The sequence below is a fragment of the Alligator mississippiensis genome, chromosome 1 (assembly GCF_030867095.1).
Source record: "Alligator mississippiensis isolate rAllMis1 chromosome 1, rAllMis1, whole genome shotgun sequence".
Taxonomy (NCBI): domain Eukaryota; kingdom Metazoa; phylum Chordata; order Crocodylia; family Alligatoridae; genus Alligator; species Alligator mississippiensis.
The window spans coordinates 68,785,290-68,929,468 of record NC_081824.1 but is presented as its reverse complement, the minus strand read 5'-3'; the positions used below and the strand labels follow the sequence as shown (position 1 = coordinate 68,929,468).

At 43.4% G+C, this 144,179-nt stretch overlaps 1 protein-coding gene across 1 annotated transcript; it reads right to left on the bottom strand.

Moving 5' to 3' along the window:
- Positions 1-68,734: 68,734 nt before the first annotated feature.
- SH3BGRL2 (SH3 domain binding glutamate rich protein like 2) lies at positions 68,735-131,034 on the bottom strand. The gene is made up of 4 exons (XM_006271787.4): positions 130,839-131,034; positions 99,640-99,825; positions 76,930-77,010; positions 68,735-75,212 (listed from the first exon to the last, which is right to left on the bottom strand). Exons 1-4 carry the CDS (start codon positions 130,881-130,883, stop codon positions 75,198-75,200), a joined length of 327 nt encoding a protein of 108 aa, XP_006271849.1. The 5' UTR covers positions 130,884-131,034; the 3' UTR covers positions 68,735-75,197.
- Between the last annotated feature and the right edge of the window lie 13,145 nt (positions 131,035-144,179).

The window sequence follows — 144,179 nt, the reverse complement described above, 5'->3', positions numbered from 1 at the left end:
TGACTGCCTAACACTTCAGTGTGGATGTGTTTCTGTCAGGGTGATGTCCCTTACCTTTCTCTACCCACAGGGCAGCAGGGGCTAGGGTCTTGAGGCACACCTTATACTTGTCTTACTCTGGAGGTTGCAACACTATAGTATTTTATAAGAGCTACCTCGCCACAAGTATCCCCACCACGTTGCCAACAGGCACCCCAGTTGGATGCAGTTTATAGTCATACTAGGGCCATAATCACATAATATGTTCTTGGTAACCATAACTAAGAAGTTTCTTATTGTAGAGATGATTAATAATAGTCAGAAACATATAACGTATTTTCCATTTATATGAAACATAAATATTTGTCCAAAACACAATTATGATGGGCTGAATAATGAAGTGCTTAAAACTAATCTATTAAGTAATTTCTATCTGTTCCTGTAGAGGTTAGGGCCTTTTAAAAAAGCAGACAGAGAAAACATGATTACATCTAATTTTAAGAGTTGGCTGGATTTGTTATACAGCAGATAACCTGATGAACTGAAATAGCATGGGGCAGGAGGATGGTTTTTAAAGTGAGATGCACTGGCCCATTTTTTACCTTAGGACTCCAGATTTCTTCTAAATTTGACCTGCTGAGATGTAGCTTATGAGTTTCTTTTGGAATAGGGTGCTAAATATCTAACAGACACTAGTAGCATAACTGGGGCTGGGAAAAAGGGCACCTGCCCCAGGCCCTGACTTAGGAGGGACACCAAAATTGTCCCACGGCTTTGTGGCATCTATGACCCAGCATCAAGAGCAGCTGCACCACATTGTTCTTGCAACAGCAGCCAGTACATAGACACCATACTGCTGCTACTGTACGAGCAAGAGCTTGGGTGGGCAGAGCACACGGTGGCGGCAGCAGCACTAGTAATGCAGCTGGGAGCTGTTTTGGGTAAGACTCCTGTACCCTTCCCCCCTTCAAAACGCAGGACACAAACCTTGCCTGCTGTGCCCAGGACAATAACCCTGCTTGTTATGCCACTGACAGAAGCACTGCTTCTCCCAAAGTTTTTTAAGGCATGTAAGCTACACAGGCATTAACAAAAGATGAAAGTTTTGCATAATCCAAATTCATATTGGTTTTCCTCTCAGTGGCTGTGTCTACACAGGACACTGACTGAACAGTAGCTCTTTACTTCTGTGCAATAGCAACACATGGCACAAAGTATGATGCAATGCTACTGTGCAGAAGTGATGAGCTACTGCATAGTCACCATCACGTAAAAGCCATTCAGGGACACCACTGCTTAGCAACTCTGGTTACTGCGCATTTAGTACTTGTGTATATAAATAGTAAATGACTGCACAGTAACAACTGCTCAGTCAGCATCTCATGTAGACACAGCCAGTTTCTGTGTAAGATGTCATAAATGCTAGTTCCCAGATTGCCTACTAAATCTGTCAGGAAATGCCCTGTAAACAAGATTTGAATTTCCATGGCATATATATTATAACATATCCCATGGAAATATAGCCCATCTCTGGTTAAATACCTATATATAGCCTGTCTCTGGTTAAATAAGCATAATGCTAAACTCTTTCTATTGGCCAAGTCCCTTCCTGCCTAAGAGGGATGGTCAATAAACCCAAATTTCTTTTTCTCATGGTTATAGTATAATGAAATTATAACCTGAATCCACAGGAGAGCTAACACTGACTTATTGGCTAAATTCCATGTTTCAGTTCTAATTTTTAAATTACAGAGGCATTGAATTTAGCACTAATATAAGTAGGAGTGTAATTATTAGCTGACTGAATTCCTTAACAAACAAAGGCATGATAAAAATACTGAAAAATACCAAGAAATTATGAAAATGGAGAAGTAAAAGGTGCATCTAAGGACTGATATGAAGAAATGCACTTTGTCTCTATGACCCATGAATGCTTCTCTTCAGTGATATGGAAAATGTTACAAAAACCACCTTTTTTTCCCTGGCTATTTCTGGGGCTCTAGGTGAGGGAAATGTAGGCTGTGGTTTGCCTGAAGTGTTGAGGGAGGTTAGTTGGGTTTGATCATGTTGTCTGAAGGTGAAAAAGGTCAGAGCTTGTGTTTCTAAGACATATACACCAGATTTGTAAAGATATTTAGGCATCTGAAGATGCAGACAGATACCAGTGGGATTTTTAGAAACCAAAGGCCCTTTCAGAATCCTGTTAGATTCTTAAATACATGGAAAAATCTGGCCATGTGTTTAGCCCTCACTGCAGTATGCTGCTTCATTGTTTCATTAAAGAAATGTGCTTTATGCTAATTCTGTAATGTGCCCTGGTGTAAGAGACAAGAATAGTTAATGAACTACCAGAACACAAGCCAGTTATTTCCTCAGATAAAAACTAAGGGTGCAAATATAATATGTAACAGTATTATTCAGTGGAACCAAAATGACTGGCTGTAGCAGGAAATAAGACGCTGGTTCAAATAATCAAGATTTTTTACTTAAAGCTGTGATAAGTCAAATTAACTGCAACATTTACTTTGCAGTGCCACCCTAGAGATTTCAAGCATAACACATGATAGACTGCACACAAAAACGTTGAGAACAATTGGAGGTTCTCACCCTTCCTGATACCTGGCCATTAGTGTGTAAGTCTCTGTGGGCAGCAGCAGGATCTCAGATGGACTGAGCTCTTGCAGGTCCCATGGACTTCAGCAGGAGTGTATGTGTGCATAACTTCTGAAAAGCAAACCATTAAAGCTTGAGATTTCTCTTGAACACAAGCGATTCTTAGAGATGGCTTTGGTCCACAACATGAAGACTGCAAACAAAATATTTTATCTAATGGAGGAGGAGTATGACTTTATAAACCAACCTGAAGGGGGAGACTTGGTTTTCAAACTCTGGTTCAAATAATATAAAATACTTAAATATTTACTGGACTAGGAAATAAAAGTTAGGTCTTCCCTTAACTGGGTGCCCTAATGCCTAAAATACAGAGTCATTCTTTAATGAATATTTAAGTGAAAAAGCTTCAGTTAGAGTGCTTGAAATAATCCCACCCCAGAATATCCCATAGCTTTTGCTAACAGCATTTACTTGGGCACAGCAGATATGACATCAAGTCTCCTAGGCAGAGGAGAGCATTGAACCTGGGTCTATTACAACCTTGAAAACCAATTAGCTCTAACCAATTAGCTGTGTGATTAAAATGTGCTTCCTCTAGCTGTTTTTGTGAGTCTAATCTGTACGCTGAGAACATTTACCACAGTGAGTCCTCTAAGTGAAATAGGCAGGGGAATGACTAATTTGTGGTTCCCCGTGGGCCAAATTGCTCTGTACTATCAGAAATTAGGCAGTTCTGGGTTTATCTAGAAAGAGAGCTCTAGGTGTTGAGGGAAATTTACTGACAGAATTTTCCCTGTCTACAGACTTTAGTTGCTTCTAGCATTAGGCAAAAGATGTGTAGAGCTTTGAGAATGTAAATTTTGGAGTTACATTTTTCTGGTGGCGATTAGGTAGCTCTTAGACACTCAGATCCTTGTGTAGTATGGTCTACAAACCTTTTTGAAAGTAAGTGGGTCTTGTGTTCCTCAGTCATTCATCTCTATTGAAATTCCATCCTATAGCTCAGTGTGTGTTTGACAGGGCATGGGTAAAGGTCCCTATGCCACTAGTTGAGCTTATCCTTTCAGACAGTATTGGTAAACCAACCATATCAAGTACAGGTCATAATTCTCAAGAATATTGTTTCTGGCCATTGGAATATTGTACCAAAAGCAGAACTATTCTTAGAGGACAGGAGATTGTATACTGTGGCTTTGTTCACGTCTCTACCAACAGCTTACTTCAACAAAACAAAATAATAATTTCTGGGATACTTAAAGTATTAAAAAGCTATTCTGTTTTGAACAGCCAATGGGCTTAGATTAGTGAAGTTTTGTTTAGCAAGATCTGTACATCATCATTTCCTTCAAGAAGTGTGATCAACAGCATTTCTGTTCTTTTGAATGGTATACTATTGACTAGGGAAACTAATATTTGAACTATAGTTGACCTATTGACATTTTTTGAAATGGCATTCTATCAGTGACTTATTTACATATAGTTTAAGGGAATCTCTTCTTTCTATGAGGCTTGTTAAAATAAAGGTCTTCAGCAAGCAATTTTTTTTGTTATAATTGAATGTAATGTTAATTCATTACAATCAGCCAAGCTGTGCATTCTGTTTATAAAAAGTCTGTAGCATTATACAGCAGGGCCAGATCCTGAAAGCCCATTTTGCAAAAGATGTATCTTATTTTCTAATCTAGTATCAGAAGATCATGTAATAAAATAATAACGGTGTGTCTGCATGTGGAAAATGGGTGCCAGATCTAGCATGCAGGGCCCAGGATTCTCCATAGGTCAGAAGATTCGGCAGTAGGGGATCAGTGCCACCATTCTCCAGCTGCCAAATTTCTGGACCTGTGGAGAGCCCTGAAGGCCAGATGGCATGGTGCCACAGACCAGATCTTTCCTAGAGGCTGAGCGCCCTTGTTTTAGCCCAAGATAAGAGAGCAAATAGGAGCAAGTTCTAGGCTGCCTTCACCAAAAGGTGATTTGATCCCAAAACTCCTGCTTCCCAGCAAAGTACTCTATTAAGACACAGGGTAGGCATTACCCAATCTTCTCTCCAGCCCTCCTCTTGAGACTGGCGCTCTGGACAGCCAGGAGAGGCAGATATGGCAGGGAAGAAGAGTACAAGCAAGAAGACATGAGGCTTAGCGGGATCCATGCCGCCCTTGATGGGAGGGGACCTGGGGTTCCAGCTTGAGCCATTGCTCCCAATGTGGCAGAAATTCCCATTGTTGTGTTTATCCATTTTATACAATTAATAGTAAATGCAGAGTGCAGTGAGTCATCTTCAAGAAGAACCAGACTGAAGGAGAACTGGGTTAACACTTGTTAATCTGTGCCATAGTAGTTTGCTGAGAAGCAGAAATGCAAATCCAAACTTCCTCAAGAGTCTACAGCTGAGGTCTTCTGCTCCCTGGCCAGTAAACTATTGGATTAAAACATCGCTCCTCTTCTAGTAGCTATGTTTCTTTTTGCCTGACTAAAATTTCAGGACTTTCCCAGCGTCATGCACATTTGTGCCTAGCCAGACTGTAGCTCTACCGAGCGTGCATACTGGATACATGCACACTGGTGCACCAAGAGCAGAACTGCAAATCGAGTGTAAGTGCCAAAAATTGCAGTTAGCTGCATGTATGCCATTTAGGCATGTAAAGTGAAATAGGATTTAATCCTATTAAATCAGACAATGAGTACAAAAGAGCTCAATCCATGTTCAAATCCAGATTGCTGACCACTAGCTTCACCATGTAAAACAAATCTAAGTGTTAACTTTTTGACAACATTTCTCATTGTTTAAATCACATTTAAAAACATTTTCTGTGTCTAAAAAAATCATAGACCATCTTATCACTAGAAGAATAAAAACAGACATTCTCTGTTTAGCATTATCTAAAGACATGGATGTCTGCAAAGAACTGTGAATAGAGCTTTGATTCAGTATTATAAGCTGCAGTTAGTTATAGCCTATGAATACATATTGACAATACAAATTCATTTATATTTTCCAATTGTGATAATGACATTTATTTGTCACTGGAAACAAAAGCAAAAGAAAACAAACAAACAACCCTCCTCCCCGAGTAATTACTTCTTTGTCAAAAGCATTCCACTTTAGATTAACTGCACTTCAGTTTTTTGATGTACACCATCATGTAGGGTTAAGAATCTGGATAGAATTCTAGAGGATATAAGCACAATGCTTCTGTATGCCAAAGGGTGCACTATGACCTTTGGCAGAGCATAGTGTACACTTAACTCCTCCATGAAATGTGGTCATCTGTGGGTGTGTCTACATGAGATGTTTTACTGTGAAATCACATAGTTTACTGTGCAGTAAGCATGTGCATCTATACTTGCACATGCTTACTGCACAGTAAACCTCGCTAATCACAAGTAAATTTGCTACCTGCAAATGCAAGTAGCAAATTTACTTGCAATAACTAACTGCACAGTAGTCCTCATACAGATGCCTGACTAGGAGCAAATCTGCTCCCAGTCATCCATCCACCAGGGGTTGGAAAATTGCTCCCTGCCCCTGGAAACTGCCTGTAGCTGGGGCGGGCTTCACCACCAGAGCCTGGGTGTGGACTATGTCCTGCTGCCCTGGTAGCAAGGAGCTCTAAGCCCCCTTCTCTGAGATGGCAATTGGGGAATGGGGGCTGGGAGATCTTTATCTCCCAGCCCCCACTTCCCCATCCTGATCAGGGAGCAGGAGGCTGGGAGATCTTTATCTCCCAGCACTGGCTCCACAACTGTGGAACCAGCACTGGGAGATCCTTATCCTTATCTCCCAGGGCCTTATCCTTATCTCCCCACAGTCACAGAGCTGGCACTGGGAGACAAGGATCTCTCAGTCCTAGCCCCACAACCATGGAGCTTAGGCTGGCCCACTGTTGCAGAGCTGGTGCTAGGAGCTCCCTGCTGGCAGGGGCTGGGGAGCCTGTCCCCTGCCAACTCCATGATCATGGAGCTGAGTGGGGAACCAGCTCTCCAGCCTGTTCCCCACCCAGCTTTGTGATCACAAAACTGAGCAGAGAACAGGCTTTCTAGACCCCACCCCACAATTGCATAGAACTGCCCTCTGGTGGTGGCAGGGGCCCATTGCAAAGCCCTAGGAAGTGAGAGCAGTTTGCTGCCATTAGCAGCAAATCTTCTCCCCCTTTCCTACATGTGTAGACACCTGTCCAGGAGCATTTACTCACAAGTAGATTACTTGCAAGTAAACTATTCCCAGATCTAATGTACATGTAAACACACACTGTCTGAGGTAAAGCCTTCAGCATTCCTGAACTGTCCAGGAATCCCATAGTGCCAGTTTCACATAGTACCAATACCTCTTAGGCATTGTTATTTAGTCATCAAAGAGGGATGAAACTCTGTATATCCATTCCTTTCCCTCTCTTATGTCTATTCTTTGGGCTAGGCATAAATCTTATTTCCACCCAAGAAACCCATCATAGCAAATAATCAACTGTAAGCTATATGGAACTGGAATTATCTATTAATTTTCCCAAATACTAGCTAATTCTAGGACATATACCAGTAATATATGTAAAAATGCTTTTTCAGCCTGTATGTCTAGTTTTAATCCATCATTCTGTCTGTGCAACACAGCCCAAGCTATCCTGTGAATTATTTTGAAATCACTTGTAGATTTTTCTAAAGATGACCACATTGTTCATTGCCTTTTTGCTTTAGAAAGATTACTCAGCTGTGCTCAGCTGTCAGCAACCAATCCATACCTCAAGATGGGAACTTTAAATTTATGAGTTTGTCAGATAAGAAGCTTTAAATGTTTTCCCTTAGCTGAATCTAATAACTCTCTGAATTTGTTTTTTATAAAGGACAATTTAACACTATGTTTTGATTTTTAAAATTTCTATCTAAAAGCAGTTGACTGTAAAACTGGTTCAAAACACAGAGGGTCAACATCCATGCTAAAACCCCGAGGCCAAATTTCTGCCACTCCAGAAGCAAAACATGTGGTTTTTGCCATTGCTCTGATAGCCAACAAATCTACATCCTACAATTTGCACTCTCAATCTAAGAGATACTTTGGGGCCTAAAGCCAGTGAAGGAGACCTTGTTAACCCAGCTACTGCAAAAGCCATACTGAAGAAGCAGGATCAAATAGGACCAGGAGCTGAAACGGGAATGATGGCCTGGTCCTCTGAAGAGCCTCAGGTTCTGGGAGGTGAACTGTTGATCCCTAGGAAAAAGAACTAAACCTTATTCCAGGGGTGTGCAATAAACTCAAGGGGAACACCTTACAGCTTCCCATCCCTTATTCAAGAGCACTATAGTATGATACAGAGTAAAACTTTATGACTGGCCACATTTTAATGTCAAAGTAGATCAACAGCACAACAGTTTAAGTTCTACAAAATTACTTCAGAGTATAGAGCTGAATATGCTTTCTGAGATGGTGTGACATGACAACCACAAGGCCAAATTCTACTCCCAGTGTCATGGGCTAATCATATAAAAGAGAGAAACTAGACCTTTACATGTCTAAATTCAACATAGTGCAGTAGGTTTCATGCCATGCTGTATGCCATAGATCTCTATTTGTAATGCAGGATTAATATCTTCTCTGTGTCTTTTTTATTGTACTGAAAAAGTGCTCTTGATGAGGTTAAATAGGTTGTTCTCCTTAGTCATTGCATTGAAATAACGATAAAGGTTTTCCAGATATTTAACTCATTTCTCTGTGGTATTTATAGCATCTGTGATGGTGAACATTAAATTGTGCATACAGTGGCTGACTTTAAAAAGGTAGAATAATTACTTCACTTAGAGAGAAAATAGGAAATGATCAAGGAAATAGATTTACTAAATGTATCAATTATTCTATCTACTTTAGTTTTTTGTCACTGAAGCAGCACTTTTTGATATCATATCCTGCCTAAAGAAGCCACAGTGATTTATATAATCTGCAAATGAAGTAATATCATCCAAGATGTATATAGTGCCTTATCAGAAAGCACGCATGCGTGCGCACACGCACGCAAGCACGCACGCATGCACGCACGCACGCACGCACACACACACACTCTGAAGTTAATGCAAAGACTCTCATTTACTCTAAAAATGTAAGGCTAAAGAAATCCACAAACATTAAGTGAATTCAGTTTCACTACACATCCTGAAATGATAAAATCCATGTGGAACATGGCAGTAGAGAGATGAATAGGGTTACTTAAATGAAATTTGGATGAGATTTGGGGGTATGTTCATTATTATACTGAATGAATTCTGAGTAAAACAAAGGAATACAGGGTGAATGGTGTGTGTATAGAGGAGTTAATGAATCCCCAAGGGATAGACAAATATGAGAAGTGGAATATATTATTCCTAAATCCATGTAGTACTGGGCAGGACTGTGTAGTTCTTGCTTCACACAATAACTTCAAAAGAACAGAACTTGATTCAGTACAAAATCTTGCTACTCGTGGATGAAAAAGATACAAAACTAAGAATGAATCAATGGCACCACCAATATTTTGCCAGTGTCAACAGGCATTTTGCATCTGACTTCACAGGCCAGAAATTCACTCAGGGTTTTAAATGGGCTCCAGGGGCCAGATCCAGATCATTTTCAAAAGGACTTAAATTCTTCCAAAGCCCCATTTAGACACCTAAGTTCAAGAAAGCAATACAAATCAATCTTGTTTCAGCCGCTGTTGTGGTATTTAAACCATTAAGTACTTCTATACTGTCCTGAAAAAAACTCCTCAGGGACCCACATTTAGGTTTCTAAGCATGTTCAGAAGCAATCTACATCAAGTATCTAAGCTCTGTATCAACCCATATTGAACATGTATGGTACCTAAAATCCATCTTGATCTGTGAGGTATCCACAGAACATGCCTGAGGCCTGGTTGACATTGAGACCACAGAGTTCAGTGCAAAGCACAGCATTTACAGGCATAGGCAGTAGTTGGGAGCCCATCTTTTGCCATTTATTATTTGGGTGCTCAGTTTCATTCACCAATGAAGGAGGTGGCCTGGGTTCTAGGCCCTTTTCACCCTGACAGGGCTCCAACTCCCTCTTCACAGGAGAGTGACCTAATAGACCCCAGAGGCTAGATTTGGTGAGGCTGCCTATATTTCTTCTATTGAAACTAGGCTACAGGGGAGCCAAAAAACAAAAAACACAGGGCCTGAAGGAGAACAAACAAAAAGTTTCATGACTCTGTAGTCCAGAGTTGCGGGCACTCCTCTGCAGTAGGCGTGTGCGAGTCGGCAGCGATTCAATCTGGCTTTGGAGCTGGCCGCTTCAGATGGCTGCAATCCAATCCGGAGCTCCGGACCAGGTTTATGCCTCGATCCGGCTGAAGCGACTCCAAAGCTTCAGAGCCGCCTCAGAGATCCGGCCATAGGGTATAATGGGGAATCAATGAAAGATCTATAACTTTGTTGGTTTTTGTATGCTTTTGATGAAACTTGCAGGGATAGTAGCCTCTGCTTAGAGTATGAATCTAGCCGAGTTTCAAGAAGATTGGTGCCTCCAGTCTCTCAGGCCTGATCCTGAGAGGGAACAAATTACAATCCAAACCACTTTTCAGACCTGGGCGTATGAACTGCACTTCATCAGCCTCCTAGGTAGTAGGTACACTTTTACCTGTGCTGTTACATCCCCTTTTCCCCCCTACCCCGCACCTAGCCTGTCCCTCACCCCCTGATGCCTCCATTTCCATTTTCACTGACTGGCTTTCTTTCCTGCATTGCGGGCCAGGCCAGCCTCTGGGTTCTTTACTATTCCTTCCATCCAGGACCAACTGCAGGTACTTCCTCAGCCTGACAAAGGGGTTTTCAACCCTAAAGCTGGCATCCCGGGCAGCTAAGCTAAGCTCACTGAGAGCCTCACAACTGCTCTGCAACCAGCAAGCATCAGGCCTGTCGAAGACATGACAGGTCTGGGCATTGCCCAGCCAGAACTTTGTGCATGTGTGCATTAGCTGGGGGTTATGGCACCTCCTCCCCGCCTTTCACCAGGGGATCATTGGTCCTGGCATTTACGGAGCTGCCGCACTGCCAGCAGTCCCACCAGGCCTCCCTACCCTAGCAGGGTTCAGTTTTAGTGGTCATGCCCAGGACCTGGGGCCTCCTCCTTCCCCATAGCCCCAATCCCATACCTCCAAGTTCATCCTGGCAGGGGAATGAGCTCAGCAGGGACATGTTCTTCCCCTGCTGGCTGATGACGCAGTTAGTGCCCCCTCCAGCTGAGAGTGGGGCATTACTTGGCTTTTCAAAACCTCAGAAAAGGAAATGGGTGCAGATGGAGTGAGGAGGGTGGCATTCAATCCGTCTGCAGGTGGAGCTTGGGGAAACCCAGCAGCGGGAGGTTCATCTTTAGGAACACCCGCTGCTCCACCAACGTAGGATCCAAGCAGGTGTGGTGGGGTGTCCCAACATCCCCAGCAATGCTGAATACCCTCTCGCTTGGAACACTGGTCGGTGAACAGGACAGGTGTTGCCGGGCAACTGTGGCCAGATCCTGCCACATTTGGCTGCGGCTTGCCCAGTAGGCCAAGGGGTCACATTCCAGGGGCTCCACATCCTCAGCGAGATAGGTAGCCACTGAAGCCTCGGTGCTACCTGCCCGAGGCTGGGGTCTGGTGTGTTTGGACCCCAGCATTGAAGCCATGCCCATGGCTCACATTGGCACTGGCTGACGTGGAAGAGACTGGCTGGTGCTGGTGCTGGTGCTGGCACCAGTGCTAGTGCTGGTGCTGGTGCTGGGAGTGCTGGCATGGGAAAGTGGATCCCACTCTTCCACATCCCCTCACCTCTGCACTTCAGTCTCCTTGAGTTTGCTCACCAGCACCTGCATCCAGTGATCACAGGTTTTGGGGCTGCCAGTGCACATGCTCCCCTTCACCCTCAGGTCGCACATGCCTGCCATCATGTGGACCGTACTGGACTGCAAGGGTTCCAGCTGTCTCCTGATGCCCTCCTTCAGCCGCCTCACCAATGCCTGTACATCTGGTGACAGTGGCCTGCCCCAGCCAGAAACATTGATCCCCTTGAACTTCCCCATTTGGTTCTCCAGTTCCCTCACTAGGGGGATCACCAGGCTGAGGAAGGCATCACCAGCGCTAAGGGTCTCGGTGGCCTCCAGGAAGGGCTTAAGGACCACCAACATCTGGGAGATGGTACCCCACTCAGCTCTGTTCAGGAGGGTGCTGATCCCAATGTCTCCAAGCAAGGCCATCTCATGGATGTCTTTCTGTTGCTCCACCAGCCTCTCGAGCATCAGGTATGTGGAGTTCCACCAAGTCTCCACATCCTGTATGATTCTGTGCTGAGGGATGCTCAGTTCTGCCTGTTTCTCCCACAGTATCTTGTTCCCCTTGATGCTGTGGTGGAAGTAGCCCACCACCTTCCTGCATTTTGAAATCAGCTGGCTTGTAGCAGTACTGGTGGCGGCGCTGTCACCAGCAGCCCTGTCCGCCTCCAAGGCATCCCTCCCTATTAGGTGCAGCCTGTGTGCCACACAGCAGATGCCAACAAAGTTAGCATCATGGACAGCCTTCACCACATTGGCCCCATTGTCAGTGACCATGAACCTGTGTGTGAGCTCAGCCTGCCCTACGAGCCACCCCTGCACCATGCGGTTCATGGCCCCCATGATTTCCCTTGCCATGTGGGACTTATCCAGCACCTCGGCTTGCAGTAGAGTCCACCGACGGCCTGACTGAATGCACCAGTGCCCTGTGAGGGAGAGGTAGGTGTGATTGCCAGCCTGGCTGCTCCAGATGTTGGAGGTGAAGTGCAAGTCTACCTGTGGCCCTGCCTTGTGCAGCTCCTCCCTCAAGTACTACCTGCATGCCTGATACAGGGAGGGCACCACCACCCTGCTAAAGGTGGTGCATGTGGGCGCTTTGTAAAATGGGGCCAGAAGTGCTACGAACCACCTAAACCCTGGTTGCTCAACTAGGGAGAAGGGCTGGCTATCCAGAGCAAGCATCTCCTCAATGCTCTGGGTGATCTCACAAGCCTTGGGAACATGCCCCACTCTCTTTCCCCTTTCCCCCACTTGTCCAGGGTGGCCTGCCTCTGCTTTGGGGGTAAGAGGGCTTTGGAGCAAGTGGGGGACTTCCCTTTTGGCACACTCACACTGGTGCCAGGCTGAGCAGCAGGAAGAAGGGCAAGGGGGTGGTGCCTCCTCAGATGCAGCAGCATGGCCGTGGTGAAGAAGTGTCTCATGTCCTTGCCACGGCACTTGTGTCTTTGGCAGTGCTAGCAGATGGCAAACCTGGGATCATCTGCCACTTCAAAATGATCCCACACTACACTACTCTCCTGCTTCTAGGTTGAGGGCAAAGATCCTGGCTTTCCCCCCTTCTCAGTAGGCTGAGGCAGAAAGGCAGGAGGAGCTGCCTCATCTGAGCCACTTGCCTCCACAACCTCAGCCTCCTCCGAGGTGCTGCTTTCCAGAGGAGACCTGGGTCTAGGGGAAACGTGAGGGGTGTAGAGCACAAACTCTGATTCCCCCTCAGTTCCCAGAATTGCCTCAGCCAGTGCGCTCAGCATCCCTGGTTCCAGCTCCTGCTCCCGCTTTGGCAGTGGGAGGCTCACGCTGAGAGCTGATGCAGACACTGCTCCCACCGCCTGGCTTCCACTGGCAGCACTGATGTCATGGCTGCTTGGGAATGGAATGCGTCTGTGTTTGGGATGGGGGCGGGGCTTGCAGCTCTAGCTCTCCCCCTACCCCCTCTCCCTCCCCTGCCAGAAGACCTGGCACCTGCCTTTCCAGCACGCTTCATATTGATCTTTCCTGTGCTGCAAAAGATCTCTCTCTGCATGTGAATCCTTTTGTATATCTGTTTGTCTTGTTCTGTGAATATCTGTGTCTTGTTCTGCTGTGAATAAAATTATTTGTGTGTCTTCCTGTGTCTCAATATATTGTCTGTCTTCTGCTGTGAATAAAATTATTTGTGTGTCTTTGTGGGTCTCAATATATTATCTGTCTTGTTCTTCTGTAAATATCTGTCTTCTTCCGCTGTGATTTTTTTCTATATGCTGGGTCTCTGTGTATGTGTCTGCATGCATGCATGCAAGCACTCTATGCCTCCCTGCACAGTGATAGGTAACACTGGCTGGGAAAACACAACTTTCTTTTTGCAAAGTTTCCAAAAAAATAATTCAAAGAAATAAATTGAATTGTAATACTACTAATAATTGAATAGAATAGCTAAACTAAACTAAGCTAAGCTAAGCTAAAACTCCTTTATAACAAGAAAAAGGAGGAGGCAGGTCTCAGTCACAGCTTTCCTCTCTCTCACAGTCGCTGACAGGGAACGAGCTGCAAAAGGCAGAGAAGGGCTGGAAACAGGCTTTTATGCTTTTTTTAGTTCCACTCCACAGATGCTGCCATTGGAAAGGTAGCCAGAGAGAAATCCTTCTCACTGGCTGCCTACAGATATCAGTCTCCCCCCCCCACGGCTCCCGCTCCGCTTCCCTCCCCCACTCCCCCTCCCTCTTCTAATTGCCTCAAAATGGCTGAAGCAGGTCTGAAGCATCCAAAGCGGATCTGAAGTGCTTCAGATGCCCCCGACCCACTCTGGATACCATTGCTGGGACCCTGCTTCGATCGGGAAGTGCTGCTTCAGACCCTGAAGCATCCGATGCAGCTCCGGATCCGAAGCGGATCCGAAGACTCGCACAGCCCTACCCTGCAGTGCAGTGGATCAAGAGTGCATGGGTTCTGGCCGCTGCTGCCAGCTGGCTGCCAATGACTGTCTGACATAAAATGCATAAGCAGTTCTGGCAGCAATAGCTATTACCACTGTCAATGGTTAAGACCGGTCCTGGGTGCTATACTTTGCATTGAACTCAATGCACTTCGTATGAATTAGCTCTCCTTTGAGCACTCAGAGAGGGAGGCACCTTATGTGCTGCCCTGAATCAGTTGCCCTGCTCAGCACCTACATACTCTGGATCCACCCTGGGAGGCACCTAAGCCCCTCCACTGACAGTGTAAGGATTGTAGGTACCCACCACTGCTGATTTTTGGATCACCCCCTTTAGGGAAGTCACCTGAATTTGAAATGCTGCGACACGATAGAGGAGACATCTACTGAACCCCATTTCTCAATGGCATCCAGTTGAGAAATCCTTGTCTCGTCAAAGTCCTTGTAGAGCTGACTTATTTCCATAATGCTTTGGTGCAAGTGAGAGGAGGATAAAGGCCTTAGGAGAGTTAACTGTGAGACTTAATAGTATCCAATTACAACTTGCTTTTAAATGTGTTCTCCCTGCATGCATTTAATTAAAAGGAAATCTTTTTATTGAAAGGCTCACTAAAAAATAACAGTTAGAGACAACAGGTCTGTTAAAGCAACACTGTTACATCCAGATCAAATCCCTGTAGAAATCTAGGAAAGCTTTTTAAAGACAGTACCTGATGAAGGGAGTTGGAGTTCTTTGTACAGTCTTCTATTGCATATCATAGCAAATTGCAATGCAAATAAACAGTTGTTTTCAATGGATACACCTTTCACCTATCAAACCAAAATATAGTAGAACTCAGATTATTCACAGTCATTTTAATTCATAGTTGCCTAGTGATGGACAAGGCATCAGCTGCTTGTTGTAGCTTTTACTTCAAAGGTCACATTTTCTCCGCTCAAATGGAGTATTATAGTGGTCCTACCCAACTAACAGGAGAAGCCATGCTCTTTGAAATAAAAGCCAAGCAAACAGCAGAAATACCTCAGCAGTTCCACACCATTATTTGTGAAACAGCCAGGTTCCACAGGTGGCCCACAAACTCTTATCTTTGGAGTAAGTTTAGGAAAACTATGGAGTGTTCAGGTTCTGTTCTACAGAAGAACGTGCAGTAGCAAATAACTGTTAAAGGAACTGGCATGCTGGAAATCATATGTGACTAGGATAAGATTATCTGTTCAGCAGGTTTTTGTTGTGCCTGCAATGTTAGAGTTTTAAAGGACAAGTGTTCAAAGACCTTAAACTGTAGCAGTAATAGAGCCATTCCACTGCAGCTCTCAAAAGAGACTGCAAGACCTTCAAGCAATATTGCAAAACCAAGTGGTTCCTTTCCCAATGGCTGTATGGCTTTATCTCTCTGTTGTCCCTCTTGAATATTTCTTTTCAGTCATTACACATGCTACCGCCTTACTTACCTCCTTGCTGGATCTCCTTACTTACCTCCTTGCTGGACCTCTGATGGTTCCTGCTGTTCTTATGCTTCTTGCTTCTCTTATTCTTCTTGCTTCTCTTCAGTTCTTTTGGGTTATGCTCCTATAGTTCTGCCACTTCAAATCCATTTTATCCTGTTCTGACATTTAACATTAATTTTCTCTGAGATTTCCATGAATCTTTGTTTTGCTTCTCCCCCATTTCAGATCTCTTTCCTTTTTCCTGCTCCATCTTTCTTGATAGTCCATGGTAGACTCCAGGACTCCAGTTGACTTTCCAACTGGAGCACTCAGAATATTTTCAACACCATCTTGTGGGTGCAGGCAGAAATACAGTTCCCTGCTGTAACTCCGAGTGCTTTGCAGGAAGTGTTCTGAGTTACAACGATCCCCAAGACCAAACAGAAGTTCACTATTGGTTCCAGGAGGCCATTTTCAGAATGGGGCAGTGGAAAGGGGCAAATCTGCTCCTGCTTCCCTGCATGTGTAGATGCCTGCCCAGGACCATCTACTCATGAGTAATTTACTCGCAACTGATCCCACATCAAATGCATGTGTAGATGAACCCTGTATTTCCAAATGAGAAATTGCACTACTATACTATAACATGCAGTTATATAATAACTAAACAAAGTGTTTTAGATGCCTGTTTTAGTTTAAAACCTTTTTATTGTTTTGCAAAATAATCATTAAAACATTAACACAAAATCAAGAAGCAGTTCATTGCATGTTACATTTGAAATTGGAATCTACAAAATATTCAGAAACTCTTTGTTCATTTTAATAAACATAATTTCATGATATTCCAGAAACTGTAGTTTGTAAATTCAGAAACTGCAAGTCATCTAAAAATATGTACATCTATGAAAAAAGATATATTCAAGCAGTACTATGTAGCCAAGAAGAATCATTCCAGTCTTGTACAATTTTCTTAATAATATAGCTAATGCTCTTAGCAATTTGGTGTAGTAACCAATTTGAATATTAATACAAGCACAAGACCTTTAGTTGCCACCACTTATTCTATTAGTTAATTTACTATATTTTATCAGAACTTTAAATTGGTTTTACTATATAGTGTTATGCCTCAGCTCTGTGTTCTTGGGCAACCCTGGCACAGGATGCAGTCTGTCTGACTCACAAAGGACTCACCCCCCTCCCTCCCCTCCTCTACCTAAACAAAACTGATTAAGATGCAGTGAGAGACACACCTAAGACCCTCAAGATAAGGGTGACAAGAGTGAACCAACTGCCCTAGGTCTCATTTACATCCGAGATGGAACCAGATGACCATTCATTTACATGAGAGATGGAGAACAGAAAGCCTAAAGCAGAGACTGCAGTGAATTCTGGGACCAGAGAAGCAGGGGAGCACTGCATGATGGGGAATCTGTGCTCCAAGTGTTAATCAACCCATGTTCACATACACCCAGCTCATCATTTATCAGACCAGTTCTAATCTGGATTTACTAAGGACTTTCCCCCCCCCAGACACACACACACCTCTAAGTTTAATAGGCATCTCGGGCCGTACATTCCCCGGTCCCACTATGGGAGGCCTATTTAAACTTGATTGACTAAAACTCGGTTGCTGGGTTAGGGAATGCTGAGGCAAGAGACCGAGTCAGAGGGAGTATGGGCAACATTTGAACAATGGTTAAGGGTTCATCACAGCGTCCAGCCCGTTGGAGCCCTAATCACAGGTGTTGTCATACTTTTCCCAAGACGACTGGTGGGAGTCCTCTCCACAAAAGGTTTTGAACACCCCAATAATTGCTTTAAGTCTGTTAAAAGACTATAGTAAAATCTGGAAAAGTCATGCTAAGCTGAAGCTTGTGCACAACAAGTAAAAATCCAAAATCCTGATGCTGCAAGCTATCTATTGTTTCTGAAGAAACCATGAGATATCCCATCAGTATATCTGCCATCCACAGGAATCTCAAGCTGGCTCCCAAGTATTTGGTTACTCCCTAATCTTAAGTGTTTGCTGATTATCAATCAGTTTCTTGAGATGTTCCAAACCAGATAACCCCTTGTCAATAGAAAAGACAATGATTTACACAATTAAGGATGCTTCAAAGCAGCTGAACTGAGGGTATAAAAATCTGTAAAAAGTGTGTGTGCCTCAAGAGAAGAAGAAGAAGAAGAAGGAAGAAAGGAAGGAAACTCCTGTGCTGACACCATCCCCTGTTGTTCTTGGGACACTGGAAGAACAGATCATCTCCCTTCAAGGACTGTGCCTGTCAGCTCTGCAGCCTGAGTACCTTGTGTGGTGAGATCCCAGCACTCTGTCTCTCTTTTCTTTCTAGGCATAAACTTCTGAACCTGAACTGTATCAGTTAAGCTTGAGCTAAGTTTCCCCAAATACTTAGTGAAACCAGGTTAGTACTGTAATTGTTTGTGTTTGTTTTTCTTTTGCATATCTATTACTACTAGTACCATTATATATTTCATATGCTTAGCAATAAATAACTTTTATAGTCAAACTCGTAGTAACTGGGTATATTTTTCCTTCTCTGCTTCTCTTTCCTTCTGTGCTCTGCAGCAACGCTTCTTTTACCTAAGCTAAAGATCCCTGTGAAGCCCAAAAATATTGTGGGGTCTGCTCATCAAGAGGCCAAAGATTGGGACGTGCTGAGTTTGAAACACATAAGGGGATCAGCTTGTACAGGCTGATTGACCCAGTTTGACTCAGACGTGCCCTTATGAACTGAATGCTGGCCCATGAGGGTGTCAGCTGGACACCCAGCCGGACAGAGGGATTCTGTTCACCTGTGTGCTTGTGTCTGACTGCATTTTATTGTTGCTCTTATGAACTGATTCTTGGCATATGAGGGTGTCAGCCTGTCCATGCTGATCAGCCCGGCCAGGTCAGGCATGTCACGTTAATTTGTGTGTGTTTGTGTGTATGACTGATTGGGTGACTGGAGGAACCCAGTCCCATTGAAACTGAGTCCTGCAAGATAGCTCCATTGGGGGTGAGGGCTTGCAGAAGGGAGAAATACAGCTCCGTATAGTAACACAAGCAGCACATTGACAGAATCACCAAGACCCTAGAAACTATCCGTAATAAATGAGCACACCCCAAAGTAATGGGCAAATTTGGTAACAATAGCAAGCCATAAGAAAGGAAAACATGTCAGTTAATATGAATCTTTAAGTATTAAAGACCATTTTCTTCTTCAGTGTGGGAGATGGAGGTAAAGGAAATGTATTGTAATACAAATACAAAAAAAAAGTGAAAATACAAAGATTGTCAGGAAAAGCAGAATGAAGGGTGGATATCGATATCCTATTATGGTCATTCACAACAGCAACAATACATTATTGAATTAGCATGCTGCTTTTTGACAGGGCTCCTATGCTTCTGTTCTCTGCAAATACCCATGAAAAAGTGTTATCAAACTTAATTCAAAATTATTTTTAAGTGAAGGCTTATTTACTAGCTCATGATTTATAACCAGATTATAGGTATTAATAGTTTGAAATAATATTTAAAACTTCAAGATTTGTTCTTAAATATGAGGTAGAATTTTTCTGAAAACCAAAAATCACTTGCTACAAATACACAGTCTTTAAAGTAAGGGCTCCATAAGAACACTCATTCCATAAGAAAATTGAGTCTGTCTTACATGAACTTACTCCATTAGGAGGAATATTTTGGAGCACTATAAGGAACTGCAGGAACCATGAAATTACAGGAACAAAGATTTAGACAGAAATAAATATAAAATGACAAAGATATTGAAAAGAATAAGCAACCAGTTCTGAGCCAGGGTACACAGAAAGATTACACATTACTTTATGCCTTTACCTACAAAAGAGAGCAGGGGTGAATGTCATCCCATCCCATCTAAATATACAGCTGTCAAGTTATAGAAAGTCAGTAGTATAGTGTGGTTAAGAGGCGGAATCCCAGGATTGTGGATCATAGAGCCCTTCAGCATCTAGCAAACTGAGTGTGCTAGCTGGGGCAGCACAGTACAACACTAGGTGATGAATCTAACTCAATACTGTGAGGAAAGCAAGGCTTGTTTCAAGAAACACTTAAGTACTTTGAAAAAAAATAATACAAGTCTCTAAAAGCAGCATCAGACTATTAGTTACTTGAATTTTCAAGTTCTTGGAAATTTCCCCAGACACAGTTATTAAAAGAATTTAGTCACCAAACAGAAGGCAAAATCTTGAAATTGGCTAAAATCTGGTAAATAGAAATCAGAGATGTAGCTTATGACTGTCTCCTGGTATTAAGAAATATTAAACAGCGATGGATGGATTTTCCCAGGGGACATCGTGTGGAATAGTACTAGTAGTATGCAATGAACATTTGGAAAAGAAAGTGGGCAGAAATTTGTGAAGCTTACCTCATGATACAAATATTAAGTCATAGTGAACAATGTAGGAGTAAAAGCAGTTAAGGATGTATTTTATTATGAGAGGGAGATCAAATTCCAATAAACTACATATAGGCTCCTTGTACATGTTTGACTCCAATTTAAGAAGGGCTTGGAAATTTAAACTATTTTGAAGCTATATTTGGGAGAAAAAACCTGCAGCATGCTTATAGGCTCGGCAGTGCTACACTGGCTAGCACTGTGGATGAAAGAGACTTGGGGGTCATGACTGACCACAAGATGAACGTGAGCCTGCAATGCGATGTTGCAGCTAGTAAAGCGAGCAAAATGCTGGCTTGCATCCATAGATGCTTCTCAAGCAAATCCCAGGACGTCGTTCTCCCCTTGTACTAAGACTTGGTGAGGCCACAGCTGGAGTACTGCGTCCAGTTTTGGGCTCCACAATTCAAAAAGGATGTGGAGAAGCTTGAGAGAGTCCAGAGGAGAGCCATGCACATGATCAGAGGTCAGGAAAACAGTCCCTGAGAGCTATGGGACTCTTCAGCCTGGAAAAGCGCAGGCTCAGGAGTGATCTGATGGCCACCTATAAGTTTATCGAGGGTGTTCACCAGGATCTGAGGGAATGATTGTTCACCAGAGCGCCCCAAGGGATGACGAGGTCAAATAGTTATAAACTCCTGCAAGACTGTTTCAGGCTAGACGTAAGGAAGGAATTCTTTACTGTCTGAGCCCCCAAGGTCTAGAATAGCCTGCCATCAGAGGTGGTTCAAGCACCTACTCTGAACGCTTTCAAGAGAAAATTGGATGCTTATCTTACTGGGATCCTGTGACCCCAGCTGACTTCCTGCCCCTGGGGCAGGGGGCAGGACTCGATGATCTTCCAAGTTCCCTTCCATCCCTAACGTCAATGAAATCTATGAAATTAAAAATAACCAAATATTTAAATTGTTGTTGAAATAGGGTCAATTTGGGTGGGTATACAGGGACAGCCTAGATCTGTTGTTTTTTTAATATGCTTCATGCAATGTTTCATGTGTGCATGCATATTTAAGTAGATATGTCTATCTATCTACTTTTACGTAACTGTCCTTTTACTTATATGGGCAGTTAGGTAAAAGTAGATAGGCTGTTCCTGTACACACACCCACTATCCTCTGTCATGATCCAGGCTAGCTGATGACAGCTAATACCATATTTACCCAAATACAAGACAACCCTGAATATAAGACAACCTCCCAATAATCAGATTCTATAGATTCTTAGATTTGTTACAATTTTCCAGATGTAGAAACTAATTATTGGAGTGTTGTCTTGAATTCATCCCTCTCCCACTGCTACAGCAAGGAAAATAATAGTTGGGGGGTGCGGAGTAGCAGGGTGACCCTCCTTTAGGCAGATTCAGGAACACTTTTCTTATCAAAACCAGCCCATTTATTACATATCCAGGGTGCTCCTCTCTGAAAGAAACAAAACAAGTCTTCTCATTCAAATAAATACAGTGGTCTTTCCACCATAACCAAATGAGTACAGGTACACAGCAAACGTAAACCAAACCTCCGGGTCTTTTCCCAATCCCTGGGGGAGAGGCAACCCTGGTGTGGTGCTTATCCTTCAGCCACCATCCAAAGCAAGCAGATGAGGTGTCCGAGATGACAAGAGCTGCATGCACTTGGGAACACCCATAAACAGTGGGCAAAGCAGATGCCGGAGGAGACCACTCGTGGGATTATGCAGGATGCTCACAATCTGGACTTGTCCCTGCTTCCTCCCCCCACACCGCTGCTTTCCTCATCCCCCGCATTGGGTTTGTCCTCAGGGGCTCCGCAGTTCCCATGACCCCCCTCAGGAAGGTGGACACTGACATAGAGAAGCTGCTGAAGAAGTGGCTGCATCTGTCGCTGTGAGCCAGCAATGAGATCCTGCATGTTTCCTGCTAGCAGAGAGGTGCCAGTGTGCCCCACCTGGGGCATCTGAGACATCACAGTAGTCATCCATTCCTTCTGCCTCTTGACCTCTCTGATGAGACAGTGAGCAGCATCACTGCCAGCTCCCTGAAAGAGACTGCCTGCAAGAGGACGGTGAGGTGGCCCACCGGACATGACCTGGCCACCTTCCAGAACAGCTGACAGGAATGAGAGCTCAGGCAAGATGGCAGAGACTTCGTCTCGCTGTGGAGCCAAGCCTGCAATGCCACACGTCACCTCAGGAACTGCATTGGCTGCACCTGGACTTGGACTGAGGAGTGCCAGGAGCTGGGAGTTTCACTTGCCTGTCCCCCAATGCCAACGGTATCACTGAGACCCCCCACATGAGGACCCTCCTGGAAAGGTTTCTGAAGGATGCCATCCAATAAACTACATATAGGCTCCTTGTACATGTTTGACTCCAATTTAAGAAGGGCTTGGAAATTTAAACTATTTTGAAACTATATTTGGGAGAAAAAACCTGCAGCATGCTTATAGGCTCGGCAGTGCTACGCTGGCTACAAGTAGCACTACAACCTCAGAGCAAAACCTGGCCAAGTACACCTACAACCTCAGAGAAAAACCTGGCCAAGGCAAGGTCTTTGTGCTCATCTCAAATTGGGATGCAAGCAGCTACTTCATGCCCAGCAGTAGCTTCATGCAGTTTATGGACTGGTGCTTCATCTTGTATTCTAGTAAATACAATAATACTTATGTCTGGTTAAACTGAAATAAGGTTAACAAGCTTTCGTGCTTCAAGACATTGGCCTTGGAGTGTCAGAAAGGAAATTCTCATCTTTTCCCTGAATATAGTATAACTGGTGAAGAACACTATTGGAGATTTTCCCTGCTTTGAAGTAACAGCTACTGGTCTGTTCTGGCAATCTCTGTGTATAACACCAGAGAGAGTTGAGAAAAATAGATTAATAGTGTTACTTTACATACAGATTTTTGCATGTCTCTTACAGTTACATGTTTGTGAAGGCTGTGTGTGTTGTCTTCCTGTAGTCTGAGGGTCTCTGAAAGTTTTGCTGATTGCAACGGCACCTTCGGTGAGGTCAGCAGGAATTCAGCTGTCTGAACCCTGGCCACTTTATTGACTAAGCAGATTAGTGGTGTGTTTCTGATTGCTTCACCCAATGAAAGTTCCTCATTATTTTTCCTCACTCCCAGAAATATGTTGACATGCAGGGTTACATGCTGCAAGCACCTTGCAGTGTTGACAAGATAGTGTTAAGGACTGAATTGCTATCTACTGGAACAGATGGTTAATAAGGAGCAGTATTACATTATTGGGTTACCAGCCAGCTCATAAATGTTGTACAATATTTTATCAGTTTCCAAATACATCCGTATTTTATATCACCATTCACTACAGAGAGGAAAATCCAAGTTTAACTATATATGTATGAACAAATGCTCTAATTTAACCTCATGTGGATTGAGAAAAGAGTGCCCAGGTGTGGAATTAACAGTTTTAAGCAAACAGCAATAAGAACAACAGTTCTCGAGACACAGCAGATGTTTTCAAGAATGCTGGTGATAAAGGTGTAAGTTTTCTGTAGCTCAGCTGTGATCTTATTGCTTCTTTCTTTTTTTTTTTTTTTTGCAATCGTGAGGATATTAGCTTATCCGTTCGCTCTTGCACTTTAAGTAATACATATGCATATCCACTTGCTGCAACCACTGTATACCAAGCTGAGTCTTCTAACATCTATATAAGACGTGCACTATGCAGTAGCTAGTTACTACTGCGCAATAGTGTTGCCGGGCAAGAACTGTGACATGATGCTGCGGTGCAGTAGTAATGAGCTATTGTGCAGTAAGCGTCACTAGGCAACAGTGCTGAGATGCTACTGTGCAGTAACACCGGTTACTGCACAGTCATTTTGTACTTCCATAACCACGTACTAAATGACTGCACAGTAACAGCTGCACATGAGTGTCCCATGGAGATGTGCCACTGTGTTCTCAAGCCAGATGCATAACAAGCCGTTTCTGCACCCTGGGTGGTTGCAGCAGCTGCCATTCTTTCTCCCCTTATAAATCAGCACATGAGGCTAGTGCCCTGCTTGCTCACCCCTAGTTATGCTACCACCTCAAACTACTATTCTGAAAGGCCCCCTCAACCCTGTGTCCCAGGCTATTTCAACAGAAACACTTCTTCCTCAGCCCACTTTTGCAAACTATCCTAAAGCTTTAAGGGATTAGCTCTTGCACGTCACCTCCTCACTGCCTCCCAGGGCACAGAGATGACACAAAGCAGTAAACCCAGGGTATGTTTTCACTGCAGAGTTAACTCAAGTTCTTACTAAGATATGGCTACACTGTCTTCCCCTTCTCTCTTTTCCATTCACACACTTCATTGACCTCATTTTGGTACTTTAAACCTGGACTTGCTGGCCTGGTTGGAGCTGCTCTTTCTGTTGAGCTAGTAACCCTGCCTACTTTTCAGGGCAGAAGCAGGCTAACTCACTTGAAAGCTGAGAGTCCCCTTAGTGCATGAAACAAATAACATCAGCAGCGGGGTAGTACAGTAAAAGCTCCGTTATCCAGCACCTTACAAGCCAGCATATTCTATTAACCGGCTTACCGGCTTGTAATGTAAAGTGAAACTGGAAGTGCCCACTGTGGCACTTCTGATTTCCTGGAGCCTCCACAGCCCAAGGGAAAGCAGCCTGCACTGCTGAGCCCCCATGGCCCGGGGTATAGCAGGTTGCATGGGGCCCGCCTCCCTGTCCCACAGGGAGTGTTGGCAATGCCGCGGGAGGGTCGGCAATGCCCTGGATGCAATGGGAGAAGCAGTGGCCTGAATAGGCAAGGATGCTTGTTCAGGCTGCTCAATTAACCAGCATATTTTGTTATTTGGCATCCCCCATTCCCAGGGGATGCTGGATAACAGAGCTTTTACTGTACTTGTCTTTACAAGTGAATTAGTTTTATGCTCCCAAATGGGGGTGGACATGTAGACACTGAGACATTTACTGAGCAGTTAATTAGTCAACTGCACAGTAAATGTCTCGTGTAGGCTCCATTTCAAGCCCTCTGGCCAACCCAGCCCAAGCACTTGCAACAGTTTAATTCAGAGGAAAGCTCAGTACTGGTATGAACAGTTGCATGGAGAAGTCATACACAAGTTACTGTGTTCTCCCTGTGCTGCGCTCACCTAAGTGTGTGGCTAAGGCTCCTTCAGACACTTTCTCTGTTTCTTTATGTTGCAAGTAAGCCAAGTGGCTTGCCAATTATTTCTCAGTGCTTTATAGGAGAAGCTGTCTGGGTACACAAGGGCAACTGTGGGAAAGCCACAGGGGACTCTCAAATCTCAAGTGAGTTTCATAGATTCATAGATGTTAGGGTCGGAAGGGACCTCAATAGATCATCGAGTCCGACCCCCTGCATAAGCAGGAAAGAGTGCTGGGTCTAGATGACCCCAGCTAGATACTCATCTAACCTCCTCTTGAAGACCCCCAGGGTAGGGGAGAGCACCACCTCCCTTGGGAGCCCGTTCCAGACCTTGGCCACTCGAACTGTGAAGAAGTTCTTCCTAATGTCCAATCTAAATCTGCTCTCTGCTAGCTTGTGGCCATTGTTTCTTGTAACCCCCGGGGGCGCCTTGGTGAATAAATACTCACCAATTCCCTTCTGTGCCCCCGTGATGAACTTAAAGGCAGCCACAAGGTCGCCTCTCAACCTTCTCTTGCGGAGGCTGAAAAGGTCCAGTTTCTCTAGTCTCTCCTCGTAGGGCTTGGTCTGCAGGCCCTTGACCATACGAGTTGCCCTTCTCTGGACCCTCTCCAGGTTATCCGCATCCTTCTTGAAGTGTGGTGCCCAGAATTGCACGCAGTACTCCAACTGCGGTCTGACCAGCGCCCGATAGAGGGGAAGTATCACCTCCCTGGACCTATTCGTCATGCATCTGCTGATGCACGATAAAGTGCCATTGGCTTTTCTGATGGCTTCGTCACACTGCCGGCTCATGTTCATCTTGGAGTCCACTAGGACTCCAAGATCCCTTTCCACCTCTGTGCCACCCAGCAGGTCATTCCCTAGGCTGTAGGTGTGCTGGACATTTTTCCTCCCTAGGTGCAGCACTTTGCATTTCTCCTTGTTGAATTGCATTCTGTTGTTTTCTGCCCACTTGTCCAACCTGTCCAGGTCTGCCTGCAGCTGTTCCCTGCCCTCTGGCGTGTCCACTTCTCCCCATAGCTTTGTGTCATCTGCAAACTTGGACAGAGTACATTTCACTCCCTCGTCCAAGTCGCTGATGAAGACATTAAAGAGTATCGGTCCAAGGACCGAGCCCTGCGGGACCCCACTGCCCACACCTTTCCAGGTCAAGACCAACCCATCCACCACGACTCTCTGGGTGCGGCCCTCTAGCCAATCCGCCACCCACCGGACTGTGTAGTCATCCACATCACAGCCTCTTAGCTTGTTCACCAGTATGGGGTGGGATACCGTATCGAAGGCCTTCCTGAAGTCTAAGTATACGACATCCACCCCTCCTCCTGTGTCCAGGCATTTCGTAACCTGGTCATAGAAAGAGACTAGATTGGTCAGGCACGATCTGCCCACCACAAACCCGTGCTGGTTTCCCCTCAGCATAATTTGCCCTGCCGGGCTCTCACAAATGTGAGCCTTGATAATTTTTTCAAAGACTTTACCAAGGATGGAGGTGAGACTGACTGGCCTATAGTTGCCCGGGTCCTCCTTCCTCCCCTTTTTGAAAATGGGGACCACGTTGGCCCTTTTCCAGTCCTCCGGGACTTGGCCCATGCGCCACGAGCATTTGAATATTCCCTCCAGTGGCTCTGCAATGACATCGGCCAGTGCCTTCAGCACCCTCGGATGGAGCCCATCCGGGCCTGCCGACTTAAAGGCATCCAGTTCTTCCAAGTGACTCTGCACCACCTCAGGATCTACGCATGGAAGTCTGGCGCCTTGCTGCTGCCTCTCTACAACCCCAGTGAGAGACTTGTCGTGCCCCTCACTTAGGAACACTGAAGCAAAGAACTCATTGAGGAGTTCAGCCTTGTCCCCCCTGTCTGTCACTAATTGTTTCTGCCCATTTAGCAGGGGTCCTATTCCTCCCTGGGCCTTCCTTTTACTCCCTATATATCTAAAAAACAATTTCTTGTTGTCTTTTACTTGGGTTGCCATCCTCAGCTCCATGGTAGCTTTGGCCCGCCTAACTGCCTCCTACAAGCACGAGCAGAGGAGGTATATTCATCTTTAGTGATCTCACCCTGTTTCCACTTTTTATGTGCTCCCCTTTTGGCCCTTAGGCTGCCCTGGATTTCTCTGGTCAGCCATGGAAGCCTCCTGGCCCCTTTCCCTCTTTTGCCTCGCTCGGGGATCGTCTTGCTTTGTGCCTGAAGGATCGTTTCCTTAAGGCACAGCCACCCTTCTTGGGCTCCCATCACTTCAAAACTCCTACTCTGCAGTGCTTCCTTGACTAATCGCCTGAGTGCATTGAGATCAGCTCTCCTAAAGTCTAGCACTTTCACCCTACTAGTTACCTTACCCACTCGACGTCTTATGTTGAATTCTATTATTAGGTGATCACTGTCTCCCAAATGGCTACCGATCTGGAGGTCCCCTATCATGTCATCCCCTGTTGCCAATACCAGATCCAGTATGGCATTCCCCCTAGTGGGACCATACACCTCCTGTGTCAGGTGGAGGTCCTGTATACAGGTTAGAAACCTGCGTGAGCGATGGGACTTTGCTGTCTGCGTCTCCCAGCAGATGTCCGGGTAGTTTAGGTCCCCCATGACTACCGCCTCTTTAGCTTTTATGGTCTCCGAGAGTTGCCTCAGGAGCCCCGCATCTATTTCTTCCCCTTGGTGTGGGGGTCTGTAACAGACCCCTACCACCAAATCCCTTTCTCCTTGCCCCCCATGTAGCCTAACCCACAATCCTTCTACTTCCTCAACCTTGGATTCTGTCTTGATGAGGGTCCATGTATATTGCTCACTGACATAAAGTGCAATTCCCCACCCCCTTCTTCCCCAACCTGTCCTTTCTGTACAATCTATAGCCCTCAATATGTACCGCCCAGTCATGGGATGAATCCCACCAGGTTTCTGTTAGCCCTACTAAGTCATAGGTGTTTTGTGCAAGCAGGAGCACTAGTTCATCCTGCTTGTTCCCCATGCTCCTAGCATTAGTATATAGGCACTTGAGCCCTGCGACTGGTGCCTTTGCTGCCCCCCCGCTCCGAGTCCCAAGGGGCCCATTGTTTCTTACCTTCTTGTTTCTTACCTGTTCTGTAGTGCTGGTCTCCCCATGGCTTTCAGGTTTCCAATGTTCTCCTTCTTCAGGCTGGGCTGTCCTTGTGTGTGCTACATGGTTTGGTGGTCCACAGCTTCCCCTGCCCTCGTACTCCCCTCCCCCCACCCCCCGGGTTATCCTGCTGCTTCTGCTCTGCAAAGTATTTACAAGTACTATCCTGCTGTGAAATATTTTCATGCACAGCAGCACACTTGTAGACACTGACTGGCTGGCTGGGGTACAAGGGTGCTTCAGTGCAGGGGCTGCTGAAGCACCCTCATGCCCCAACCAGCCCCTCCACAGCACATTGAGCCTGGTTGGAGCAGCCCCAGCATCCCCTACCAAGCAAGACTGCTCCAATCAGGCTCCATGTGCTATGCATGAATAAACTCGAGCTAATTGTTCTGGATTTACTTGCTCCTAGGGATATATTCAAGGGGTGCACATGGGAGCAAAAGCTATGGAGCAATTAGCTCTGGAGTTTATTCATGTGCACTAATTGCATGTATAGGCATGCCCTCTCTGGCCACATCCACATGTGTGTGGATGTTTGGCTCTCTGGGAACAACTAGCAGCAGCACACCTTGACCTGCAGCTAGTTGTCCCCAGGGAATGCCTGTGCCACGCACCCTTTTGTGCATGGCAAGTTTCCCTGGGTGGGGTAAAGGAAGCTGGGGCCTATGCTGGCCCCAGCAGCCTTACCTGGGGTCCTGGGGGCCTCCTGGGGCAGCAGCAGTGGCAATCTTGCCACACAGAACCTGGCCAGCATCCAGAGCATGGCTCTCGCCAGCCAGGCTCTGGTTTGGGGCAGTATGCACTGCCTCCACATGCACCACTCTACTTTTTTTTCCTGCAGGTTTTTTTGACTCCTGGATTCACAGGGGTCAAAAAACCCTGTGCTGCTCCCATACAGCACAGAGAACAAGTGAACATGCAGTATGTGGTGCTGCAGGCATGTCTGCGGTGCCACACACCAGAAAGCCAGTCTCGTCTGGATGATGACTCTATCATAAATTGGCTGAGCACCTAAACATCTTAGCTGCTCTTCACAGGGGATGTGTTATGTTTAAAGATATAAATGGGTTTCCGATAACTCCCTTTGAAAATGTAATCTTTCTTGTCTGGGAGCTAGGCTCTAACTCTGAACAGCTTGGGCACATCCACACATGCAGGCACATGTGCTTGCAGCAGCTCAAATAGCAGTAGTACAAATTTGTGCCAGAGAGTTGTGCCTCAGCACAGATGCCTGAACACGCACTTTGGTGTGGGGCAAATTGTGCCACTTGGGGCAAACTGACCCTGCCCAGTGTGGAAGAAGAAAGCCCCAGGCCTTAATTTTTGCTGACTTCTTGAGTTAGTGCACTATTTGCTAATAATTGCTTTTTCCCTGCCAATTTTGCAATCTGCTCTTTCTCCCATGCTTTTCCCTTGTTGAGCTGAGTAGACCTATAAGGTCAATAAGTCAATCCACAGTCTATGCTCTCTTGCAACTTTCTGGTTCAAACCAGGTTTTCTTTGACTTGTTATATCTTGTGTCATGTGACCTAAATTGAAACATATAAAAGGCTTGCTTCAATTATCTGTTAAGTGGGGGGGGGCATGCGGGACTGATAAGAAGAAGTTCTGTCTGTCCAGTGCTCTCCCCAGCAGCTGCTTCTTTAATAAAGGTCTCTAACAACTTTGTGACCAAACAATAGAGTGAAGCCTGTTTCTTCCACAATTCTTGGTGCCGTGACTCGGATGGCAACGCCCGGCTGAGAGTACTGATGGGCTTGCGGACTATTCCCCTCCAAAACCCCAGGCGCCAAATCAAGTTAAGAGACCTTTCGAAATCTCTAAAGGGGTTATCGGTGGAGGACTGCCCGTGCGGGTCGGGGAAACCAGTTCGAGCTTACGGCATCCAAACTTTTGAAATACTAACTTGTCAGACACTCTAAAGGGTTTGTATGAAACCGGTTTACAATTAAAAGAGTAAAAGGAAAAGTCTAGACTAAGGAATATAGAAACCTGGGGAATAGTGTGAGTGAGAAACCTTGGTCACAGTGTCGCTGACCAAGGCTGGGACTAAAGAAATATTCTTGAACCCCGTGCCTCAGCGCAGAAGTTCCTTTGTGTGAAAGAAAAGAATATGAGCCGCTGACCATGTCTGAAACTAAGGTTAGGTCTAGCCGCCCCAAGGCTGTCTAGAAGGGCAGACTTGAAAGCAAGGGGGCCCAGCTGGAGCCTCATGACCCAGTGGACAGGTTTATCCTTTCCCATCCGTGGAAACTGTCCAGGTAACTGGCAGTTGGTGTGACCAAATAACTGTTAGGACACCGCTTTGGGCGCTGCCCTCGGTTCAAAATTGGCACATCAAGTCCCTTACCCTCTTCCCTGTGTGAATGCCCTGTGTGAATTGAGGAATGGGGGGCTCTGGGTCAAAGGATGTCCGAACCCTGCCAAAGGGAACCCCAGCAGGTTATATGTATGCGCATTATGGTCAAAAGTCATGTAAGTTTTTAAATAAATGGAATTGGTATACCAGGGATAACCCTCCAAAACAATTTCCTTCGGAAGGAACTTTTGATCTTGATAAACTGATCCACCACTGGGAAGTTCTGGAGTCCCGAGGTAGCAAGACCACTCAAACTCAATGGGATGTCTATTTTGACTGGTATGAAGAAGGTAGTAAGAGGCAACAGAAATCCTGGGTAAGGAGTCTTAAGGACTCCCAAGAAAAACTAAAAGCAGAAATTAAGCAATTAAAAAATAGATATAGCCCTGGCCAGGCTAACCTTCCCTCAGCACCTCCTACCCCTTTATATCCCCAACTAACTCATGAGACTGAGAACGAGTCTGTAGAAGATATTCTAGAAAGTACTTCTTGTTTGGCCCAACCACCACCTTACCCTGAACACCTTCCACCTGAATTGAAAACTCCACCTTGTAGTCCGGAGGGCACTTCTGCAGGCTCATATTCCCCTGTCGGTTTAAATAACAGTCATCCTAAAAAGGGCCCTATTATTCAAGTACCGTTGCGCCAATTACCAGGCGCACAAGGCTTGGTAATGTAATAATACATGCCCCTTGGACACCTGGAGATGTAAGAAATCTAGTTAAAGAATTCCCTAAAATCAGAAAAAAAAGCCCCAGAAGTTTAAAGACAAGCTCCAAACCATTATTAACTGTTACAACCCTACGTGGTCTGATATGAACCAACTTTTGCGTGCTGTACTTCCTTCTGAAGTCCAACAACACCTAACAGATGAGGCAGACAGGCCACAGCAAGACCCTGGTCATGGGACAGATCTCACAACTGCCTGACGCCATTTACTAGAAGCCATATCTGTTGTATGTCCTAAAAAAACTGACTGGGCTAAAATTAATAATTGTAAACAGAATAGAGGAGAGTCTCCAGCAGACTATTTAAACCGACTCAAAAAAGTTTTTGAAAGACACTCAGAAATAAATGATGCTACCCAAAACGCTCAGAAAGCAATTGCAGCCACATTTTTCCAAGGCCTACAGCCTAAATTAGGAGACCAATTGCATAACATCTGTGTGGGCTGGCAAACAAAACCATTAAACGAACTAGTTACAACTGCAAACCATTGTTTAGCATGTCAGAAAAGAAAAAAAAATAATGAAGCCCAGTTAATGGCTTTGCAACTTCAAACTTAACACCACAGAGGACAAAGATGGGGAAAAGGGAATTCACAAGGCCAAGGAAGAAGACGCGGGTGCTGGTAGACGAATGTTTCCTCCATTAACCGTTCTTCCTATTTTTACTCTGGTCAAACCGGTCATTGGAAAGAAGAATGTCCCAACAAACCGCATACCTCTACCCCTTCAACAGGAAACTCTGCAGATCAACAACATCAGCAATTCTTCCTGCCTCTTCCCCAGAATTCTTTATCTCAATATTAGGACTGCCTGAGAGATAGTAACTTCATCCTTTCACCACTCTTACCCATTAATCAGTCTGGACCCTTTGTAGAATGTACCATAGCAGGAAAAAGGGTAACTTGCCTTGTTGGCACAGGGGCAAGCCGTTCCACTGTGCATCTTTTTGATCTTCCCGATTCACCTCTTTCCAATGCTGTAGTTAATGCTGTCAGCATTTCTAACCAAGTAATTTCTCATCCTGTTACTCAACCCTTGTCCGTTACTCTTAGTCCTATCTCTGACCACCATGCCTTCCTTTTAAGCCCATTTACCCCAGTTAATCTTTTAAGTCATGACCTACTTTGTAAACTTGGTTGTACTATTTATTGTACAGCGGATAAAGTTTTCCTTGGAGTACCAGTAGAAAATGAATGCACAGTTCTTGCTGTTATGATTAAACCAGCAACCCCACCTATTTCTACAACAAACCCTGATTTAAAAAAAAAAAATCCTTAAACTGGTACCCCCTGCCCTATGGTCACAGCATGCTAATGAAGTTGGGCAAATACACGCTGCTGAACCTGTTAAAATTCATCTGGATCTGCAAAAGCAGCTCCCACGCATTTCCCAGTATCCTCTCAGCAAGGAGGCTGAGCAAAGAATCACGCCAGTCATTTCGTCCCTCCTTCAACAAGGTATCTTAATCCCCAATTCTAGTCCTTATAATACTCCAATTCTGCCAGTTAAGAAACCAGGCAAAACTACTTATTGCTTTGTGCAAGACCTGCGAGCCGTTAATTCTGTTGTTTTACCTATTTTTCCTGTAGTACCTAACCCAGCTACCATTCTTTCTTGCATCCCACTGGAAGCTTGTTTCTTTACTGTTGTAGATTTGTGTTCTGCTTTTTTTTCAATTCCTATTCATCCAGATAGTCAGTTTTTGTTTACATTTACTTATAAAGGCTTACAATATACTTGGACTAGACTCCCACAAGGGTATACAGAGTCCCCTTCTATCTTTTCACAAATTTTAAAGAAAGATTTAGACGATATTCAGTTCAAAAACTGTTCTGTCCTTATCTAGTATGTCGATGATCGTTTGCTTGCCTCGCCTTCCTTTAAAGCCTGTAAAATTGATTCTCTGCACCATTTGACCTGTCTTGCTCTAAAAGGTCATAAAGCTTCTAAAGAAAAACTTCAGCTCTGCTTACCAAAGGTTCATTATTTAGGCCATAGGCAGACAAGGTTCCTTGGGTGAATATGATATCTTTTATTAGACCAACCCAAATGGTTGGAGAATAGTTATTAAGCAAGCTTTCAGGTTCAAAAACCCTTCGTCAGGCTAAGGAAGTGTCAGCAGTTGGTGTGTGCTCTTCCTGGATGGAATGAAAAGTAAACAAGCCAGGGGCTGGGCTGGGCTGGGCTGGGCTGGGCTGGGCTGGGGAGTCAGTTGCCAGGCAGATTGTAATGTATCAAAAATCCAATGTCTATGTTTAGTCCCTGATCTCTAGTATCCAGCAGGTTGATGAAATGGAGCTCATAGGCTCGTCTCTGGGATGTGTTGTGTAAATTTCCCTTGAGGATCAGGACTGAGAGATTGGAGAGAGAGCGGCCCTCCTGTGAGAAATGTGCCCCCACTGGTAATTGGATGTTTCTGTCTTTGATGGATTTCCGGTGTGCGTTCATTCTGGTGCGCAGTTGTTGTCTGGTCTCTCCTACATATCTTCCATCAGGGCATCTGGTGCATTGGATGAGGTATACTACATTCCTGGAGGTGCATCTGTAAGATCCTGGGATGCTAATGGCTCTGTTGTGGGGTGTAGTAATAGTGGGGGTGGTGGAGATGTGGGGGCAGGTTTTGCATTTCTTGTCATGGCACGGTCTGGATCCTTTTGGTGTGTTCTGGGGTTGAGGAAGTTTGCTTCTGGTGATGAGGTTGGCAAGGTTCGGTGCTTGTCTGAAGGCTAGGATGGGTGGCTCTGGGAAGATTTTTTTAAGAATAGGGTCTTTTTCTAATATGGGTTGCAATTTTTTGAGGATTTTCCGTACAGGTTCAAGGGATAGTTGATAGGTCATAACCAGCGGTGTGCGATTTGTGGGTGTTTTTCTTCTGTACTGCAGCAGTTCTTCACGTGGTATCCAGGTGGCTCTTTCAAACGTGCGATCTACCTCTCTGGAGGAGTGTCCTTGCTGGGTGAAAGCCTTTTTAAGATCGGTGAGGTGGCAATCCCGGGTGTTCTCTTCAGTACAGATGCGGTGGTATCTGAGGGCTTGGCTGTATATCACAGCTTTTTTGGTGTGTTTCGGGTGATTGCTGGTTCTGTGCAGATATGTGTTGGTCTGTGGGTTTCTTGTATACTGTGGTCTGTATTTTACCCTTCTGGATACTGATCATTGTGTCTAAAAAGGGGATGTTGGTGCTGGAGTATTCTAAAGAAAGTCAGATGGAGGGATGGTGACTGTTGAATTTCTGGTGGAACTCAATTAGAGATTCCCGGTTCTCACTCCAAATGATGAAGATGTCATCGATATATCGTAAGTACAGCAAGGGTTTGATGGTGCAGTTCTTGAGGATGTCTTCTTCCAGGTGGCTCATAAAAAGGTTGGCATACTGTGGGGCCATTTTAGTGCCCATAGCTGTTCCCATCATCTGGAGGAAGTGTTGATTATTAAAATTGAAATTGTTGTGTGTGAGGGTGAAGTGTATAAGCTCAGTGATGTCTTTGGGTCTGTATTCTGGGTTGTAATCTTGTTCCTGTAGATATGTAAGGCAGGCATGGATGCCATCCTGGTGTGGGATGTTGGTGTATAGCCTGGTAACGTCCATGGTGGCTAGGAGTGTGTTGCTGGGAAGGTGGTCTATGTTTTTAAGTCTCCATAGCAAGTCTGTGGTGTCTTGGACAAAACTTGCTTTGTGGGTGACAAGCGGTTTTAGGATGGATTCAACAAAACCTGATATTTCTTCAGTTAGGGTCCCATGGTTGGATATGATAGGTCTGCCAGGGTTCCCTTGTTTGTGGATTTTAGGGAGCATGTAAAAAGTCCCTGGGTTAGGTAGTGGGAGGATCAAGGTCTGTAGTTTTTCTTGTAATCTTGGTGGAAATGATTTGATGGTATTGTTGAGTTTTTTGGTGAAAAGGGGAGTAGGATCTTCTTGTAGTTCTTTGTAGTAGGTGGTGTCAGAGAGTTGTCTGTTGGTTTCCTTTATGTAATCCTCACGGTTTAGGATGACTATGGCTCCTCCTTTATCTGCTGGTTTTATTACTATTTGGTGGTTAGATCTTAGAGATTCTATGGCCTTTTTCTCTGGTAGAGAGAGGTTGTTGTGGTGGCGCATGTTGCTGATTATTTCATTGTTCATTCTTTCCCTGAAGTAGTCAATGTAGCGGTCAAGGTTAGGGTTTCGTCCACTGCGAGGTGTTCAATCTGATGTTTTTTGGGGTTTTTTGGCATTGATCTTTTCTTGAATGTTGTCAGAGGATGAGTTGTTGTTGGGAGTGGGTTCAGTTTGGTCGTGAAAATATTCTTTGAGGCGCAGGCGTCGGAAGAATTCTTCTATTTCTCCACATTGAAGTATTTTATTAGGGTATTTTTCTGGACAGAAATTTAGGCCTTTAGAAAGGACAGATTTTTCAGTTTTGGTAAGTGTGTGTGTGGAGAGATTGATAATATTTGTGGGTTGGTTGCTGCTTGCAGTTTCATCAAGTCTGAGGTTGGAAGGTCGTAAGGTGTTGGTGTTGTTCCTCTGATGGTTGTTTTGTGGCTGGGGAGCTTGTTCTTGGAGTAATTTGTCCCATTTCTTCTTTTTATGTAGGATGAATGCTGTAGAAAGTTTTTCGTAGTCTCTTTGTATCTGCTGTATATTGTCAGGGAACATGCATGGATTTCTCTTTTAAGTTGTTGTAGTGTATGACGATTTCCTTCCTGAGTTGGTCTCTTTTGGAGTAGAGTAGGTGAAGTAGATGATTTCTAATTTTCTCTGAAGTTCTTCTGCATAGCTGTGCAGCATATTTGGAGTTGTGTGTAGTAGTCAGGGGATTGTAGATGTTTAGTCCTCGGGGAATGAAGTTGTGTTTCTTGCAAAGGCTTAAAAAATATATGTCACTGTTAAGTCTGGCTTCTTTCTTTTTCATGTTGTAGTTTCCATTTCAGACGGCTGAATTCGATATCTTCCATGTTGCAGGGGTTTAGGTTGTAGCCGTGTTGGTCTAAGGATATAGGCAGACAAGGTTCCTTGGGTGAATTTGATATCTTTTATTAGACCAACCCAAATGGTTGGAGAATAGTTATTAAGCAAGCTTTTGGGTTCAAAAACCCTTTGTCAGGCTAAGGACGCTGCAGCAGTTGCTGCGTGCTCTTGCTGGATGGAAACATCACCTTTCAACTGCGCGAGTTAAAACAATTCTCAAAATCCCTCGGCCCACAACTGTCTTTCAAATGTGCACCTTCTTAGGCATGGCTGGATATTGCCGCCAATGAATTTTGGGCTATGCCTCAATTGTAAAACTCTTGCAAAATTTTACCTGAAAGGATGCCCCTAAACTTTACAGTAGTCTCCAAAAGTTGAAAATGCCTTTTCTGCCATTAAAACTGCCCTTTCACAGGCACCCACACTAAAACTTCCTGATTATTCAAAGCCTTTTACACTCTTTTGTCATGAAAAAAATAGCTTTGCTCTGGCGGTACTTACTCAATCCCATAAAAATAAACATCGTCCTATTGCCTACTATAGTACAGCCTTAAATCCTGTAGCAACTGAGTTTCCACCATGCCTTCGGGCAGTTGCTGCTGCTACCATTCTTGTAAAATCATCTGCAAATATTGTTTTAGCTTCGCCCTTAACTGTTGCTGTACCCCACTCAGTGGCTGCACTTCTTTTAAAAACCAAAACCCAACACCTTTCAAATGCCTGTTTAACTAAATATAAAATTCTGCTACTTTCTACAGCCCACATTACTTTAGTTCAGTGCCCTATACTTAATCCTGCTTCCTTGTTACCTGTACCTTCTAATAGCAAGCCTCATAACTGCCTCGCTGTTACCACTCATTTAACTTTACCTCAAGTTAATCTTAAAAACATTCCCATTCCAAATGCTGACTTAGTCTTGTATATTAATAGGCCCTACCTAAAAAATTCCAAAGGCTCTCTTGTTACAGGTTACGCTGTATGTTCCCAGCACAAAATACTCGAAAGTAATTTTTTACCTTCTGTCTATTCTGCCCAAATTACTGAACTTGTTGCCCTCACTCGTGCCTGTACCCTTGCTAAAGGTAAAACTTTTTAATATATATACAGATTCGCATTATGCCTTTGATGTTGTCCATAATTATGGGCAATTATAAAAACAGCGTGAGTTTCTTACCTCCAATGGCACACCCATTCGTAATAGTTCTTATGCAGCCGTCTTATTTATTACCTTCAATTACCTGGTACTGTTGCTATTATCAAATGTGTTGCTCATCAATCTTCCCAGAATGAAATTACATGTGAAAATGCTCTGGCTGACTCTGCAACCTGAGCTGCAGCCCTTTCACCCCCTCAGGCTGAGCAATTGTTCTTTTCCCATACCTATGAGCAGTCTCCTATTGTAATACTTCAGAATGTTGCACTTCTCCAAAATCAGGCTGCAAATTCTAAAAAAGACACCTGAAAACTGCATAAGTGCATATTACACCCTTATCACCTTTGGTGCTCCCCAGACGGCCGCCTGGTTGCGCCCAAGTTCTTACTTCCCTACCTTGCTCGCATGTACCACGAAGTGGCCCATGTGATCAAAGGGGGCATGATCGCAGCTATTCAACCTAATTGGTATGCTCCAAATTTTCCTTCCATAGCTCAACACTACTGCCAGGCTTGTCCTGTGTGTCAAGCCCATAATGTAGGCAAACCTGTTAAAACTAAGAAAGCCGCACATCCCCCACCTTGGGGACCATTTGTAAATATTCAGATTAACTTTATACAAATGCGGAAATGTTGTAAATATCAATATGTACTTGTTATAGTTTGTATGTTTTCAAGTTGGATTGAAGCCTATCCTGTGACAAGAGCCGATACTAAAGCTGTCACTTATCCTGCGATTTGGAATCCCACCCACTTACCATCAATAGTGGCAGGAGATCTCACTTTACTGGGCAAATTATACAAGAAATATGTAAAGCCCTGCAGATTCGACAGAACTTTCACTGCCCTTATCACCCACAGTCAGCAGGTGCTGTAGAGAGACAAAACAGGATACTAAAAAATAAACTAGCAAAAATCTGTGCTGAGACTGGTTTAAAATGGCCAGATGCTCTACCATTAGCATTAATGAGCATGAGATCCACCCCTAATCAGAAGACTGGACTCAGTCCACATGAAGTCCTGATGGAGAGACCTACGCGACTTCCATCCTCCCCACTCTTACCGCCTTCTCAGATTAACATCCATTTAGCTGATGAACTTGTATTACAATATTGTCAAGCATTAATGAAATGTGTTAAGGCCTTTCGTTTACAAGTCCAAAAAGCTTTACCCAGAGAGCCTGAAAAAGCCTGCCATTCCTTAAAAATGTAAAAATCCACCAAAGAAAATCAGGTTTAGAACCTCGCTGGAAAGGTCCGTTCCAAGTTCTTCTCACCACTAACACTGCAATAAAGTGTCAGGGACTATCTACTTGGATCCACACATCGCACTGCAAAAAGACTGTTCCTCCTGATGAAACCAAGGATTAAAGATTAAGACTCCAAGAAAAGAGTCCATTAATAACCGAACATGGAGTCCCTCCTATTAACTATTTGTATTAGACTTTTAAACCTGGCCTATAAGAATGTGCTTTTGTCTTTAATTAACCAAATTAAGATAGACTTAAATGTCTCTCGTTGTTAGATATGTAGTCATGTTCATATCCATTCTACTGGAGGAATACCCATGATACTAGTACCCTTGAATGCGACCCAAATGTCAGCTCCTTATTATTCACCCTTTCATGGGAACGAAACTTAGCAAAATATAAATTGTAACCGAGCTGACTATGTACGACTAGCGTGTGCCACCCCTGGAAGGTTTTGTTGGACCTGTAATGAATCTTGTATTTCAGTAAGAGTCAGTAAATATAAACTAAAATTTAAGGTAAATGGTGCTTGCCTCTCTAATGGTTCCTAGATACCCGGTTATTCTCCCATTTCGGCTAGATATTTAGGTTATTATTCAGTATGGATGTTAATACCAGTTTGTAACTTTGCGGTTATCACACTAGCTGGTCACTATTTTGTATGTAGAGATAAGGCCTATAAAAATCTTCCTTCAGGTTGGAATGAAACATGCTATGTCTCTGCAGCATATCCTGTCTTTACTATTAAATCTCACTTACCTAAAGGAAAAAAATCACAATTCATAATTTCACAATTCATAATTCAATTAAAAAATTCACAATTATGAATTTCACAACTCATAATTCAATTCACAAAAATTCACAATTCATAATTTCTGCTGATTTCTGTTCGCAAAATCACAGAAAAATCAAATGTTTTGGGGTATAATGTTCCCCGACTATGGAGCAGGCTTAGCTATGTCTGAAATAAAGAAAGTTGCAGCATCCCTAGAAAAAATAGCTAATGCTACTGCCATTGGTTTTTGTGAAATAAGTAAAAAAATAAAAGAAATGAAATAAATGACTCTACAAAACAGACTCGCCTTAGATTATATATTAGCTAGCAAAGGAGGTGTGTGTGCTTTAATAAAATCAGAATGCTGCCTTTATATATCAGATGCTTCTAGTGCTATTGAGAACCAGGCCGGAATTATTGAGAAAGAAGCTGCTAAACTACACCAAACTGATCAATGGAGTCTTTGGGACTGGTTTGGCGGACTTGGGACCAAATTATTTTATATCGCAATCATGGTCCTCGGGTTTATTCTCTTTCTACAAATACTGCTTTTGTTGCTACACAATTGTAACCTTAGTGCATCCCACAAAAGACGCAACAGATATGTCTAACGTAATGCTAGGTCAATTGAAATTAGTCTGTCTGTTGTTCCGAAGAGAGCACTGGGAGATACTCTACCTAAAAACAAGTTTCGCTGTGCCTCGAAGAATGCATAAGTCAGACTGTTCTCCCATTAGCTCACTTGCAGTCTGTTGCCCAACACGGTTACAAAATTTCATCAGTTGTACTATAAGTACAAAAGGAGAGAATGTGGAAGAAGAAAACCCCAGGCCTTAATTTCTGCTGACTTCTTGAGTTAGTGCACTATTTGCTAATAATTGCTTTTTCCCTGCCAATTTTGCAATCTGCTCTTTCTCCCACCCTTTTCCTTTGTTGAGCTGAGTAGACCTATAAGGTCAATAAGTCAAACCACAGTCTATGCTCTCTTGCAACTTTCTGGTTCAAACCAGGTTTTCTTTGACTTGTTATATCTTGTGTCATGTGACCTGAATTGAAACATATAAAAGGCTTGCTTCAATTTTCTGTTAATGGGGGGGGGGGGTTATGCGGGACTGATAAGAAGTTCTGTCTGTCCGGTGCTCTCCCCAGCAGCTGCTTCTTTAATAAAGGTCTCTAACAATTTTGTGACCAAACAATAGAGTGAAGCCTGTTTCTTCCACACCAGCGCCTCCCAGATCTTTAGCCAGGGGAAGCTGGAGGCTCGGGCCAGCACCTGTGTTGCTACTTGCCCTCAGGATCTTCTGAGGCCCAGCCAGTTGGTATCTGAAGACACTAACCCTTGTGCCAGATAGACTGCTGCAGCAGCTCTAACCTAGAGTGGCCCCTGCACCCTCTACCCACTGCAGCAGTCTGGCAGTGTGGGCTGCTGCCTGGCTGTGAACTGCTGCCACCTGCAACAGCATCTGCCCCCTTGGACATGCGGTCCCATGGCTGCGCACCTGCCAGATCTGGACGGGGATTCCACAGGCACCTGGACCATAATACGGGCACTGCAGCAGAGCCACCTGCACCTCTGGGTCAGCTGCCAGTGGCTGCACAGTTGGTCTTCATGCAACACTGATGCCATGTTTTCCAGGTTTCCCACTCTGCCATTTGGGCAGCTATCACCCAGAAGATGTGCTCAATGCAATGGCTTTGAACTGTCAAAGTATGTCATCATAGCCCCAGATGACCAGGAGGTCAGTCACCTCATCTGCCCGCCAGCTGGGTCCTAGATGCCAGCCCTGGGCAGGCAGGCTCCTTTTCCCAGTATTCTCTGTTTAAAAATTGCAACTTCTCTAATAAAAAAAATCCCAAATTCTCTCATTAAAACCCCCCAAAACCACATTGTCCATGATTAAAATGAAATGCCACTCTATATATATAGGTATCAGTTGACCACAATGTTTTCATGATATATTTAAAATTCTAACGCAGTTTGGAAGACTACCACTGCCTCAATCATTATAAGACAATACATTCTAAATACCTACATATTTTGGCATTTGCTTTTGATTTTTTGTTATCATAGGAAATCAGAGCTCCCCCTGCCCACTTCGCTCACCAGGATGCAGGTCCAGCTGCAGCTGTCCCCACAGGTGCTTTGTGGTGCTGAGCAGCACTGATATGCTGGTGCTCTGCCCTGCCCCTAACTCCCAAACCACAGCCCCACAGTCCTGACACTGCCCTCACTCCTGACCTGCAGCCCCTCCCTGCCTCCCACTTGCTCACTCCTGACAGCAGCTCCCTCACTGCACCAGGACATGGATCTAGCTGCACCTGTCCCACCTGCTGCTTTGTGGCTCTGAGAAGCATCAGCCCTCATTGTTCTGCTCCCTGCGCCTGTGTCCAGGCTGAAGAAATCCCCATGCCCTTTCCTAGGAAGCCTTTGACTGGGGCTTAGAGACTGGGCTGAACAAGCTGCTTCCTTTTCAGGCCCTCCTGCACAGGCTGCTCTGGGGGGGCAGAGGGCTCCAAACCCAGCTCTGGTGGCCACTTCTACCCAGAGCAACCCCCTCCCCACCTATCTTTCTCTCACACACATCCCTGATGTCACCCCTGGCCTATCACATACACACATAGACCCCACTACTACTTCAACCCCCCCCGCCCATCACCCATCTCTACTGCCACCTCAACCCCTCCTCCCCAGCCCATCACACCCGCCAAGTGGCTCCCAGGACCAGGACCCACCCCCCAGGCCAGAGCCACATGTCCTGGCACTGGTGCAGTTGTGGAGCAGGAATGCAATGTGGCAGCTGCTTGTGTGGCCATGGCTCCTGCCAGCAGGTCCTATCCTGTATGATGGCTGGGCATGCAGGGTATGGGATTTGTGGCAGGAGTGTGGGTGAATGTGGGATTTGTTGTAAGGGTTGTGAAGGTGTGTGGGAGGCTATGGGTGTGTGAGTATGTGGGATTTGTGAGGGTTGTGTGTGTGTGGGTGTGGGAGTTTGTGTGGGGGGGTGGAGTTTGTAGGGGTGTGCTTTGAGATGCTACAACATACACATGCACACCTGTGTGAACACAGCCTGTGTCCAATGCAATTTTGGTACTACAGACAACTAGAGGTGACAATAGAATTGATGTGAACAGAAAGAAAATCATCAAAGCTAAAATAAAGGCAAACTACTATTGACTATTAGGAATAATCTGTGTCTCCAAGCTTCAGATTGCTGTTATGGATTGCAAGTCTGCTTTTAGGCTTGTGTATGGACAGATTTCTGTATCAGTCACTTCATGGAATGAGATAGGATATCTGTTGTGCGGTCCATGCTGGCAAGCGCAGACTACAAGCTGCTTTTGGTACAGTGAGATAACAAGATCCTATGTGGATCAGTTCATGTCTGTCTTAAAAAATATGTGAGAAGATACAGCCCCAGGTTGCAACTGTATATCTAAGTTCATCTCAATTGTATAATAATTGATTATGTAGCATTGCCACATCCAACGAGAGCTTAAACAACTCATGTATGGCCAAATGCCTAAGGACTTAGCCAGACCCTAGGCACCAAGACCCAGATACAAAAAGGAACTTATGTAGACCACCTAATTTTTGGTGGAGGTTATTTGCCTTTTCTCTAATGTGAGATTCAGAGAAATCCTGACCAATGTGTCTCTTACATGTGAAATCCTAGGCATTTCAGTACAGACTGTATTATTCTAGTGCCTAGAAGAAAATCAGCCTTGGCATTTGAAAACATAACTACCAAACATGATGAGTTTGAGAGAGAGATGCATGACAGCATCTGACTTTTGCCTAAGGCACTGAAGATTTACAAACTAGCTCTCCCCACACCTAAGTTCCCTGAACAGTGTGATCTATTATTCAGAGTACATCTAATGGAGGGAAGAGAAGGGCCTACCTAACTTTTATATGCTATCCTAATGGTTAGCTCACTTGTCCAGAAAGTGGAAGACTGTGTTCTAGGCTTCCCACTAGCAAAGGGAGTTAAAAACCCACATCTCCAGCTTGCCAGGAAAGTGCCCTAACTTGGGGTAGGCAACCTTTTCTGGGACAGGATAAGCACGGCCCAGTTGTCAACACCGCTTATCCCTGCAGCAGCACAGGAAGAGTGCCTGGCACTGGAGCCCCATGTCCAGTGGGTAAGGCTGGGCCAGACTGGATTTAGGGCACTCTCCACCCCTTCTGTGAAGTTCAGGGCAGACAGGAGTACAGAGTTGTGAGGCCAGCAGGAGAATAAGCAAGAGGAATCCTGATTCTGTAGCCCACATAGAAGGGCATTCATTCCCTAGGAGGGAGGAAGGAGCCCTGGGCTCAGCCACTTGTGATTGCATGAACAAATAACTATTGGATAAAATGCCTAAAAGCATTGGGAGCAAAGGACAGGACTCAGGGCACAGGTACCACGTCTCTGGGTAGAGCCCTCCTTACTGGCTCTCTTTGCTCTCCTTCCTGATAAAAGAAGGCTGATAGGAATGTGATTGTGAGCAGAATACCAAGAGCCTGCAGTCAACTTATTCATTTCTAATAACTGCCTGCTGATTCAGACACATTCCTGAGAAGTGTCAGATATGGGTTTAAATTCCCTTGGGCTACGGGGAGGCCTTAAAACCCAGGTCTCCCACTTCTAGGAAACATGCCCTGAATATGCCTAATGGGAATCATTCATTTCTGTTTTGGGCTAAATGCTGAGAATGTCTATGGGTGCCTCAGCTTCACTGACAGGCAGAAAGGTTTGCAGAATCACGACATAAGTGGTCTTTCCCCCCTCTGCTACTGACCAAGTTCACTTAGTGGGAATGCTGCATCTCTACAAGCTCAGGGTAGAGACCACCCCTACTGACATATCTAAGGCAGGTTATTCCATGCTACTGGCTTGAGATATCTGCTGCTTTAGGCAGCTTCCTAGCATTCTTCTATAATAAAAGCCATCCTAAGTAAAGTAATGAATGCCAAATATATCCTGGGATAAATTCCCTAAATCTTAATGTTAATGGAGTCCTGGTATGTTTGCATTCAGGCTGCTGTGTGCAGCAGTGAAGTAAAATGTTGGTGGAAGAATGAAGTTTAGATATACAAATGCCATGTTTTGTTTAAAATGCAAAGATTTGATTGAGCTGTTATGGCTGTCTGTTTCTATTTTGTGAGACTAGATAAACATTGGTTTTTGTTTTACTACTGTATTTTTTCACATCAAATTCATTTGTGTACAGCATATTTCTTTGTCAAATGTCCTGCAATGTTCTTTGAGTGCCTTTTTTCCTCTCCTCTGAATTTTGGCCAGGAGGGAAAAAGAGTCGTTTACATCAGTTGTTCCATCTTTCTTTTAAAGTGCTTTAATGTGGCTAAATGAGATAAAATGCCAGTGGTATTTAGAAGCTCTTGCAAGCTTGGCTTTTAGTGAGAATTTTATGATCTGGTATCCATAACTAGTTAAGTTCTGACCTGATGTTTTGTTTCTGTATAGAATAATGTTTTTAAAGGTTATTATCCATGGTGTCAGTTTCGTTTCTCTAAAGCAGAGCCTCGTTCCTGCTTTCCAGGGATGCTGCTGTACATGAACGATGGAAAGGCAATTCCATCCTCCATCTCATCAAAATCAAGGTCATTCTGTATCATTTCTGGTTTAGTGATTTACTGCCGCTACGAGAAATGGAAAATGCCACTATTTATAGATGTAGTTAAAGAAAAAGGATTGATTAAAGGTCATTTTTTAAAAAGAAACTGATTCCACTGCTTAGAAAATGAAAAACCAGGACCTGTAGCCACTTGGAAGGTTTATTTTCACCTCAAATGCAAATGTCTCTGTACAGTAATCAGGAATAGACTAGAATAGGTGAAGGCTGTGGGAAATCTAGTTTAAGGCAGCATCAACCCAGTTGTTTTAGTCTGTATGGCCTATTTATGTGCTGTAGAGCTTACTCATGGCTTTTTAATTAATGCGTACAATAAAAGTACATGCCTATGGTCAGGTTAAAAAATTCAACTACTGTTTATTGAAAAGCAGCTTCTTGGAGAAATTTAGCATTTAACTTTTCTATATAACTTTCCTTCCCTCTTACGAGTAACATCACAAGGATGTTGCTTTTTTTGCCTGTTCTTGCATATCAGGAGTAACCTTATTTATATCAATAATTTATCTGTAACAGCAGTTTTTCTATTTCAGATAAAATTCAGTCCTGTGAAGAGGTCTAGCACAATTGCCATTCAGCACCTAAATTCCATTTTAGACCTCAAAAATTGAGATTATCTCACACAGATGTTACCTAGGCCTCTAAGATGGCATCAAGCGAAAGTCAGAGTTGTCACATGATGAGAGTTATGGATATCTGAAACTCTGGGGTCATCATTTTGACTTGGATAATATAGTGACATTGTTTCCCCACATAAACTTGGGTTAGCCTTATCTTACAGATAAGAGATATTATATATTTGAAGAGAACACACTGGTCCTATTCCAGTCTGATAACTGACACTGTTTTTAACTGATGTAAGTTCTTACCTTTTCTCTGGAACAACTGAGACTTTTGAGGCTGTTGTAAAAGGGTTACATTTTTATTCACATTTCAGTGCTTTTAAAAGTAAATTTTCTCTAAATTTGAACTACAGCTAAGCTACATAAATCAATTAGAGGAACAGGGTAATTCAGAGGAAATACTGGAATCTTCCTATGAATTTCCCCTATAAATTCCAGTGGGAAGTAAGTTTTTTTCCTTTGCTTTATTTCATCAGTTTTGAGGTCCTGTGACAGTATCAGTAAAATAGCTGCTTTCCCTAAGAAGCCACTCTTAGTTATGCAGATAATGCTGTGAATCATGGATGCATTTTAAAATAAAAAGTTGATTTGAAACAATGTTTTAATACACACTTTTAGGTGTAGTAAATATGAATCTCTGAATCCTGTTTTTCATCAACACCGCAGCTTTCCTTTATTCTATTTCTAGGCAGAGCAAGAGAAAAATAGGGTTTTATATCATCTCAATGAAAGCTGCTGACAACTGCTGAAAAAGAAACGAGTCCAACAAACTCATTAACAAAATAGCAACAATATCTACAGGCATAAGTCTAAAGTGAGAAAGTGCTGATGAACCCATTTGCTTTTAAGATGGATTTCCTTATGTCACAGGTTTAATAACTGAAACCCTGCCCTGTTTGATAGTGAAATAAGCCTACTGGACTCTTGTTCTTGCTGTGTCTTAGTTTAAACATGCAGGCTCCTGTTCTCCAAAGCTGATTTTCACTATTTTAGTGCTGCAAAAACTGTTAGCACTGGACATGTGAGCAAGCCTTGTGCTCAGGAGTGTATTCTTGGGTAGCAGGTCCTACAGCAGATCTTCTTCTAGTCCTCCTGATATAGGAGGAGGCCAATTTTAGTCTTGATATGGTGGCCTCAGAACAGGGGAAGTAAAGGGAAAATTAAATATCTCTCTTCTTCCAGAATTCCCTTCGAGCCGAAGAGCACCTGATTCTAGTCATAGGTTCACAGAAGTTTAGGGCTGGAAGGGACCTTGTGAGATGATCAGGCGCAGCCCCCCTGTTCCGGATAGGAAAGCCTGCCAGGATCAAATAACACCAGCAAGGTGTGTGTCCAGTCTCCTTTTGAAGATCTCGAAGGTAGATGCCTGCACCAGCCCTGCTGGAAGTCAGCCAGGTCTTGATCACTAAGCACTTCTGTCGGTTTCCATTCTTCCTCCTTGCTTCTGACCGAGGAAGAGAACTGAAGGCAGCTTGTCTTGTTGTGACTACATAAGTAGGTGCAGTCCAAAATCCTGCATCCTTGCTTTCTTCTGGTGTTATCTAAAAAATCTCAAAATATTACAGACTATAAATTCACAGCACAACCTTACACTCTGAAGTGAGCAACGCTGAGTCTGTTTGACAGATGGATAAAAATAAGTCAGTGAAAAGTCAAGCATAGAAATTTGAATTCTTGGCTTCCTGATGTATCCAGCTATACATACATTTCAAAAACACTGCAAAAATAGACAAGTGCTTGTGGTTAAGCTGGGACTGAGGACACCCAGGGTGCATCCAGAAAAGTGTGCATGTGCGTTTCCTTGGGGAAAATAGCAGCAGCACATAGTTGTGCCACTGCTACTTGTCCCCAGGGAACGCCTGTGCACATGTGCTCTGGTTTGTGGCTGGTTGCCCTGGGTGGGGAAGGGGAGTCTGGGGCCAGAACCTGAGCTGGCCCCAGCAGCCTTACCGGGGGTCCTGGGGGCCTCCCAGGGCTCCAGCGGCAGTGGTCCAGTCTGCAGAGCCTGACCAGCAGCTGGAGCTTGGCTTTGGTCAGCCAGGCTCTGGTTTTGAGCAGCATGTGCTGCCACCGTGTGCTGCCACCCTGCTTTATCAGGGGTGGGTTTTTTGACACCAGGATTTCCCCAGCATCAAAAAACCTACCACACTGCAAATTAGCAGGGCAGCAAATACCTGCATGTGAGGCCTGTGTGGTCTGCAGTGCCATGTGCACATGCACACTCATCTGGGCACACCCCCAAAGTCTAATGAATGAGTGCCCATACAAAGTAGAATGGCTCCCTCGGTAAAGACTGAGACAGATGTGCTCCAGAACAGCCAACAGCCTGGCATCTGGAGCCCTCACCTGGGAAGCGGGAGAATGGCAGAGCAGTGACTTGTACTGGAGTCTCCACTGTGAAACTCCAGTACAAGATGTCAGGCTGTTACCATCAGGCTACTGGCATCTCTAGGATGAAAACTGCTGATGGTCATGGCTTCATCCCAGTGTAGAACATGAACGTTTTGGAAATCTTGGTTTTGTGAAAAGCAGGGGAGGAGCTGTTTGCTGCCCTGTCTGTTAAGGTCCTCATTGTATGGCACTTGCCCCAGAAAATTTTGCATCTGGCATAATTTAATTGTAGAGAAGAAGCTTTTTGATGTGTGCCAGGCTACATTCCTCACACGATATATGAGGAAAATATTACTATTCACAGAGACCCTGCTTAGCAGCACAGAAGTAATTGCTAGCATTGCCCCAGGCATTGGCTATATCCTGGGACACCTTAATCAATCCAGTGAAATATAAGGGGGGCGGGAGGGCTGTGACTGCTAGCTTGTCATTTATCTATGGGCAGTTTTTGTACATAACATTGCAGTTCAAAATATACATCAGTTTTCACTGACAATGCTTTCTTTTAAAGAGAATAGAAATGCTGACTCATTTTGGACTGAGAACTGAGCAAAAGAAAGTGATCTGGTTGGCATGTTGCTGAGGCACAGCATGTAGCCACAGAGAAACAACTGCACAGGTTACAACTAGTTCCCTACTTGCTTTGACCTCAGCTCTATAAATCCATGGGAAAAGTTAATTAAATCTAATCCTTGTGCTAAACAGTGTACTCACTTTTGCATTAATCTCCAAGCCCTTTACCTTGTGACAACACACTCAGCTTTGTTTAGTATCACTAGTAAACACAGTGCTGACCCTAGGGAACAGTCCCTTTTAAGAGACATGGCATTAGCTAATTGAAACAGAGGGCTTATGTAAAGTAATGCTGATCAGTTAGATGTCCCAACACTGAGAGAAGCAAGCCTCTGTCAGGCTCCTTGGCTCTCAGTAGTTTCTAAAGAATACAAGTACCTAGAGTAAAATAAACTAAGAAAATAGCCTGAGTGGAAGAATGGAGCTGTTAAAAGCCTTGCCAGAGCTGGAACTCTGGAAATATGATGATACCAGAGGATTGAAACAACACATTACTTTGCAAGCAACTGGTGCCAGCAAAAGGACTGCGGTCAGATCATAGCTTTATTCTGGACTGTAGCTTGGTCTGAAGTGCTTGATGTTCTTAATAGTTTTTAGTTTCCTTAGGCAGGGGATGCTAACTATGAAACTGCATTACAGAAGCTGAGGAGTACAGTATCATGAGTGAGATGTTTTAATTAGAATAATAAGGCAGAAACATGAGAGAGCTTATCTCATGAACCTTAGATCCATCACAGTCTTGCAAATGGGGAGCTACTTGAACTCCTGATGGAGAGATGTCTAACATATCCAGGCCATAATTGGGATGGGGAACAACATACTTGGATGGAAGCTACTGGAATTATCCAGAATTAACCCCTGACAAAATAAATAGTATTTCCCAAAGAAAGAAATTGATCTGGTTCAGAATAAGACTCAGGGAGAGTGGACTGTACTCTGACACTGCAGACATGAGCAAGAACCCAAAATACTACCTACAATAAAAGGGTTACTAAATCGGAAGGCATGCAGGTACACTGATCCATATTTGGAGCTATTAAATTACAAAATGGCACCACTCAAGTATATTGTGGATTTTAATCTGCTGGCACCATGTTCAACAGGAAACCAAGAACAACAGTGTTAAAAATAGATGTCAGTGTCAGCAAGGACTTGTAAATATATAGATTTCATAGACATTAGGGCTGGAAAGGACCTCGCAAGATCATTGGGTCCAGCCCTCTGCCCAAGGGGCAGGAAGTCAGTTAGGGTCAAAGGATCCCAGCAAGATAAGCATCCAAATGTATATAAAGGCACAGACAAGGCATAACAAAATCTTGATATGAATGAGGCCCTTGGAACTGATCTATACTACAGATAATCTATACTGCAGAGAAATTGTGTACCATTTTTCCAAATCGCAGAAGGGAGGGAAATAAGAGGCAACAAGCTGTCTGTTCTGCCAGAGGTCTGAAGCAGGCTGAGAGGGCTGAGCCCTAACACATAGTATATCGAAAACTGACTGCATTTCCTGACATACTGAGGTGTATCCGAAGTGCCCACACTAACTGAAAAATGCTGTTACCTGCACTCATTGAGCATTGCAGTTAGTTTAGTTAAATGTTTTAATTTAGTTAATTGTTTGGCTAAGAAAGGAAGGTGTGGGGATCGATGCATTCAGAAAGCTCTGATATTAGACATCTGGCACCAGCTGTTTGTGTTGTTTTCTCCCCATGTCTTAAACTTCATCTGAGTGCTGTGTTAAAGGTTTAAGCAAGGTTGGTGGTGCTAAGGGACTTGTCTGGGGCCCTTTACACTGCAGTGAATTTCACCCAGGATGCTTCAGTTTTTGTCACAGAAGCAATGCTACTCAGTTAGCTCTCAGCTGCTGCCTGGGCTAGACCTGTCAGACCCCTCAGCTCTGAGTGATTGCTGAAATGAGGAGAGAGAATTTTATATGGTTCCAAACAGAAAAATCCCCAGGCTGCTCTCCAAAATATCCCACTCTACTTTCCATGGCAGAGATGCTCTTCTGCATCTGATCCAACCTTTTGGGACCACACCTTAACCATGTTACTAAATATTAATTCCATCTGATTGGCAATTGCCAATCGGAGCCATGCTAAAACTGCAGCAGAAGGGATGCCTTTTGCAGTCAGTATCCACAATTTGAAAGATGATGCAGTAATGTACTTCAAGGGTAGCTGGACAAACTCCCCAAATCAGGTGAGGAAAGAAAATATAAAATGAGAGCAGGTTGCATATTTCTGAAAGCAGAATCCCACGTGGCCATTGGTGCATGTGCTATTTATTCCAAGTGACTTCTGTTTTGTTTTTTGTTTTGTTTTGTTTTGTTTTTTAATAGACTCTCATGAGGGGCCAGATACCTGAGTTGGCTTCAAATGGGAAGCAGTCTAGCTGAGCACAGAACTTTGTGCAGGCCTGCTGTCTTGTTTCCCAAATTACAGTTGTTAGATGGTTTCTGGGTCTGTGTTAGCTTATTAGGAGCAAATTTGGTTACCTTTGCGCTGCATTGTGCCTGTAGGCATATCCTTCCACTGCAAAATGCAATCCCCAGGTGAAGTAAAATAATGTAACAGGAGACAAGTTTGTTTTCAAGGTAAAGGGCTGTCTACAAAATGAGAATCAAAGCCTAGGCCCAAATCCTGCCTGCCCAGTTTGAACAGTGGTTATTTCATAGCACCCATCTTCACTATTTTGTGTGTGTAGAGGAGAGGTCCTTGTGAAACACTTTTATCCACTAAGGGCCCATACAATGGCTTCCCCACCTCTTAGGGCAGGGGTGGCCAACCTGTGGCACAGGTACCACATCATGGGTATCTTCTGTGCATGTAGCTTGCAGCAGATGAGGGAGGGGACAGGCCACATATCAGCAGATAGGGCAGGAAGCAGAAAGTAGAGCAGGAGATCAGAAGGAGCACATGGCAAGAGCAGAAAGCAGAGGAGATTGGACAGAGAAAGTAGAACAGTGTGGCACTCAGGGAGGAGGCACAGTTAATTTGTGGCATGCCTGCCAAAAAGGTTGGCCCCTACTTTGTTAGAGCCCCACACTAAGGGTTTAAGCAAGCTGCATGGTGTTGCAGATCTTGCTTATGTCCACTGTGTCTCTAGTGGGTTATGGAATAGAGAAAATCCCACACAACTTACTGATTCATTTGATGCACTGGCTGGGGGAGTAGTTAGTTGTAGTAGTCGTTTGATGCACTGGCTGGGGGAGTAGTTAGTTGATTGCACGATTTCACAATGATTACACATTTAATTCATACAACACAATTTTATTTTAAAATTCTTTGCTACACATATAACACTGCTTAGCTTTAAGAAATACCACAGACATTAAGAACACAATAACTACATATATCAGAAACAATGCTCCGAATGCACTTCCTTCCCAAACAATGCTGTAAGAAGAATTAGTATTACAAAAACAACAAAATATTACAATATTTCAAGAGCAAACTGGATGCTTATCTTGCTGGGATCCTATTCAAGAGCAAACTGGATGCTTATCTTGCTGGGATCCTATGACCCCAGCTGACTTCCTGCCTTTTGGGCAGGGGGCTGGACTCGATGATCTTCCAAGGTCCCTTCCAGCCCTAAAGTCTATGAAATCTATGAAACCACAATTACAACTAAAAGTTAAATTTGAATCAATACTATTATTTTTCATAATATACTTACAATCCTAGAATTCCGAGAAGCCAAACACCTAAATACGGTTTCATTCCTCAGTAGTACAATTTAATGGGTTGGCCTCAGTAGTACGATTCAATGGGCTCGCCTCAGCAATACGATTCAATGGGCTGGCCTCAATACTGATAGGACTAAGTCCCCTTCCTTCAGTCCCTTTCGGGTGCTCCGCAGCTTCAGCGTGAACTAAGAGATTCGTGTTCACGGAGAGGGTGGTTCAGGTGATCAGTCTGATCTGGCCTACACTTGCGATTCTTCCTTCGTTGTTCTGCAAGTAAGGTTACCTCCAAATTGGGACAGTAGGTTACAGTTTTTATTGAGTGAGTTGCCGTCTTGAGCCCCTCCTACCCAAACCTGTCACTACTCACAAATTTGGGCTCAGATCTTACTCAAAAGATTCTTTTGCTTGGTAATTAGTGTCGGGACCCAGGGCAGGCCAGCAGCTCTCCCTGACTCCCACCCGGGCAGTTAAGGGTCCGTCGCCTTAGAAGGCCGTCAGGCAGGTACTTGTGACGCTTGGAGTGGAATTAATTAGGCAGACGCTTATCGGTTGCAAAGCAAGATTATTTACTCACGCCGTCAAGGTGGTGAATAGCGGAGGTCAGAGATACTTGGTTAGTTACAGTTTAAGGTTCGTAGGTCATAGGTCGGTCTGCATAAGAGTTCGTCGGTCGGGCAGATAAATGGAGAAAAAAGTCGGGCCTGCAAGTCGTTGATTTATGTCTGATTAGGTCGAGACGGGGGAGACTGACAAGTGATCAATTTGTCAGTTATTCTCACGCATACGTTCAGAGGTTTTTCAGGTGTGTGCGCGGAGGTCTCCCGTTCTTCACGGAAGTGAAGACGGGTTTTATTTGTGTAATAGCCAATTGCTTTTCGCCACGTCATAAATTTAATTAGAATCACCAATTGTATAGTGGTCTTCGCTAGGGTGTTATCATAGGGTTATTTTGGGGGGTTTTTTGACCAATTATAATGATTTATGTACAGCACAGAAGGCTAAGTTCTATTTTATGTTAGTGTCGCAGCAATAAATTTCTTTTTGACATGTGCAGCAAAAAAGCGGTTACTATCATTATTGTTAACCCTTAGTTAACCTAGTGCAGAAAAAAACTGTTTTGAATAGTTTTACTTGTTTGTGACATGGGCACTACTTAATTTGGTTGTGACAATTAGTTTCTTTTGTTGATCATTTTAATTACTTTGAGGAATTTCCATATCACTGAAAAAGCTCCTAGGTTTTGATTTCTCGGAATGTGGGATGTTTGCTTAAGGGTCATTTTTAGGTTAACTTTGTTAAAGGTCTCTAAAGATAAAATTCAAGAGTTAAGACTTTGAGCAAAGTCAGGATCTTCCGCACGTAGGCCAAAACAATGGCCTAGATAAGAAGATAAATCTTGTCTTCTTCCTAAACTGGCTAATGAGCAACTATTACAAACATTCAAACTATTTCATTCAATATGACACATTGTACTGCAGTGAACTTCACTCAGGAGCTCAGTTCTTGGGAGTGTCACACAGTTACTGGGACAAAGCAGAAGTTCCTTTTGGGGGTATGCTATGCACTCTGGTGTTCTGCTCAAAAGTTATTTTAAAAGGCAAGGGAAGGAGTTAGCCATGTTTGTCTAAAATCAGACAGAAGGCAGGGCAGGGTGGCTTAAAGACTAACTTGTTCAAAAAGGCATAAGCTTTCATAGGTGACAGCTTACTTCTTCAGATACTATCATTCATAGCTATTCATAGCATCTGAAGAAGTAGGCTCTCACCTCTGAAAGTTTATGCCTTTCTGAATAAGCTAGTCTGTTCTTCCGTGCCTTATGCTTAAAGCTATAATGGACTAGGAGGGTGAGGTGTGTTTAGGGTTGGGATTTGTTGTTGTTGTTTTGATTTTGCTTTAGGGATTTTTTTTTTGTGAAAATGTTTCTCAAATATAAGCCGCCTCAGTTTCATTGACGATCTGGATACAAGAGACTCTTGTAACACAGAAGATGGTTTCATGTAACAGCAATGGTTTCGTATTGGAGTTTAGGTTGAATAAAAATGCCTAAAGGAAATACAGAGCTCACATTTTTGGAAAGCAAACAGGATTTTAGTTGCAGTGCTAACTTTGTCCCTGGACAAATGCTGGCAGTCTAAGGAATGTACCATATGAACTCTCAGTACTTGAAAGTCGGTGTCCCCACCTCTTTGAGGCTCTTCAGCTGGAGATAGTCATAATCTGGTTACCTATGCTGAATTGTGCAAGAAGAAAAGCTGTCTACAGTGCTAGTGCCTGGTCTGGCATGGGTGAGCTAGGCAATAGCTTCTCACCAAGGCTAGGGACAGACATTCAGAAAGCCTGAGCCTGAATTGATTCAATCTTTGCAGGTTAGTCTAACCTGGTTTCGCTAAATCACTTTGTAACTGTACAGACATCCCAGACATGGAGGCACATGCCTGCAGTGGCTTAGGCTAGAAGCTGGGGGATACTAGAGCAGTCCTCCCTCTTTTCCACGGTGCTGAGCTGAGGGGTTTTCATTAAGAAAACAACAGAGGGACATTACCCGCTCCCTGTTGATTCTGCCTTTGTCCCATCTGCCGCAGCACAGACCATAGCCAGAATGTGGCCTGCTAGCTAATGCTGAGAGGTGTCTGTAAGGCAGAGGGGATGGGGAGGGGAGGGGAGGGAAGGGAAGTGTGGAGCAGGGATGCCTGCAGTCTGTGATAAGCTGCAGCTAGGGAGCAAAGGGGAGAAGCATGCCCCGCTGTGAAGCAGAGAGCCCTGCCCAGTCCAGAGAGCATGTCAGGATGCCGGGGGTTTCTGGTTTAACTTAAATCAGCAAGGGATCTGGGACAGACATTGTATAAACCAGTTTGACCCAAATCAGTTAAGTTTGATGCTACATTCAACCACGTTTATCTCAAATCTGTTTCAGCCATTTTCAAACTGGTTTATGTGCACTAAACATCTGTTCTGTTAGAGTTTCCAATCACTTAAACCAGTTTATGTGTAATGTCTGTCCCTAGGTCTTGTCATGGCTGCTTCAGCAGCAGTCCTGGCTTTTCAGAAGCATAGCAAGGGTGGAGCATGGTGCTTCTGTCCTTCTCACCTTCTTAAACTGCACTCCTCTGCTTTCTGAGGTGGGGGGCATGTTTTCACTTGCTCTCTGACACACCTAAAATAGCAATAGTGATCTTTTAATGACAGTTGAATCATTAAAAGTCAGAGTATTTGACATCTGACATGGACAGAGTCCTTTTAAATGTATTTGTCATAAAAGTTATTTCAAAGAGCAATATGTCCAAGACTCAGTCATGCTATAGTAGAAGGTGTAACTCCTGTTCAGCCCTCTAGATGTCAGCATCATACAGTATATCCTGTCAGTTCTTTTAATACATAATGGACCAAGGACATCCAAGGCTTAACTCCACTGGGCTTCATTACAGTAAGTGTGCCCTATGACATGAAAAGGGATGGTTCTTAAAAATCAGTCAAGATAGAAATTAGTCATTTTCTTTAAAGTATGCTCTCTGGGTTTCTTATAGGTGAGCCATCACATTTAATGTATATCTTGTATATGCATTGATAGGCTCCAATCCAGAGTGAAGATGAAAATGGTCATTTTTTTTTGAGAGACCAGATTTCTCAGGGGTAACCTTGCCAGACAGTTCTGTAGTTACTTATCCATACATTGCCAACCCCAAGGGGTATCATTTTCTCTCTCCGTCACCGATGACAACTCACATGTGGGAAGAGTGTGTCAGCTAAGGAGGCTTCTTCCATAGTTTACTGTTTGCCAAACAGGAAGTCTCAGAGAGGCTGTGCAGTCTGCTGGATTTCTGGATGGTAGCTTCAAAATACATTATTTCATAGCCATTAGAGAAGAGAAGCTCTGTAAGCCAATGTTTTCTCTCCATTCTCTCTCTCTGATCAGAATTAGAGTTGTAGAATCATAGAAAACTAGGATTAGAAGGGACCTCAGGAAGTCTTCTAGACCAGTTTCCTGCTCAGGGCAATATCCTCCCTAGCTAAATCATCCTAGTTGTCTGTCTAACCTGTTCTTCAAAACTTTGGGAACACCCCTCACACACAACTACAGGACATAATTTCTGAAACACACTTTGACTGCCACTGGTAAAGTAGGGGAATAAAGGCATTGTCAATGTCCTGGAGACAGAATTTTCTGATATAGGGATTCGGAGGAGGCAGTCCACCTAGGAGTCCCAGTGGCCTGCTACTATTGTGATAGATCACCTCTGGGATGCTTGTCAAGTTTTCCTACCCCCAACCTATTCTGCTGCATGCCATTTGGGAGAAAAAACCCCAACTTTAGCCCACAAGTGGAGGGGAAGCCCATGGATACTATAGTGATGGAAGGACTAAATATGTTTCTAAGTGGAACACCTGCTCTCATTTGGGAAATAAGTCTGAGACTTGAAAGCTAGGATGTTTTATTTTCTATCCTCTCCCTGTGTTGGGACTGCACAGGACTTTGCCAATATAGGAAATGGTAAAAAAAAATCCATTAAAACTTTTTTCATGATTAAATTATATTTTTGTTTATATCAGCATGGCTGAAACTGGGTATTTTCCTTAAATTTTCTATTTTTTATCAGAAAACCCAAAATATGTACAGGGTTTTTTTTCCAATAACAAGGATTGTTGGGTTTTTTCCTGCAAGGAGAGAAGAGAGTATCTTCTAGCATCTCTAATTAGAATAACTCTAATTAGCATAGCGTTAAGACTGTGGTAACTTGAGCTCTATCCTCAGTTACACAAGGCCCCTTTTAACTATTTTGGCAAGACAAAGAGCCTTACAGTAGGTGTAACTCTAACTTACCTCTGTTATGAGGGACTTGCCCACTACTGGAGTGGTGCAAAAGGGTCTACTGTACATGAATAATGGTCCTTAGTATTGACCAGTAAGGAGAAGAGAGCCCAAGGATCAGGCATTGCGTTGCAGGGTTTACAGGGGTGGAAGAAACTGATTTAATTTTACATGTGCGTAGTTTGGAGCATCAATTCTTGCAGACACCATATGTATTTTGGATGGCACAATGAGCTGGATATAGGTCAGGGGAGTGCATCAGTGACAGTGGCTTCTTAGGGCTTTATGTGTATCATAAATATACAACCAGCTGTATTACTGGGAAATTTTTTAAAGTACTAGTTACAAATGTCTTAATATTGCCAAATTTCTAAACAGCTTAGGGATAGCTGGATTATTTTTCCCTGTGTGCTCACAATTGTCCTTTCCTGCCAGAGCTATACAGGGCACAGTCTCTGGAGCAGAAACATATATTTTTTTCAGCTCTTTACTGATAGTGACAGAAGGCAGGACAGGGTGGTACCTTATAGACTAACTAGTTCAGAGTGTCATAAAGCTTTCAGAGGCAAGAACTGATTTCCTCAGATGCTACGAATGGACTTGGAGAAAGCAGGGATTCTAAATAGAAAGGGATTTAAATACAAAGGAGAGGAGGAGGAGGCACAACCGAGAATGGTGAAGGTGAATTGAATAGGTCAATACAGATAAATAAGACAATTAAACCCCTGAGGCACACACAGGTTATAAAAACTAGTCTAGGTAATGGGGTAAGAATCCAGAGTCTCTGTTGAGACCATATGTAACACAGTATAGTCTGTAGATGATTTCTTGTTCAGCAGTTTTGTGTTCGAGGTTTTTTTTTAAGTTTTGCTGTTTAAGAACAGCTACTCTGAGGTCAGCAATGGACTACCCAGGGAAGTTAAAGTGTTCTGCCATGGGGTGTTGTGTCTTTCTGGAGTCAAAGCAGTATCTAGCCATTTTTCATGTTGCGTGTCCAGTGTAGACAGCAGAGCAGCTGCGTAAGGAGATGATGGCACATATGTGGGTAGAGGAGCAGGTGTTTATAACGTTGCACGTTCATTCACCTCCAGATTTGCGTGTGTGACAGGCAGAGATGGAGAATGAGGTGAAGTGTCTTAAGTTTATTTCCCTGCTCATATTTACAATATACACATGCATTTAAATACAGGCTTCAGATGAAATTTCCTTCTTGGTTGCACTATTTTTACAAGGCAACTACTGATTTCAGTTACACTCATGTAAGTGAGAGTAGAATCAGGTACCTACCTTTACCAACCCATGTTTATATGTTGTCCCAGGGGGGCAGAAACAAGGATGCGGGAGACCCCTCCCGTGGCAAGACCCGGGACAGAGACAGCCTGTCCCTGCAAGAAAAGCCCTGAAGACAAGGAGAACTTACTTGTTTCAGGCCATGAAGAGATGGGCGAGCCACGCTGGGATGGAGCACCCGCATGGTTCATGAGCCACTCTTATTTCTGGCTAAAAGCAGCACAGGCAGATGACGTCATTTCAGGACGCCGCCTGACTGAAATAAAAGCCCGTGGCAAAAAGACAGCAGGGGAAGCACAGTGGGGAGCAGGCGGCAAGAGCATTTCCTACACTGGGCTCAGACTGTGCCAGTTGCCACCGAAGGACCCAGGGATGGACCCATCGGAGGAGTCCACAACTGAGGGAAGGAGCAAGGATGGTGTCGAGGGACTGCAAGAGCCACAGACGCCGTACCAGTGAGTGGGGCCAGGCCAAAGCCCTACCCTCACCACCACCCCACCCCCGTCTTCTCCATTAATTTCTTCCTTTCCTTTTACTTTCGTGAATTGCCCAGAGGGACCCTGAGATGAGGGTCAGGGCCACAGGCAACACTCCAGGGTTAGGAGCAGCTGGTGTAGCATGGCAGGCAGCTGGGCAACAAAGGGAGAACCAGCGGAATAGCAGGGACAGCCCAGTGTCCCTGAAGAGACATAGGGCTGGGAGAAGTTATCAGGAGCCTGGCAGACAAGGAGAGAGCAGGAGTCAACACCGGAGGGTGAGCCAACTGACCATCAAGTGGTCGTCCTAGAGGCTGGTGCATGGCTGGTGTGTAGGGGAGATGGAGCCCCATGAATACCCGCCAGGGGATGCAACTGACTCATGAGGGACTGCAGGAGGGGACCCCACCACTGAAAGAAAGATTGAAGTTGTAGCAGGCGAGCTTTGGGGAGAATGTGACCCCTCATTGAGACCACGAGAACAAGCACAGCAGCCAACCCTGGGCGCCCATTCCAAGGTGTCACGAGAGTACCTCCTTAAGACCAGCCAGGCACAAATATGTATATTAAATACAGATCAACAAAGGTGAGCCTTAAATACAAATCTAGCTACTGATGTTGTTTCTCTTGAGATCTGTAGGAGTTCAAGGACCACAGGATTTCCATTTTTTGATGTCTCTGAATTAATCCAAGGTTAAAATTAGTCCATGTTTAATTCATGCATTTAACAAATGCATTTTTCTTGATCCACCCATGTAATATCTCTGGGAAATATGCTGAACTGTCAATGTTAAGATCATTGAAGATTAAAACTAAAACATTACACCACTTTCTACCAAGATGTTGAAAGTAAATATTAAGATAGTCTCTCTTAATCCTTCATTACAGCTCTAAACAAGAGATTCCATTAGTGTAACTAATGAAGAAACTGATTATTCAGGAATACTTACTCTTGATATATACTAATAAAATTCACAGTGCCAGGTGTTCACCAGAGACCTGATTCTCCATGTCACTAAACACTCCAGTCCCAGTTCATCAAGGCATTAAAGTGTAGGTTTAATTTCCAAGAAAGTATGTGTCATTTCTATGGACCCCCCTCCTTGAGTGCCACTCTGATCCCCTTCCTCTGCCCAATCTGCTGCTCTGCCTTCTGCCCTCTGCATCCTGCCAGATCTGATGCCATGCTGACTGTCCCCCCTCTGATCTGCTGCATGTCACACACAGAGGCTGCCCATGTAACTTGCAGCACATGTACATGGATTGGCCATTCTCTGCTTTTGTGATTTACTTAACCAGGGCTGGAACGCACAGCACTGAGTTCATATACCAGCCTAAGAAAATAATCAGGTTGCCAAAATAGGAAATGGAAAAACTGGTAAAACAACACTCTGCAATATTTTCAGACATGTAACCAAAACATTTCTGGAAAAAGAAAATCTGTGTTGTTAAAGAAGGTTGTAACTGGATAATAGACCAACTACTACTGAAATCCTCTAATGCTGCCCTTCTAGTTAAATGAACAGAAGCAGAGGAGGTTAGAGAGAGTTACTGGGAGGTTCAGGGGAATCTAGAAAGGAGACTAAAAGCTTGGCTTGTGTAGCTGAGCAAAACACAGGCTGAGAGGAGATATGATTTTTATTTATTTATTTGTTTGTTTGTTTATTTATTTATTTTGAAATACATTAGAATATTTAGAAATACATTTGGGGTGAAAATGGCAAATGGAGGAAAAGAGCTAAGCCAAAGGACAATATTGGCAGAAAAATAAATGGGTATGAATTGGCCATGAATAAATTTAAGATGGAAATTAAAAGGCTGTTTCTAACCATCTGTAAGTAAGCTGCTAGTAAGGCTTTCCAGCTAGAGCAGTGGGCACAAAAAAACCCTTTACTTTCAAGACGGAACCTCATCCCATTATGAAAGGACTTGAAGCTGTCGACAGTGATATCAGGGTCTGGACTCAGTGACACACAAAATCCCTTCCAGTCCTATATTTCTAAGTGCCAAAGTAAACATTTTGTGAATTTTGCTTTGCTGAATGGCCATTGTTTTTGGAAAACCTCATGGGAAGGGATCTCAATCAATATTCTACATTTTCCTTTGGAGTATTCATATTTAAAATAGTGAAAATGATCATTTAGGCTTGAATATTAGCAGCACTATGGTACCATACCATCATAGATTCATAGATTCATAGATGTTAGGGTCGGAAGGGACCTCAATAGATCATCGAGTCCGACCCCCTGCATAAGCAGGAAAGAGTGCTGGGGCTAGATAACCCCAGCTAGATACTCATCTAACCTCCTCTTGAAGACCCCCAGGGTAGGGGAGAGCACCACCTCCCTTGGGAGCCCGTTCCAGACCTTGGCCACTCGAACTGTGAAGAAGTTCTTCCTAATGTCCAATCTAAATCTGCTCTCTGCTAGCTTGTGGCCATTGTTTCTTGTAACCCCCGGGGGCGCCTTGGTGAATAAATACTCACCAATTCCCTTCTGTGCCCCCGTGATGAACTTAAAGGCAGCCACAAGGTCGCCTCTTTATTTATCATTACAACTCTTTATCTGAGTAGTATATTTCACACAGATATAATCCAACATAGATATATCAGTTCTCATCAGTGAATATAGGTGTAAGAATTGAGGTGCCAGGGGTTGCCCAGGGTCCCACCCCAGTTCCTTTTCTATCACATCTTGTAAAAATTGATGAGGGGAGGCTGCCCGCAAGGGCTGGTGAACCGAAGCTGCAAACTCTTTCTCTCTGTACTAGTTCTTTAGAGTCCTACTCTCCTTTGGGGCTAAATTTGTGGCCTCCTTCCACCCCTACAGCTATGCCTATGCTTCACAGATGTTTCTCTGTACACTGTTCTGTCCCCTGCCAAGGCCTCAGCCTTCTTGGTTTTAGCCTTCCTTTCTTCTGGCTGCCGACCTTCAGCCCTAGTCCACTGATTTGGGCTCAGTGCTCTTGGATTCAGCCCTGTCGGTTCTCTGTGTCTCTGGGCCCCTGGGCCCTGTGTCTCTCACTCTGGACCAGCCCTTAGCCATCAGAGGTCAACAGTGACTTTGGAAGAGTGTGAAGAGCATTGAGACAAGGCTGGAGAGCTGCTTGATCCCATAACTGGGTCTTCAGACTGACATTTTTTTATCTCTGGGGAGCCCCGAGGAAATTGGTGGGGATTTACATGGGAGGCGTTACCTGTATGCATGAAGTTCACTGTAGGATTAAGGCCTAAATTAATTTAGGGAAGAGGTCAAGGTGGCAGATACAAGCTGAGAGCTCAAAAGCCTTGTAATTACAGCGATAGGAGTATTGGTTACATAATGAAAATCTGAACAACTAAGTAAAGATCATTCCTCATTCAACCACACTTACATCATTGCGCAGCTGTAAGGCACCATCTGTGTACTGAAAATAATTCTGAAGATCTCTTCAGCTGTAACAACTGCCTTTATATTTCTCTGCAAACTCTTCACCAGCAAGTCAGTTTCTGCCAGTCTATTTTTACTCTTACGCTACACGTTTGTGTGTTTAACTTTTGTCAGTTCAACAGCATTTATTCTGCTGAAGGTTTATATAAATGGAAAATGAACTTAACTCAGCTGGATGATTTATGGTGGTTAGTGCCATCACAATGAATAGGAAATATGCACTTTAGTGAAATTATTTGCAAACTCACGTTTAGTGGAAATTATCCTTTGTCAACAGCAGTAAGAGGACAACGTGTGTGAGCTGGCAAAGAGAATTTGAGGTAAATAAGAGAAACAGACTTCTCTACAGGTAAAACTTTTTAATTAGACAATTTGCAGTTTAATTATATAACTACAGTACTATGATTGAGCTTATTAGTATGTTGTGGGATTTTAAATGTAAATCAGAATTATTAGTTATTAGCTTTTTCTGATGAGCCATCACTGTCCCCTTACACAGACTGAATGCACATTGTGCTGTTTCTTTTTAAACCCCCCGGCCCCCTCCCCCACACACACCCCCTTACTAAAGGTAAAGTAAGCTGCAAATAAAGACCTGGTCTTTTACAGCAATGACTGAGGTAATGGGAAAGAGCTGTAATTCTTTCACCTTTCATACCAGGCTGTTCACTTCACAAAATGGATTTAAACTCTGAATGATAAGGGATGGCATTTATGTGCTGTAAGAGTATATGCTGTTGGGACTGTGTTTGTACCTACCTCATTTCTGAGTTTTTTACATTATTACTTTGTGAGGAAAGTTGGCACTGACATCAGCAGCAAAGGATGAGGAAAAAAACTGGCTGCCTTTGCAGTTTTCTTAGCTGTAGATACTTTGGCTATCAAACATGCTAATCACCATGCTTCCAGAAAAGGATAAAATATAAATATTCCATTAACAAAGGAGAGAGCAGGGAGTGTCTGATGGATTAATAAACTGAAAAGAAGCCATAACATCTTCAGCAAATGGTGTTTGTTGTAGTTTCACTCGCTATCAGCTTGACACTGTTCGCCTCCAATTGTCAGGCAGTCAGAGTGAAGTGCTCATTGCTGTTGTCTGGCAGTTGTATACGTGCCTGAGATAGGATGTCCTAGTAATCATAATTTTGTTCCATTCTCCCCGATCTTGATTTTCCCCTCACCACGCCCAAGCTCTGTTTCTGCTCATTTGTCTCTTCTCCCTTGCTGTAGCCAAGCCTCCTTACCTTGGGCTCTTTGCCCATTCCTCCTTGAGCATTTTATAGTTATGAGCCTGCACCACCTGGCTGTGCATGAGAGAAACCAGTTGTAAATGCATTTCAGAAAAGCTATTCAGATTTACACCTACCAATAATCTGCTCCAAAAAATGTGCCACTCTGTGTCATTTCTTTATGTGGAAGGGCACTACAGAACAATTTGGGCTCCTTTTAATTTTCCCCTGGTTGAATTATTTAATCTGCAATTTATGACCACCTTTCTAATATAGCTACCAACAAAAGACATGAGCATACTAGGCTTGGGATAGAGTAACTGAAATAGTTCTGTGGCTGGTTCTCGCTAGGGAAAAGGGGGAAAGAGACAGAAAAAATAAATCAAGATCACACAGCCAGTCCAAAACATCAAAAGATGTGCCTACACTTCTGAAAAAAAAAGAATACTTAAAGAAAGCGTAGGTATGGGAAGCTCATTGATTTTGCTGGTCTGTAGTCAGTTGAAGGAGGCAAACAGTTTCTAGGGGAAGCCAGCAAAACATTCAGCCTTCAAGATACTAGTATAATTTCCTAATTTGTATAAGTTTTAGACACATCAAAACAAATATGCACGTTTGCATGCCCACAAACACAGTCTGAGATGGGTGTGATGTGCCTCAACTGGGAAAAGTTATCACTGTAAGCAAATTATGTTGCATAAAGTGTTTTTCAAATTCTCTACATACTATTCAGCTGCCACACAGCCATTTATAATAGATGGTATCCACATACCGTGATGTTTAATATGCATTTGTATGTTACATCACGTATGGACTTTGAAGCGTTGTTCATAGCTCACCCACTATTATGCGTCAGTCTTCTCCATAGAAAAAAAAAATGCACAAAATATGGGAATGTATTTTTTACATTTTGACATGCAGTTTTTTTATTGAACAATTAATTAGCTTAGTTTTTCAGTTTCCCCTCCCATGAACCTTTTTGTACTTCCTTTCCTACCCATCCATATCTTTCTCTGTTCCTTGTCCCCCACTTTTCTTCCATTCTTCAACTTCTCCTAGTGCCTTCCTTTTGCGGACCTCTCTCTTCTTCCTGTCTTGATGTCCTCTACTTCCCCAGGCTGTCTCTGTCCCTTGGCTGTTACCTTCACCTTTTCTCTTTTCAGGTTCCATAGCTAGGAATTGCTATTTTTACTTTTGAATTTGAAACTAAAACTATTACTCTTTTTATAAATAGCAAAAGGCAGTGTCCCAAAATAGAATCCTACAGCTTATACTGATAGAAAGCGCCATGATTTGTACATTTAAAAGGATTGTTTCTAACAGAATACCAAAAATTTTGGTATTTTACTATCAAGGGAACATGCCAAGTGAAACTTGGTATTTTACTAATTCATTGCTAGACCACACTGCTTTATAAAGAAGGGGCTTGTTTTGGTTTTTATAAAGCACAGAAGGTTTTACTAAATTTCATTCATAATTCCTAACAAATGTATGAACACAAATCAAGTTCTGTTTTTCAGATTAGTAAAGCATCAAAGGGGCTGAGGAAATTACAAAAATGTGCTCCTCTGTATGAAAACTATTACTTTTAGGACTCAGCTGGAAAAGATCTTTAAACTACTTCTTTTTGTTGTGTATGGAAGCCGCTTTAAGAAAAAGACCAGTGAGTCTCATTCTTATTTTGCACTTTTGTAAGGCTGTGGATTTCACTCAGAAGTTACTCCTGATTTTTTCTAATGAATAAGAGAAAACTTGGGTCCAGTGTATTAGTGTATAGTCAAATATATTAATTATGATGACATATGCCTACCTATGATATCACTGGTAAAGGTCCAGTGAGGATCAATACCTTAAGACGGGTGTGCTGTAAATTCCAATGTTTATTATTTATGACCTTGGAGAACATGATCAATCTGTCTGATGCATGGGAAAGTAAGAAATGTTCCAAGAAGACTGCAAGCTCAAAGCCATCCATTAGTGATGAACTGAAGCTTTCTTTTCAAAAAGGAGAACACCAGTTTCAGGCTCTGTCAGTTATGGTTGCAGAAATTCCCTTTCCAACAGGACAGAGGCAGTGTTGGGAGCAGGGGGAAGGTTCAAGCTAAGGTGTCTACACTGTCTCTTTAGCATTTACACTGTCTACACTGTAGTGAACTCTAAAGAGTGCTGTTGAGAAGAACAACCCTTCCACTCTGAAAAGAGGTGTTGCCTTATATGTAAGGTGATCATAGAATATCATAGAAAAGTAGGGCTGAAGGACCCTCCAGAGGTCAACTAATCCAGTCACTTGCCTGAGGCAGGTTCATCCTTATACAATAAGCATGCATTCTGAGGTGCAGTATTAAGTGGAAGGTATGCCTGGTTGAAAGCCTCTGAGTAGAGGTCAGATGGGAGAACAGAGCCAAAACCCCTAGATTAGGCAGTATAACTAGTTTACCATAGCCATGTGTATGCTGCCAGAACCGCTCACTGGCTTGGGTGCACTTTGTGCAGCTAAAATAGCTGCGCTGTCTAATCTCTGGGCTTTGGCATACGCTGAGCAGGAGCAATTGGCTGGGCTTGCTTCTCCACGATATTTCTAGGCTTGCCACAGAGGTGATGTAGACATATCCCAAGGTAATAGGAATGATGGAGCCCTTGTGCTCGTCTCCTGGGACAATCAGGGGGCTAGGGGATGGTAGGCATTTCACCAGGGCTGAGTTCCTGAATCTCATTTCTGCTTCTTTTCATATCAGAATCTAAATAGGTTAGCCCTCTGTAGCGGAGGAGTTTCTGAAACAAGTGCTCATCGGTGCCATGTCTAAAATCCGTTATATAAAAATCCTATAAAATGCAACAAAAGTTGCTTGAACAATTTAAAAGAAACATTAATGTGTTATCCCTTTGTACAGCATGGTTCAAAATTAAAAAAAATGATAACATTCCTTTAGAGCAATATCTAGAGACCTCTATTATTTAATAGGGCTGAATTCACATAGGACTTTTCCATAATTCATTATGGATTTGAATCATATCCTTTGTTCACAAATTATGAAAGTAACTAGCTTACAATAAATTTAATAGCCACGACAGCAAATCGGAGCCACAGGCTTGTATATGTAGCACAATATAAAGCATCTGTATATGACTACTGCAGATGGAAATGAAAATCTGACTTTATTAAGGGCTTGTCCAAAGCCCATGAAATCAGCAATCGGAGTCTTTCCATTGACTTATGTCAGAAAATGAAGTAAGAATTACAGTCCAAGAGAAATCATTACTTAGAAAGTCTTGCACAGTGATGGGAAAGCCAGTGAAAATGCATACACACTTACAGAAGAATTCTGAGCCTGATGCTTTTATTTAAAAGCCTTTTTTGAAGATTTTCAGATCCATATTACATCTTAGGATAGAAATTTCTTTCGTATATGGCAGATCTTTGAATAGTGTGACAGACCAAATGAATCACCATGTGGAGAACATCAAGCAAAACAGCCAGTCTTGTCCATGAAAGAAAGTTTCTTCTAAAGGTATATAGCATGAAGATAGTGCCTTTGTGCACATGCCATGGAAATTACATGCAAAGTATTATGGGTATGAAAGTGCATTCCACTAGGTTTACAGTTGGAAGCAATGAGGCTATGCACAGAAAATAAGGAACATCTGGTCACTCTTTCCCTTGTATAAGCTTAGATTAATTGCCATCTCTTCAGCAAAAATATAGCTGCTTCTGCTTATTGGTACAGATAGTAAATCTGAATCTCCAAACTCCTTCCAGTCTTTCTATTTTAGATATACTTGGTCCAGTCCAAACCTTGCTATAAGTTGACAGCTCCACCTACTTTAGAGGAACTATTTTGATTTAGATCAGTTGAGGATCTGACCTGCTTTCCTGTATGGGTCAAGCTTTCTCTGTAAGCTTGACTGCCCACTGTGTGTTAATGTCCTCTTGTATTTATTTTCTCATAGCAGGTGACAAACCAGAATACAGGGGAATCACAGCAATGTTTAGGCCAGAGGTAATGGGCCAGTTTCAGGGGGCAAATATAAAGGGGTGTAAATTCTATGTTACAAAGTGATCTAGGGCACCCTGATGGATGTAACTTATCCTGACTGTAAGGGATGAAAGAAGGTGCAAGTTACATCCATTTAAGTTAATTTAACCAAATATACAGAACTCCAAAGTACCACAGTAAATATTCATTCCAGTGTGCTGGCTGGAATGGTCCTGATTATATTCATTCCAAATAAGCACAATAAACTTGAGCTGTATAAATTAAGTATATAATAATCCCCACTATGGGGGTCCCTTTCTTCAGCTGGTACAAAATATCATAGGTCCCCTGAGTTCAATTTACCACCCAAGAGTTTGCCCCTAGTTTCCTTGATGCTCCAATGAATGTAGCATCAAAACATATGCTGTAAGCCAATGAGTTGCTCCTGTGTTTTTTTTAATTTTGGGACTTAGGCCTGCTTGTGAAGGCATGCAGGATATCACAGTTCCCTCTAAGCCAAAAGGGACTAAGGATGCTCAGTACCTTGCAGAAGAGGATGCATACTTTTTGCTCAAGGGCTGATGTAGTAATAGAAGTACTGTGGCACTCCCATCCATCCAGGGCTGACTGAACTAGACTGTTGCTAGAGCAGTGGTTCTCAACTTTGCTGGACTCAAGGCACCATTGCATTCAAGGAATTCAAGGCACCCATCAAAAAATGCCAGTCCTTAACTTTCACTCATTTATTGACTCCAGAAAATAATAGAGCTATTGTTCTGTTGCAAAGAAGTCAGACACAAGAGGTCAGTGTTCTGGACACTGTAGATTCCTATTTGAAATCTCTGGTTCTGTCTTATGAGTCATATGTAGGTGTTTGCACACCTAATTGTGCAGTAACTCACAGCACCCTTGAAAATATCTCACAGAACCCCAGGGTGCCCTGACACCCTGGTTGAGAATCAGTGTGCTGGAGGGAACTTTGGGCTGGATGAGGATTAAGAATATTATTTCTCTATTTTCTTTGGCACACATTACTACAGAGTCCAAGTGACTTCTTTCATTTAAAACATTATTTATTAGGTAAACAGAGTTGTAACACATAATTTGAAACTCCACATGATTTTATACAAACTGTCTAAAATGTGCCCACATTTTACTCTGCCCTCCCCAACCCACCAATTACAAAACATTTATGCTGTCACAAAGAACATCAGTTCTGGATGTATGATGTCACAGGGATATTATGGGAACCGTGTGGACCAGAGGCTTTACATATCATACAGGACAAAGCATTAGAAAATAAACAGTACATCTCAGTCCTCCATTGGCAGGGGAGATGGTGCCAATCTCTAATAGGCTGATCTGTTTTCTGATTTCTACATTTCTTTTTCTTTACATAAGAGAATATTATTTGCCATATCCTCCTTACATTCCTCAGGCAAGTAATTCTAATGAAATTAGCAGGACTAGTCAAGCAAATATGGGCCTGGACACAAGGCATATGCGCTGACACATGACCAGTTGTCACAGGGTAGAGAATGTTTCCAGGATGGATATTACAGTGGCTCACCACTAAGGGGCAGGGAGTATGGAATAGCCTATTTGCCTTGAGCAAATGCTTACCCCAGGATAAGCTGAAAACACACAACACTAACATTAGTGGCACTTACACTAGTATATTTTTATCCCTGGTTTTCTCCTGGACCAATTCTAAGCCAGCTCTGAGTGAGTTATGTTAATGCAGGGTTTTATCTTGAATGTTCCCCCCACTTATTTACACTGGTGTAAACAGGTTGCATCCAAAGCCTAAAACTAACAAGATTTGGCATTTCCTGGTGACAAAGAAGAGAAACTTACAACAAAACCCCCAAAAATATAACCTCTCACAAAAACCCATCTTTATTCTTTTAAGCCAAAACTTCTCTCTGCCAAATGGAAACAAAAATTAAAGCAGTTTGGATGCCAACTGCAATGCCTTAAACCAGGGGCGCTCAACCTCCAGCCCACAGGGCAAACGTGGGCCACACGGCCATGACATCTGGCCCTCTAAGCTCCTCACCAGTCAGGAAATTTGGCATCAGGGAAGCAGGGGAATTAATACAGCTACCCTTCCCCACTGCCAAAGTCTCACAGCCCACATCCTGTGCCGCAGCTTGGAGTGTGCCATACCCCCTCCCCACCACAGGCTGTGTTGGGGCCGGGTCAAATCCCCTTTCCCAGCCCAGTTGTGTTGGGGCCACGCTACACCCCCCCACCCAGGCTTTCCCCACCCCCCTCTGCACAGCCAGATGGGACAGGTGCCAGATCAGAACCACTAGCAAGATCCAGCCCATGGACAGACCAGGCACCAGCCAAGAAGGTTGAGCACCACTGCCTTAAACTCTTGTCAAAAACTTAAGATTCCTAAATAAGTGAGCTGCTGAGTGTCTGGCAGCTCCTTTTAACAGGAACTCCGGGCAGGGGGCAGTATAGTGACTAGATCAGTTAGTGTTGCCTAACAGTGGACCTGGGAGGGAATCTTTAGGCTCCTATTTTTATATTTTTTTATATGAATCAACCAGAAGATTATTTTAAAACATTTCTCTTTTTTTTTTAAAAATGAAGTGTAAATTCCAGATTCACAAAGGGGCTTAGGCACAGTGATGCTCAGTGTTGCCACACCTATCAAGTGCTCTGCTCCTGGAATGGAAGTCACAAGGTCCCTGTGTGATGAACGGGGTGAGGACAGGACTCACCACAGGCAGGAACGCTGAGCATGGAGACCCCATCCGGAGCAGGGAACTGCAGTCCCACCTCTTTCTTGGGCTTTGGCACCCGACTGCAGCCCTGAGTTAGGTGCCTATGGGAGACTGGGATTTGCAGCTTGAAACTGGCTCCTGGATTGAGAGGCCCAAGTCATCCATCTGGGTATGGACAACTGGCTTGCTCTTTTCTTTTAAATGATGCCAGGAGTAGAAGCTATTTTGTACATAATAACTAAGCATAAGAGCACCTGCCCAGAAAGTAAAAAAAATGGAGTTCTAGGCCCTCCTCAGCCTGAGATGGTTCAAACTTGCACCTCCCATTTGCCAGGAGAGTACCCTAATAGCAAATCAAGAGAATAAGTTGGTGCGAAGAGCATCCTACAACTCTCTACTTCAAACAGTGCCAAAGTGCAACAAAAATGCAGTCTTGGGCAACAGGAAGGAACACATGCTCTGCATGTACTCTAAGCTGTACAGTATTACATGAGACCAGAACCACCCCTTCCTCCTCCAGCTGTGTTTTTGAAAGAAACAGGCTGTCCCCCTCTGCTTAGCACCAAACTCCATGTATTAGATGCGATTTCAGCAGGCCCCTCACAGGACTTTGGGCCAAATCTACCCAGTTTGTGTCTCCCAATGGACTGACATAAGGAGACAGATGCTGATATGTCCAGGCCAGTCAAAATGGGGGCAAGTTCTGTAGCAGAATTTTTGTCACCCAAGTAAGTTTACAGGTGCAAAAATAAAGTTCAGAGATGTAGACTTAAGTGCTAAAACAGTTGGAGAGGAAGTGGGAAGAGGTTGGTTTGGTCCCTTGGACTTAAGAGGCCAGATTCAAATAGGAATTTAGGCACCTTAGATGCTTAAACAAGTACTGAAATCAATGGAAATTTAAGCATCTAAATAGCTTTATTAAGCTGGCCCTAGGCATTAGAATGCTGTCTCACTTGCACAGTAGGCAGCTATGCCATGTTTTGGGGCATGGTCCTCCAAAAGTCAGAAAAAAATATCCAAAAAGCATTTCAGCCCTACAACTTGTGTCTTATTGTTCTTAGGCCCCACACTCATTTTTAAAATTGTTTTACTGACTCCAACAAACTTACAAGTTCTTGAGTGCTTGGTCTAAATGCAAATAAGATGCGTCTATAGTAACAGCCCTACTTCAGGCAAGGCACTCTCCAATATTTTGTGGCGTCAATTTCACTTGTTAAAGTACAATAAACATACCTACTAAATGCACTGGTACAGTGAATGTTCAAGCACATCCCCTCAAATTAAATGCTTCCTCTGACAATTGTCCGACAGTAAACCAATACAAGTGGATGGCACTGATGTCCTACAAGGTAACCAAGGCAAAAAGGAACATTGCTGGTTTTGTGTAAGGACCAAATTCTGGCCTTGGGAAACCAACAGGGTCTCTCAGTGAAGCATACAGGACATGTAGGCACACATTTAAAAACAGGAGTACGATTTTAAGTCAGATTCCAAGTTTCTTACCAAATCAAATTCCCATTTCTTTAATGAGACTAACAGCATTAACTCTGCCATTTTCTGGCATTTCATTCATAGTAGGCCTGATACTGATCTTCTGCCTATTTTTAACTGGGACAACTATTGGGACAGGCTCAGAATCAGGACCATTTCATTTTTGATGTAATTTTTTGTACTGCTAATTTTTTTTTAAGTAATACTTGTCATTTCTTTCATCTACTGTCTCTAGCTTCAACGAGGCTTTTGTTTTAAATTTGTTGAGATGTATAATTATAACATTGGTTAAAAGGAAATCTAGGTCACTTTAGGCACATCTACACATTCATTAATGCACAGTAGTTACTGTGCATTTAGTTTAGTACTTGCTCAATGAAGTACTAACTAAATGCACAGTAACTAGTTAATGCGCAGTAGTACCGATGTGTGGTTTTTTTGTGACGCTGACTGCACAGTAGCCTAATAACACTGCACAGAGTGTTTTAGCATGGTTTTTGACCAGCACACTACTGTGCAATGTTATTAGGCTACTGTACAGTAAGTGTCTTGTGTAAATGCGCCCTTTGTGTAACAAACTAGAAAGCTACCTATTTTAGTAATTACAAAAATAAGGTGGTAACACAAAGAACTCATATTCAAGAAGTTATGGTTTAATCAGGTCAGCTAGGCTAATATTCAAAAACAGGCTTTTTATTGCATTTATAATGCTACTCCATGCCAGTGAGGAGAACAGCTTTGCAGCTAAACTTGTCTTCTAGATCAGAGGTCAGCAAAAGTTGTGTCTAGGCACATGTACTGGTAAAAGAAGTCTTTTTTTGAGTAGTAATGTTAATGCAACTGAATTTCAATTAGAATTTAGACCTCAAGCTTGTAAGTATTTAAATGCATGAGTAATTGGTTAACTCATTCTGGTCCCACAGAAATCAATAGGAGTTTTTCTATTAACATTAACAGAGTTGGAACCTCACCAATAGGACTACTCATGCATATACTTACTCATGTGTAAGTGTTTTCAGAAGTTGGACTTTTGGGAATTCTAGATGTACAACATATCAAGTATGTGATAAATCCAGGATGGCTGCTCTGTAATTTTTTCTGTAATTATGTACATTATATTTACTTGACTACATTTTCTTGCATTCATAGTAAGGGGTGAACAGAGCCTGTTCCCTTTAACAAAAGGAAACAACCAGTGCTCACATTATTTGCTGAATTTCAGTGTTTCACATGGAGACTAAAACTGAATAAAACATGGGACTTTTGTCCTGTTGACACAGCCTTTATGATAGGCCATTATATGTTACAACTGTTAACTCCTGCTCTGGATTCCTCTTCTGGGAGGTGCCAAAGGTAAGGTTTTTAGTAAGAAATACCACAGGACCAAATTCTGCATGTTCTTCCTCTGTAGCTCCTTTATTTAAATGGGAGCTGCTTGAGAGAAATTGTTCTCCATAGCTTTTAGCTTTTTCTTGGCCTTTGTTTATGGAGTAAAAGGAAACATAACACAGCAGTGACTGGACAGGGGACAAGTTGAGACAAGACCAGTTAAAAGAAGGGAAAACATACTCTTTGCAAAGTAGCAACAGTTGGCAGCTGTGGATGTCAGTCATGCAGTATTATCAGTATGCCTTGTTAATCACTTGTGCTCCTGTCTTCCAGCATCATAGGGTACTGTACTTGTTATAGCAGCATATGGAAATCATTAGAGTGGGTTGCTTCCTGATTGCTTGTTTGCTTACAAGAAAGATGGTCTTCTGGTAGATGGGCATTTCATAGGAGTGCTGGCCTTCAATAAACTGCATAATTCTGTGACTGCTCCTCAGCAGCCATGTGCTATTTAGTCATTTATTGGAATAACATGGTCAAATCCTTACATGATAGCTGTGAAGTAAAGCTGCCATGCTTGAGCAGAAGCTACTTAACAAAATTCAATAGCTGTTGTTTTATCAGAGGGAAGAGATTCAAAATGTCTAATACAATTAGACTTGATTATAGACAAGTCATTTGCTAAACTGTCTACTTTCAGTTTTTCTTTTCTTTTGTTTTTAATAGTCACTGTTTAGCCTCAGGGACAATGTCTACTCCCTTTACCCTTAACTTTTATCCTGACTACCATGGCCCATTCCAGCAAAGCACTTCAGCAGAGGCTTAACATTAACATGTGAGCAATCCCAGTACCTTTGGGGATCCCACTCCAAGTCACTAGGCCTTCTGCTCTCTGTCACCTAAATCCTTGCTTACATGCTTGGCTGCCAGTTTGCTCAGCATCCTACAGTACTGAGTCCTACCAATACCAGTACCACCACCAATGTCAAATGGGGCTAAGTGAGTAAAGCGCTTTTCAAAGCAATCATGGGAAGAAGAATCTATCCTACAGTTTTGGCAAGCTAATTTCAAGGCCCCATCAAGAGCTGTAGAATCTGAGGTGGGAAATCAGACCTAAACGAGAGATTCTATTATGTGACTGTTTGGGATAATGCCTTGTCAACTTACGCACACACGATTTTGACAACCTCACATTTTAAAGTGCACTTGCCAACAAACCAGTTGTTTTCAGGCATATCACTAGAACAACTTACTTGCATTTGGAAAAAAAGAAAATGTCAAAACACTGTCTGTTTAGCTTCTCTCCATTACTAATTGATTTTAAGCACCCATTTGTGATGCAAATCATCATATGAGTCATGTAGGGTGTTTGTTTTCATGAAAGAAGCTAGTATTTCATGTCTATTACAATAAATGTGTTCTAGCATAAACAGCACTGAGTACACTGAGGGCAGAAATATCGCAATCTTGGTTTTACATGTCTGAAGATTTCAGTCCATTTTCACCTGCTATATCATGACTAGCAATGCTTCCAAAAACCATCAAAGCTGTAATTGCTGCAACAAATTAATGACTAATTTCAAACTATAGGAAGGAGATATGGCAAATGTGTGAATCCATGACAATACAGATTTCATATTTCCATTCCTCATTACCCACCTACATCTTCAGCATTAACCAGAATACCAGTGCTAGTTGGAATGCAATCTGGAAACAAGACAAAAAACAGTGGGTATTTGCAAAAAGGAGGAAGAATATCCCGCCCTTTATCCCATTTTGAATACACTCCTCATTAACTCCACTTCCTTGGAAAGCACCTCTTCAATGGCAAGCAAAATAGTGATGACACGCATTGGCTTTTATCACAGTGATCCATTAGGGAAGCAGTCATGTGCTGAACCACAAGGTTATTCATCCAGGACATGTGTGTCTTGAAACTTCCAAAGGATTGTTCTAGGGTTCTGACTTCTGTATAAGAGAAAAAAATGTTGATTATTCATTCTGTTTAGATGCACTTTATTATTCCTTATGTAGTGGACTTAAGCGTGTATTTGCTCACACAATTAACTGAACAAATATTATGCCTTCCAAAAGTAGGTTTAGAGATTGTTTCAAATTAAACAGCAAATGCACATGATGCAGTGAGGATGGTATCTCTAAATTCCCAAAGTAATTAAGTACTACTATCAGTGGAAGATCTCATTTCTGTCTTAGATCCTAATGTTGTTACCTAATTTTCTAAGTAACACCTGAGATCACAGTATAAACTGCACATTAGGGAGTGAGAGAAAACTGTGGTGTTCTTTCACTGCATGGTAATACCACTACCACAGTCCATTACCCTGAATAAGTCTCAATGGGCACATCTACACAAGATGCTTAATGTGGAGTAGACTACTTCTATTGCACATCAATGTATCACAGCAAAAACCATGCTAATGTGCAGTAGAATTAGTCTACTTATTAAGTGTCACAAAAAGACCATGCACGTATGCCTTTGGTACTGCGCATTAGCACCAGCTACTGTGCATTTATATGGTACTAAACTTAATGCTTAGTAGCAAAGACACATTAATGCACATGTAGATGCACCCAAAGTGCTGCTGGTGATCAGTAGCATTCCTTAAGACTCTTACTTGCTGCTCTTGTGTAGCACACTTCTCTCCAAGGCAGCTACAGGTTATTTTGTAGTAAAACAACAGCAAAGCACCTGCTGTTTCTGATTCTGGGGCCAGGCAGATTTCTCTTTTTCCTCAGACTCTTGCTTGAAGCAAGGAGTATTCAAGAGCTAGTTGCCAGAAGAAATTTTTTCTGCACTTCTCAACCCTCTGCACAGACCTCAGAAGCAACAAGTAAGTTCCTTTAAAGGGGGAATCCTTATTTATGCAAATATACCCAGGATGCAGCTCCGATACAGCAAGAGGGCAGCTAAATTAAGAGGCACTGAGAAAACAAAAAAACACTCCCCCAGCTATTTGAGCCATTGCACAGAAATTTGATGCAGAGAAAAAGGACTCTGACAGGGTTCCATCAGGAAGTAACGTCAGAAAATATATTGCCTTTACTACCCAGAAGCTAACTGCATCTAACCTGTCTCTTGCATACCATATACATCCTTCATGTTTTAACTGCCCCAGAAGGAATTGCTACAATTCAGTGGTTTCACCAGCATCCCAGAGTGACTGTTTTTTTAAATGCTTGCTGACCAAAAATTGACTGATGTTTGGCTGTTTTCCCAGGCCACTGTAATTTCCAAAGGAAGAGAATGATTTCTGTATCATCAGCTTTACATACTCCAAGGATTAAAGACCAAATTCTGCTCATGGTTAGCAGTGTAACTGCATGAATAACTCCAGTGATGTTATTTGCTTTTAATTTATATGGCTGTAACTGAGAACACAATTTGTTCCCCAATTTTTAATTTTAAAGAGGATAAATAATTATAGATTCTAACTGAAGTCAGAAAATAATTTGCAGGTAATAATACATTAAGTATGATCTAAAAGGCTTTTCTGTTCTGTTTTGATTGCTCCAGTTTTGATTAACTTGTTAATGCCAGGTTGACAAGAAAAGATACAAAAATAAAGGTCAGCATGTGTGTGCTGAAGTTACCATTTTTCTCAAAGAAAATTCAAGCTAAAGTTTGCAAGTGGAATTTCATAAAGGTCTGTAATATAATGGTCACCTTTGATGCCATGCTAGGTTTCAGCCCAAGAAATGAGAAGACAGTGTTGCTTTCCTTGGATTCAAAAAACCCATCATAATCCTGGAGAGAAAAAAAAATATCAATCAACATTTGTAATGCTGTTTTTCAGCTCAGTATTTTAATATCTGAAATTAGTACCGGTCTAGTTGATATGCAGTTACATCAGGGAAAAAGTAACAAGTACCTACTTATGTTCTTCTATAAAAACCCAACAATTCTAAATGTAATGATAGTTCTCTGTTTTCCATTTTCTTCAGTGATTAAGTAAAAATGTTCAGTGGCTGAACTTTCTTTTAAAAAAAAAAAAAAAATGATTGCATAGAAAAAAGTTACATAAAGTGGTCTTCAAGTCAAATTGAAAATCCTGCTTGGTGCCTGCATACCTTTAAAATCTGCATCTTCAAACAACTAACTACTACCTTTATACAAGCTAGTGTGTGTAAAGGTAACTGCACTACTCTGCAGTCACTGCTGTGACTACAGTTTAGACAGACACTTTATCTAATGCCCCATGGAATATCTTGTTTACAGTCTGTAGTTCCACATCCTACAATGACCCCAGATGCCAAAGCAGCTACATTTTCCATAGAGAAAGTATAGTAACAGAAGTTATTAGTTAGACATGATCCCTAATAGGAGGCTGAGGGAGTTGTCTATCTGGCCCTTTCTGCTTCTCCTGTTTATCAGCTGAAGTCTTTCAGTAATCTTTTTGTCACAGATCAGCAGTCTCATTAAAAGTGTACCCTGTCAAATCACCAACCGGCCAGTTTTGTAGCTGTATATTTAAAAATAAATAAATAGACTACATGTTTTTACACACTGCCAATAAACAAGTTTCTATTATAGAACAGAATACCATGTTTTAGTACTGCTCGGGATCAGGTTCTGAAGCTCAGTTTTAATGGACTTTGTTAAATATGTACAAGTTTTATATTAAAAGGGAAACCATTCACAAGGTTTTTAGGTAAAATTTTTAAAGATCCAAAAAAGGAAGAGAAATTTAAAAAGTAAATAAAGAGTCACTGGACTTAAAGCGGACTGAACAATGATGATGCAAATACAGATTAATGAAAATCAAGTCACGGATATGAGAAGTCAATATATAAGGTTTTGACTGACCAGGGGTAAGATCCAATTCCAACTATTAGATACCCAAACTGGTACTTAAGCAATAATACAAAAGGTGGGTGGGTCACCCTCTTTACTGCTTTTTCTTAAGATTCAGATGATGTGTGGACATGTCAATGCTTTTTTCAGGGAGTCAAATAGGGTGGAGTAGGATTGCATTTAGGTTTAGATCCTATTCAGTCTGTGAGGTATCGAACTCTTTAACCTACTTTATGCTATCAAAAGCCTAGCAATTCTCCAGCTCCCAGTAAATATATAGTTTTCTTCTCTCTCCCTTTCCCTTTCACACATGGATTAAAGTCCACAGTTAAACTAGTTAGCTACTGTTCCCCTTACCATAGAAGGAACTAAGGCGTCTCGCTGTGGCTCCAGAACCCCATTCTAGACTCATGCAAAAGACTTCCCCACAGCTGACCCAGGCTGGGGAGTCAGAGGCCAAATATGCCACTAGTTACATCATTCCATTTTGTACTACTGGCTAAAGAAACTAGCTTTCCTTAGCCATGCTAGTCCAAGGAGCCATAAGGCTCAGGGACACTTCTTAGCTTTTTTTTTCACTCCTATTGTCAGGCTGTCCCAGAAACTCACTGCTTTGATAGTTAGAAACCTTCTAATTTCCAGCTTAAATTTATTCACAACCAATTTTATGGTGTTCTGTTCTTTGGTTTTGGTGTTGAAGGGCACCTATATATGCGACGGACCTCTGCTCCAACCCATACTAATTAGCACATATTAGAGCAGACTTGAATAATCAAACCTGCTGCAAGTCTGCTGGAGTGTGCTACTTAGTACGTTCCAGCAGCCTCTGCATCACGTGTATTCAGCATCCCCATATTTCAAACTGGCGGCAGGGGTGCTCTAACTACAGCTCGTCAAATGAGCTTTAGTTAAAACACTCCCACTGCCATTTTGAAGTGCAGAGACACTGAATACATGTGACGTTGTGGGTACTTTAATTAGAGTGTCTCCTGTTACTTAGATAGAAGAATATTATTTGTGAATTTTCCCGTCTCTCCCTTCTAAGGCCAAGAAAATAAATTTGGACATCTAGGAGATGCTCACCCTGATTCAACAAGGCATTTAATCAAATACTTGTCTCTAAGCACTGGGGAAGGCAGCAGACAAAGCAGATGTCTAGAGATAAGCATATTATTGAGCACTTGGCTTGACTGCAGCCATTATGCCCAGAAGCACGTTTGACATATCTTCAAAAGTGAACTTAATGTCAATTTTCCAAATGCTGCTTCTTTCAAACTCAGTCTCTGAAGCAAAAATTCCTGGAGGCACTACTGCTGCATGCAAAATATAAGATCAGGTTTTTTTGAAAGAGCATAGGGATGTTAAGCTATATACCTAACAAAACTAGATTCCTTCTGCATGATCTGCTTATGTTTTCTTTTCTACTACATCAATGTGTGGGGACCTACTGAAATTGTGATTTTTGCGATTTTTCCAGAAACCATGATTTTGGGCAGGATCCAAAGCACAGGCTCCCTGAAAAAAACCCCAAAAATTTATCCAGAATAAAATGCTGGCTCCCTCTGGGAAAAGACGCACACTGTGCTGTCTCATGGAGCCTTTTTCCATCATTTCTTATTTGTTTTTTCCCTTAATCTAGAATAAAAATAACACATTTTAATTGTGGAGCAGTAGACAACCACTGAAGACCCTTCGTCTCTAGCTAACTAACTAGCTAGCTAGCTAGCTCCTCCCTAGCTGAGGGACCATCTCCCAATTCACAACTCCCTCAGTTTCCTATTAGGGAGCATGTCTAAATTATAACTTCTATCACTATAACTTCATACACTATCTGTATGGAAAATGTAGCTCCTCTAAAATCTGTGGTTACTGTAGGATGTGCAACTACAGAATGTCACCAAGATATTCAGTGGGGCATTAGATTAAGGGTCTATCTACACTGTAGTCACAGCAGTGACTGCAAGGTGGAACAGTTAGCTTTAAACACACTAGCTTGTGTAGTGGTAGTAGTCTATCCCCTACGCTTTGTACAAACTGAATAAGATCCTCCAAAACAAGGTGCACTTGGGAACAGTACAATTTTGCTAGTATAACTGCATCTATGGGCAAGCCTTCTGACTGCCTGCTGTACTAGTCAGAGATCATACCTCTCCACACTGCAGAAGACATAATGATGCTGACAGAAGACTGAAAGTTTGGTTTGGCCTTTAATAAAAACACATTTAGCAGCTACAGGAAAAATAAAAAAAGCTTTAAGCCATTATAAACATTTGCTTTTTGCTGGCTTAGGATGTAACTATTCTAGTAACACTTTCCATTTATTCAATAATCATGTATTTATGTTCCTATATTTCTAATCATCTCTCAATTCCATGATTTTCTCCATTTCTGATCTTCAGGGTGGGGGTTCTCCTTCATCTACCCATATTGTTTGGCTATGTATGTTATCTAGGACAGCTGCTTGCTTTTACCCTCAGGGGGGATTCAGTATTCAAGACAGATGGAAAAATACTGCAGTCAAGCAGCTGACCACACAGTTACTGTCACAGTGTCGATGTGGGCTCCCTCAAAACATGGTGCCACAGGAGGACTGGCAAGGGCCACTTGAGGACAGGGACTGCCTAACCATTATTCAGGCACTAGGAACCATCCCATTTGAAAATAATAGCAAAGTCAAAAATAGCAAGTCTTCAGTTCCTCTTTATTTTCTTAATGTGAGGGGTACAATGAATTGTAATTAGCTTTCAAAGTATGTATGTATTAAAACTAAATGGATAGTTCACCCCAACCAATTTACATCTAATCGTTTTTTTTAATAAACCACTCTGACACCAGGAACTGGTCCTAGGTCTTGACCTAATACAAATTCAAACTGAGTAGCCAAACACATGCAGCCAGAGAAAGCAGATACTCCTGACACCAGAATGCCACATGAACTGATACAGTAGTTACAGCAGACATGTCATTGCCCCATTGGAGGATATTTTAAACATCTAGAAGAAACAGGTTGAACAGCAGCTCCACAAAGGATATTGAAGGAAATCATTGAGTTCTGAGAGCTAGACTAGAGAATCTACACAAAGGGTGCATCTATACCTGTGCTTTACTGCAGTTGACTAATTAGCTCCACAGTAAAGCATCACCATCTACATGTGCAACCATATGAGAGTGCAGTAAATCAATTAATTCTACTATAAGATAGTACTGATCAGGAGAAGTACTATCTTAGAGCTGAGTAATTATGTGCGCTCAAACGCACATGTAAACTGTGACCGGGGCTGGCTGGGGCACGAGGGTGCTACAATGAGAGGGCTGCCCGCCACCTAGCCCCTCTGCCCCAGCCAGCCTCTCTGCCGCCCAACGCCACCACCCAGAGCCTGGAGCTGAGCCCCCCAAACCAATTACCAGCCCAAAGCTGCTCCACCCCGGCTCCAATTGCTGCATGAATACTGCACCTGGGAAGCAGATGACTCTGGTGCAAACTGCACCAGAATTTATTCAGGCACATTAACAGCACATGTAGATGTGCCCAAACACCATTAAGTCTGCTTCAGAATTGGCTTGGCAGTATTAAAACAAATGAACAATAATAAGCCACAACCAGCTACTGCTCCATGATGGTGGGGGAGGTCATTACAAAGATAAGAGGTGAGCTTCCCCTGACACCTGACAAACACACTCCTGCAAATTCTAATTCATCAACAAGAGGGAACTGAGCCAGACATTTTAAGAACCTTTCTGCTGCAATGAAGTGAAGTAAAACAGCGTGTTCAAACCATAATGGATGTACATTACCCTCCTGGAATGCACAAACAGCTTCCACTGCAGCCTGTAACAGTGAATAATTTGACTCAAACAATAATTAAGCTTTCAAGAATCTCTAGTTTGTCCAGGCCATTGTTTTCCAGCAGAAGACTCCTAATGAAGTCAGTCATTACCTCCCTTGCCTGGTTTTGGAGAGGGCAGTTTATTTACAATACTCACCATCCTTGTTACTTAAGCAAAAGATTACCAACTCCAGCTATGAGACCACCTCATACGTTAAATGTTATGTTATTGTGACAGTGCTTATGCTTCTGAGGGAAAATACAGGGTGACTGAAATCACAGAAACAAGCTTCTAACCCCAGTTCCAACATTTATCTATTTTGCAACCTTGAGAAACTTAGTGTTTGTACCTTGTTTTTACCTCACCATTGTAAAGTGCTTCTAAACCTATGAATCAAAAGCATGTTATAAATGCTAATTAATATTACTTAAAAATAAAAATCCAGGCTTGATTTAATAAGTTTCTACCACTTTCTCTGCAACTGAATTTGGACTTGTTCATCTTGGTTCTGAACAATATGCTCCTGGTTCAACAATAAGCAAAACCAAAATTAGACAGACACTTGAAAAGGATAAAACCAGTAACTAGCTTTTAGCATACAGGGAGTACAGCACATCTAACCAGAAGGGAAAATCAGCAAGAGATATATTTCGCTTTGGATTTGTATAGCTAAGTTTCTAAAGCATATTAAGATGTTAGGATGCTTTTTCACAACAGCGAGTGAAGCATCACTGCTTAATAATAAAAATGGTGAAAAACATTAACAGAATAGTTGTTATGGTTAGAAAAATGCTTATTTCACTAGGTCAAAATGTTTTAGGGGAACATCTTGATTTGATCAACTTTCAGTTAAAATGATCAAAGGGCTTAATTTCAGCTTGTATATTAATTTATAATAGCCATAAAAGTTGAAACAAACACTTCTAGATTATTTCAATATTTTTTAAACATACATTTTTTTTTTTAAATGTAAGGAAATTTGTGCTCTGACTTAGGATGGACAAAGCTTTCCATGGAATGGAAGTATTGCATTTTGACTAGTTCTAATTAACAGTACATAACTAGTGATTTTTTAAACCCATGATGATTGCAAACATATTTAAAGAGCTGTCATAATTTGATTACCTAAACTTTATATGTGCAGAATAATGCAAGATATGTTATAAATAAATACATACATACAGTATAATAGTGACACTACCATAATGAGGGTACAGGCCAATGCAGCATTCAACAATTTAAACCTAAAGAATGTTCTAAAAACTCCTGGTTAATGAACTAGATGACCTAAAACGTCAGTCTCTCTTCACATGTTAAAAAAGCCAAAAGCTGTCAAGCTGTAGTAGTCTGCACTGGTGGCCAAATGAATCCCTTGGCTGTCCACAGAACAGAAGACTGGAGACGGCAAAAAGCCACCTTTGCATCCCCCCTGTTCCTGTGGAGAGAAGCTAAGCCTGATGGAGAGGCCCTCTAAAGGAGATCTGTCATTGTCAGGGACTTTCCAGATATCCCTCCATGGGCTGTTTGTGGTTTTTGCTGTGGTACAAAGTGAGAGGGTAAGTAATAAGCAGTGTCAAGTGGCTACAGTCAATATACTTGTCACGGTAAAAACTGAAGCATATCTATTAACAGTCCCAGAATTCTGAACCCTTAAACCAATAGGTGCTATGAAGTTGCTCTATACCTCTTTAATTTAAAAAGGGACAAAAAGGCATTATTTGGACCTGGATGTCAAGATTAGCTGGAAAGGGAAGCAGAAAAACACTGCCAGAGTCATCCAGCAAAAGGAAGGATGGTCCCATGGACAAGGTACTGGATTAGGATTCAGGGAATCTGCATTCAGTTCTTAGCTGATCCCTATGCCAGCTACAACATGGCCTCTGCCCATTCCAACAGGAGACCAGCTGAAATTTGAAAGAAGGAGAACTTCCCTCTCGTAGCAAAATCCCCACATACCATAAATTCAACCGTTCTCTGCCTTGCAGGGTAGCAGCTGTTGACCCTGGGAGATCGTGGAGTCAAAAAAAACCCCACATACACAAAAAAAACCCCAAAACAGAGTGGCACATGTGGGGGCAGTGTGTGCTGCCCAAAGTCAGAGCCTGTCCAGCCGGAGCCACACTCCAGCACTGGCCAGGCTCTGAGTGGCAAGATAGCTGCTGCTGCAGCCCCAGAATGCCCCCAGGACCCCAGGTAAGGCTGCTGGGGCCAGCCCAGTGCTGGCCCCAGCTTCCCCTATGCCATCCAGGGTAACCTGCCACATGCCAGAGGGTGCATGGCACAGACGTTTCCCAGGGACAAGTAGCAGTGGTACAACATGTGCCACTGCTTCTTGTACCCAGGGAAGCAAACGTACATGCTCATGTGGATGTGGCTCTGGTGTCCTAGAGGAAGGGTTGACATATGCTGTTACAATCTAAAACCAGTGGTTTTCAACCTGTGGTCCACAGACCCATAGAGGCCAGCAGACTATGACTAAGGCATCCACAAAAGATGTGTATGATCAATCAAAAGTATGTGGATACCCCTGCTTGCAATTAAAAGGGGTCCACACCTCCATTCCAAAATTTTTAAGGGTCAGCTCAGCAAAAAAGGTTGAAAACTCCTGATCTAAACCAATGGTTTTCAAACTGTGCTCCATGGCAATGATTCTGGAGAGTCCAGGGGCAATGGCGGAGCAGGGCAGAAGACAGTGTGTTGTCATTGCTGGCCCAGGTCACCTGGCTCTGTGTCAGCTCACAGGTTAGGAGTAGGAGTTCTGTGGCAGATGTAGTAATCTGAAAGGGTTCCATGAGTTCAGGAAGTTTGAAGACCACTGATCTAAACTGCAAATATCAGGTTCATCGGGCATCAAGGAAACTGCCCAGTGTGGTATTTTCAGTATACTTCTCTTGTTAAGACAAACACATGTGAAAAATCCAATAGGATTATATTCATCAAAGAAGTTAGCTATAAAAAAAAATAGTGCAAAATCATATTCTCAGCTTGCTTCATTTAAAGATCTACAAGCCAATGAATAAAATGTACTCATGTCACTAATTGATTATGGTTTTTACACCCTTAATCAATGAACTAGTTGAACTGTGTTTTTCTTCCAAACATTTTTATTCAGAGTGAAATAAGTAATAAAGGTGACTGTACATGTTCTCCACTCTGATCCTAGTGACAAAATATAGGATCACACTATAGTATGAGTAGCACTACTCATTTATAATGAGTATATCAGGACACAGGCATCCCCGGAAGTTAATACATCAACATGATAACATAACCTAGCCAACTGGGAAAAGCATTCCTGCTGTAACCCCACTGAAGTCATGCATTTAGTTTATTAAATTTACCTAGAGTCATCTGATAGACCACAGGCAGGCAATTATTTTGGGCAGAGGGCCGCTTACCAAGTTTTGGCAAGATGTTTAGGGCCGCATGGATAGCCCTTGACAGGTGCCCCACCCACTGGTTGCCATCTTGGGACCGGAAATCCCGCTCCAACCCCTGACCTTTGCCACCAGAAGTCCCTCCTCTTGCCCCCAGTAGTACTCTTTTCAACAAGGGGTTTTATCATCTTGGGACCAGAAAAATACCAAATTATATTCTAAAAAGTGAACATCTAAAACAGGGGTAGGCAATGTTTTTTGGCCGGAGTGCCGAAAAACACCACAATGTCTACCTTGGAAGGTGCCAGTGTCAGCATGCCAGGAAAACAAAATAAGGGCAGGAGGTACATGGCAGGATACCCTGTTTGTATCCCTTGCCCCCCACCCAAAGCCCCTGCCCTCCAGCCATTCTGCCCCTTGCTGGAAGCAGCCCGGGCTCCCGGCTGGCAGCAGCTATCCAGAGCTAGGGCTGGCTGCAGCCGGGAGGCTGCAAACAGCTGTGCTGGGCTCCACAGCCCCGGCATCAGCTCCATGCTGGCGGTAATTGCACGTGCATGAACACACCTACCGCTAATCTCAGGGGGTGCACGTGCACCCCCTACGTGTTACCAATATTTTCAACCAGCAATGACTTCATGGCTAGTCCACCGTTTTAATCCAAGGATAAATTGGTCTGATACCTTGCATGTTATAATTCATCACCAAATATTTGTATGTAACACATGGCAAATAAAACATCTGCCAGAGGCCATAAGGAACATGATGAACAATTACATCAACAGGACAGGACAATGGAGAGCAGCTTCTGTTGCAACAAAGATGATTTACGGTGGCTATTAGAAAAAACTTTCCAACTACCAGGGAAGCAAGGCAAGAAGCACCCTGGAGCAGATTTTCTTTTGCCAGAAGCTTTGAAGAGCAGATTAGAGACCCCTCTGCCCAGGGAAATGCAGATTGCACTGGCTGGACTAGAGCAGGGGAGCTCACCCTTTTTCCCTGGTGGGCTACATAAGCAGTGCCCATGTCTGCAGACCAGATCCTGCTGGTGGTCCTGATCTGACTCTGCCAGAGGCAGCAGGCACCACCAGCAGCAAGGAGGGGGAGGAGGGAGTCTGGCCCCAGGGTGAGGGGATATGGCTCAGCTCCAACCCTGCACTGTGGGCGGAGAAGATACGACTCTGGACCAGCTGCCACGGGGCAGAGGGTGTGGCCACAACCCAGCAGTGTGGGACAAGGAGTTGCGGGATTTGGCCCTAAGCACAGCTGGGGGTCCCCCACCCACATCCCCGTCCTCCTGGAGTGGCGGGAGGATGACCTCAAGGCCTGGCTGCACCCAAGGAGGCAGGGAGGCATGACCCGGCAGGAGCTGCAGGCAGGCCTCACACATGGGCAGCAGGCCACGCTATCCTGGGGCACAGAGTGGCAAGGCTGTGCTGGGGCATGGGGCAGTAGGGCTGTCCCCCTGCTCCCGCCGAGCCCAGCCAAACCACGCCGCAGCAGCCCTGCACACATCCACATTGTCCAGCAGCGCAGCAACCACACAGTCCACCTGGTCATGCATGTCCTCGCCAGGCCCCACCTGCTTCCCAGAGGAGGAGAACGGGGCCCGCACAAACAGCTTGGCCCGGCTCTTGCCCATGGCGTGGGGTAGGGGCAGGGCAGGCACGTATGCTAAGGATACCCAGAGAGCCATGGCCAAGACACTGTTCTCTTGCAATGGCATTGCCCTAGCCTACCAAATTTCACTCCATTACACTTCATCATCTTTTTCCTTAAAATTCCATCAGTAGTGTTGCCCTGGCGCTGCCCTTGTAAAATATCCAAGGGTCAAAAAAACCTGTGCAAAAATAAAGCGGAGCAGCGCATGCGGGTACAGCGAGTGCCACTCAAAGCCTGAGCCTGGCCAGCCAGAGCATGGCTTTGGCTGCCAGTCAGGCTCCAAGTGGCAGGATCGCTGCTCCTGCAGCCCCAGGAAGCCCCCAGGTCAGGCTACTGGGGCCAGCCCAGCCCAGCCCTGGCATTCCCCAGGGACAACTAGCAGCAGCACAAGGTGTCCCACTGATAGTTCTCCCCAGGGAAACAAACGTCCACACTCATCTGGATGCGGCCTTACAGGCTGTACTTATAAATAGTTTCTCCCAATATGTTTCTTTGTAACAAAAGGATTTTTCTGTGCTTTTTAAATTCATAGTAAAAAAAGTTTCATCAGCACATGATGAGCATGTGAAATCTGCATCAATTTTCAGTAACTTTTAAACAAAATACCAAGAGGTAATGTTTCTAAATATCTAGCCTTCTCCACATTCTTATAGTACAGAGATGATCTTTTTAGGAAGAACACACACGTAACTATGAGAGAGCACTTAAAAGGGAAGCTTATTTCTATTCCAATTGTAAACGGTCTCACTTTCTCAACTGTTTGTATTAAATGTATCTATGTATTCTCAACTCTAATAGAAGTGATAAAAGTGTCCTAGAAGCAATGAAAAGTGCTGGTGGGGCCCTTAATTTACATAAACTGAATCAGCAGTCTCTTTCTCATTGAGTTATTAACACTGTACATCATTGAGAATGTTTCCTGACTAAAAGTGCAGTTCAGTTCTCTGGGACAGATGACACTCGTTGATCTGATTAGGATTACAAAGAAAGCTCTTACTCAGCACAACGCTCTCAAGGGAGTGAGCTAATATACAAAAGAGATTCTATCTGCACAACAGAAGGCTGTCCAAAAACAGCACTGTCTTCAATAAACCAACCTTTGGATAAGGTCTCTAGTGTAAGATTCTTGAGCGATAACATGACAGGTTCTATAAGAAATCTGATCTCGTATCGCTGCGGGTAGACATTTCACTAGCTTCAGTTATTGAAGCCTTTGTTTTTGGACGTTTAATGAGGGGGAATAAATATTAGGAATAAATCTTTTTGGGCAATAGATGACAAATTCAGTGATGTCTGCCAATCCCTTATTTGGCAGCAATAAAAATGTACATAGTAGTCTTCAAAATAAAGTATCTAGTGCTCCACGTACCACTAATCCTAATCTGTAAAATGAGAATCCGAAGAGCAAAGAGCCTATCCATGATCACTCAAACATTAACAAAAAACCCTGCAAAAGCATAGCTAGTTATTTTGGTAGCTCAGACAGAGCAGGAGCAGCAGAGGGTGGAGAGGAAGGAGGAGGAATATTGTACTGACTGAATGGGATGGTGGGCAGGGAGAACAGGGTCTTAACTGCCACAACACAGGATCACCACACTCTAGTTGCTGCCACCCATAGTTCTTCTACTGGGACGCAGCACAGCGCCCCAGTGACTTCAGCATGGTTCTGTACAGTATGCTAACTTGAGTACAGTACCTGAGAGTTTGTCCTGCTTCTGATTCAAGACTGAAATGGATCTAAAAGCTATCATCATAAGAACAGAATTATTTAATCAGAACAATAGCACTTTATAATTGCTTTTGTTTACTATTGTTTGCAATTATTATTTGTTTTTAAAGAGGTAAGATGCAGCCAAAGCATATGTATTCCTGACTATATTCCTCCGTGCTGCTTCTGCAGGAGGACAAAATAATGGCAAGGAAGAATATGAGAATAAACCAGGTGACTATATTTTTTGGCAGAGTCATAAAGTAAAGGACGTGCCTTTTCACCTTTAACAACCTGCTTCATCACCGTTTACAAAAGAAAGAGAAAAACACAGACCAGTAGGTGTTGAATGAGACCAGGGGTATCAACATACAGCCCGCCACCTGGATCTGGCCTGCAAAGTAATCTCCCATGGGGCTCCTGGTGGGCTCAGGAATTTAGGAAAGGGCAAGTGGGGGGGTGGGGCCTGCCGCAGAATTTGAGGCTAGGTTTAGGCTGGCAGGAGGGTAACAGCTGCGCCAACACAGTACTGCTTGCCCACTGGCACCATTTCCCCACTGCCCTTACCATTAACACTGCCACTTGCCATACTGCTGTCTGTCTGGCTCTGACCTGTGAGGAGCTCCATGGTCTAGATCAGGCTGGGGGGGAGGGTGAATCTGACACCCCTGAACTAGACAGTGTTTCCTCACTCTCTGTGCAAACAGCAACACTGATATTGGTAACAAGTGTTCTGCAGAAAAATACCCTTGGGTTTCTCTTGCAGCATTTTCCTATTTAAATGATCTATATAAATTCTCTCCTCCTTTCATAAACCCTAAAAGCATGTCTCTATACTATCCAATACAGCGCACCATAGAGATGCCAGAGTTGGCTCTGGCATCGGAAATCTACCTGAACTATTGTAGTTTTCCATGTAGTCTGATTATCCCATTTCTCTGGGTACCTCAGCTATGCCACTTCCAGGACCTGAGCCAGCCTGCTAAGAGCCAGGTCAGGTATCTCAATGCTGCAAAGCACTGGGCACCATAGACACATGCTTAGAGTTTAATGACGATGTAACAAGACTGGTCATTAAATGATTCACTTATGGCCAACTGCACGGAGCAGACATGAGAAAGTTCTGCATGGGCCTGAAATTCTGAAAGCAGCTCAGAAGACAGGGATGCTGCAGTTTGATAGTTCAGTAGAGCTCACAAAGACCCACCAACTACCAACACACTGGCAGAAATTCAGCAGCAGGGAACGATAGGAGACAAACGGTGTTCCCCTCCTGGGCTCTAGGGCCATGCAGAATTGGCAGCTTCAGCCAGAGCCTGTGGTGATAACTGGTGAGCTCAGAGTTCTCTGTACACGCACAGCTCTGGCAATGCTTTTCTATGCAGCCTTTGGCCCATTTCTGATTTTAAGGTTTGGCCTGCTTGTAAAAGAGGCTGAATACCACTGTCCTAAATCATTCTATCACTATAGTCTGTAAGCACCTCAAACTTTCAATGCATTTCCCCTGTGATTGGTGGTCGTGCTCTTATTTTCATTCTATAGATGAGAAACTGGGCTGTAGAAAGGAAGTCTCAGATGAAGCAAGGGGTTGACCCCAAGTCTCCCAAGCACCAGGCCAGTATCCCAACCACTGGACCATCCCTATGTTGCAGCTCCTGAGATAACCAAGCTGCAAAGAGATGTTGCACACCTCTGTGCAGAGGACACCCTTCTACATGATGTACTAAGGGATGGACCGTGCTTTCCCTGCAAATCCCCCACCTGTGCTAGGTATAAAGATCAGATACCCTACCTCCTGGGACAGGTAAGCTCAGGTCAAAAACTCACTGCAGTCCCAAGTCCTCTTTCTGCTTCTCCCATATGTTATCAGTGGCAGTGTGAGGCTGATCATTAGAAACTTCTAAATAAGGAAGGGGAATTCAGTCTGAGCATTTTCTTCATCTATCAAATCTGTTTCAACAAATGTGTGAACTTTTCCAGGTTTATTCAAATGCAGGAGACCTCAGATTTTTCCAGTTAATCAGCAAGGAAGATTAGTGTCACAGTGACTGTTTAGTGCCCTGAGTAGTTTCTCTACTGGAAAATATTATACAATATCTGTCTCCCTCTTGTTTAAAGGCATACAGCATCTTTGTGGAGTGCTAAATTGCAGAACCAAGTGGTAAGCCAACATAGCATACATCTCTGACTGGCTACACTGCTCTCTGCCCACTAAGCATTTCACCTGGGCTTGCTCTAATATTCTAAACCTCCTGAGCAGCTTCCAAGAACTGATTTTTTTTTACATCAACCTGCCATACAAATATTTTCTTCACAACTCTCATTTGCACTAAAAGGAAAGTTACTTTTCCCTAATATGGGTAAGGCAGAAGGCAAGGTAAAGATGCACATTATAGACTACCTGAATCTGAGAAAGGATAAGTGAGCTCAGTTCTGTATCAGTGGGCATGTCTACATGTGCATAAATTTAATAACAGGTACTAACTTAATGCATGACGCATGACTTTTTAAGTGACCCTAATGTGCAGTAGACGAATTCTACTGCACATTAGCACAGCTTTTGCCGTGATACGCTAATCTGCAGTAGAATTAGTTTACTGTGCTTTTAGCATCTTGTGTAGACATGCCCAGTGACAGGCTTTTTAAACATAAACATGTCACTGTTTCAAAGTATAAGCTTGCAGTCCTGTAAGATTAGGAAATGGAGCTATGTTTCAGAGATGTGAGATTTCTAGCATTCTAAGAAAATCCAGCACTCAGGTCTAAATTAATCCTAGTAGGTACTGGTATGTGATGTTTTGGGGAGGAGAGGAGAGATATAGAAAAGTAATTTAAAGTCAATGTTTAGAGGTTTATGGCTCCCTGTGACAGTGCAATAGCTGGTCCCATAGTAACTAAGAAGTAATCCTGCAATGAGTTTCACATAGGTAGACCCCTCTACCCATCTGGACTTCACTGAAGGATTTGGGTAGAAGACAGAGTAAGAGAAATATCCCTATTTTAAATGCTCTTGATATTATTTCCAAAGTAATTTTCTATCAGAGGTGGCACATGCAGAATAACTGACAGCATGGTATAACACAAAAGCCTCTGCAGCAGTCTTTTTGGTTTTTATCCTTACAGTTCATTATTATGTGTGCGCATATTATATGGAGATGCAGAATGAAGACGTAAGAAACTAAAAGTTTTCTCAACCCCCCCCAAACAAGATGATCAGTTCATTCACAACCTCTATTAAATGTTGTAATTTTCTTGCTTGCTGTTCAGACACCATTTCCTTATTCAGATCTTATCCCTGACTTTACTTTTCCCTCTTACTCCAGAGAGGCTCACTTGAAAACATGTATTCACTTGAAAACCTTTAATGTGACATGTTAAAGATGAAGACTTGTGCTGTGTTTGGGGTAACAGCTAAAATCCTGTCACCTTCACATGGGTCATCAGGATACAGTACCCGCAACTTGGCGATCTCATGAGCCAAAACACTGGTGACAATGGGTTAGCTGACATAGCAAGAGCACATTCTTGCTCAAATAAGAACAGCACTATTTTATACAGAGGTTAAATACAGTTTGTTGTAAACAGAAAGGATTATCATCCTTGTCCAAAAACATGTTTACAGGCTAAGAGACTCATTTCTACTTTGTTAATGCTATAACAATGCATATACTTTCAGAGTATTTCAGTTATTTTACACTCCCTTCAGAACAAGGGAGGCCAAGTGTTTTACAGCTCTTTGCTCTCCTTCCTCTAACTGAGAATAATGAATTTCCCTTTGAAGAAAAAACATTTCAAAATCAACAAATTGGTTCACTGAAGGTCCCATTTAAGTCATGAGATCTCATCAGCCCGCAATGCATAATCCCCAAAACAAAAGGCTTTGGTTGGCAAGGTCATTTCCAATCAACTGTAGCCTATTAAGATATCTAAGCATTAAGCTGAAAGTAAAAGAATATCCAGCTAGCTCTGAAGTTTCCTCACTGATTAAAACATGCAGGCATGTACACACCATTCTCATTAAGGAAATTTGTTTTGGAACTGCTCTCCTTTATCCTCTCCCAGTTATCTCAGATATTGCATAATGACAAATAAAAGCAAATAGACCATTAGCTCCTTGGCCCAGGGACCAGCTGCCAACATTTCCTGTTGCAAGATATAAACTGGAGTAACGCCACTTAAGTAGTTCCATTTGTACCAGTATAAATGAATGGAGTTAGTTCTCATGTCCCACAAGCTTATAGCACCATAACAGTGTCATGGGAATGAGGCAATACATTCCAAACAAAAATGTTAATATTATAAAAAATATTAAATAGCACTGGCATTGAAGCTTGATCATGTTTATGTGGAATTGTGGTGACCTTCAGTCTGGTTGAGAGTTTTACTTTTTAAGTGCAAACACCTTTGTTATTTCACAATCCCATTGATAGAATTTGCTAGTGAAGAATTTTGAGGCAAGGATCTTAAAGTTTGAAAAATGACTACCCAGATCAGTAAGGTCATCTGCAATTACAGTAACTCAGACAAATGGCAAAGGCCTCCTGTCTTCAGAACATGAATGGATCACAGCTGGTAGCAGAAGGACACTGTCCTTTATCCTACAATACTGCACCAATAGGCATGTGATGCTTCTTTTGTACCTTGCAAGCTATTTGGCTTTAGCTACTATTAGACATGGGAGACAGAACAGATGTCACTTCGGTCTGTTTCACTGTCATATCCCAAATCTGTAATGCAAACAGTGAATAGTTCTCTCCTTTCAATGTGTAATTACACTTGGAAAAGTGACTAAAAATGCCAGCTTCCCACCCAGCAGATCAACTCCCACTGTGTATTGGCAGCCATATGAATATATAGATCTGCTGACTTTACTGAGAAGAAAAAAAGCTTTTATTATTTTGGATTAATTAGCACTGAAGAGCCAAGGCAGCTCAGAGTGACTGGAAGTCTATTCTGGCTTATACATTAATAATTGGTTCCAAGTGCACAGCCATGTTCAGCCGTGTCCAGCTAATGAAACAGGAACTTAAAAAAAGTACTACATCAGCTTTCTGCCCTCACCCAAAAGTGGACATAGAACAGAATCCAAGGAACTAAGGTAAGCTCTGAGGATCTTTATTGCTGGTAAAAATGCATAAACCAGCAACAGCGCAGGATAGTTTTCTGGTGCTAGGTTAGTCCATGAGTCAGAAAAATACAGAGTTCTTTGTAAACTGAGCAAACTGGAGTTAGCAATCAGAGAGATAACAAACAGGGAACCCTACACTGCTGTTTTTACTTAGGCTTTGTCTAGAAAGTTTGTTGTAGTGTTGTTTGGAGGCTGCGTGAATAATAACAAGATAAACATAGAAAAGAGACCTCACAATGGGGGCACGTCTACACGAGATGTTACTGCGCAGTTATTTAATACAAGTACTAATACAAGTAGCGTCACCTAAAAGACATTTGCTGGCACTACTGTGCAGTAACTCTGGTTGCTACGCACTTATTTAGTACTTGCTAATACAAGTACTAAATAAATGCGCAGCAACCAGAGTTACTGCACAGTAGCGCTGGCAAATGTCTTATAAGTGATACTACTGCCTAATAATACTGTGCAGCAGCTTAATATCACTGTCCGTCCTGTGATGCACTACTGCACAGTATTTTTCAGCTACTATCTAGTCAGCATCTCATGCAGACGCACCCTGGATATATACAAATAGTCTTAAATGGAGACAAGGCACTTACAGTAGGCACGTCTACACATGCAATTAATGCACACGAATAAACTCTGGAGCTTATTGCTCTGAAGTTTTTTTGTGCACAGCAGTGCATATGGAGATGTTGCCCTGGCTGGCTGGGGCAGTGGGGTCTAGCCAGCAGGCAGCCCCCATGCTGAGGCACCCTGTGCCCCAGGAAGCTGCTCGGCAGCACATGGAGACAGGGGAGCAGTCTCCATGTGCTATGGGGGGTTGCCTGGCACACAGGGTTTCTCAGTGTGGAACTAGCCAACAAGCAGCCCCTGTGCTGAGAAACCCTGTGCTCCAGCCAGCCCTACTCACAACACATGGAGAAGGGGGGAGAAGGGGGGGGATAGAAGCTGCCCTCCTCCATCTCCATGTGCTGCTGAGTATCTGCCTGGGGCACAGCATGCCTCAGAGTGGGGGCTGCCTGCTAGCTAGCCCCACACTGAAAAACCCTGTGCCCCAGCCATCCAGGGCAGCATCTACATGTGAACTGCTATGCACAAAAAAAAACTCCACAGCAGGGTAGTACTTGTATTTTAGAAGACTGCCCTGCTGTGGAGTTTATTAGTTCTGTGTGCCTTAAGAGGGGTGCACATGTAGACGCCAAGACATTTACTGAGCAGTTAATTAGTCAATTGCACAGTAAAAGTCTCATGTAGACGTGCCCAAAGATCACCACAATGAGGCTAAATGGACTAAATAATAGAACCCTTCCCCAGGATTGAGCCCACCCAGAGTGGATACAGATATTGCCTTTGTGCCACCATAAAAATGTCAATGGTGGTAAAAAGGCCAAGCAAACAAATGTTCATTTCCTTTGGCATGTAACAAATGCCCAAAATTTGTATCCATGGCATAGCTGGTATCAATTTACGCTGCTTTATTGAGGCAGATATCTGTTAGGTTTGTGGCAGGAGAGTGCATTCAGCCCAGAGCTGTCCATGCTTTCCAGCTGCCCCCACCAGGCACACCTGGGGCCTCTAGGGGCCTGATCCTGCATGCCCTAGGAATTGGAATTCACAGGGCATGCGGGATCAGGCCCCTGAAACCCTGGGAGCACCTGCTTGGGTTCCCCCCCATTTGGGATTCCCCAGGTGCCTTTTACACTGGTGTGGTCTCAGTGCTGGAGACAGCTTTCTCTGCTTACAAGGACATTCCCAGAAGTTCCCCAGGGCGTCTCTGCAAGTGGGGAACTTGTTGCCCATTGTCCAGCAGGATCAATGGGCAGGATGACTGGACAACATTTCACCCAGTGGAGCAGACAAATCCCAGGAAAACTAACCTGCTTTATTTAGTGATGTGTTTTTACCTCTTGGTAAAGAGCTTTGTCTCCACTATGTTGCTGAACATAAACAAAGAATGATAGCAGGGTAGCTAATAAGTACTTGTGTCCTACAGGGAAAAAACACCTTTTTGTCAACGAAGCCACAGCCCAAAACCCTTTTCAAAGTACTGTCATCCTGTAAAGATGTTCAGGTAGGCATCACAGTCTAGCAACAGTAACGAGATTGACCAAAATAGGTATCTGCACAACTGATATATTGAAGAAACTGTATGATAGGCATCAAGAGATTTCCCACCCAATTCTATAAACAAGATGTGGTTAACAATGATAAACTAGAGTTAAAAGAAGGCCAAGAAGTTGAAAAATGGATAATAATAAGCTCAAAACCTTGTGTTCTTTCTCCATACGAAACAGATGTTATAAAATTCTGAAATTTCCACTATATGTAAGAGTAAGAAGCTTTCCTGTGTCATTGAGTCAAGTGTCCCCAAGCCCCAAGGACACAGGAAAGATATGTTCTTGCCCACTGGGATGGGCATCTTTCACATTGCACTACTTGGACACAGTGCATATAGATGGATTGGGGTTACCGTACCCATAAGAAGAATATGCCATACAAGGTGTGCCTCAAAGCCACACTGCTCCACACAACCAATTTAACTCTAACTGTCACAAATCAAAGCTCTCCCCTAGTTTAAAAGTCCCGATTCACCCTCTAAATACTTCAACCCTGCTGCTAACCAGCCCTACCACATAGCCATTTTATCTTAAGCCAATCAATGCACCCTATAAACCAGGCATCAGATGGATCTATACTGCAAAACGTAGCACACAGCACAGAGATAGCTGACTGTCACGGCGGGGTCCTCGCGGAGGGCCGTGATCTCCTTGAGGCCCTCTCACCACGCTACTTCGGCCCGAGGGCACCCTCCATTCTCGCCCGCCACGTCTTGATGTAATATGTAATAGGGAGGCTGCCTTGTGTTTCCTCGGGCACTTTGAGCTCCTGGACCCCTCGTGGGTCTCCCCGTACAATGGGCGCTACCCACGCACCCCAGCCTTACGGGCTATGCGTGGCTCCTACCTCCCCTGATACCACGCCCCAAGCCTCGCAGATGTAATAGACGTTGTCCGGTCTATACGCCCGCTTCCCGGGCCTCCTCTCTAATGTGGCCCACTCTGGGCTCCCTCTCTCTCATGCCCAGCCTCTTGCTGGAACTCTTGTCTTGCCCACTCTGGGCCTCCCCTGCCGGTGTGGTTCCGCTCAGGGACTCTCTAGTGGGCCTCCGGTCCTATGGGCCAACCGCACAGATACCCTCCCTGACTCTGGCTCACCGCGCTGCTACTCCCTGTCTTCTCAGGGGCAACCGCAGCGCCCTGCCTTGGTCTGAGGGGTATTGCCGCACTAGCCTGCGGCCGGGCTCGCTATGCCCGTGCGCCCACACTGGGCTACTCAGCGAAGCACAATGACGTTCCCCCTCTCTGGGGCTTGCCGCGCCCACACTGGGCTACTCAATAATACACAATGGCGTTCCCCCTCTCTGGGGCTCGCCGTGCCCACACTGGGCTACTCAATACTGTACGAGGGCGTTCCCCCCTCTCTGGGGCTCGCCGTGCCCACACTAGGCTACTCAGTAATACCGCCCCTTTTCTAGGGCCGGGGGCTATGTTCCCCCACACGCAATCCGGGGTCTCGGTCCCCGTCCGCAACCTACGGGTTGCGCCTGCGACCCACTGGCCGCGCTCCTCACCGCCAGCTGCTCGCGCAGTGGCGTGCGAGCTGCGCCTTCCCTGGCGCTATGACAATAATGCGCCCTCGCGGCGCTAGGGCACCCCACACTCTCTGGGGTCCCTGTAATTGAGGCCTCCTCCAACCCCTACAGCCTCACCCAAGCCTCCAGGTGTAATATACAGAGCCAAACGTAAACTAGAGCCTCCTGGCTATAACACAAACCTAAAGCTCCCTGGCTAAACCATAGTGCCCATCCTCTCAGGGCTATCATGAGCTGTACTTGCGAGTCATGCTCCTTTCCATATCTCAGCTGAGGGAGCTCCTGCCTCTCCGGCTGCTGGCAGAGAACTGCCAGCCTGGCCTCAGCCCTGAGCTTTATAAGGGCCAGGCCCTGCCCCCTACAGGCAGCTGGCTCCGCTTGGTTGCTCCGGCAACCCGCAGCTGCGCTCATTACCTGAGCCAGCCTCAGCTGGGCTCGTCATGTCAGGCCAGGGCACGCTCACTTGCTCCCTGGCAGTTTCTCCACTCTAGGAGCAGGAGCACCAAGGTGCCCTGCGACACTGATCTAGATAGAAATGGCTAGCTTGGGAATTGGCAGCACTCTAGATGCAGAAGAACAGATCTCCATGAAGGCTAAATTACCCTGTTTACTCAGAGTAAATTCTCAGTAAGGTAAATTACTCAGCACAGAGTTCCATGTAACTATGGTTAAGTTACTTCTGGTACCTGAGCTAACTTGTTTAGTTCTAGTTGGGTCTTTTTCCACAGCACCTCAGGGTAAAGAGAAAACATGTGCATGCACACTAGCCCATCCGATAACATAAGATACACCCACTTTTTTCACATTCCACCCAAAAATGTAACATGCCAGCCTCCAATTCCATCCAGGAAGATAAGTCACCCTGCAATCAAACCTATTCTTCTCCCAAATGACAACTAAATCTATGCACCAGCCCATCTTCCAAAGGATGCATGTTTCAAGGGGTATAATCAAAAAGAAGCAGTGGAGCTTCCATGAACATGGAAGTCCTGATTCTTTTCTTGCTGCATTGGTTTTACAGTGACAATATAAAAGGGGAACTACTCCAAACCTGCAAGAGCATCAGAGAATTATGAGGCCCACAGGATACAATGTGGTACAAAAATGGAAAAAAATTGACATTGTGCACTATATTATGCATGTCCATCTTATAGGACTGCCTCCTCAGCTGGCATAAAGCAGTATAAACTGCATTTAAATCACTGGGGTAGCTATTACAGTTCACACCAGCCAGGGATCTAGCTCCACTGACCAACAAACTGTTGTCAGAGAGAAAGATTCAAATGTTTATAAAAGCTTTCTTCATTTTCAGCAGAGGAAGAGGAGTTCTTAACTGACTTCCTTCAAAGGATTTTTTTTTAATGTAGTTATATAGACAGTAATAACATACTACTAACATGCTACTTAGACGATGTAAAGGGATTTTACAGGGAGTACAAATGCAATATGCCCAGCCTTTCTGTAAACAGAGTTCCAAGTTAGGAGACAGAACATAATTTCTATGGAGCATCTTACCCGGGATTTTACTCTTTAGGAAAGAGCAGACACCCACAATCAACTCTCTCAAGCTGGCTGTAATGGCACGTAGCAGTATGTGCAATTACAGGCCTGGCCACTAGGTGGAAGGGAAGCAAATTTGCACACAAGCAGCTACTCCAAATGAAAATTACTATGGGAGAAGACAACAGGTATGTTCCTGAGTAGTTCTGCCACATGGTTAAAGCAACTACACATTATTCACAGAGCAGCTTTACCCAGATTCAAGTGATTTACAACATGGTAGGGCTCTCTATCATGCATTTGCTATACTTTTAATGCATGGTAAAGCCAATTTGCAACATAATACACATACCATGTAGACTCAGTAGAGCCCATGTTCTCAGTGAATATTGCCTGTTCCCTTCTCAGACTTCTAGATTAACATTAAAGCTGGACACCAGTCAAACAAGTAATCAGTAGGAATCATAGGCTCTAGGAATTTCATGCACAGCTCTACCTTTCTGAAATGTTTCATCTGCCTACAAGGTCCTATATTTATGGATGGAAGGCTGATGGCCATAAATAAATAAATATTTATAGGGATATCCACTACACAGACATTTATCAGAGCTATCTCCCAAGCCAAGGTATCTCAGATACTACTTCCTGATATATAATGGCAAATGTTAATTTTTTTTAAAATGACGTTAACAATGTATTCAGTCAAGACCATGAAACCACTTACTCCACAGTAATGATCATCACTAAAGATCTGGGGTGGTAACGGATTGCCCTGTGAAGGCAGTCTGTCCCGTGGGATATTCTTATACATCCATTGTCTTTGTTCCTCCGACATTGTGATATCCACCTCTTCAAACTCTATCCTGTTGGCTTCCAGAAATCGCACCACATCTTGCTGCCTCTTCTTTATCTAAGAGAAATCAAAACCAATGCGTCAGAGCTTGTCCATCATCACTGAGACACTGTTACAACCCTGAGGGTACTTGTGTATATTTTTTCCACTCAAAGCTCAGGAAGAATGTCAAATATTTCTAAGCTAAATTTTTATATCTTAAACACATGTGGTTTCTCTATTTATATGTTCCTGGAAGACCGACCAGACCTGTGTTATGGAATGCTTGGTGTCCACACATAATACTGAACCAGTTCACAATAAAACAGTTCAAAACAGTACTTGATGTTTCTGGGTACACGTCTGAATCATCTCAGAAAAATTTAAACTGATTTAACAGGGTTGTATGTCTGTCTGCTTCAGGTTTAAACCATATTTAAACAGTTCTGAGAACTGTGTGTGTCCATGTTCTCAGTAAAAACAAAGGATGGACTCTTTGGGGTTATGGTCTAACATCAGACATTCATTTAGCCAGTATCTGCTCTGCTTTATAACCAACTCCATACTTTAGTCCCAGCACTTCCCAAATCTAATAAAGCAGATTGCCTCTGAAAGAGATATTGCACTTGATGCTGGGCTCAAAATATTGTCAGACTGTATTTCCAACCTGCATTATATTTATAACTAATAGCTTTACAGTATTTTTATGCAGCAACATCATCCTGTTCCAGATTGCTTTAAATTACAAGTGGACGAACACTGCTTATAAGTATCATAGGATCCAAATACTATTTAAAAACCAGGGTTTGGAGAGCTGGTTTGTTTATCTTTTGGGCACACAGGCTATGGTTGTTTTGGTCATTCAGTTCTACACCTTAGGTCTGTTAGACACATTACAACAGTTATCTCAAGTGAAAAATCTGTGGGTTGCAGTGAAAATCCATATTTTCACTGCAACTTTCTAATAATAATTATTTCACCACTGATTTCCATCTCCTGCTTGAAACAGGACCATGCATATCTCAAGATGGAACCTGGTCCTATTGTCTGCATAACCAAGTAGCTCCAAAATATGTGAGTGGGCATGCTCTGCTGACTAACTGGCTCCTAGATGTGTATCGCTTGCAACTGAAAATCAGGTTGTCCAGTAAATTTGTCTCTCCCAGCAGTGTGTTCATTCTTATACATGGGCTGCATTGATGTTTATGCAGTACATATTATCAACTAATCAATCACTCTTTCATGCCCAGCCTACCTTCTAAAATTGTGTTCAGATAATAAGTCTAACATAAGAAAAGTAGCTGAGTTACAGCATTACACCCATTTTCTACTGGTGCTAACATGAACATGACATGTTGTACTAAAAAACAACAAAGAGGACTTGTATCATGAATATAGAAGTGAGAGACAATCCTTGTCTGCAGTCCCTTACAAAATAAGATGAGGAACATAAACTCAAACTAAAGTGGTGACTGAAATGTACTTTATACTGGCTGCCTTATTAAACATTTGTTGAACATATAGGTGCGTTGTATAATGATATTACAGGGATATTTCTTCGGAATAGAGCACTTCTGAAACTAATTGCTTCCTGTTCTCTAGTGTTGATGTTGACTATTGACTTCCACTAGTCTTGGAAACCAAGGACACGCTCTCCAACAATTGTAATTTAGATTTAGTCAGAACCCTAACCAGGGTACAGATCATGTAATGCAAAAATTCCCAGATCTCCAGCATTTCTACCATCCCCATTATTTCTTTATTTTCTAAAGTTAATTAAAAATACATAAGGATTTAAGGGGAAAGACTTCTCACTCAAGCTTCCTACAAGCCTTGTAATACTTCTCAAGATATCCACATGAGATATTAACTGTGGATGTGCCAGCTGCATAAATTAAAACATTTCAGTGTATATTGTTTAAACAGCAAAGTATCTGTTTTTTTCCCTTCAAGATTTGATTCAAGTCTTCAAAAGTGAAGTGATTAGAAGTAGCATTAGTTTAATTAAAAATCCTACTAAATTATGCCTTTTTTCTAGGAGTTAATCTGAGAGCATCTGCCAGTGCAAAAGCCAGTTGATTACTCACTGGGAAAACCCTAGGATCTTTGGCTTGGACCATTGCTGGATGAATCTGTCAGACTGCAGTATCTTGCCTGCAGTTCTGATTTGCATTTCAGTTACTGCTTTTCTGAGCTTCAGAAGCATCTAGCGCTTAGCACAGGTCTCTAACTCCAGGCAATGACAAGCCACCCACAGTCACTGCACCTGTTCTTCCTCCATCTCCCACTAAGCAAAGACAGCGAAACTCCAGGAAGGAAGGAAAGAAGGAACACCCTATATACCTTTCTGGAGCGTCTCACTCCCACACTTAATGTTATGATTCGGGGGCAGTCTATTTTTATTTTACTATTTCTGAATGCATATTAAAAAATCCTCCAACAGATCATCAAAATATGTATCCATCACAGTGGTGTTACAGAATTAGTGCTTGGGTCAAATCCTGCAGAAAAGCAGGGGGGTGGGTTTGGCACACAGCTCTGAAAATGGAGTATGGGTGGGGGGCTTCGGTTCTAAAAGCACAGTTTCTAAGGGGTGGGATGGAGGGGAGCAGTGAAAGCAGGGAGAGGGTCAGCAGCCTCCTTGTGCCAGGACTTCTACACAGTTCCAGCTGAGCTGCTGTTGCCTGGCCCAGCTGTTGCTCATAAAGCAGCAGTACCCAGGAGTTGTTTTGGAGTTCTCATCATGGCAATGCTGTCGGGGTGCGGACTGCATGGGGCTAGGGACAATTCTCGTGCCCTTCCATCTTGGCACCCAGAGCCAATGTTCTCTACCCCTCCCCTAATATGATCCTAATCTGCCTTTGAATACAGTCAAGAAATATCTATTACAATTGAATATGTTCTTATTCTTCACACCTCAATGCTTGCCTTATATTATCTACCTAGTGATTTATTTTAGGACATCTGCATTTGCCTAGAAATCCCCAGCCATGCCAGATCCAGGTATGATGTTTAGAAGTGATTTTTCTACTAGGCTTACACAGCAGCAGCAGCCCAGCGGATCATTTTGAGATGCAAAAAACTGCTGGAACTGTCAGTTTGTGGTTGATAAATTGTTCACCTGGAAGATGGGGCTTCAGCACCACGGACCTAGAATGTTCAGATTATTTTTGTTATTTACATTTAACAAAATTTAAACAATTTGAATAAGCAAATTAGAAGACTTGCACATGAGAACACATTCAAATAATCTAGGCAAATTCTTCCAGGTTTGTTCTCCTGGTAGAAAAACTTATCCAACAGTATATACAGACATTTGCTCTCCCAGGAGAAACTCTCAGGCAATGATGTAACCCTGGTTATTCCCAGGCTTCTCCTGGAGCAGCCATTTTTAAACTTGGAGAAAAAGCCTGAACATCTGGGGTGCAGGCAGAAGTGCAGCACCCAGCTGTAACTCAGAACGTTTTCTGCAAAGCATTCTGACTTACAGCATTACCCCAGACCAGACAGAAGTTCAATGTTGGTTCCAGGGGGAGGGGAATCTAGCTGTGGGCTGGGAACCTGCAACCAGGTTCCCACTGCAACAGCCACGGCTATCTGCTAGTGGTTGCTGTTTTTAGAATGGGAAGGGGGAAAAGCAGCAGAGGGAGGTCATTCTTGGGGCTCCTCAGCTGGTGCTGAAGGGTGGAGTGGGTGAATTGGAGCCCCCTCACCTCAGGAGGGGGCTCCAATACAACCACTCCACCCTCCAGGGGGGCTGAGAAAAGCCCAGACTGAATGCCCTTCACTCCCTTTCCCTCCTCCCATTCTGAAAACAGCAACAGGCTGGTAGCTCCGCAGACACAACTTAAAAAAGACTATACATTTTGAAATGTCTTTATCTGATACCTCATGCAATGGAGGGTCAGATTCTTACCCAATCTGCCATTTTTAAGCTGTCTGCAGTCATGCAGTTGTATTTGGTCACAGCTATAAACTGCTTTCTGTGGCCAGATTGGGTGAAAATTTTCACTTCTGTCTGCACCCCTATATAGTTTTCTGAACGTCTATAGAAGGCCTTGGCATGGCATATTGCCACTAGAAGGAATTCATAGATAAGAAAGAACCACTGTGACTTCCTGGATAACACAGGCCACAGGACATCCCCGAAATGATTCCTGTTTGAACTACAGTATAATCACTAGAAAAATATCAAGCCTTCGTTTAAAATCTGTCAGCGATGGACAACCCACTACAAACCTAATAACTTGTTTCAGTGATTAACAAACTTCACTTAACTTGTGCTTTATTTCTTGTCTGAATTTGTCTCACCTTGGCTTCCAGCTACTGGATCTTATTAACTTGTAATTGCTGGACTGAAGAACCTACTATTATCAGATTTCTGCTTACCTACATAGGTATTTATAGAATATGATTAAGTCATCCCTAAACTTTTTCTTGATTTAACTAAATAGATTGGGTTTCAGGATACATCTTATAATTTAGCAGCAACACAATAAAATAAAGAAATACAAATTATCTACAACCTTGTGAAAATTGTTCATTCTTATACATGTGCTGCATTGATTGTTATGCAGTGCATGTTATCAAGTAATTGATCATTTTTTCATGCCCAGCCTACCTTCTAAAATTGTGGCCAGATAATAAATATCACCTTACCAAAACTAGCTGAGTTATTACATTACACCCATTTTCTGCTAGTCCTAAAGTCAACTTGACATGTCATATTACATTACAGAAAACTACAAAGAGGAACCATATCATGAATAGAGAAGTGAGACAAAAACCCTCAGCCACCATCTTTTACAAAGCCATTGTCTTTCACCATACCAAGATTAATTCAACAATTCAACAAGAATTCCTTCTCTTTGGAGTTTCTTGTGGTTTCCAAGAGGGCCAGCCTACCCTCTGCCTTTTCCCTCTTGTGTGTTTATGGATGTGTCTTTAAAGAGGAACAGATGGATGTGTGGCCTGGCCCTTCTTACCTTCAGAAGAATGGATAACTTACTCTCACTTATGGATAGGGACCTACCAAATTCACAGATTACGTGAGATCTGACCAATGCCCACAAAATCCCCGAGGAAAAAAACTTACAAAAAGGAAAATGCTGGCTCTTCAGAGGAAGCCGGCAGTCCTCAGTGAGCTGCGGCAGGCCAGCACAGTGAGGAAAAGTGGAGGGGAGACTGCCCACTGAAAGTGCTGAAGGCAAGATGGCTGCTTCCCCCACTCCTCACCACTGATTGGCTGCAAGGGCTGCCTGTCATGTGGCTCCACCCCTCTCCACCAATTGGTGAAGAGGGGCAGGGCTACATGACGGACAGCACTTGCAGCCAATCAGCAGTGAGGGGCAGGGCCACATGATAGGCAGGCCCTGCAACCAATTAGTGGTGAGGAGCAGGGCCACTGTGGCCCCTGAACCAATCAGAGGCATGGGGAGCCCACTGTGCTCTACCCACAAAATGCCTGCCTAGGTCTTCATTCTGCCTGCAAAATAGGGGGCAGCCCCCGCAAATTAGGTAGGTCCCTACTTATGGATATCTGAGGTAGAGAGCTGGCCTGCTCTCCTTACTCCCATTCTGTAAGAAGACAAGGGAAGCCTTGCATTCCCATAAAATCCTCTTTTCAGACAACCTTTTGGGCAACATGTGGCCTGTTTCAGAAAGTCTCCTTTGGTTCTGTTCCAAATTGAATGGCTCTATAGTCATTTGATGCCAGGACCTCCAAGAGCTGTGTGGGTAAGCAGGGAATATATTTCCTCTTGAAGAATGGGCTGGTGCATCCTAAGACATCTTTCAGCCCTGCATGCTAGAATGAGTCAGTACTGAACCAAACAAGGCTATCTTGTGATCAATTCCACTAGTATTAGATGCTGATAATACTTCATCCTTCTGTGCTACTTGATCATCAATATATTTCACAAAATTTAAATTTATGCAGTGTTGTTATACCTCTTCTATATGTAAGCATTAATACTCCCATTTTACAGGCGGGGATACTCAGGCAGCAATATTAATAGCTGATAGTGGGGTTCAATGGTTTCATGATTGGAATGAATAATACCTGGGGTCTGTTCCTTGCTCAGTTGCTGACATGGGTGACCCTGGGGTATGGCTCAGTTTCACCATCTCTAAAATAGAGATGGCACTGACCTCCTTTGGAAAGCACATGGAGACTGGTGGATGAAAAGCACTAAGTAGTGTTATGCAATGCAATTTTTCTTAGTGAGGGAAGCAAGAGCCTAAAATGTATTCAATCCTCCATGTTCTTCAACTGAAGAGATCCTTAAAATACTAGCCAACTGCCCGTCAGGAACAATGTAGGGGAGGCGGATGGGGACAGAGCGCCACCACCCACCAACCCCCTGCCACCTCCCAAGAGTGGGAGGGAAGGTGGGGGGAAGCTTACCCCAACATCCCCTCCATTTACCTTGGCCAGCACCCCATGCCAACGCCACCTCCACGGAGCAGGGCCAGGGAAGGAGGAAGGGGGCAAAGCCAGCAGCACCCTCGCCCCCCTCCATCATGTTGGTGCTCCACTGCACCACCACCACTGCCTGCTGTCCGGAACGCTCTTGGAGCACTCTGATTGGTTGTTTCAGTCAACATTGTGATTGGCTGCTGAGACAACCAATCAAAGTGTGAATAAAGTAGTACAGACAGACAGACAGACAGACAGACAGACAGACAGACAAAGGCTTTTATTATATTACATGCTCTCAACTCGGATGGGAACTGATCTCCTGTTTAGCTGATGTTTCAAGAACAACACATTTTCTTTCTAACATGGGAAACATTCAGACCATGTCTCTGCAGCAGACGAGGCATTCTGCTCTTTGAGATAGCATGCAATATTACTTCTCTGACCATGAACCAGTTTTGAAAGCTTGAAGTTTTAGAGGCTCTGTGCGCGTGTATGTGTGTGTGTGCACATGTGTAAGAACATAATTAATTAGAAGTCAAAGTAAGAACAGCTTTGGGAAACTCAGGCCTGTAGAAAGCAGTTTTGTAAGAAATGCATCTTCCTCTGACCCTTTCCTGTCAAAAGTATTGTCTTTTTAAAAGTACTGCAGCGTTTTTTCTAGTATATAAAACACTGGAAGAAAGGCAGGAGTCTAAAATTAAAGTGTGTCTTATGCAGCAGTTATATAATGGATAATTTATTATAAAACTTGACTACAAATCAATCAAATTTATGTTAACCAATGTTACCCACAAAGTCATGCCTTTTGGGGGGGTGTATCTTATAACCAGGTGACTCTTACACACCAAAAAAATAAAGTAACTCCCACAGGGAACTGCCATGTCTGGATATCTGTAATAATTAATTATTGCAATAGACTATTAATCTCCGTTTCTCATATAGATGATGCTTCAAACACACTCCCAGCTACTTCTTACTGAGGAAAGTACTAACCCACATGAGCAGTAGTGATGAAGGCAGACATCTTAACAAAAAGCTAGATTCTGATTTACCTATATATGCACACTTACTTCTTTACTGAGATTTATTTCTATGACATGCACCTATCTCAGCATGCTAGCTAGCATTTGCATTCTTCTATTCTGCCGTATCATGAAAGCACAGAGGAGAAATCTGCACAAACTCCCTCATACAGCCATGCAGATTCTTCCTACTTTTGTTTTATTTACAGCCTGCAGTGACAGAGGCACTCTGCTGATTGTCATTTCCTCTGCATTGCTTAGGGAAGAAAAATGTGTCTGATTCAGCGCAACTGCTAACCCAGCACCGTTGTGTCTGTACAACATGTATAATTTTACAAAAGTCTGTAGCACTGATTCCCTGGCCCCTGCTATAGATACAAAACAATATCACAGTGCTATACAAATCTTAGGGAAAATGGGAAATGAGAAGCTGAAGAAAGCAGCATTATGTAACTATTTACTACATAACAGAACTAGTAGCCACTTGCCATAGCAACTGCTGCATTACATATGACACTGGAGAAATGCAGTCATCTTACAACAGGCATCCAAATAGCCTGAACATTTCAATTCCTGAGAAAAATACAACTGTCTATTTTCCAATATCTTAAGGCCTTTATAAGTTAACTTTTAATTTTAAAAAGAGAGAAGTACCTTAACAAGGACTTTGCGGATCCTTATATTGCAGCTAGAATCCTTTAATACAGAATAACAACACAAGGATGTCCCCTGGCAGGGGTTCTCAACCTTTTTCTTCCTGAGGCCTCCTCTAGCATACTATAAAAATTTCACAGCCCACCTGCGCCACAACAAATGTTTTTCTTCATGTCCAGTAGATTAAAAGCTGTATTAAATTGATAGTTATACATTTAAACACACTCATATAGTGTATAATATAAAAAAGGACAATACAGGTACAAAAAATGACAACTGACATAAAATAAATTACAATTATTATAACTGACATAAAATAAATTATCATGATGTTTCACCTGGATGGGTATATTATCATTATAGAAATCTTAGGGTATCCATAAGCAAAGCAAGGGTCATGCCTTTGTTAAGGAAGTTTTAGAATACTACACTGAAAGCAAATTTGCTAAACAGAAAGCCACTCTTTGGGTTAATTTAATTAAAAGGACCTTTTAAACAGCAGGACAAAAGTATGGTTCTTCTGAGTTCACAATGTGAATAAATTGCTGAATGGCGGTGCATACAAGCAAAGGCTCAGAAATATCCTTCCCACTTTGGACAAAGAAGAGGCTTCTCCCCCCTTCTAATAAAAGAGGCTTTAGGGGTTCCCCCTGCATTAAAAAAGTTTCCACCCTCAGGCAAGAGACAGGTCTTCCAAGTGAGAGCCGAGGGGCATGCAGGCAGTGCCACCCTCCATAGCAGACCCTTCTGCTTCCAAGCCCCACCACCATGGTGTGTGACACCAGCCTGCTTCCCCGCAGCTCGGCAGGCTATCTGAGGCAACATGACATCCATCCGATCAGTGCGTGGTGCCACTGGACCAGCTGCGGTCAGTAGTCCCTGGCTGTGGATGCCCACAGCAGGGCTTCCTTCTTCCCAGACTTTCACAGAGGCCGAAGGAGAGCTCAGCAGGGGCCAGGAAACCTAGCTGCCCATGGCAGGGTGGGACGGGAAGCATGAAGAGGTGCGCACAAGCATGGCAGTGGCCACTCCAGACTGGACCTCACCCAGCACTCCATCCCCCCCCTGCAGGCCCTGTGCCCAATGGCACTTCAGGCCACATTCGCACAGTGACGCTGCTCCAGGGGACATGCAGTATCCCTGCCTGCCCACCTGCACCTGCAGTGGCTTCCGACTGACCGCTCCTGGCAGCTCCGCTTGGCACCACAGATCTGTCACCACTCCCTTCATGGCAGAGGACCAGCCTGGCTCCCCTTCCCACATGGCCCCGGGTGCAATGGGCAGGGCTCAGTGGCTGGGAGCCCCACTGCCCCACTCAGCCAAGCAACAGCAGCACAGAGCCTCAGCCACCTGCTTGCATCGCCCACAACATGGAGACTGTGGGGCCAGCAGGGCAGGCCCACCCTCTCCCCTTCCTTAGGACTCACTTCAACTGAGGGGGCCAAGACAGCTCCTCCCTGGGCCAGGGTAGATTGGGCTGCGCCTGGTGGACACCCTAAAACCTGCTTGAGGCAGACTTACGATTCAGAACTGCTGTCCCCTGGGATAGGTGGTCTTGATCTGGGGCCCCTTCTGTTCAGTTTGACATAAAATAGGCTTTTGGCTCTCTGGAAGCTGGTAAGGCAGCACTCAGTCAGGCAATTTGGACACCTTTGCCCTAGTATAGTGCATACGTGGTTTTGTTCTATTTTGGAGAGAGTTCTAACATGTCTCTCTCTCCAGTATCAAAGGACCATTGTTGGATGTTGTAGCTTAGGTTAAATTGGATAAACTGCTTTTGGTGAGAGGCACTGTGAAAGGTACAAGCTACTGTTTATTCAGCAAGTCAGTAGGACAGCCGAGGACAGTAAACTAATCCTTGTGCCCAACACCCATGATTTTCTTATGTAAACTAGCACTGGGAAAATGTAGATATTCTGTTATGCTGTCACTGCAGCAATTGATGAATGTATTTGAAATCTACTTCTCCCTGTGTTATACGTTAAATTAAACATCTTTGAAAATGGGGGAGCAAAAGGACCCTTATAACAACAGCCCTTCATTTAACAGTTTGGAAGAAGGCATGAAGCTCTGTGCAGCAAGTGGCAATTTGAAACAAAAGGGAACTTTAGCCACGGCACAGGTCCAACTGCCCAAAACTGCTATGTTATGGTGCTCAGGTTTGGCTAGTTTTAGTAAAGGTTTAGCAATTGTTTCAGCAACTGTTTTAGTAAAGGTACGTGTGAAGCAAAAAAAGCAGGCAACTATCAGACTAGAAAGAAAAGTCTAAGAGGAAGCACCAGATGTAGCCAGAGAAGAGCCGATAGTGTAATCCAAAGAATTAGCTAAGAGGTTTTTGGGGTTGAGTGCTGACTGTAACAGGCTTGAAGCTGTGAGTAAATGAAAGAGCTCCTGTCTGATTGTTCCTACATCCAAGGAAACAGGACTTCGTACAAGCTTTATAAAAAAACACAATTGTATCAAAGAAATAACTGTATCCACCATCAATTTCTTCTCCTAATGAGAATGATGTGCTTGAATCTATGTATGTGTATGCTTCTATTATGGTTTGGACTGAACCTTATTGAAACTAGACCCCAAATTTTGGCTAGGCATTCAAGGAAGGGGAACACTACTATCAAGAGCCTGTGCCCTTTTTCCAAAGACAAAAGATAGTATTCCTATTGAAGCAAGATGCATCAAATGATGGTAATGGTTGTGGAAATAAAAAATAAACAAATGGATTTAAAACAAGACCTAAAACAGCTAGAGAACTGTGAACAAAACAAACACAGCAGGTAAAGCAGTACCAGAAAGGACTGAGAAGTGATCTGAAACTTAAGACAAGGACTTAAGGCAGCATCTACAAAACATTTCAGCAGATTTGGAGTGTTGTGGCTTGGTTTCTTAGTCTGGAAAAGTGAAGATGTAAGAGGTGACCAGCAACTTGATTGTCATGAACCAGACGGGGAGCCCAGGCTAGTTTTAAGTTAGCTTAAAAGTTGATGAGAGAACAGAGCAGCAGCAAGAACTTAAGGAACTGAAAAACTACGTTAAGAATCAAGTTGGCAAACTATTATGAAGGACTTCCATTTTGCTCTAGAATTGGGCCACCCAGATTATTTGGATAAAACTAACAATTAAAACTCTGCAGTTGTTTTTTGTGTGTTTCTTTTACAGTTTAGCATCTCCTCATAAAACCATTGTGACATTTGCTGGTCACAATGGGAAAGCATGGATTTTAAACATGAAGTATTTCCAGATGGGAAGTACCAACAAGCAGCCAGGCTAGATACATTGGAAAGGACTGGGTCAAAAGAAATCTCATGAGGTTCAACAAGGACAAGTGCAAAGTCCTGCACTTAGGGCGGAACAATCCCATGGACCACTACAGGCTGGGGGCTGACTGAATGGGCAGCAGCCCTGCAGAAAGGGACCTGGGGGTTACAGTGTATAATAAGCTGAATATGAGCCTGCAGTGTGCCCTTGTTGCAAAGAAGGCTAATGGCATACTGGGCTGCATCGGTAGGAGTGTTGCCAGTAGGTCAAGGGAAGTGATTATTTCCCTCTATTCAGCACTGGTGAAGCCATATCTGGAGTACTGTGTTCCGTTTTGGGCCCCCTGCTACAGAAAAGATGTGGACAAATTGGAGAGGGTCCAGTGCAGGGCAACAAAAATGGTGAGGGGGCTGCAGGACACGACTTCTGAGGAAAGACTAAGGGAACTGGGCTTATTCAGTCTAGAGAAGAGGAGACTGAGAGGGAATTTAATAGCAGCCTTCAAATACCTGAAGGGGGGTTCGAAAAAGGATGGTGGTAGACTGCTCAGTGGTGGCAAATGACAGAACAAGGAGCAACAGTCTCAAGTTGCAGCAAGGGAAGTTTAGGTTAGATATTAGGAAGAATTTTCTCACTAGGAGGGTATTAAAGCACTGGAACAGGTTACCCAGAGAGGTGGTGGAAGCTCCATCCTTGGAGGTTTTTAAGACCCGGCTAGACAAAGCCTTGGCTGGGATGCTGTAGTTGGGGATGGTCCTGCTTTGGGCAGGGGGTTAAGCTAAATGACCTCCTGAGGGCTCTTCCAACCCTAATTTTCTATGACTGCTATGATTTCTAAAAAGGAGTTCTTGGGGTTATGTCACAATTTTAATTGTCTGGAGTTGCAAAAACTTTAGCAGACACACACGAAGCCACTCAGAAACCTGGAGAGGTTCTTCTGGATACGTTTTAGTAAAGGGGCATGTGAGGGAAACAAGAAAAAACTAGCTGAGGAGACACAGAAGAAAGCACCAGTGGCGTAACCTTAACAAAAAGCTAAGAGAAAAAGAGTTGGGATAAATGCTGTCTAAAAAAGGCTTAGACCTCTGAAAGGCCCTCAACTGGCCTATTGCTTAATTTTTCCTGTGTTCAGGGAAACAGGACTGCAAATCAACAGGCTGCATCAGAAAAATACTGGTAACTGATTATCAACCATTCTTAGATCAAATTAAAAAGGGGTCATTTCTCAAAACACCTTTGACAGATAATCTGTTTCAACAGGCAAACAGTGTGGATGACTGATTTTCTGTTTCTAATTTACCCAAAGTCTAGGTCATTCTCAAGAAAATGAATAAAAACCAAGCATTATTTTCTTGCGTTTTGCCCACAGAAAAACCTCTCAACCTTTTCAAAGGATAATTTGAATCTTTTATTTAATGTTCTAAATTTAACCACCCCCAATGCCTTTCTCCTATGTTAAAGCGGCATACTTATAACAAGGAATGTATATGAATGATGAAAGAAACCATTTCAGCTAGCAAAACGTTCCCCCTCAAAATGTGTGTGAACATAATGCAAAAACAACAACTATCACCCTTATTAATGCAGCTACTGCTAATTGACAGAAGATTTGCCTCCTAATTAATGTAGCTGGTTTTCAAATCTAGATGTTGCATAATATTTATCAATATGATTGCCCTTCGACTTTTTGTAAGTTTTTTTAATTCTGAAGAATAAGAATGTTCTCCAGCAAAGTCTCAATCCAGCAAGGAAATTTAAGGCTTAGAAAACTAAGCCCTGGATCCTGCAATGAGAACTAGGAATGCTGATCCCTATGTTTTAATGGTTTGTGTTGCAGAGGTTCAGGGCCAGTCCTGCATCCTTCATATAAGGGTCCAATCCTGCTCTAACTGAAGACAATAGGGGTTTTGCTATTTAGGGGTTTTGCTATTAAGGTAATGTGAACAGGACTGTGCCCAAAGTCAACCGCATGGCTCACATAGGTTAGGGGGACAGGACAACCATTTGTAAAATATTCTCTTTTAAAAAAAAAAAGATTATTTTTTTTAAATTCAAGGTTATTTGATTAACTAAACCGTTTACCCGCTAGTTACTAAGGGACCAGTAATGAAAACTCCACTCAGACAAAGCTGACAGGGGAGTAATCATTACCTTTACTTGGGTAAGGTTTATTCCATGGAGCCTTCAGACCTCTTCCTAAAGCCGAAGAAACAGATTTTGTTCACTGTGCTCACTTAAAATTCTTTATTGTACAGCATTCTCAAGGAGTATTCAATTTTGGCTTAGGGAGAATCCCTCTTTCATAGTGAAATAGTTAACTTATCCCATTCCCCAAAAAGTCTTCTGGTCTTCATGGATTTGAACAGGTTTAAAATGCACCCTATGTGCAAGTCTCCAGTGTTGGTGGCAGCATATGTAGCAACCATAAAGTCCTATCTTGTACAAACAAGCTGTTTGTGGACAGTGGGCCTAATAGTCACTTATATATGCTGTACTGGAATCAGGCCCAATATGTTAAAACACAAAAACAAAACTGAAGTCTCAACAGTTATGTTTTTGGTTCATAATTTTAGCAAGGTGTGGTCTAATACTTGCAAGAGTATCAGTTACTCAAAGTGGGCTGAACTGAAGTTGGTTATAACAGAACTGATAGCAGTATTTTTAAAGTGAGGATCTGTTTTTTTCTTTACAGCCTTCTTTGTTTATAAAAAAGAAATCCCAAAATTCCTAATGCTCTCAAAACAGAAGCCAGTGCCTTTCAAAATGAATATGCTTCCAATTGTGAAAATTATTCACAAATTACACTGCAATACTACAAGCACATACCATGCATAACAAAATTCGTGGTAAAAGTGTGTCAGTGAAACTTTGCAAAAAAACCCCAACCGTTTGATCAATAAAGCACACAGGAGTTGTTCAGAACTTTTGCAATGAATAAAACAAACCCCCAAACTTCATGTTTTATATTTACATCTAATAAGATACAGGGATGGATTACTTGGCATTGAGAAAAATACGTCACATTTCTTCCTCCTCATTAAACTTAAGGCAGCAAAATCCAAGCAGTATGGGGCAAGCCAACTATTATAATAGGCAGGAGATACAGACAGACAGCAGTCTCTGTGAAATATAAGTAAGAAAGTGTGATTTAGTCTGGGTGGTTCAAAACCAGTGAAGGGCCGTCTGTGGTTCCGTCTGTTTCCAGAGACCTTGTCTTCTTGTGCAGATCAGAATCTAACCTGGCCTGACTGAGGTGAATGAAACAAGAAAAGGTGCTCCCAATAACAATGTCCCCTGTATTTTCAGTACAACAGTTAATACCTGCTTCAAGCCTTGAAATCCCTTCAGAGCAAAGGGACTGTATACTGTAAAGATAGCACTTTGGGAATGAACTCTGTAGCTCAAGGGTTTGGAAGCAGAAAAAGGATGTTGGCTTTACAGTCACATGGACTAAAAATCAGAAAGATGGAAGCAGATATAACCTCAGTGTGTAATAAGTAAAGGGCTATGCCCATCTCCCTTCTACCCAGCCACTGATTTTCCCCCACCTGCTGGTAAATGCTGAAACCTTGGAAATAGCCATTTGATTTTTCCTGGTGAGGACATGATGTGGTCCAGGATTTATATACCCACATAATAGAGAAACAATCCCTCCAACCCCTGTATGAAAGAAATTATGATTCCAAAATGTTCTACAGAAGTTGCAAAACAAAAGCAATAATTTCACTATCCCTCCTATGACAGTTATTGCACAAATAGCACAGATGGCTTATTCAGCTGGCAACAGACACACACTCTCACACTTGATAATTCTGAGCTCTTCTCTAAATTAAAAAAAAAAAGCATTTCCTGACATGATGTGAAATATCAACAAAGATATTTGTGATGGCTGAGCCCTCAAGGATATCAGTTCTGTAGGTAAAATAAGCTACACTGAATTATTATGAGGTTCTGTCAAATATATTACCTACCCTTTTTTGTGAACACCCATATTTAAGACTGAGCTTGTTTCTACTACCACTCAATTCAATGACAGAGCTACTACTGCCTTAAATGAGAGCAGAACAGAGCCCATGATGTTATTTACAAGGAGAAGTGTTCCAAATTACACTTTCCTTTATACTCCCATGCACATCAGCCTGCTGACTATCCCATCATCTCCATGCATAACACTTATTCACATCAACAGGAGTTGCACCCACACAGCTGATAAGATGGCTGAACAGAAGTTTTGAATTTGGCCCTCAAACTTACAGCCTCACTTGGGAGTGTGGTCTTGGAAATCTTTACTCCAGACCGAAACAGGTCTTGCCATAGACACAATTGCTATGACATTAAGTCCCATTGCTATGACAGAACTTTTTGCACACTGATTTAGAGGAGCTCTGAAGGTACTTACACCACACATCTTCCATATCAAAGAAAGCATCTTAATCCTAATCGTTGTTCAACTGCCTGGCAAATTTTCTACCAGAGACTCTGAGGTTATCTAAACCCTTCTAAAGCCAACACTATCTACAGTCTTACAAGAAGGTATATCAGATCATTCAATTAGAGATGCTGCAGTCAGATTGTCTACTTCAGGAGGTACAAACTAAGATCAAAGGGTTAAGGTGTACTTGAGTTATACTGCTTTAGATTAGATCAGCCTATCACTCACTAATCTACAAGGAATGTGATGACAGGTTTCAGCTGTTCATACTATTCTAGCATTCACTACATCAAAGGAAACTTTTCAACACAGCAATAAGAAAATTCAGCTCTTCAAACAGGGAGCAAGGCCTTAATTTCTTGATCGATAACCCAGTTTATAATTTACTTGTGGTGTTACTATTAAAATTTGTTTCTGATCATGAATCATTTACTAGCATAGTCTATAATAGTCACTATCTCACTGTGCCACATATCAGAATCTCAGGGAAATAAAGAAAAACCAAAATCCCCATTGCTTAAAAAGTTTAAATCACAGATTGCATTTTTTTTCTATATGTTGTTGTTTATTTCAAACAGGATTTAATCCGAGGAAGTTCTGTAGCCTATGTTATACAGGACATCACAGTAGATAAATAAAGTGGTCTATTCTGGCCTATGCTATACATATAAAAAGGAAACTAAGATTTTTATTTAGTTTCCAGCAGAACAAAATTAAAGTAAACAAAAATGAAGTACAACAGGAATAACTTACCAGCATGTGTGAGAAATCCACAATACACTGTAGAATGGCCTTTCTTAACCTGTGGTCTCAAACAATGCTGTTTCTCTTCTTTGCTTCCAGCTGCTAAATCGCAGTGGAAGATAGCTCTTTGTGCATGGGAGGATTTCAAAAATGACAAATACACAGCTCCAACCTCCCATCTCTTTGTGCACTTTACTTAAACACTATATCTTTTTCTTTCTCTACCCCTCATCTGTCTTGCCTATGGTATTTAGTCCTTGATCTTGCTCCCAATCAAGTCTGTGGCTAAAACCAATTGATTTTATTAGTGCAGGGTCAGACTGAAAGTTCTTTGAGCCAGTCTCATTATTAATTTTGTAATGTGCCTAGCATAATGGAGTCACAATTTGAATTGATGCTTCTGGACACTGCTGGATTACATGTAACAAGAAATGCTTTCCTAACAATATTTTTCTGTACAACCAACTGTTGTACTGGCTGGGGATCCTAATTCAGTTGTTTCTGTGAGGGGAGGAAGTATATGCATTGTGCATTCCTACTCGGAGTGAAATATTTTAGTGTCCTTGTTTGACATCATCATAACTCTCTGTATCAAGTGTATATTTTGATGCACATTCACAATGAGCTTAGTTGCATAATTTCCAAGGATATGCCTACAAACTATGCTTCTTTAATTGTACTTTTATAGTTTCCACCTTTGAAGTTTTTAAGACCTGGCTAGACAAAGCCTTGGCTGGGAAGATCTAGTTGGGGATGCTCCTGCCTTGAGCAGTGGGTTGGACAAAATGACCTGCTGAGGTCCCCTCCAGCCCTGATTTTCTATGGTTCTATGAACCTCCTTTCTACGGCACAGTTATCAACATAAAGGTGCTCATCCTGGAAAAGCCTATTTTTGTATTAAATAATTATATTGACATAAATCATCTTGATATCAGTATATCTATGTTTGTGCTTGGGTTTTTACTAACATCACTATTTGGGGGAAGAAATTGCCCTTCAGCTGAACTATTTATATCAGAAAAGCATTTGAGCACAGGGCAGACCTAAAATTATATATTTAACTAGCCAGGGAAGCTGAGAAAGTACAGGGGGAAGCAGACATGAAACCAGGGATTACAAATCCAGTGAGCCCAACCTAACTAATGTGGCAGCCATAATGAGGCACTGGTTTCAACAGCTCCTGCTGGATGGTTTCACACAGAGTGATGTAGTTAGCCTTGTTAATTTGAAGTCAAGTAGAAGGCAGGGTAGATTTGTACCTTATAGATTAACCAAAGTAGGTAGGTACCATGCCAGGAAGTAATCACAAGCCTTAGTGGCCTGAAGCTCACTTCATCAGATGCACTGACCCAGCCAAAAGACCCAGTCTGAAGCACCAGATGTCACACCTTATCTCTGACTGATGTAGATATAGTAATAGACTCCTTTTAGGATGCTTTTTTTAAAGCTCTGGATAACTAATGCCTGCCAACAACAGAGCTGAAAACATACTGTGATGACAAGGCACTTTTTCTGTTACCACAAGGATAATCTTAGAAAAGTCAGTGTTATATACCCCTGCCTGGGAATGACTGACCTCTGTCAGCTTGTGCTAAAATTGAAGTGTCTTGTCATCGCTGTGTTTTTTACCTGAAGAATTGACAGGTACTATTTACCACTAGGTAAAAAGCACCACAGTCTGGGTGTGGATGTTCACAGCAATTTAACCACTCATAAATGTCAGTAATTGGAAACTGCTTCACAGCTGCTTCAGGTCAGAGGTGTTCAAATGTATAGAGCCCTGGCCGTTCAGGCAGAACAGTACCTTTTAGGCACTGAAATGCTGTTGCTCCAACACCAGGGAGGGGGATAAGTGAACACCCAGCCTAACATTAGTGAACAAAGGGCAAATGGAGGGGAATGATCTGTGGCTGAGGCTGTTTTCACTTTTCTGCTTTCCTTTCTCTCTCAAATGTAAGTTCAGTAAAGTTCAGTACCCTGCACTTTACCTACCTCTCCAGTGCACTTGCTGGATTTGGGTTGCCTGGGAGCAGGAGGGTGCCTGAACCCATCTTTTTGGGTTTCTAGGTGCTAAAGGGATATAATGAGGGGCTGTGGTAGAGTAGAGAGCTGGTTGTTAGAAAGATAGTTTTTACTGAACAAAAAGCGCAACAGAAATCATTGATAAAAAGTGCCAACAAAAAATTTTAAAAATAGACTGCAGAGTTCTGGCTCTGTGCAACAGCAACGACTTACAGCACTCGGGGCAGAGGGAAAGGGGGAAGGGAGCAGGGAGGTGATGAGGAGACATGCAGTGGGGGATGTCTGGAGGGCAAACCAGGCCTGTGCCATAGAGGGCACAGACAGAAATGACATTTGTTGCATAATCAGCCCCCTGAAAGTACTCTACAGCCATGCCGTGACACACATGCATGGCTGCAGAGTGCTTTAAAGTGGCTGATTGCACAACAAATTAACCCTCATCAAATGAGGAACCAGATGAAGTGCTCCACTTTGGAGTACCTTAAGGAACAATCAGGGCTGTCTGCAGGAAGAGGGGGGAAGGAGAGGAGAGCAAGCTACGGGCTGGGGTTTGCCCAGCCTGAGCTGAAGGGGGTGGGTGGATTGGAACCCCCATCCTCACGGCCCCCCACCAGCCCTCCACCATCCAACTCAGGTTGGGCAAACCCCAGGCCATGGCTTGCTTCTTCTCCCCTACCCCCCGCCTCCCTTCCTGCAAACAGCCGCAGAGCTGGGGGAAAGGGGCAGCTTCTTGGCTACAGGCAGGCTCTATTCCATTCCCCCCCCCCCAACAGGCAAACGTCTGTTGGATCAGTGGGTGGGGTGCTCTAATTCATGGCACTTTACATAAGTGCCAGGGGCCTGCAGCTGTGTCAGCACTCAGATTCCTTAGTCACTTCTAACTCATGGTGCTTTATGTAAAGTACCTTAGTCACTACACAGTTCGCAGTGAACTGGTTCAGAAGAATTTTACTGATTTTTGACCATTCCAGGAAGCTCTCAACTGGTTTAACAGGCTTGTACATCTGTCTGCTTCAAGTTTAAACTGCATTTAACCAGTCTGTGTTAACGCGTATCCATACCCCATGTCCCAGGGGAACAAAAATGGAGGCTCCAGAATGACCTCCCATGGCAGGACCCAAGGAAGGGACAACATGCCCGGGGAAAGGGGGAAAGAGCCCTGAAAAGAAGAAACACTTACCTCCCGCAGGGAAGAGTGAGCCGCGCCGAGGAGAGCCACCGGCGCAGTTTATCAGCCGTGTTTATTGCCGGCTGGCAGCAACGCCAGCAGATGACGTCATAAAAAAACACCGCCCAGCGGATTTAAAAGCCGACGGCAGGGAAATGGCAGCAGAAGTGGTTGGGATGCTGAGGGGTGAAGGTGCTCCCCAGTCAACATCCCAGAGAAGCCGACGGCCCCGGCAGGGGCGAGACGGAGATCCCTTAAAAGGGGCTCTCTCCACGCTGGTGGGCCTACCACATTGATTGTCAGGACAGCCGAGGAAGAGGGACAACGTTGCGGGACCGGAGACAGTCTAAGATGGTGGACCCGTGAGTGGGGTGGGCAGAAGCCTACACCCAGACCATCTCATTGTTTTTTCTTCTTCTTTTTTCCTTTTCTTGACCTATCCTATCTTGGAGAGCTCACAGAGGGTGACCCAGGAAAGACCCTCTACAGGTCCAGAGCCACAGAGAAAGATCAAGGCCAGATTGGGCAAGAGCCTCAGAGGAGGGGCGAGAGCGAAGGCGGAGATAATTGTACACCCCATGATCATTGGGAGTAGGCGAACTGAGGAGCGGGCCAAAGACTCATCATCCAGCGGCCTGGAAGGTTGGCACTTGGTTGGGGTGTAGGGGAGGTGGAGCCCCAAGAATACCCCCGGTGAGGGACACCAGGAGTAGCAAGAAACCCCAGGAGGGACCCCACTCCAGGAACATAGAGAATGAACCCGTGGCAGGCGACTGTCAGGGCTCCCCTCAGGGTGCAGTGTAACCCAACACATAAGTTCTGGGGATACACCCCTCAAGCGGGGCTGGGAGAAAGCTCAAAAGCTGCCCATGATCATCTATACGAAGTCCAACGGGGGCACCCCATATTAGCTGTATAAACAAGTCTTTTCATAGACAGGGGAGCTGGGCAAGAGCAGAATGCTGTCAGCTGTGATCAGGATAGGTCAATATAGTATCTTTGTTCTCTTAGGACTTGTTTATACAAAGAAATTGTTGGCAAGACTACATCAGTAATTTTGCCACTCGACCTATACCAGAATCAACTGTCCCATGTGGAAACTCTGTTCTGGACTAAGGTGGTCTTACTCCAAAGTAATATGAGCTGGTTCTTTTTCTGTCCTGTAACTTAAGCAGGAAGCCTATTTAAATTAGTATGTAGTGAAATGCAAGGTTAGAAAAGCCTACATATGCATGTATGTTGTTTGTTTTTAAAAAATCCTTCTATGACATAGAACTACTTTAAGAACGCTGTTGATCAACATAGCTGTAGCTGCAGGTTCCCAGCGGGAGGAAACGCAAGTGCCTCAAAACCAGTCAGATCATCAGGGGAGCTGGTGTACTTGGATCCCAGGTTCTCAATAACAGATTTTGGAGACTCTATCCCACAACAGGTAAGACTAAGAGGCCTTTCCTGTCTGGAGAGAAGGAAAAAGGAGTGGGTTCAGAGTGACCTACAAGGGCACATAGTGAACAAATTAGCTATTGAATTAATTCTTCACCCTCTGTGTGTGCATCTTCAGACAGCCCCAAGTTCAGCAATGCCTGAATTTTGCCAAACCACTTTAGTGCCTTTCTCTGAACGTCACCCAGCTCATGTGACTCATGGGTCCCACTGAAGTTAATTTAATGTCTTTTTTTAGCGATGTGAATCAACATTTATTGACTATTCGCGAACTGTTCCACCTGCCCACCTTCTCATGGGGCCTGATGCAATAATATGCAGATCCTAGGGGAGAGGATGAAGAAATCTAAAGGCTGCAGAGGCTCTTAATAGCTCTTTAATGCAATTTACTGGAGGATGTTATTCTAGCAGAATTTCACCCAACACTGAAAGCTAACATGAGTTGCTCTTACTTAAAACACTTATTGTTTTTTTGTTTATCTGAGCATGGAGAGAGAGAGAGTGCAGGATGCCAATTTATTGCAACACGTGCATATACACAGACACAAAATATTGCTGGCTTAATATTTAGGAAGAGCAACTGAAAAGAGGAATAAAAAAGATTTAGTGACTACCCCCTGTCTTCTAAAGACAAACCGTATTTTACATAAAGACAGATAAAATAGGTTAGGAAGTCCCAATTTGACACACAAACAGTCATCCTCATGAATCTATGCGCATGATGCTTTTTCACAATGCATGCAAAGTAAAAGACAAGGCATTTTGTTCTGCAGATTAACCTTAAAGATGAGAGCGCCTTTGGGTAAAACTAATGAAACAACTGTCATTATTATATTTGCCTGCAAAATACTACAATCCTGCTTTCTCATCAGAGGCCCAGTTCTTTACCTTTGACTTGCATTCAGATTTCTAAAGATAAAACCATCCTGTATATATAAAATATAAAGGTAACTTAACTTATATAGCTGACTAATTTCTTCATAAATCATCATAAAGCCTAACCTCTTCTACATTTCTCTAGATTACACAAATTAGAACCATCCAAAATAATTTAATTAAAGCATTAATCTGACAGTATCTCTTTACAGTCTCTCCCATTCCTTCTCTTGCTTAAAGCAATGTAAAATAGGTCACTTGAATCCTGTGGCACTCCAAGACTTATTTTTGCATCAGCCTTAATTAAAGCCCATTGCATTTCGGCAACAGCTGCTATGAAATTATGTGACAAAGTACTCTGACAAGTCTTAGAACCAGAATATTCAATACATCACCTTAATTAAAAATGATTTTTTTTTTCAAATAGTAAGAGCAGTATAGAATGTGACTTAAGTCTGCTTGATAATCTATCCCATGCTATGCAAAAGCTTTGTTTTTCTTGCCTTTGATGACATCAGGTAGCTCTTGCTGGTACATTTGCACCCCAGTAAATGTGTTTTCATGTATAACTATATTAATCCGTGTGACATTTAAGTGTTAATATTGTCCTAATTTTACAGATAGGGAACACAGATATAGAAAACCTACATGCCTTGTCAAAAGTCACCTGAAAAATCCAGAATGACAACTCATAGTTGCTGATTCTGAGTCCTATGCCAAGACCTCACTGTCTTCATGAATCAGTGCTTTGTTGTTGGCCAATTTCCTGTGTTTCCAGCACCCAAGTGAGTTCTGAACATGCTGCAGGAGGGCTAGGAAATCCCTTGAATGCAGACCCCAAAGTTCAATGGAACTTCTGGGTTATCTGGATGGTCATCACAGGTCAAGTTTAAGAGTTTTCAATGTAAATGGTCAGTGAGCGTGGGCCTGGGGAGAGTCCTAAATAGCAAAGTAGATATACCTTATGACCTGCACCTAAAACACATTTTGAAAGGACTTCAGGGAATGTATTCTGAACGTTTCCTTTATTACAGCTACTACTGTTGCTTTCTTTATTTGCAGCACTACTGTTTATATACCCAAGCTGTACACAGTCTCACATATGCTTTATCAGTTCACAATCACACCTGGCTGTGTTGAACATGTACTCTCATAGGAAGCAATACTATGGTTTGAGAAGAAACCGAAGCACCTTGCAGGCACAATAGTGAGGAAGAGGAAGGGCCACGCCGAGGCCCAGATTTCAGCTCGTGCTTCATTTGGAGGACTGGGAGTGTCTCTGAGGAAGGAGAAGTTGGTGGGGCCAAAACAGCCTCTTTTCTTCTTTCTGAATTTGGGGGCAGCTGGGACGGTTGTAGCCCGAGCATGAAGAAGCCAGCAGTCCCGGTGCCTATTGTTGCGTGTCTTGGGCTGCGCATGATGCTGGGAGGCAAAAGGGGAACGTTTCTGGCTGCATATGGCTTCTTCTTGCAGGGCACAGAGCCATCAGCCAAGGATTTAATTTTTTTTTTTTTTTTTTTTTTTTTTTTTTTAATGTTGGCTGTGGGTGGGCAAACCTATGTATGTTAGTGTGGTCATCTGGTAGGAAGGCATTATGAGAGGGCTAAGTGTTGCTCTTGAGGGCTAGTGTTGTGGTGTGGTTTCTGTGGTCTGAACCAACAGATTAGGAGTTCAAGCCCATGTGTCACAACTGTACCTTCCCCACACCTGGTGACAGCTAGTATTTTTTTTTCCACCACAACACATGGAAGCTGCCACGGGCCCCAGGACCAATTGGACTAGTGGCAAGGCTCTCGGGTGCAAAAGTGGAGGCCTCAGCCCGTGCTTCATTCGGAGGACTGGGAGTGTCTGTGAGGAAGGGGAAGTTGGTGGGGCCAAAACGGCCTCTTCTGTTCTTTTTTAATTTGGAGTAGCCAGGGGGTTTGTGGCCCAAGCACAAAGAAGCCAGCAGCCCCGGTGGCTATTCTTGTGTGTCTTGGGCTGTGCATGATGCTGGGAGGCAAAAGGGGGATGTTTCTGGCTGCATATGGCCTCTTCTTGCAGGGCACAGGGCCATCAGTCAAGAGTTTAATTTTTTTTCTTTTGTTTTGTTCTGTTATTTTTTTGTTTTGCGTTTTTTTTAAATGTGGGGTGGGGGTGGACAAACCTATGTATGTTAGTGTCATCATCTAGTAGGAAGAGGGCAAGGGCTGCTTTTGACGGCTGGTACTATCATGTGGTTTTTGGTCTCTAAACCAGCAGGTTGGGAGTTCAAAGCCAGATGTCACTGTGTACTTTCCCCTGCCCTGGTGAGTGCTAGTATTTTTTTTCCACCACGACACATGGAAGCTGCCATGGGCCCCAGGACCAATTGGACTAGTGGCAAGGCTCTGGGGTGCAAAACTGTAGGCCTCGGCGTGGCATGCCGAACCCCAAATGGGTTTGGCATGCTACGCCAAGGCCCAGATTTTGGCCCATGCTTCATTCGGAGGACTGGGAGTGCCTGTGAGAAAGAGGAAATTGGTGGGGCCAAAACGGCCTCTTTTGTTCTTTTTGTATTTGGGGGCAGCCGGGGCGGTTGTAGCCCAAGCATGAAGAAACCAGCAGCCCCGGTGCCTATTGTTGTGTGTCTTGGGCTGCACATGATGCTGGGAAGCAAAAGGGGGGACGCTTCTGGCTGCATATGGCCTCTTCTTGCAGGGCACAGAGCCATCAGTCAAGGATTTAAATTGTAAATGTGGGGTGTGGGTGGGCAAACCTATGTATGTCAGTGTGATCATCTAGTTGGAAGGGATTATGAAAAACCAGGTGTTCTTCTTGAAAGCTGGTGTTGTGGTATGGTTCTGTAGTCTGAACCAGCAGGCTGGGAGTTCAACCCCATGTGTTAGCTATGTACCATCCCCTGCCCTGGTGAGTACTAGTATTTTTTTTTTCCACTGTGACACATGGAAGCTGCCATGACCAATTGGACTAGGTGCAAGGCTCTGGGGTGCAAAAGTACAGGCCTCAGCATGGCATACCGAACCACAAAGGGGTTCACATGTCAGGCCGAGGCCCAGATGCTCGGGCCTCAGCACGTGCTTCATTCAGAGGACTGGGAGTGTCTGTGAGGAAGGGGAAGTTGGTGGAGCCAAAACAGCCTCTTTTGTTCTTTTTGAATTTGGGGGCAGCCGGGGGGGTTGTTGCCTGAGCACGAAGAAGCCAGCAGCCCCAGAGGTTATTGTTGTGTGTCTTGGGCTGCGCATGATGCTGGGAGGCAAAAGGGAAACGTTTCTGGCTGCCTATGGCCTCTTCTTACAGGGCACAGAGCCAACAGTTAAGGGCTTAATTTTTTATTTTTTTTAAATGTGGGGTGTGGGTGGTCAAACCTATGTATGTTAGTGTAGCCATCTGGTAGGAAAGGACTTGGAAGAGGCCAGCACTTGCTCTTGAGGGTGTCACAACCCAAAGTTGTGGTTTTTGTTTGTGTGTGTGCTTCAGCACCACTAAATTATTTTCCCGCTATTTGTCACTTTCTTTGCACAGTAGAGTTCTCTGCTGCGAGAGAGAACTCTGGTGCAACGGGGGATTTCCCGCCAAATTACAGCTTCTTTGCAGGGTGCATTTCTTTTGCATACGAGTGATACACGCTGCAAAGGAGTTCCCGCCATTTGTATTCGGATTTGCGCCATATTATTGGCCAATTCCTAATATAGGCACACGTGGCGGCTAGCGATTGGCTTGCTAGCCGTACAAAAGGCTTGGGTAGTTTCCACCCAAACCGGAGGAGGGAGGAAAAGAGAGAGATTCTGTGTGAAGATCTCCAAGCGCTGCGGACCCTCGCGGACCCAACGCGCCTCCCCTAAGCAGGCAATAGAGGCAATAGAACCGAACCTACGGAGCTTTCGCCTCTAGCCTCTCCCCGTCGCCGATTACAATCCCAGACGTATCCCTTTCCTGTAACCTCGGACCCGTGGAGCCTAAGCAACTCCGGGGAACCTTTCGAACCTCGAACCAGACCCGCGGAGTCTGAACAACTCCGTGGGAGCAATCGAATTTGTCGTGTTCCTCTAGCGAGGATCTAAGCGGGAGCTGTGCCTGGAAACCTGTCCACCAATACCATCTTTGGGTGTAAGTAAACAATCTTTTCAATCAACCATTACGCCTCCGTAACTAATTCTAGCTCGCGCGTAGCAAACCGCGCCGCCGGTTCTCTCCAACCCCGCGTGCTCGGGCTGCTGGCCACAGCCCGCATGCGCGAAGACGGGCCCGGCTCGCCCCTGGCCCGCACATGGTGGCGGGATCGGGGCCCAGCCCGCACAGAGGGATGGTGTTGTGGTGTGTTTTCTAGACCAGCAGGTTGTGAGCTCACGTCCGGGTGTCACTCTTTCTCCAAGAGCTCTAACCCTGCCTGATATTTACCATCCACCACTAATCTCTTAAAGCTGTTTATGAAGAATAGCTTTTATTTTACCTTGGCATAGACCCGACTGGACTGAAATGAATGTCAGTTTGGTCACCAAAGGAGACTATCCCTAAACAAACTGAACACTGCACTAGCAACAGTCTCAGTATATTTTCCAGCCAAGTGCACTGCACAAATAGTGGGCATGATTCTGGAGATTTCAAGACAGTTATACTAATGGTACACTTGGTCAATTATGCTTGCCAAGCAGCTTTACCTTTGTGCTTGGAAATAAAATGTGATGATTTTCCTGTCTTTGCCAGCCTCTCTATGCAAACATATTCAAACAAAACTCTTATCGTAGGTGAAGGAGAAAGAGATCTGTGGAATTCCCCTGTTGATTAATGGGTAACTTATTGTCAGCTAGATAACAAGGAAGCCAAGCCCTGTACTAGAGGCTAGATAAATCTGTATCATAAAAAAATCTTTTGTTTTATAACAACAGCTGTTGTGAGGTTGAGAAATGACAAATAAATCCAAAATCAAACCACACACCTTGCAGGAGAACATTCCCAGTGTTATAAACAGCAACAACTCAAATTCTCAAAAGCTCAAATTCTGACCAAACCTACAGTACTGGACATCAGTGAAGTTACTGAAGATTTACAGAGCTTGTAATCCTGACTTGTCTTACGTGCAAAGCAAAGCCCTGTTAAGCAACAGCTAATAAATAACCTCAATAAATTCCCCTACATTTATATTTATGGAGTATCAGAAAGCTAGCACTTACACAAAGCACATGTAAGGATGAGATTTTGCAAAACTGTGAAAACAGTTATTTTTATATCTGCAAAAACTAGCCAGTCATGTTCACTATTTTCAATAACCTTCCATCCCTCCACCTAAATCAGTATTACAACACCACCATATACAATCATCCATATGGCAATATATATTTTATTTTTGTATATATTGCACCCCTTTTGACACAAATCAAGTGCCATTAAGGAAGAAAGAGTACATTTCAATGGAAGTTATTTTGAAGGCATACCAGGTTTAGGTTTTGGGTTGTTGTTTTTTTTTAAAAAGTACCAGTCTTTAATAATATTTTTGTAACTTCTTGTGATGTCTTGTTTCCTTCTCTATTCTGTTTGTATGGCAAATACATAATCAGTATCAAAACCGTTAATAAGAAAGCAAAATAATTTTGCTAACACCCTAACATTAATTTATTTACAAACTGTACGGAAACAAAGGCAGCATAACCATAGCAGAAGGGCAGACATGATGTGGAGAAATGATGGAAGTTTCATTGCCTAAGCCATTTCAAATCTACTTCATTGGACCAAATGCTAGTTCATACACTGGAAAGAACAGTCCTACACTCAAGGACAGATATCTTACAACTTGACCCAAGCTGTCCAAGCTATGATAGTGACTATCCATCAACCACACCTTTCTTCCAGGTCTGTTGCTGTGACAGTGTGATGCCCTGGAGGTGTGTTGCTGTCTTTCTTTCCAGTGCCACTGTCAAACAGCAAGATAATGCTGCACCTTGGATAGCAGAGGGTAAGTTGAAGATTTCTGAGAACAGGCTGTTTGGTTATGCTCACGGCTTGTTTTCCATACAACAGGAAGAGGAGGGAGAGGCAACATGACCTCACATGAGGAATTGTCTTTCCCTTCCTCTAAGCATCACAACATAACATTCAAATCTTCACCACTATATTGTCTCACTAATGGAGGAACTGTCTTTTTGGTCTGTGTTCATATGTATCTCATACAGCAGGATCCTGGTCCATGAATAGGGCTTCTAGGCACTTAAGAGGAAGAGAAGGATAAACAAACCACAGGAATAGTCAGGGGTTACAGTGCCTTTAACCTCTATACCACCTATTCTCAGAACAAATGAAAGTCTTTACCGTTGGATGGCTGCCAATAGTCTGTATGAAATGTTAATGGACTTAGTCCAGTTGCTAGTGGTCAAGTGTCCAGTCACATAAATCACTATCACTGTTGGCACTGTGGATGGCACCCTCAGCAAGAGTCCACCAGATGAACTGACATGAAAATTAAATCAGGTCAGGTTTGGCAGAGTGATGGTGACAGAGAGGACAAAGAGGCTTCCACTGCTCCAGATCAGGGCGAACATATCTTGCAGATGCAAATTAACACATGCTACAAGACTTCTTTGTCATTAGGGTAATAACTAGCAAAACTACCCCATCCAATACCTCCCTTATCTATTCTAGCCAATTACTGGACCAAGCTACATTCCCTTTCCTCCCCCACAAAAACCTTCAAAACAAATTGTTATTGTTTGAATTATTAAGTAAGGGATTCACACTAAACATATCATTATTGCACTGCTATAATATGAACTGACTGCCAGTTAATGGGACGGAAAGTTTCCATTATGAACACTCAGTGAAGGAGTAGAGTTCTGAAGGGGTTCTGTATTTACTCACTGGGCTACTGAAATGGATGACTTGTTTGTATTAGCTGTAAATATAGAACTATTAACTATTTCAAACACTTCATGCCAAACTGTATCAAACCACATACCTGTTACCATGTTACTGAACTGAAAATAAACATTACAGAGGAAAAGACCAAAGGGAGCAAATACACAATAAACCTTCAGACAAGAACATAGTGCCACGTCTTCCTATACAAAGTAAAAGTAAAAATTCCACTACTGGCACTGCTGAAGCATAAAAATATAGCAATTATATTTAAAGCCCTCTGATGTCTATCATTAAAAAACAAATTTAGATGAACAGTTACACTCTGATTGTCTTCATGGCAATATGAGCTGTCACTTTAAATAAGAATATGGAAATTTATAGGTCACATGCATAATTAATTAGCCAGGAGAAAACTAAAAGAACCATCAAAGAATATACTGATGCCTTTCAAAACTTAGGTGGAAGAAGGAGATGTGCCCTCTCCTTATCCCCTGTTAATGCACAGACAAGCCATTGGCCTGAAGTTTTGACTGCCTGCGCCTCAAAGGACAGTCTATAATTATCAATATCCTGTATGTTGTTTGGTGCAGCGCCCTTTGAAAAAAAAGAACTATTTCTAACTAAAGCAATGTATTGCAGGACTCCCTGGCTGTGTCCAAATGAGCATGGACATTGTGCCAGTGCTACTTGTCCCCAGGGAATGCCCACGACACGTGTGCTCTCGCAGGCGGCAAGTTATCCGGGCTGGGGTTGGGGTGGCAAATGTGCTGGCCCTAGCAGCTTTACCCAGGATCTGGGGACCTTGAGGAGCTGCAGCCATGGTGCTCCTGCAGCTGGCAGCCTAGCTGGCAGCCAGTGTGGCTCTGGCCTGCCAGACTCCAGTTTTAGGCTCTGGCCTGCCAGACTCCAGTTTTAGGCGAAGCGCACTGCCACCATCTGCACCAACCCGCCTTTTTTTGGCATGGGTTTTTTCGATCCCGGGATATCCCTGGGTCAAACCCGCCCCCCACTGCAAAGTAGCAATGCCTGCATGTGCAGTGTGTGGCACCACAGAGCCATCTGCAGTGTCACATACCACACATCTGCACTTGTTTGGACGTGGCTCCCTGTGTCTACCCATGGGCCACAGTAGGACTCCCTATGCTTATCTACAGGACACAGCTACCAGCAGGAAGTCTAAGCCAGCTAACCCTTCCTGAAATGATTACAAGATCTTTCTTTCAAAACAGAGGGTTATTTAAAAAATATAAATATATCTTTATTAATTTAGCCATGTTATTCTGCTTCAGCCTTCTTCCAAAGCGTGAGTACATGTCCTCCCTGGATGCGGCTCACAGCCTGGCACTGTCCTGATTTCAAAAAGTAGGACAGCGTGAACTAATTTGCTCTGGGGGCAAAGGTAGGCACAGCTGCCCTCAGCCCTGCCGAGACTGATGCTGGCTCTGCCTGACTGTGGGTGAGAGCAAAGCCATGCCCTGCACTCGGTGGGTGCCCTGGTTGCTCCAGGCAAGCCAATGCCCCTCTGCTGTGCCACCAGCCCACGCACCACAGTACTCTGCGATGGCAGAATCTGGGTGCGAATTAAGGGGAAGCTCAGGGGGAGCTGAGCCCCCCCCCTTAAGAGACAAGAGCCCCTGTAAGATTTAAAAATCAAAACTGGGGGGGGGGTCTCCCACTGGACCGACCGCTCCTTCACTTGGGTGGACTTGTTAATCAACAAATCAGTTTCATTTCTTTTTTTGCAGACCTCCATAAGGTGGTCAGGTTAATTAATGAACCGGTTTAATTTTTTTTTTTTTTGCAGCTCCCCGCAAAGTGGACTTGTTAATCAATGGCCCACTTTAATTTTTTTGCAGACCCCCATAAGGTGAACAGGTTAATTAATGAACCGGTTTGATTTTTTTTTTATTTTTTTTGCAGCCCCCCGGCAAGAGCCAAAGTGTGATTCAAGCCCTGGTTAGAATACAAGGAGGCACCGGGCTCCGTCTTGCGTATGTCCTTTTAAAGGAAATATTCCCTTTATTTACTTTTCAAGCCCCGCCGGGATGGCTGTCTCGCCTTGTCAGCAGGCGGCAGGGTCCCCAGCCCCAGCGCACATCTGGACAGGCTCCCCCCGCCCCGGGGGCTGCCCCTGCGCCAGATGTTGGGGAGCCCCAGCCCACACCTGCTGCGCCGGCCTCCCCCTGCCCTGCCCTGCCCGGGCGCCCCCGCCGCACGCACCGCCACGGAGCCGGACGAGGAGGCGATGAAGACTCGGATGACCATCCTCCCGCCGGGCGGGCAGGCGCGCAGCAAGCCCCGCTGTCCAGGCGGCTCAGCAGCAGCCCGCGCGGGGCATGGCGAACCCGGGACGGCCCCTTCGCCTCGGCAGCTGCAGCCGCAAGTGCCGCCGCAGCGCCCCAGCCGCCCTCACATAAGCCGGAGCCGGCTCCCACTGGCAGGAGATGAAAGCAAGAGGCGGGAAAGGTGGGGCAGGGATCCCTGGGAGTTGTAGTTCTCCGCCTCCCGTCGTGGGGCTGCTCCCCTCCGGGCCCCAGGCTAGATGCCGGGCCCAGCTGGGCTCCTGGGGACGGGGCAGTCCCAGCAGACACCTGCTTTGCTCCCCCCCGGTCTCTCCCTCCGTGTACCGGGGACAGGAATAGGCTGCTTGGCGAGACGGGCACCCAGTCTTCAACAGGAGTGGGGTGTTCAGCTCCCCTCCCTAAAAACGCCCACAAAAACAAAGTTGGACACCCACATTGATTGATCATAGATAAAAAGGTGCCAGCCCAAGGATCTAGATGTGCTGGCAAATCTGTCAATACCATAAAGAACATGGGCGACTGGTGCCACCGTAGTGCCCGCCCCCCCCCAGCGACCAGTCAGCGATCAATGTCACCAACCGGGGGTCTCCTTGCGATGACTTGGAAGTGGCCATGGGATTCTTGGAAGTGGCCATGGCACTACATCCTCTGTTCCCACTTCCCGGCAGGAGCTTGCAGGGGGGGTACTGGCACTCCCGCCTGCCCCCTCTGCCCATCACCTAAGCAGAGAGTGCGGCCAGTCAGGGGGTGCACCAGCGCTGTCAGGGGGTGCATGTGCACCCCTGTGCACCCCCTACTCATCGCCATGGGTAAAGAATACAGGGAACAACAGAGTAAATGCACTTTTGAAAGTGTTGCCTGCGGTGCCTAACAATTTAAGTCTGTGCTGCTGTTAAACTACATAGGCAGTGCAGACACAAGTTACAGAAGTTGTTTTGAAATATCTTCATCTGAACCCTCATGCAGTTTGAACCCTCACTGCATGTCAGAGAAGGGCACCCTTGAAAGGACCTCAGTGCACCCTAGCTGAGAATCACTGGTCTAAAATAAAGACTGATCCTCCATTTCATGGAGCTTGGGAACAGATTCTCAGTCTAAAAAATTAAAGCACAGTCCTACTTCATCCAATTATTCAGACTCTAGATTTGTGGATTTGCCTCCCTTGACTCACATGAGTAATCCTATTGAAATCAATAGGAATTGCTTATGTAAGTGAAGTTGGGTACAGGCTTAAGGCTGCAGGATGGGACCAAATTCTGTTACCTTGTTTCTAATACCATTTTAGAAATGTTAAAATACCTTTTTTATTTTATTTTATTTTTTTTTTACCAGAATTGCTGGAGGGGAAAAATTAAGTTGGATACTGAGCTTTTCATAAGTGGCATTTGCTTCTGCCTAGAAATCCCAATCCCTATTTTTAAGGATCATAGGGACTCTTCCCCACTCTGGGCCTGTTTTCTACTTTCTGACTTCACATGTAGCCATTTACACTGTTACGTGGGTGTAAAAAATGCATTCACCCTTCTAAGCCAGTAGCAGTTTTGCACTTGCTTCATCCAGGTGACACCACCAGATGTGAGGCAATAGAGAACCAGGCTTCAAAAACCTCTCCTAACCCCTCTTATGTGGATGTTTCAGAGGAGGTAACAAGTGTTCCTATCTCCACCATATCACACCTATGTGCAGTTCTCAAGAGCTGGCAGGTGTGTGGTAGATTGTATTTGTTAGCTGATCAGGATTAGAAGATGTCTCAATTAACCAGACAGTTTGACTGCAGGTAGCCAAAAGGAATTTCGACATCCTCAGTAACATTCTTTACATTCTGAAGACAACTGTCTAAACCTCCCATTGCACCTGTATCTAATCTATGTGGCCACGTTTTCCTGTCCTCTTAATTCCCCTCATCCAGACAAATGGTTAATCACTCCTGATTAACTTTTCCCCACTACATGTTCTATGCGCAATGCTGAAATGCCAAGTCTTGTATCCCATATTACACTTGTGTGTTACATTCACATTTCACTGTCATAACTAGGGGCAAAGTGTAGCCCACAGACTTTGCTGCAAAATGTACTCAACATTTATAGTCTTTTAACTATGAATCAATCCCTATTTTTCCATTTATAATTTACACTGAAAGCCTAAGATGTTTGCCTGGAGACACACACACTAAGTTCAAAACAAAAATAATATAAAATATTCAGGACACTTGGTACCCACTGAGAACCTGACTCATAGCATATTTAAGTCACTGAACAGTTTTCCATTGATTTCATGGAGCTTAGGAACAGACCCTCAGACTAAAAAAATAGAGCACAGTCCTATAAGAGCCAATAATTCAGACCCTGATCTTGCAGATTAGTGGATTTGCCTCCCTTGGCTCACATGAGTAATCCTGTTAAAATCAACGGGAATCGCTTATGTGAGTGAAGTTGGGTATAGGCTTAAGGCCGCAGGATGGGACCTAATTCCATTTCCTTCTTTCTAAAACTACATTAGAAATGTTAAAATGCCATTTTTCTTACCAAATTTGCCTATTAACTAATTGGAAAAAAATATTTTTAAACGCTTTGATACAGATTTTATTTTTAGTTACTTAGCTTTATTTTTGGGGCTCAGTGCAGCAGTCCTTCTGGCACCCTACTGGCAACCAGCAGAGGGAGCATAAGAGCCAAAACACGACTGTGTTTAGTCACTTTATATGCAGTGACCAGATTTCATTTTGGGGAAATTTTTGTTTGACATCTCATTTAAGTGTTTAATTTTTTTTTAATTTCATCCTGATATTCCTAGTTTGTTGATATAAAAAAGTCTATTGATAAATTACAGCAGACTGAATCCAGTGAATTAAATACACAGTGGGTGAGTAAATACAAGATATCTTAATGTGCGGTGGACTGTTCTCCTGCGCATTAGCACATCACGGCAAAAAATGTGCTAATGAGCAGTAGGATTAGTCTACTGTGTGTTAAGCATCACCAAAAAAAAAAATTGCCTTTGCTACTGCACATTAAGCACAGCTACTACGCCATTATCTAGTACTTCATATTAGAGGTACTAACCTTAATGCATAGTAGCAAAGGTGCATTAACGAACTTGTAGACGCGCCCACTATCTTCCATTTGAAGATCTTAGAGTGTTTTACAAACATTAATAGTTTTATCCAATCAACATTGCTGTGGTGAAGGAAACGTTATAACCCCTAGTCATTTTATAGCTCGGCAGATGGAGTCACAGAGAAAAGAACAGCATAATCCCGTTGTAACTCATGGTAAATAGAAGCTGCAAACCCTCTCAGAAACAGTCCTTACATGGACCCATAGCCCCATGGGGTAGAGCCCGGTAGTGTGTGGTAGAGCCCAGAACTGAATCTAGGAATTGAGCCTCTACTATAGTATGTTTGGAAAGAACAGTACTGTAATAAAAAAAAGTAATAATGCTAACATGATTATAAATTCTGCCAGCAAAAATATTTTTTTTCTCTCTTATACTAAGGGTTTTTTGTATTTTCACTTTCTCCCAAAAGCACGTATCTTGCATCCATTATTTTCCCCCTAGTTGAACGTCTTCTTTTAAAATGTCTTAATTGTGTGATTTAATACACAATTAAGCCACACCAGTCTTAATTGTGTGAATATTTAATTGTGCTACTGAGTTGCAAAAAATTCACCAAAGCCATCGGAAGGGAAGAATGTTATATTTATGTAGTCTCAGACAGGCTTAGATCTCTAATGTGAGTTCAGACACCCCAATGCTTGGGCCTAGAAAGCAAAGCTCTCTATCTTTTAAACAAATTGTATGCATATCTCCCATTTAAAACAAATTTACTGACGTGCCTACTGCAATGAAATAACACTTTAAGGAAATTCTATGTTTTGTGCACAACTTTAGGTAAAAGTAACTTTTAATGAGAACTCTCATGCAGCTACTTAAATGAGGTGAGGGGTATGGTTAGAATTGAAAGCTGACATGAACAGGGAAAATGTAACTAAGCATGCTAGTGATAACATACTGGATTTGCAACTTTTAACAAGAAAACAAACAGTTCCTGCCAGTTCTTTCCCCTTTTTTCTACATTAAAGTTTTGTAACTCTGAGGATCTGAGAAGCAGAGACCAGATTTAAACCAGCAAATATCCCCATGTGTCCCTTTTAAGGCAACCTCCAAACCCACCCCAGCCTGCAAAGGCCTTCAGACTTCCTGTCTCAGATGGAAGAACAGCTCCCTCCCTTTATTTTATCTGTCAGCAGATAACCTAGTTCAGAAGGCCCTGATTGAGAAGCTAAGCTCACAGTCAGAAACATTCTAGGGTCCATAGTAGACTGGAGCTGCAGAACTTGCAGAGACCTGCCATCTATCACAGGCAAGATAACTTCTACACAATCAGTCCTACAGCTGTCTTCTTTCTGTTTATAGACAGCCCCAGTCTAAGCCAAGACAACTTCACCCAAGTTGGGTGGTTGGTCATGAATTCCAGACTATCCTTTTAATGGTACAGTACACCCTTTTTCTACTCAAGGCCCTGTTGAACTCTTCTCTCTTTATTTCATTCCCCTCTGATCAACTTTTATTCCTCTCTGATCAACAATATGTTATATTTTAATGCAATGAGGTCCAACATTTTTGGCAGGAATGCCACAAATTAACCCCATACCCTCCCCAAGTACCTCTCCAATTCCCTTTCCCTGATTGATCTGTGCTTCTGCTTCATCTGCTTCTCTGTTTTCTACTTCCCTCCCTGTGCTTCCTGCCCCATCTGCAGCTGTGTTTCCTGGCCCCTTCCAGATCTGCCGCAAGTCAGATACAGGTGCTACCTATGCCACTTGTGGCATCTGCGTTGTACATTGGCCACACCTGCTTTAATCCACCATGCTTTTGCAATCAATTTCTAATAAACTGATACCAGCTGTAGTTCTTTATATGCATTTTCTCAGTATAAAATGTTACATGCCATGGACTGAAATTATTGCAAATCCACATTGCTTTTTAATTCCTGTCTTTGGTCTTTAATTTCTCTGTATAGTTAATACATGCTGAACATCCAAATCTTCAGAGGGTTAAGAACAGTCACCTCCCAATGGTTAAGAAAGCTTATACCAAGACATTACAGATAGAATCATGTAGACAGGCTATTTAGCGAGCCTGAACTATGCAGTGAACAAAAGCTAGCATCATTTTCATGTGAAATTTTATACCTAGATATTACAGATGCTGTTCCTTTGCAGGATTGGCCATTAGTATCCATTTCTGCATCCACTTCTAGTACTTAGCCTGAATTCTATTTCTACAGTTTAACATTAAAGTTTTAAAAAGCAAATGAAAGAAGCAATTAGCTGACTGTAAAAAACTTGCTGTAAAAGAAAATATTGTTAAAATGATTTATGAGCAGCTCTACACATTTACAGTAAGTATGGAACTCCAACATTCTGAGACAGGAGATGAAAATGTAAACTATGATGCTTTTTTTCCGAAAGGTTTTGCAGTAAAGCTGATTCATTGTTATACTAGCATTTCATGGAAGATGAATCAGAACTTTGCTGCTACAAAGGCAATAAAGGACACAAAAACAAATGGGATGATAGAAGTACAAATGGGTAGCTTCAGACACACAGCTTTCAATTATGGTAGAAGACTGTGTGGACAAAAAGATACCTATCCGCAATCCTTCAAGTCGAGTATGATTTCTATCACGGCTCATAGATGGGTCTTGAGATGACTTAAGAGTCCAATCCTTGAGCCACAGATCCATCTGTAGAAGTGTAGAGGGAGTAGGCTACAGGCTGGGATTCCTCTCCTTTTCTTTCCTCCATCCTCTTTTCTCTATTTTGAGAACAAGATGCTTTACCTCGAAATGAGCTACCACTTGGTTGAGGTTGTGACGCCATTGGAGTCATTTGGCAGCCAACTCCTCCCAACGCTTGATGTTGGCATCCATTTTCTTGAGGTACACCTTCCATGTGTCCTTGTAGCATTTCCTTTGGCCACCAGGAGATCTCAGGCTATTACTAAGCTGGAAGTAGAGCACTTATTTTGGGAGTTGAGAGACAGGCACACAATGTCCAGTCCAGTGAAGTTACTATTGTAAGATACTACAGATGAGAAAAAGAAATACTAAGGCCAAAAATCTGGAGTAACAGAACCTCTGTGTTTAGAAAAGTGTAAGTTGAATAATAATAAAAAGCAGTGACATGCTTTACCTTTAGTTGGGAACGAGTGGCTTGCACCAACATATAGCAATAGCATTTGGGCATTTAAGAGTGGCATCAGTAGACTCTGAGCATTCTGACCCATCTTCTTTGGGTGGAAATGTGACTACAGTGGCAATAATCACCAAGTGAGGTAGATAAAATCAGTAAAAAAAAGGAGTGTGTTGGCTCTAAAACAGATAAGGAGAATTCCTTCCCCATGTAGGAAAACAGGGTGGGGGGGTGTCTACACATGATACTAAACACACACTAAGGCTTATTCTACTGTGCATTAACACAGCAGGATAAAACTGTATCAATGAGCTAATGTGCAGTAGAATTAATTTACTGTGCATTAGCATTGCAAAAAAAAAGCGTGAGCTGACACTACTGTGCTATAGCACCAATTACAGCGCATTAAGTTAGTACCTGTTATTCCAGCTACTAAACTCAGTGCACCATAATTATGGTGCATTAATGAACATGCAGACATGCCCAGGACTGGATAACTTTGTAGCGCTGAAAAATATCCAAGAGGAATTGATCATATAAAAGATGACATTCAATTATCTAGTAACGGGACCCAAAGACCTACTCTGAGTCTTTCTGGATAGGACAGAATATAAATATAAGTAAGAATAATAATATTGTGCCTAGAGGCCTACCTTAGCTAGAGAGAGCATGTACACCAGGGGTGGGCAAAATATAGACCACGGGCCATATCTGGCCCACCAGTCAATTTCATTCAGCCCATGGGCACCCCCCAATGAATTGTATCCCACCCAGCACGCTCACTTCACTCCCACCCTCATGCATGGGAGAGCCCCAGACCTGGCCATCACACTCAGATTCCAGGTGGGACCGTTGGCACCACTGCTGCAGCCACTGGGGGACCTGCTTAGCTTCCGCAGCCTCCAATGGCTCCTTCTCATGAGCACTAGCTCCAGACAGCAGGTAGGGAAGCTGCAGCTGGGTGGGAGCATGGAAAGTTGAGCTAGGCCTGGTGGGAGCATGGAACCTGGGTCCCACACAAACCAGTGTGGCAGGAGCATGGAGCTCTGGTGGGCAGGGTGTGGGTGTGTGGGGTACAATGGAGGGTGGAGGGGTGTGGGGACTCCCCCCACATGTCCCCTCCCTATAGAGCACAGCCCCCGGCAGTGACAGCAGCAGCAGGCAGCAGGCTTTCAGGGAGTTCATGGCCCATGCAGGCACATCCACCAGTCAGCCCATGGCTCCAACTAGTTCTGAGAACTAAGGAAACTAAGGAACTAAGCCAGGCTGGCCTGCCTCTGTTGTTCAGGACTCACATGCAGCTACCAGGACTCAAGTGCCACTGGGAGGAAGCCCTGCATGATGGAGCCAGCTGTCATCCCCACTCCCTGCTGCCACATGCAGCTCCTGGGACTCCACCAGAAGTTGTGGACAGCTCTGCTCCCTGCTATCAAGCAGAGTCCCAGGGTCTTCATGTGGCAGTAGGGAGCAGGGAAGGCAGCAGCTCCATCATCAAGGCTGCCCCCTGGTGGTGCATGAGTCCTGGGAGCTGCAAGTGAGTCCCATGCAATAGAGGGGCACACTCCCTGGTGCCTATCTCCACTCTTTGCCACCATGTGCAGCTCCTGAAACTGACTAGAGCCACGGGCTTCTGGGTGGTGGCACCTGCACAGGCCATAAGCAACCTAAGGGCCCCCCCACTGGCAGCAGTGGCTGGGCGCCATAGGGGCTGTGTGTGGGGGTCCCCACACCCCTACACCCTCCCTCACAGCCCACAAATCCCACATGCCCACACTCCCCCCAACAACCTTCCCACATATACACATGCCCACATCCCCCAACATACCTTACACCCCCCCACACACAGCCATACCCCCTCACAAACCCCACACATACACCCCACCATACACACACACCCATCCCCCCAACCACACCCCACACCCTATCCCAAAATGGCAACCAGGAGGCAGGGCTGCTGTCAAGGGGTGGGGCTACCATTACAGCTCTTGGTAGCTCACCAAAACTCATTAAGTGGCCCTCCAGCCAAAATAATTGCCCACCCCAATTTATACCATCTGTTTGTAAAACTTAAAAGTTTTAAGTTTCACAGATTCACAGAAGTTTAGGGCTGGAAGGGACCTCATGAGATCAGTGGGTCCAGCCCCCCTGCTCTGGGCAGGAAAGACTGCTGGGGTCAAATAACCCCAGCAAGGTATGTGTCCAGTCTCCTTTTAAAGATCTCCAAGGTAGGTGCCTGCACCACCCCCATTGGAAACCTTTTCCAGAGTCTGGTCACATGAACCGTGAAGAAGTTTTTCCTTATATCCAGCCTGAAACCTTCGTCTAGGAGTTTATGAACATTACTCCTGGTTTTCTCCTGGGGTGCTTTTGTGAATAGTTGTTAGCCTAGCTCTTGATGCTGTCCCCTGATATATTTGTAAGCTGCCACCAAATCCCCAAAAGAGGAAGTCTTCCAAACCAAAGAGAAAGTCTTCTCTTTTCTAGGCTGAACAGTTCCATATCTGTCAGCTTTTCCTTGTATGGCTTGCTCATCAGGCCTCTAATCTACAAGTGTCTCTTTTCTGGACTTTCTCAAGCTTTTCCACATCCTTCTTGAAGTGTGGTGCCTAGAACTGGATGCAGTACTCCAGCTGCGGTCTCATCAATGCTGAGTAGAGCGGAAGAATAACTTCCTTAGTTTTGCTTGAGATGCATCAGTTGATGCATGCTAGTATATTGTTTGCTTTGCTAACTGTAGCATCACACTGGTGGTTCATATTCATTTTATGGTCAATTATGACCCCTCAGTTCCTTCTGAATGGGGTGCTATCTAACATAGCACCACTGAGCCTGTAAGTTTGTTGCAGATTTTTCCTCCCCAGATGGAGCACTTTATACTTCTCAGTGTTGAACAGCATCTGGTTCTGGTTCTCCCATTTAACTAATCTGTCTAGGTCCACCTGAATCATCAGCCTACCCTGATGTGTGGCTACACTTTCCCAAAGCTTTTCCCAAACTTTGCCAGTGTGCTTTTCACCCCCACATCCAGATCATTGTTGTAGATGTTGATAAGCACTGGTCCAAGTACCAAACCCTGGGGGACCCCATTGGCTACCTTCCGCCAGATCAACACAGATCCGTCTATTAGTACTCTCCACAGCCAGTTTCCCACCCATCTGACCATTGAATTGTTGAGCCCATAGTACCCTAGTTTTACCTTGAGAGCTTCATGGGACACCAATTCAAAGGCCTTCCTAAAGTCCAAGTAAATGACGTCAATGTCATTTCCCTTATCCAGGTGGTGAGTAACCTGGTCATAGAAGAAGATGAGGTTAGTCAGATATGACCTACCTGCAACAAAACCATGCTAGCTGTCATTCAGATTTTTGCCTTCTACTAATTTATTGCATATGGACTCCTTGAGAATTTTTTCAAGGATTTTTCCTGGGATTGAGGTCAAACTGAATGGCCTATAGTTTCCTGGGTCCTTTCTCCTCCCTTCTTGAAGATGGGCACAAGACTGGCCCTCTTCCAGTCTTCTGGGACCTCTCCTGAGCACCATGAAATCTCAAAGAGGTTCACTAGTGGCCCTGCGGTGACTTTGGCTGGTTCATTCAGCACTCTCAGATGGAGTTCATCCAGTCCTGCTGACTTATAGATATCCAGCCTCTCTAGCTGTCCTTTCACCAGCTCTGTGTTCACTGTTGGTAGTTGATCATCCTTATTTTTGTGACCATTCTGCATCTTATTTGTATTCAGCAGGCTATCACTCTTAAACTGGTGGAATACAGATGCAAAAGACTCATTTAGTTTTCTCCTTGGTGTCAGTGATCAGATGTCCAGATGCACTGAGCAGTGGTCCCACATTTCAACTGGTTTTCCTCCTGTTACCTATGTACCTATAGAAGAACTTCTTATTGTCCTTGATTTCAGTTGCTAGCCTGAATTTGTTCACGGCCTTTGCTTTTCTAATCTGCCCCCTACAGTTGTGGACCAATCTTATGTAGTTCTCCTTGGGGCCTGTTCCTAGCTTCCATCCTTGGTAAGCCTTCTTTTTCTTTTTCAGAAGATCTGTGACTTCCCTATTGAGCCAAGATGGCCTCCCAGCCCCTTGTGCCACCTTTTTTGCATAGAGGTATAGACAACTGGCAGAGGCCACGCATGCATGGGACATGGTCATCATGGGTGACTTCAATTACCCAGACATCTCTTGGGAGGAACACTCGGCTAAGTCAGATCGGTCACACTGCTTCCTGACCTGTATCGAAGAGCTCTACCTGACTCAAGAAGTGCGTGGGCCAATGAGAGGTAACGCTCTTCTAGACTTGGTCATAGCTAAAGACAACAATCTGGTGAGTGATTTGAATATAGAGGGTAGCCTGGGCTACCCTATCTAATGCTAAAGGAATTGTCAAATATAAATTTCAGCATTTAGTTTTTCAAGCAGGTAACCCTGGCAGTATTTTATTCCATTAATTTTATGTCTATTATACCATACACCTAAAGGCAATTTAACCTTGCGGGTGCGGCTGCAGCACTGGCAATTTCATCCTCTATTGATAGAAAATAAATGCCTTCTGATTGGCACAGAGAAGAGCTTTGTTGCCCTTAAGCCAATCACAAGAACTTATACGTGTTTTTTAAAGTGCACTGAATAATACACAAGTCCAAATATGTATATTACTGGCTACTAATATACCTAAAGATAGGATAATAGACAAAAGCCATTATCAAGTATTGTGAATGCTGGTGACAAACTCCATCACTGACTTCAGGATTGCTTTTCTCAGGCATAAAAATTTGACTATAACGGTACATATCTACCCTGCCTTTAATGGCCAACAATGCTTACTCTGCAGTGTTTTACTGTGGTTATTAAATATTTAATGTGAAATTTAAATAATATGGAAAATAATTTATCTGGACCTACCACTCACTCTCTCTAACTGCTGCTCTAAAACTGAAGCCATGTTGTTTGTGGATATCTCTAGTAGCCTTTCTGCATTATGAACCCTTAGGTCAAAGGAACTTTAAAGATGACAATGGGCATGTCTACGTATTGCCATACGGCAACATTAGTACTGCGCTGTGTTTTAGTACTTGGTTGGGAGAAGTGCTAACACACAGCACAGTAGCCGCTTGTACTACAGTGTATGGGCAGCACGCAGTTAGATTCACCGGCTGTGTCGCCATAGCAGCATGCTATAGCCAGGAAGCGTGCCACTACAATCATGTAATTAGTGATCACATGTAGACCCATGTGATTGCTACATTGCCATAGTGTGCTTTAAGGTGACATAATGTGTCACTACATCACCTTAGGGCAACGTGTAGACATTCCCAGGGAAAACATTTTCCAGATCTTTTTGTAATCTGATATATTGTAGCCATTTGATTCTGGGGGGGGTTTCAATAACTGAACCTGGAAAGGGAAGTATTTCTCATTCACTATAGGTGTGTCTACACATTTATTAATGCACCGTAATTATTGTGCATTAAGTTTAGTACTTGCATAACCAAGTACTAAATCAATGTGCAGTAACTGGCATTACTGCGTAGTAGCATGGGCACATGGCTTTTTGGTGATGCTAATTGTGTAGTAGCCTAATACTACTGCACAGTAGCGTAGTAGCACATGTTTTGCCCTGCATGCTACTGCGCAGTAGAATTAGGCTACTGCATAGTTAGTGTCTCATGTAGATGCTGCTACTGAGTTCTTAATAATTCATAATTCCTTAAATGTGCAGCTGTACTGCCAAAGGTTAGGAGCATAATTTGCCCTCCACTTTAAAAAATGTGTTGGTAGTCTTATGTTAATAGGAGCTCCTCACCGCCTTCCAACTTCATGCTCTTTTTACATATTCAGTGGGTTCCATACTTTGAGCTGCAAACAACACAAAATGTTCAGAAGTCTCACTGCTGTACAATTGCTAGGTTAGCACACGCAACTCAGCAAAGTTAGCCTTCAAACACTACCCTCATGAACTGGCACAAACCTTTGTCTCAGCCTGATGTTTTGTTGGTGCTGGAATGATTAATGATGACCACTGTAAAAATGGCAGAACAGTGTGTGTTGGGGTGGGGGGAGGGGAAGGGGCACACAGAGGTGCTGTCCCTAGTAAAGAAAGTGGCAAAAAATCAGGAATTCCAATTCCCTGCAAATTCTATTATTTTTTCAAATTGGGTTTTGTTCTGAATCACACAGAAAAACAATTTCCTGGAAGCCCCAGATCCTCAGTAAAATCTGTTTTTGTATCTTGAAACAAGTTGTTAAATAATTTAGGTTTCTTTGGGACTGTAAATAGGGTAATGACACTATTTTGATTTCATGTTCCTTATTCTTTTATCAATAATGTTGATTACATTGGTTGCAGAAGGAAGGAGTTTACAGCAAATAGTTGTTATTGGAGCTGGTCAGAAATTTTTTAGAAAACTTGATGTCACTGGAGAAATGACAGTTCGTTGAGCCTGTGTAAACCAGCTTGAAATTAAAATAATTACAAGAGCACAACCTAAACCACATATCTGCTGAATCAGAGCATCCCTTAGCATTAATAGATCCAAAAGAAGCAACAGCCATGGGAACATTTATTGGTGGAGCCTCTACTTTACAAAAATAGCAATGATTGTGGATATGTGCATATAGATTCAAAGGAAATACTGAAAGAACAAGAGGATTGGAAATAGATAGTTGCTGACAGTCATATTAGCCCTTGGTTAGATATGTATAACTAGCTCTTGCTGTCTTTAATCTGAGGCAGAATTTGTCTCTATAGGTTTTATCTTAAGATAAGAGATACGGCAGAAGTGAGTTAATGAGTTGTTTAGCTGGCATCTAAAAAAAACCCCAGAAATACTAGCCAGAGGAAAAAAAATTACTGAGATCCTTGGAAGAAGCTATAAGAGACAGAATTTTGGAATAAAGTGCTGGCTAGAAAGAGGCTTGAACTATGAGCAAAGAAAGTATCTCCTGCTGGTTTGACTCGGGAGTTGTGTACATTCTCTCAACTCGCATCAAAGAACCTCATCTTAAAGAGATATAAGAAATAGCAATTTCTCCTTCTGATGAAGATGATCCACAG

What these genes read in the sequence shown, in the direction of transcription:
- SH3BGRL2 (XM_006271787.4), bottom strand. Translation starts at nt 130,883, where the DNA reads ATGGTCATCCGAGTCTTCATCGCCTCCTCGTCCGGCTCCGTGGCG. An exon ending in CCTCGTCCGGCTCCGTGGCG is followed by an intron (nt 99,826 to 130,838) that starts GTGCGTGCGGCG and finishes GATTTCTCTTAG; the next exon opens with ATAAAGAAGAGGCAGCAAGA. An exon ending in GTGATGATCATTACTGTGGA is followed by an intron (nt 77,011 to 99,639) that starts GTAAGTGGTTTC and finishes TTTTCTCTCCAG; the next exon opens with GATTATGATGGGTTTTTTGA.